Consider the following 144,179-nt stretch of genomic DNA (forward strand, 5'->3'; position numbering starts at 1 on the left):
CTGGCATCCTTCCCTGGACCCCTGCAATCACAGTAGGGAATTTGCTTATTGTTCTCAGATTTAAGTAGAAAACCCACAGAGACTTGCAAACCAGGGGTAGAAAAATGCACTGAGTCACTGAGGGGAGCCTTCCTTCTGCAGATGTATCTGACTCAGGACAGTGGAAGTGATTCAGGCAAACCACACACACTCATTTGGAATGTTCTCTGGATTTCACAGTTTCACCATTTACCATCAGTCCAGAGGGAGTGGCTTAACTTAAACCCTGTCAGATTTAAGAACACAAAGCTTTAACACTTAGGAATCCAAGTAAGAGTCATTAACCTAAAATGGTTTCAAAGAGATTGACAGGTGAAAGTATATAAAAATGGATTTATGGCCTCAAGGTCTCATGGTGGTAGCTCTTCAGGGATTTCTCTTCCATTCAGTCAGTAGCATGAAAGCCCTGCCTTGTGTACAAGCCAGACACCATCATTGTCACTTCCTCACTAGTTGACAAGTTCCCTTTAATCGTAATGCCTATACTTGTGACATTTCCCAATGATTTCCGATTAAAGCTGCCTGACACCTGTGTGTTTGCTTTGAGACTTGATTATTGGGTAGCTTTAGAACTGTGCAGAATTTGCTCTCAGCCTGGTTGGTGGCCCACTTTTAATGCAAACCAGGGTCCCAGGCTGTCTGCAAATCATGAATACAGAGAGGGAGGAGGTGACTTGAGGAAGCTGAAAGGAGAGAGAAGTATCTTTCCAGAAAAGAAAAGCTGCCTCCCAGAAGCCCTGTGGCAGTGAATGCTGGCCCTGAGTTTCTGGAAGCCACTGCACAGCATGTAATCAAATGTGATTTCTCCTGATTACTCAGAAGTAATTAGGAAGCACCTCCCCACCCAAGACCTCTACCTAATTAGAAGTATCTGGTAAGAAGGTATTTGCATATCTTCAAGTCATATTATGTTATGAGGACATTTGAGCTGATGAAAACTGACACTTACCTTAAAATAAAAATGTATCACTTTGAAACCAGGAGTCATGTGAAACTCACAGCTGAGGATTTGGGAACCTGTTTTAATTGATGAGACACAGCAGCTCTGCCTCATGAAGCAAATCAGAGCATGAAGCGGGAGGAATGTAAATATGCAGAGGTCAGAATATCACAGCGAGAAGCAGAGCTGCAGACACTATGAACAGTACAGGTCCCCTGACTGCGGTTTCTAGCTTTGCTCTTCTCTCTTCCCTTGGGATGTATAAATCAGAATTTATAGGGGAAACTTCTCTCTCTCCCTCTCCTCCTCTGTGTTATCTTCGCGTGCCATTTCTAGTGATTAGAGAATTACCACCAAGTAGTATGATCTGGGGACAACAGAAAAGCCTGGAGAAATAAGCAATTTTGCAGTTGATTCTCAGAAGCATGACATCATTTCATGTAACTGCATTTGCTTTTCAATAATTACAAAGAGTCTTTTTAACATTACAGCAATAACTGCTGCTTACTATACACTTGGCATTGTCCTACATCTTTCACATGAATTAATCCATCCAGTCCTTACAAAAATCCTCTGAAGTAGGTGCTCTTGTTATCTCCATATTAATTGTTAAGAATCAGAGCCTAAGTGCTGGAATAATTTGTTCTAGATCACGCAGCTTGTAAATTCAAGATTTAAAAACATGGCCAACCTAGCTTCAGAGCCTGAACTCTAAGCACCTGCATTTTCGTTGCCAGTTCCTCTGGGTAATGTGTCTACATTCTCTCTCTCGCTCTTGCTCTTGCTTTCGCTCTCTCAGTCTCTCTGACACACACACACACACACACACACACACACACACACACACACACAGAGAGAGAGAGAGAGAGAGAGAGAGAGAGAGAGAAAAGAGGATTCTAAATGGGTCACCGAGGGCTTCTAGTGATTCCCAAATACATTTTCCAGTTACTCCCATCATATATTGGAGAGAAGTCCCACTTCCTATCAATGACCTAGATTTCCTGAAATACTTTATTTTTGATAGGAAAAAAAGGTAAATAGGATGGTTACTACATGTGTTTGACATATGTTACTTTTTTCCAGTTTTGTTGGGGTTCAGCTGATACATAACACTGTGTACAATGAAGGCGCACAACGTGATAATTTGATACCTGTATATATTGCGAAATGATTACCAAAATACAATCAGTTAATGCATCTATCACCTCATGTAGTGCTCACTTTTTGCTGTTGTAATGAGAAGAGTTAAGATCTACTCTTTCAGCAACTTTCAAGTATGCAGTTCGGTACTGTCAATGACAGCCACCCTGCTGTACATTACTTTCCCAGACTTTGCTCTTTGTATAACTGGAAGTTTGTACCCATTGACCAACATATTTCCCACACCCCCAGCCACAGTAATTGCCACTCTACTCTTGTTTCTATGAGTTTGGCTTTTTATATATATATATATATTTCACAGATAAGTGAGTCATATAACATTTGTTACTTTCTGATTTATTTCACTTAGAATAATGCCCTCAAGGTCCATCCATGTTGTCACAAATGGCAGGATTTCCTTCTTTTTGCGGTTGAATAATATTCCAGTGTGCGTGTGCATACTACATTTCCTTTATCCATTCATCCTTGGTGGACACTTTGTTTCCATGTCTTTCTTGGCTATTATGAATAATGCAATGAACATGGGAGTGCAGATAGATCTCTGACACAATGATTTAACTTCCTTCGGATATATACTCAGAAGTGGGAGTGCTGTATCATGTGATAGTACTATCTTTAATTTTGGGTGGAAACTCCATACTGTTTTCATTGTGGTTATACCAACTTACATTCCCACCAACAGTGCACAGGGGAACTTTTTTCTCCACATCTCCACTAGTACTTGTTATCTCTTATCTTTTTGGTAATAGTCATTCTAATGACATAATGTATTATCTTATTGGAATTTTGATTTGAATTTATATGATGATTAATGATGTTGAGCAACTTCCCATGAGCCTATTGGCCATTTGGATATCGTCTTGGGGAAAATGTCTAGTTAGCCCCTCTGCCCATATTTTAACCTGTTAATTGGTTTGTTTTTATTGATTTATTGGCTATGGGGTTGTGTGAGTTCTTTAGATATTTTGGGCATCAGCCCATTATTGGATATATGATTCACAAGTATTTTCTCCCATTCCATAGGTTGCCTTTTCATTTTGTTGACTATTCCTTTCTCTCTTTTTTTTTTGTATATTTTTTATTGGAGTTCGATTTGCCAACATATAGCATAATACCTAGTGCTCATCCCATCAAGTGCCCCCCCTCAGTGCCCATCACCCAGTCACCCCATCCCCCCGCCCACCTCCCTTCCACTACCCCTTGTTCGTTTCCCAGAGTTAGGTGTCTCTCATGTTCTGTCACTCTCGCTGATATTTCCCACTCATTTTCTCTCCTTTCCCCTTTATTCCCTTTCACTATTCTTTATATTCCCCCAAATGAATGAGACCGTATAATGTTTGTCCTTCTCCAGTTCACGTACTTCACTTTCGCTGCATCAAGACTTTCCAGTTTGATGTAGTCCCACTTGTTCATTTTTGCTTTTGTTACTTGTGCTTTTTTTTTTTTTGTATTCCAATAAAACTTTATTTACAAAGATATTTGGCCCCTGGGCCATAGTTTGCCAAATGCCTGAGTTAGATGAACAAAGTTCCTAACCTAATGCAGTTTACAACCTCATCCCATCATACTTCTAGTCAACTTGTAGCTGTCTTTCTACCTGTGCTGCAATCTCTTCCACACTCAGGCCCCTGCTGCTTCATCTACTCAGAATGATGTCTCCACTGTCTACTTCTTTTTTTTTTCTTCTTTTTTTTTAAATTAATTTTTATTGGTGTTCAATTTACCAACATACAGAAAAACACCCAGTGCTCATCCCGTCAAGTGTCCACCTCAGTGCCCGTCACCCATTCCCCTCCAACACCTGCCCTCCTCCCCTTCCACCACCCCTAGTTCGTTTCCCCAAGTTAGGAGTCTTTATGTTCTGTCTCCCTTCCTGATATTTCCCAACATTTCTTTTGGATGAGAGATCTAAATGTGAGACAAGAGTCCATCAAAATCATAGAAGAGAACACAGGCAACACCCTCTTTGAACTCGGCCACAGTAACTTCTTGCAAGATACGTCCACGAAGGCAAAAGAAACAAAAGCAAAAATGAACTATTGGGACTTCATCAAGATAAGAAGCTTTTGCACAGCAAAGGATACAGTCAACAAAACTAAAAGACAACCTACAGAATGGGAGAAGATATTTGCAAATGACATATCAGATAAAGGGCTAGTTTCCAAAATCTATAAAGAACTTATTAAACTCAACACCAAAGAAACAAACAATCCAATCATGAAATGGGCAAAAGACATGAAGAGAAATCTCACAGAGGAAGACATGGACATGGCCAACATGCACATGAGAAAATGCTCTGCATCACTTGCCATCAGGGAAATACAAATCAAAACCACAATGAGATACCACCTCACACCAGTGAGAATGGGGAAAATTAACAAGGCAGGAAACAACAAATGTTGGAGAGGATGCGGAGAAAAGGGAACCCTCTTACACTGTTGGTGGGAATGCGAACTGGTGCAGCCACTCTGGAAAACTGTGTGGAGGTTCCTCAAAGAGTTAAAAATAGACCTGCCCTACGACCCAGCAATTGCACTGTTGGGGATTTACCCCAAAGATTCAGATGCAATGAAATGTCGGGACACCTGCACCCCGATGTTTCTATCAGCAATGGCCACAATAGCCAAACTGTGGAAGGAGCCTCGGTGTCCATTGAAAGATCAATGGATAAAGAAGCTGTGGTTCATGTATACAATGGAATATTCCTCAGCCATTAGAAACGACAAATACCCACCATTTGCTTCAACGTGGATGGAACTGGAGGGTATTATGCTGAGTGAAATAAGTCAATCGGAGAAGGACAAACAGTGTATGTTCTCATTCATTTGGGGAATATGAATAATAGTGAAAGGGAATATAAAGGAAGGGAAAAGAAATGTTGGGAAATATCAGGAAGGGAGACAGAACATAAAGACTGTTACTTGTGCTTTTGATGTCAAATCCAAAACATCATTGCCAAGTCCAGTGTGAAAGAGTTTTTTCTTTATGTTTTCCACAAGAAAGTTTATGATTTCATCTCTTCTGTTTAAGTTCTTAATTCATTTCAAGTTCATTTTTGCGAATTCCAAAATTACTGGTTGCCAGAAGGGTGAGGGTCGGGGCAATGGGTGGAATAGATGAAGCAGACTAATAGGTGCAAACTCCCGGTAACAAAATGGAGTCGCAAGGTTGAAAGGTGCAGCATGGGGAATATAGTCAACAATATTATAATGGCATTGTGTGGTGATAGGTAGTGACTGCACTTATTGTGGTGAGCATAACTTAATGTATGGAGTTGATGAATCACTAAGTTGTACCTCTGAAACTAACATAGCATTGTATGTCAACTATACTTCAGTGAAAAAAACCAGGGGTCCAATTTCATTCTTTTGTGTGTAGATATCTAGTTTTAATTAATGGTGTTAATGAACACCATTCATTAACAAGACTATCCTTTCCCCAATGAGTATTCTTGGCTACTTTGTCAAACACGAGTTGATCATATATGTGTCGAATTGTTTCTAGGCTCTTGATTCTGGTCCATGTGTCTATGTGTCTGCTTTTATATCAGTTCCACACTGTTTTGATCATTATTGTTCTGTAATAAAGTTTGAAATCAGGAAGTATGATGCCTCCAGCTTCGTTCTTTCTCAAGAAAGCTTTGGCTATTGGGGGTCTTTTGTGGTTCCATCTTAATTTTAGGATTGATTTTTCTATTTCTGTGAAGAATGCATTGGAATTTTAACATGGACTGAATTGAATTTGTAGATGGCTTAGGATTGTATGGACATTCTTACGATGTAACTATTTCAATCTATGAATGTGTGATACCTTTCCGTTTATTTGTGTCTTCCTCGGTTTCTTTAATCAATATCTTAAAGTTTTCAGTATATAAATGTTTAACCTCCTTGGTTAAATTTATTCCTAAGTATTTTGTTTTTGACTATTATGAATGAGATTTATTTATCTTCAGATATTTTGTTGCTAGTGTATAAGATGCAACTGATTTTTATATCTTGACTTTGTATCCTAAAACGACTAAATTTTTAAAATTCTAACAGTTTTTTGATGGAGTCTTTAAGTTTTTCTATGTATATAATCATGTCAACTACAAAATTTTACTTCTTCCTTTGCAATTTAATTGCCTTTTGTTATTTTTTCTTGCCTAGTTGTTCTGGCTAGGACTTTCCAGTACTATGTTGAATAGGAGTGATGATAGTGAACACCTTGTTTTTCCTCTGGTTTTGGAGGAAAAGCTTTCAATCTTTCACCATTGAGTGTGATGTTAGCTGTGGGTCTGTCACAGATTGAGGACCTTTATTGTGTTGAAGTATGTTTCTTCTGCACCCACTTTGTTGAGGGTTTTTTATCACAAAGGGATGTTGTATTTCTTTTCAAATGCTTTTCCTGCACCTGCTGAGATGATCTTATGACTTTTATCTTTCATTCTATAAATGTGGTGTATTGCATTTACTGATCTGTGTATGTTGAACCATCCTTGCATCAAGTGGGATAACTCCCACTTGATCATGATATATGATCCTTCTAATATTCTCAATTCAGTTTGCTAATATTTTGTTGAGAATTTTTGCACCTATATTTATGAGGGGGTATTTGTCTATAGTTTTCTTTTCTTGTTGTGTCCTTATGTGACTCTGGTATCCGGGTAGAACTGGCCTCATAAAATATGTTTGGGATTGTTCCCCCCCTCTTCCATTTTATTTTTAGAAGAGTTTGAGAAGAATCGGTATTAGTTCTTCTTTAAATGATTTGATAGAATTCATTCATGAAGGCATCTAGTCCTAGTATTTTTTTCTTGGGAAGTTCTTGATTACTGATTCAATCTCTCATTATTGTTCTGTTCAGATTTTCTATTCTTCATGGTTCAGTGTTAATGGGCTGTATTTCTACAAATTTATCCATTTCTCCCAAGGTGTTAAATTTGTTGGTGCATGGTTGTTCACAATAGTCTCGTAATATCCTTTGTGTTTCTGTGATATCAGTTGTAACGTCTCCTCTTTTACTTCTGATTTTATTTATTTGAGTCCTCTTTTTTCTTGGTAAATTTAGCAAAAATGTTGTCAATTTTTGTTTATCTTTTCAAAAAGAACCCAACTCAGTTTTGTTCATCTTTTCTGTTGTTTTCCTATTCCCTATTTCATTTATGTCTGCTCTTATTATTATCACCTTCCTTTTGCTAATTCTAGGCTTCGTTTGTTATTCTTTTTCTAGTTTCTTCAGGTATAAACTTAGGCTGTTTTTTTTTTTTTAAGATTTTATTTACTTATAGAGATGCAGAGAGAGTGAGAGAGTAGCAGAGACACAGGCAGAGGGAGAAGCAGGCTCCGTGGGCCTCGATCCACGGTCTCCAGGATCACGCCCTGGGCTGCAGGCGGCGCTAAACCGCTGCACCACCGGGGCTGCCCTAAACTTAGGCTGTTTATTGCCTATGTTTTTTTCTTAAGGTAGGCATTCGTCATGAAAACTTCCCTATGAGAACTGCTTTTGCTCTATTCCATGTTTAGGTATTTTGTGTTTCCATCTTTATTTATTTGAAGATATTTTTTTATTTCCCTTTTGATTTCTTCTTTGGTCTGTTGGTTGTTCAGGAGCAAAGGAATAAAGGGGTGATAAATAGACTGACTAGAGTTTCTTTTAAAGTGACGAACACATTATAAAATCGACTTTGTTAATGGTTGCACGTATCTAGGAATATACCGAAGACAAATGAATTATACATTTTAAATAAATTAACTCTATAGTATGTGAATTAGATCTCAAGTCTATTTTTTTAAAAAAGAGATGATTAGGATATCTTGTGAATTTAAGAATTGTCTCCAGAAAACAAGGTACTACTTAACATGGAATAAAGAGTTGTCTTGAGCAATAAACACCAAATCTAGGATCAGAAGACCTAGTTTCTTTTTAAATTTTTTTTTATTTTCCTAGTTATTTTTTTATTTTATTTATTTTATTGAAGTTCAATTTGCTAACATATAGTATAACACCCAGTGCTCATCCCATCAAGTGCCCTCCTCAGTGACCTGGTTTCAAATACCAGCCCAGTCCCTAATTATTTTCATAGCCTTGGGCATCCCATGTAACCTTTTGTCCCACTATTCTCTTCTGTACAATGAGAATGATAATACGTGCAACAGAAAGCTCAAAAAGTTGTTTTGACAACAAAAATTATAGAATAAGCCCACTTTATCAACAATAAAGTAATAATGTAAATTCACAGGCTTCTTATAGGTCTGGATTCCTCAGATGTCCTCAAAACAAGGACTGAGCAATAGTATTTTTTAAATGCCTTCTATAAAAAAATGAGAACTTCATGGTTCATGTTTTGAGAGACAGAAGTGGAGTTTTTCACCTTCTGGAGATACTCTGGTTTATCTAATTATCTAATCTCATTCCTTACTCCAAAACACAATGCATATTTTCTATGGGCATACACAGTACTTACTGTCTGTTCATCTTTTCCTACTAACATAGTAGGAAAACCTGCACTATGGGTTTCTCAGAACCCATGGCAGCAAAATATTCTCATACTAGTTAAGGAAAGCATAAATACGGTGCATGGCATGAAAAGAATGATATAAGCTATCTTTAGATATTATTAGATCTGTATCTGATCTAGGAGATTAAATTATTAAGATTCACTCTTCTGTTCTCTATATCTCAACTTTTCTTTATTGGACTTTTCCCTAGATTATTTTTCCCTTGTGGATGCAGAGATGCTTCTCTAAGTGCACACTGTACTTAGAGCTAGAAATTCTGGACACAAAAAAGCCCCTTTTTCCCAACAGGTGCAGCAGTTACTGGAGTAGAATCTGACTGGTCTCCCTGGGTCACTACCTCTCCAACTCTCACCCAATCACTATCTGTACCTGAATGTGTGTGTGTGTGTGTGTGTGTGTGTGTGTATGGGCAGGGGCAAACAGGGTATTCTCATAAGTCAAACTTAATCACATAGCTACTCTTATAATGGCATGGCAACATAAGAACACAGTATTTCTTTAAAAAAGAGACCAAAAATAAAGAAATCACCAATATGGTGGAGTAGTGGATTCCAGCCTCCATCCTGCTATAAAAAACAACAGTAAGACAGCAATCCACAAATTAAAATAGCTTTGGGAGAGCTGAGAAGTCCACTTCAGAAGCTTCAGCAATACAGTGGAGCAAAAAATCCCTGTGAATAAATGCACAAAAAGCATAGGAAGAATAGTTTTATTTTGCCTGCATCATCCTATCCTCCAAGCCAGTACTTTTCAGCACCCATAGGGAATTTCCTGGCCCCAAGAGAGTTCCCCTTGCTGGAGGAAGGAGAATAGAGTGAATGTAGGGCTCTAAGGATTATGAAGAATGATACCACCAAACATGACATCACCAAAGGAACACAGTAAGCTTCCAGTAACTGATCACAAAGAAATGGAGATCTATGAATTGCCCAATATAGAATTAAAAAGAATTGTTCAAAAGATGTTCAAACACCTATGAGAGAAGGGAATTAAAGCATACCACTATAGAAAATCACCAATTCACAAAGGAAGACAGCAAAAGAGGAAAAAAGTAACAAATGATCTATGAAACACACAGAAAATTGACAAGATGACATTAGTAACTCCTTACTTGTCAACGATTATTTTAAATGTAAATGGATGAAATTCTTCAGTCAGAGGAGGAGAGGAGTAAACGTCAAAAAGCTATTTGAAAGTGTAACATGAAAAAGTATGTTTATAGCCTACATTTGAAAAGGGTTGTGGTATTATTCCAGTAAAACATTAATGACCTTTCATTTTGTTGAGGTTTTAACTTTATTTCTCTAATTCATGTCATGGGTTATAATGGAAGCATTGAGTTATTTATTAAGGTCTAACTCCCTACCTGGAATATATACTCCTGAAAAGGATTGTGTCTGTGAATCACCAGTTCTTCCAGCAGTGCCTGGTACATAGTAATGTTGCAATGGCAGTTTTCACTAAGAGGCACTGAGAGGTGGTCGAGGGTGGAGGGCCTGGGTGAGGATGGCCCAAAGTGGGCAGATGAAGGGCCATGCCAGCCTTTGTCTCTGTGGCTATGTTTCTCTGGCCAGAGCCAGAAATTTCTCTGCCTTGCAGTGATATGTCACCAGGGGAAAAGGGTGCCAGTAGAACACTTTTGAAAAAAGTGTCACAATGTCTGTTCAGGACAGCCTTAAGTATCTTTGTTTCCACTGAGACTTGCTTTTTTTACATAGCTCCCGACAGCACAGTCTTTCAGAGAGGGGCTAATTTCTTCAGGGATGCTGGTTAAAAAGCCTGGCTGTCCCAGACAACTGCCATGGTCACCTCTCAGGGATGCTGAGGCTTAGGAATTGAGATAGTGTAATTGTTAAAATTCAGATAGTTCTAGATTCCAAGCCTGGACTAAACTAACCTCGACCAGTTAAGAAAATATTCTATGAGACAGAGATGCAGACACATGGGTGGCTGATGTTGAATTGTGTTCCTGAGCCTTTGATCAAGGATGTCATTAGAATTATCTAACAACAAATATTATAAATATAAAATATAAAATAAATATAAAACAACAGATATATTGGCACAACAAATACTGATCAATCAGTAGAGGTGGAGAAGGCACTTTTGGGCCCCAACTCCATGAGGCACTGATTCTATAGTCACTGGGCCCTGTGGGGAAGGGGTGAAGGTGACTGGCCCAGTGGAAGGTGTCGGAACACTTAGGTAAAGCAGAACAGCCTCAGGGCATTAACCTGCATAGTACGTGACAATGTGAACTGGTTGGTTGTGGTTGTGTGACAATGTGAACTGGTTGTCCTGCATCAGGAAATTTCCCTTTGCACCATAAACTCTGAGTCACCAGCAGTTTATATAGAATCTTTGCATGTATTAGCTGAAAGCATTCCCTGCCATCAGGGAAGGTGAGCAGAGTGCTGGCTTCACTGTGAAGACGGGAAGAGTGTTTAAGAAATGAAAGGTTCCCCTCCAGAATGGTGAATCAGAAAAAGGTAGCTTCTCAGAGTGAAGAGGTACTGTCTCTAGGGGAATGATCTGGAAAAGCTCCTACTTCCCATAAGAAATATCTCCCTCTCATGAGAAGAGGACTCAGAAAGAAGTGCCTCTCTGCCAGATGTAGCAGGTGGTTTGCATGTTGGAGAGGAGACTCCGAGCTGCATATCAGTGTCCCCACCCCAGTGACTGGGCACTCTGTGCAGTGTGCAAACCACACAACTGTGCAAGGTGGCCCCGCCAAACCCTGGTTACACTCCTCGAAGTTATTTTCTCACTTCACCTCCCAAACTTATTTCCTCTCTTTTTGTCCTTGATGAACACACCCCCTATTAAATACGTTAAAAAGTTTAGAGTTTCCATGTGTCACAATGAATTTGGCTTATCTTCTTCAATGTATTTTAACTTTGGCACATAAAATACAGCACAACTATGTGGTGAGAGACATCTGTCTTACTAGATGGCTCCATGGTGAACACAGTGCTGTTTTCAATTGTCAGGTCCACAACCTTGAACCCAAGGTGGCCCCTTCATTCCCAGAACAGAAGGAGAAGCATCCAGGACTGGTGCGTGTTCCTGCAAGTCATTCTGCTAACGTCCTGCAGCCTGGCCTGCAGGGATCACTTCCAGGCGTAAGAGGATAATTCAGCGTTCACAGCCCATTGATTTCCTGGCCATGTCTGCGGAAATGTCAATAAGGCGCCAACTGTGGCAGGGGTTGTCTTGTGATCCATTCTCTTTTCTGCTGCAATTCAGTTTGTCAAGGCTGCCAGATAATCCATGATGACTTTAGTCACTATAACCTGGACTGGTTTTGGGTCATTGACTTGGTTTCCACATTAGTTAGCTAATATTCTAGAGTGTTACCATTGTGCATATTTATATCAGAGTATATACATCTTGGACGATTGCAGTGTTTGAAGATTTAAGACCTCTGCTTTCAGAGTGTCCAGCGAAATATGAGACAAATACACAACAGGCTCTGAGCAGGACAACAGAATTGGTTTTCCACTAACTAGCTCAATAGTGTCTGTCAGGTCACCTCACACCCTGGAAAGCAGACCAGTCTATTGCAGTGAAATGTCTTATGACACTGTCACTATAAATCACGCTAGCATGAAGGCACACTTGTAATTCTCCTGGGGCACTGAAGAGCAGCACTCCAGTTCTTCCTTTTTTTTTTTCTTTTTTACTATTTTTTTATTGGTGTTCAATTTGCCAACATATAGCATAACACCCAGTGCTCATCCCATCAAGTGCCCCCTCGGTGCCCATCACCCAGTCACCCCCACCCCCCGCCCACCTCCCTTTCCACCATCCCTTGTTCGTTTCCCAGAGTTAGGAGTTCTTCCTGACTTGGGAGGGGACTGTATTGCTGGCAGCAGAGCCATCCCTGGCTTCCTCTGAATAGTAGGAATAGTAAGTACAGCAGCAGGAATGCGGAGGCCCTCGGAGCAGCACACAGGTAGGGGTCTTCCCAGCTACTCCCCTGCGCCCATGCTGCGAGCTCTCAGTACCTGCCCTGATCACATCCCCAGCCCAGTCATTCCCCTGCCCTTTCCCTGTCAGCATCCCCAGCCCAGTAACAGTGGTTCCCTGACAGCGCAGAGTTCCTCCTCTTTCTCTTACTCATTTCCTTGGCCAGGTCACAGGGCTGCACCAGGGCCCAGGCTCCTGTATTTGCCCGATTCATGTTCTGTGTCCAGAGGCCTCACTGCACTGATGGCACACTCCTGCCCTTTTGGTCCCTTCTGTCCAGTCACTCCACTGCACAGGCATTAGGGTGTTCCACTTCTTTGTCCTGTTCACATCCCCTGTCCTCTTACCTCTGTACTGATGGGGTACAGCTCATTCAATAATGTGTGATTGCATCTTCTGGCCAGTGACCCCACTGCAGTGGCAGGGCAGGACTCATCCCCTTTCCCCATCCACCTGCCCTATCTGGTTATGCTACTGCCACAGTGGGACACAGCTCTTCTTTCTCATTCTGTTTGTGTCACCTGTCCAGGGACACCACACTGATGAATGCTATTCTTTGTTCCAGTCACATGATTTGTCCCATCACACCACTGCACTGATGGTGCAGGGCTCCTCCATTTCACATCCTTGGAATGGCTTGCGTAGTTGCCCTACTTCTCCCCATCTTTGCCCTGCTGACTATGGGGAGCTGGGGCTGGGGTGGTTGAAGTCTTAAAAACTTAGAACTTTATATTTGTTAAAATTGAAAACTTATGTGATTATAATCTAGGAAAAAAACCCTTCTCTGGTAAAGATCCACATTAGTGATATATTCCACTATTTGTCTATCAGAGTGTCTCCATGCAAGAGCAAAAATATTAAAGAATCTCACGATGGGGGCAGCAGGAGGTTTTTATCCCTCTTAGGAAAGACCATAGGTTTATTTCAATTAAAAATACTTGCCATTTTCACAGTATTTAGTTTTGCTTGTATTATACTATCCTTCCTTTATTTCTGACCAATTTTATTACACATTGTTGTGCTTTTTTTTAAATAAAAATTCTTCCTTCATAGCTCTCTTTGGGCATCTCAGACGTATATCTCAAATTCCTACTCAGGCTCTTCTATCAATTATTTTTCTTGGGAATGGCATCATGTAACTTTGGATTTTGGTCATCAGACTAATTTTTGAATGGGATTCTTTTTGTTAGCTTGCCTTGTTTTCTTACTCTTGCTCTGTGGTAGGCAGAATTTCTATGAAGCCCCATAGAGTGGGCTTTATGGCTACACCAAAAAAAAAATATATTCATATCATAATTCCTGGAACCTGTATATTAATTTATATGGCAAAATATGTGATTAAATTAAGGATATTGACAAGAACAGCTTATCCTGGATTATCTGAGTGAGTCCTAAATACATTCTCATGTATCCTTATAAAAAAAAAAGGCTAACGGATGTTGGACAGATATGCACATTAGAGAAGGCAATGTAAATATGAAGCACAGAGATGTACCCAGAATGCCAAGGAATCCCAATAGCCTCCAGAACCTAGAAGAGGCAAGGAATGGATTTTCTCTTAGAATGTCCAGAGAAAGTGTCCTGCTGACCCCTTGATTTCAGACTTCTGCCTTCCAGAACCATGAGAGAGTAAATTGTTATTGTTTTTAACCACCCAGCCTGTGGTTATTATAGCAGCTATAGGAAACTAATACAGCTCAAGGACTTCAGGCCATATATCCTGAAGCCAGTGAATGTTATGAAATAGTGTTCCTGTGATTGCATTATCTTGTGTGACACAGCCATCATCTAAAAGAGAGATGATCCAGGTGGGTCTAATCTGACCCTATGAACCCCTAAAAGCAGAGACCTGTCTCCAGCTGGTGGCAGAAGAGAAAGGCAAGAGAATTCAGAGTGATTTCAAGCATGGGAAGGATTCGACACACTAGCTTTGAAAATGGAGAGGCCAGAGCCAAATAATGCAGGTGGCTTCTGGAATCAGCTAATGACACCTAGCTGACATCCAGCAAGGACAAGGGGGTCCCAGTGCTACAAAAACACACAGAACATAATTTCCCTGACAACCTAAATGTGCTTTGGAAGCAGACCCTAGACCCTCCAGATAAGATACAAACCCAGCTGAGACCTTAATTTTGGACTTAGAAGACCCTAAACTGAGAACTCAGTTAAGCTTGCTCGGACTTCTGATTTATAGAACCGTGAGCTAAAATATAGTTATTTTTTATTTATTTAATTTAGAGAGGGGGGCAGAGGGAGAAGCAGATTCCCTGCTGAACAGAGCCTGACATGACCCTGAGATGGTGACCCTGAGATGGTGACCCTGAGATCATGACCTGAGCTGAAATCAAGAGTCAGATGCTTAACCGACTGAGCTACCAAAAATACATGTTTTAAGTTGGTAAATGTATGGTAATTTTCTATGCCAGCAATAGAAAATAAATATGTCCTCTGTGTGGTCTTCCTTGCCTATTTAGAGATTGTGCAGTTGTTTCCACCTGGTCGACAGGCCCCCTTTCCACTGCCCCTCCAAACCAGACTGGACATGGTTACCTCTGTTTTTTGGCCTCACTGTGATCTCGTGAGTATTGTGAATCCCATCTCTCAGCCCACTAGAAACTTCATGCTGTGCATCAGCATGAGGTTTTCCTCCACAACAATGTTTTCAGCCTCCTTAAAAAATGGAGGTCTTACCTCTCAGTCCCTGAATTCAAGCATGGAATTTGAAAAATAATCCCATTGTCCAAAATACAAAGAGTGCTTGTATGATTTACCACCTAGAAACTGAATCATTTTGCTCTCCTCTTTATGGTCCTTGATGATTTTCATCTTGATACTTTTGGCCTAACTCTACCATTTTTTCTAGTTTTAAGCATTGCCATTTACTATCTCTTTGGAGCAGAGGCATGTGTCAAAGTGTGAACTCACCACACCATCTTGATAAGAAATCAAGCACTGTTTTATAAAGAATAAGAAACACATATACCCTTGTGGCCAGGGCCAAAGTATATCATCCAGTTATTGAAGAATTAAACACAGAATTTGGGCTTGAAACTGGGTGTCTGGGCAGCCCAGGTGGCTCAGCAGTTTAGCGCCGCCTTCAGCCCAGGGCGTGATCCTGGAGACCCCGGATCGAGTCCCACGTTGGGCTTCCTGCATGAAGCCTGCTTCTCCCTCTGCCTGTGTCTCTGTCTCTGTCTCTCTCTCTCTCTGTCTCTCATGAATAAATAAATAAATAATCTTTAAAAAAAGAAACTGGGTGGCACTATAGTTACATATAATAGCATATAATATATCAAATTTTAGGAATGCACAGACATATATATGTACATATGTGTGTGTATACACGTACATAGACCATTTGAAATTGCTGCAAAAATTGCATGAATTTGAATGGAGTGATCCTGATCATGGCATCCAAGGCAAGTACAATAGTACTATTAAAAGTTCTGGAAAAGGAGTGTCTTGCTATGGGTATTACTAGTTGCTATCCTACACAAATATCTTTAGTATGAAGAGGAACAAAATATTTTCAAAAGAGAGAAGTTCATTTATATTTTAGCTATTATGAATTCATTTTCCAAGACATCTTAATAACAACATTCATCACCATAATAACATCTTCATTAAATATATGCCCTTGAGTTTTCTGTGTTGCAAAATATAATAATGATAACTTAAGGGGCCCTGTTCACCAAGAAAGAATAAAAAACAAGAACATGGCACAAAAATCAAGTAGAACTGATGATAGTTGGTTTCTTCATATAAAGCTAAAAAAAACTTTTTGTATTTGTTTCCTATCATATTTAAAGTATATGTCTATCTATTTATAATTTTCATACATTTATAAAAAAAGAGTAGGTATCAAAGAGATGATAGGGAAGGAAAACAGAAGAAGACTATGCAAAGGCCAGAGACACTGAGGGAACTCTTGACCAGAGGAAATCTGTAGGGAGGCCTTTGGCATCCTATTGACTAAATGCTATGGCTGCTGAGACTCACGGTTAAGCTATTTGAGGTGGACATACGTCCATGATGTAATTTTGATGTTCCTAAAGTATGAATACAAATACTAAGTACGGTAGGCACGAATCTAGACACACAGCCAGAGAATGAGTGCAGGATACTGCCAGTGGATGGACCTTATGGCAGGTCTTCTTTTGTCCTCCATTCACAATTGTTTATTTGGTCACTCAGAGTTACTCTTTATTCCTACAATACATACATGTTTAGAGACTTGAATAAGTTTCCAATCTCAGACTGTATTCCTTAGGGATGTTGAAATTGTACTATATTTTCTTTTTTCTTTTTATGCACATATTTTCAACAGTCTGCAGGGCACATCCACCTACCTATGCCATGAAACCTTTAAATTCCCCTATCCAGAACCAATCCTATGCCTGTTTCAATTTCTTAATCTTGGAGACAAAGGTGAAACCTTCCTTATCTGTCACCTGCCAAATCCACTCAGTAGCCAAAAATGTCCTGCCATTTCTACCAGCCAAGGCCTTTCCATTTTTTTCCCTTAAAATGTTATTTATTTATTCATGAGAGACACAGAGAGAGAGAGAGGCAGAGACACAGGCAGAGGGAGAAGCAGGCCCCATGCAGGAAGCCTGACATGGGACTCAATCCCCCATCTCCAGGATCATGCCCTGGGCTGAAGGCAGCGCTAAACCACTGAGCCACCCGGGCTGCCCAAGCCAAGGCCTTTCTACAGTGTATATCATATTGTTACTACTGGCACTATTCTAGTTTAGCATTATCTGGACTGTCTTTGAAACACCTGTCCTTTACACAGAGCTAGCTCACTCACATTCCATGCCATGGATATATAAAAGTCCAAAGTCCAGGGAGTGCCTTTCTGGAACAACTGAGTCAAGAGCCTCCCAAATCCCCTCTCGAGAAACATAAAATAATTGGACAAATTTCTCAAAAACAGCCATATAAATAAAGGCTGGTAATTGGCAAAGGCATATAACAAATCGAGAAGTATTTATTTTAAAAAAACTGTATCTCTGTAAGAATAGTGATAATCTGTGGCATTTTATCCAGAGTCCATTTCCATCAAATGTCCCCTATCGCCATCAGTGCTAATCTGGTGACGATGGAGGTATCCATCTCTTCTGAAATTAAGGACCTCTGCCTGCTACCTGAATAAATGGGAGTTCCATTTTCTACCTGCTACCTGAATAAACTGATATTCTTTTAATAGGCAATAAGGGGAAGGATAAGCTTAAGCTATACACAATATGTATAATAGGTATGGATTTATATATTTTGTAAATATTTACTATGAGCCAGCTTGACAAATGTATCTCAGTTAAAAGAGTATCAATAAATATTCACTTCTTACTAAAATGCCCATATTTATATGCATTTTATTTTTCTAAATTTGAATTTGATCATTTAGGTGCCTTGATTTCTTAATGAAATTAGAGTTTATTGGAAAACAAATACTGAAAAGCATTATATATGCCTTTGAAATATATGTAAATTGACACTTGATTACCACTGTTTATTTATTTATTTCATTTTTAAACTGCTAATGGACACCTACTTTGTGCCACACAGTATTATAGAAAGTGGGAGATATATCAGTGAAGAAAACAGACAAATATTCCTGCTTTCATTGATCAAGTGGGGAGGGTGGGTAATAAAAAATAAAATCTTCATATATATATATATATATATATATATGAAGATTATATGAGCTACTTAAAAATTAGAATAGATTAAGTATTTTAAAATACTGTGTATTAACAGAAAATTTGAGGTATAGTAAGGCCAAAAGATCAGCAGATGATTGCCACTGAGAAATATTTTATTATCTATGGTTCCCCAGAGGAGTGGGCATGTAATGCCATGGGGAACCACATGGGGAAACAACAAATGTCAGTCATGAGGAAGAGGGGAGAAAGGGGGAACTGTGGCAAAAGTCTTTACTGCATTTTCCATAAAAAGGTTCTGGCAAGGCAGGATAAGCACGCTTAGGATTGGCTAGTTGCTGAGTAATTTCAGCAGGCTCTGGGATATAGGAACTATCCCTAGTTGTCTGGTATTTGGCCGTGGAACAATTAGTGCAGATGGAAAATGGCCCAGAGTGTAGGAGCTACATAAAGGAGGTAGTTGGGGGTATGGGCCTTTGCATTGATTGGCTTGCATATGAAAGACACGTTTATGGGCAAATCCTTTACTCCTAGGAAATGGCTAGCTCTGGGAAGGCCGGTCCCTCCAAAGTCAGCAAAATCCCAGATAGCAAAGCATCAGAATACAGAAAATAAAAAATATGGCTAATACAGTGAGGAAAACCAGGACTTCTGAGGCTGATCAGAATGTATCTTCCAAAGAAGCAAGTTCTATGCTGGCCCACAAGTGTAAAGGCCTACCTGAGGAGCATGGGTTCTGCACGCACTTATCTCTCATCCAGGTGCCTCTCCGTGTTAGAGCACGACCTTCACACTGACAGGCAGCATTCCTGCCAAGAAGAAGGTAGAATGAGTCACAAGGGTACCTGAAGGAAAAGCACTTCAGAATGAAGAAATAGCCAGTGCCAAATCACTAATGCAGGAACTCCCCGGGGGTGTGTGAAGAGGACATTATAGCTTGGCCAAAGTGAGCAGAGGATAGAGTGGTGAGGAAATGGGAAATCAGGTGAGAAAAGGATCAGATCAAATAGGGCCTTCTTAAGCTTTTTAAATGTTTGAGCTTTTCCTCTCAGAGAAATGAGGAACCATGAACAGATTTTAGGCAGAGAAATGGCATGATCCAATGGGCTTCCAAGAGAGTCATTCTAGGTGTTAAGACCAGAATGTAGTGCAACAAGAGTGGAATCAGGGAGAAACCTGAAAGTGGCTACCATAGCAATCTGGAAGAGAAACAATAGTGACTGAGAATACGGTGGTTGTGTTAAAAGCATGTTTGTGGCACAAATTGTGGTGATGGCTTCACAAGTGTCTATTTACCCAAATTCATTAAGTTATTCATTAAATACAGCTCTTTTATGTTAATTAGACCTCAATCAAGGGATTTAAAAAAGAATTCATCAGATTCTGGATATATTTTGAAAGTGGAACTAACAGATTTCCTACTAGATTGGGAATGGGGGTAAGAGAAAGAGGGGAACTCAAAATGACATCAAGGAGTTTGATCCCAGCAAACAGAAGGATGGAGAAAGCATTAATTGTGACTGGAAAAAGCAGGTGTATGAGTAAGATTAGAAGTTCAATTTTGGACATGCTATGTTTTATTAGATATCCAAATGGGAGTTATCAAATAGGGAGTTGAACATTAGGAGTCCGAAGTTCAGGAGAAATACCCATACTAGAGATGTGATTAGGGGCTGTTACCATGCAGACGGTATTCAGAACTCCAGCTTGAAATGATATCAGCAAAGGGAAGGAGGAAGAGATTAGAAGAGGCCTCAGAACTGATCCTTGGGGTGCTCTAGTGTTATTAAAAATAAGAGAGAAGAACAAATGATCAAAGGGGACTGAGAAGTGGTAGCCTTTGAGAATGAGAACCTGAGGCCTCTAATTATCCTGAAAAAAATGAAGGCATTTTTATGGGAAGGAAGAGATCGGCTGTATCAAAATATGCTTACATTTCAAAGAAGACTGACTTATACCTAGCCATTGGATATGGCAATATGGTGAGCAGTAGTGATTGGTGGGGTCGTTTTGATTTGTTATTAGTCCATTTATGCAGACTAGAAAAATCAAGCAGGGACAATACTGAGCCAGATTTACTCAGTGGGTGTTTGGGCTCAGCTGAAACCATTCATTTTTGGAAGCTGGCTGCTTTCAGAAAATCCAGATATTCAATAATACACTCTGAAGGTGACAATATATTCAGTAGTCCATAAGTGGTCTGCATTTTCTATCTCATGTGTTAAGTATAATTCATTAAACTCAGCCACGAGAAGCTCAGCATTATATTACTAGAAGACAAACACCAAGCCACCTACGAGTGTTTTTATCTAAATTCTAATGAAATCTTTCCTACTTTTGCCTTTATCATGTCAAAAGCTGGAAACAACGCAAGTCCATCAACAGATGAGTGGAGAAGCAAAATGTGCCAAAAATGTACGATGAAATATTATTCAGTCACAAAAAGAAATGAAGTTTTGATACATGCCATAGCATGGATGAGCCTCGAAAACCTTAGGCTAAGAGAAATAGTCGAGACACAAAATGACAAATATCGTATAATAACACTTATGTGAAATATCCTGAATAGGCAAATTCCAAGAGACAGAGAGTAAATTAGACATCACGAGGGGCTGAGGAGAGGGGCAGGAGGAAGTTATTGCTTAAGGAGTACAGTTTCTGTTTGGGACGCAGAAACAGTTTTGGAAACAGAGAGGAGTGGTAGTTGCACAGCATAGCGAATGTACTTAATGCCACGGAACTGCACACTTAAAATTATCTAGTAAAGTTCATCAGTGCAGTACTTTTTTCTCAAGTGGCTTAAAACACATTCAAATAGGTGATCAACTTTAACAATCAATCAAGGTGCCTGTGTGAAAAGTTGCCACATAGCAAAACATCCCCGAAAAATCACCTTCTCACAGGGGTGTGAGAACCTCTCAGGCCCTGAACTGGAAATGTAAATTAGCTTCCCAAAGCTTATCCTGGTAGTGCCTCTGACTTTCCAGTGCACCTCCTGTCTCCAAGTGCACAGTTTCATCATAGGAATCACCTTGGCATTTGATGTCCTCACATTCACACTTGTTGCTTCTTATAAAGTAACATAGCAAAGGAAGGTGATAGGTATTCTGGGAACCACCTATCTGGTGGTACTCCTTTCACCAACTCCTCTTTGTCTTCTTTTAAAAATATCCTGGCTTTTGTGGATAAACAGCTAAGGTTTTGGGTTTTGTTTTTGTTTTGCCTAGAGGAAATAACAGTAGAAGTGTCAACCCTTGATAAATTCAATGTTATTAAAAGCCCACCAGGAAAAGTGATTTCCTGGTTGCATGAACGAGCATTCTGTCCTTTAGAATTTATAACTTTTAACATTGAACCTATTTATGTAGAAGCACCACAGACTTAACTGTGCATCACTTCTTATTGCAGATGTCATTAATCATGTAATGAGACAACTTGGAGTTCAACCTGTAGAACGACTCGGCCCCTAAGGCCGAGAACCAAGTCAGTCTTCCATTTGATGGGAGCACAGAGTCTCTAGGGACTACAGAATGAATGCCAGTTTGATTGGTTCCAAAATGTAATACATTGTCCCTTAACAAAAACCTCCCTTCATAGAGAATCAACCTTTTAAACTCAATCATGTTTAGTCTTTTCCCAATTTATTTTTCTTCAAACATATTTAATTTATGGCTTTCAGACCAACAAGTTTCTCCACAATCACTGTGTCAGGAACAAAATAAACACTTGCATAAAAACAAATGCTTCTTGAGTATTTGTTCCATCCCGAATAATATCACTGATAGTAATGGGCATAACAACTTTATGAGCCATTTTGTGGTCTTACAATTGGGAAATGAAATGAAGGCAAATGTGCCTTCCGTGGGATTTAGTTTGTCTAATGTACCTAATTACATTTTCAGGCAGAGTATACTGTTCACTACATGAGAGTTTCATATGGTGTATGTAATTTTCATAACTGGCTCTTGGAAATATTCCACTTGGGATTAATTGCATGGAAAACTAAATGTGTAATTTTTATTTGACGGAATGGAAATATCTAAATATTTTTAAGATATTACAGACCATGACATAAACCATTATATATATTTAATATTATTGTATTAATTATTATATTAATTATATCATTTAATATGTTATATTAAAATGAGCAGTGATCATAATGGATAGCATTTGAATTCTCTATCCTTTTATAGAAAAACCTATCAGAACTAAGGTAGCATTCTCCATAAAGCACCTCCTACTGGTTACTTGTGTATTACGGGTTATGAAGTTTACTGCTCAGTGGGGACAACTTTAACTCCAAGATAGGAAAAAAACAAATTCGGTGGGTAGATGCATGTGAGAGTGGGCAAAATTGAGTCTTTTGTTTTTCCTGGTTCTCATCAGGAAAAAGAAAAAAAAACTCAAATGACATTATGAGATAATTGTTCTGATAAGATCTACCTCCCTCTCAAATGCAAAGCTGGATCAGATAATACTGCCTGCTATTCTGACACATAATCCAGGACCCTAGCTACAATTTCAAACAGATTCACTAAAAGTCTTGCAACATTTGAGTGCCCTGAGTTGTGCTTTAATTTCAGCATCCTGACATCCATGGTTCCATTATGATACCCGATAGCCTTATAGGACCACCCACACTGACCTGGCTTCTGGCAACCACCCAACAGAGATACAAGCTTGCCCCCACCCAAGAGGAGCCTCCAGGTTTGTCTCCATTTGCATGAGAGAATTGGAGAAGTGGAATCACACAGCTCTTCTTTTGTCTTCTCTGAAAAGACTGCATAAACAATCCAATTCAGAATTAGAATGGATGTGAGTGCCATTCCGCGTGTTTAAAATATTACCCTTTATCCTATGAGCCTTCATTTGGGTTTAGAAATAGCTTAACACCTGAAAAAAGACTAACAGAAAGCAGAAACACTTAATTAAGATAGATCGACATAATATTCCTTCTTATTTAGTAAAGAGTTCCTTGTGTATAAAACTCAATGTGTCTAGGTTTTGAGAACCACAAAATATCACAGCAAAGGACTCCTCGATACCATTAAACAATAATATTTCAAGTCTTTGTTATTCATTTGTCTTATTGAGCTTATTCGCTGTTTTAGGTAGAGGACTGAGGTCACTAAGTATATCTGGATTTTCCAGGGGAAATAAATATTTATTTTGAAGTTACAGGGAAACAGATTTCACTTCTTCTATATAGTTATTATGTCCACTGGGGAATTTCCCTGTTGCCATAATAGGAGGCTTTCAGCATGAAGACGTTTGTTTTTGAGGAAAACGTTAGGGTAAATATTATGTATTGCTATCACTACTACATGCAAGATTAAAGATTGATCATAAACACGATCTAAAATGTTCTTCACCTTACTATATGGAGTAGAGTTCTCCTATTTATTATTCTAAGGTATAAATCATTATAATGCCAGATTTTAGTTCTCATTCCAATAATAATAATAGTAATTAATATATGTCGGGTATTTTGCTAACAATTTTATATGCATCCTATGGATTATTACAGGGTACTTCCTATTCTAGCCCCATTTTACATGTCAGTACCGTGAAACTTAGAAAGGCTGCATACTTGCCAAAGTCACCCTGGTAGGAAGTGGCAGAGCAGATCCTTGCTCTTAACTACTGAATTATGTGCTCATCTGTGGGTCATTTAACTTCCGTGGCCTTGGTTTCTTCATCTTTAAAATCGAGTAGCTGGACTGGATTGCCTGTTATTTTAAAATGTCTTAATTCTGCAATTTGTGGAGGCTCTCCAAAATTATGCAGAACCAGCCATAGTTTGATTTACAGATAACTCTGTGAACAGAGTTATAAGTTTGATTTACTGATAATTCTGGATTTTTGTCAGTATTGCTTACAACACCTTTTATTCTAAGCATCTCAAAGCCCTCAATAATTCTGTGTTAAATTCTTTTTTTTTAAAGATTTTATTTATTTATCCATGAGAGACCCAGAGAAAGAAGCAGAGATACAGGCAGATACAGAAGCAGGCTCCATGCAGGGAGCCTGATATGGGACTCGATCCCAGTACCAAACCAAAGGCAGATGCTCAACGGCTGAGCCACCCAGGCATCGCGTTAAATTCCTATTAGAAGGTTATGATAAAGGAATTCTGCTCTCCTGACTTTCTATTTTTTTTATTTTTATTTTTTCTATCTCTAATGAATTGTCAGGGCCCAGTGGGAAAACAGGCTACCTAAGGCAACAGGGATTGATGAATTTATAAAGGAAGCTCAAGGGGAACAAGGGGAATTTCTGTCTGTGTTCAGGCCCGAAGCTTTTCCCTTTTGGCAGGTGATCTGCCTCTCAATTCAGAACTTATATTCCCCATCCTAGCCATAACTCCTACATCTGATCTAAATATGCCTGACTCTGATAGTATGGGGAAATGGCTTCACACCTCACTTGATTAATGACTATACAAAGGATTAATCAGGACCACCAAAGACAAATGTCAAGTCAAGGCAATAATCAGGAATAAATAAGGATCTGTGTTTAGAATTAAGTGGGGTTGGGACAGCTAAGCCTCATTTGTACTCCCTAGTTATAAAACGTATTTAAGATGTCCATTATGTATGAATTGTTCATTTCATACAGCATCTTCTTTTTTAAATATATATTTATTTTAGAGAGAGAAAGGTGGAGAGGAGGGTGGGTAGGGGCAGAGGACAAGGGAGAGAGAGTCTCCAGCAGACTCCACATTGAGCACAGGGCACAATGTGGGGCTCCATCCCAACCGTGAGATCATGACCTGAGCCGAAACCAAGAGTTGGAGGCTCGGCTGACTGTACCAGCCAGGCATCATGCATATAGCATTTTCTAACGTTACATCACTATATGTTTCTTTTTTTTGCACAGATCCTCTCTCATAATTTGTAGTGGAAGCAACTTGAGGCAAAGGGATCAGCCAGTATTTATTGAGCTACCGTGTGTTAACAAATTTTGTCATTTATTCTAATTTAATTCTCCAGACGACATTGTGAGAACAGCAGTAGTGTATCCATTTTCCAGGTGAGAAAACTATGGCTCACAGAAGTCACAGAAGAGCAGAACTTAGATTTGAACATGGTCTTTTTACTACAAAGTCCATTATATTTCTACTTGGTTATGGTGTCTACTCCTACATAAGTCCATTATATTTCTACTTGGTAACGGTGTCTACTCCTACATATAGCACTTTTAGGTATTTAGAAGGATCCTAATCCAACAGCAAAATCATAAATGCAACATTAAAGTTCAAAGTATCTTAAATATTTTCCAGTCCAAAACACCCTTAGACTAGACTAGTGGTGCCTGGGTGGCTCACTTGGTTAAATGTCTGACTCTTGGTTATGGCTCAGGTCGTGTTCTCATGGGTAATGAGATCAAGCCCCAAGTCAGGCTCTATGCTCAGCAGGGAGTCTGTTTGAAGATTCTCTCTCTCTCTCTCTCTCTTTCTCTCTGACCTTTGCCCTATTCTCTCCTCTCTCTCTCTCTCAAATAAATAAATCTGAAAGAAAGAAAAAGAAAGAAGGAAAGAAAGAAAGAGAAAGAAAGAAAGAAAGAAAGAAAGAAAGAAAGAAAGAAAGAAAAAAGAAAGAAATGTGGAATCTGAAGCCTGAAAAAATTACGTGACTTGTTCAAAATGGTTATAAACACTCATCAGAAGACATTGAAACAGAAAGTAAAACTAGAATTTACTTTATCTGCAATGGGACCTGATTCCATGAAACATCACGGGTTAGATATAAGGCTGTTAGGGGCAAAAAAAGTTTAAGGGACATACTTAGATGAAAAAAATCCTTGGAAGTTACTGAATCCAAGGATTATTTTACTTTAAATTGTGAAATAAATGGGTCTTAAAATTTTATTTCCATTCACTTTTAACCACGGGTCAGACAGCCTTCATTAAAGCATAAATGCTACACAATTGAAATCAAACATAAATGAAAATTTCCTGTCAACTGCAGGAGAGCAAGAGCAATATTAAACACAGCAGTTTGAGTTTACAGGGCTTTTTGTGAAATCCCTGAGCTATAAAACAAAATAACAAATAATTTTGAAAAGTAATAGTAAAAATAATAGACTTTTTGTGGGCCTCATTTAATGTTTCTCCCTCATTCTGGAAAAATAGATACATAAAACACTCTCAGTGTTGATATTGCTTCACACACCATAGCAGACATATTTTCCAGAAGACTTGTGTGCTTGTTGTTCTTGTTTGTTTTGAGTTGCAGGCACTGGAAATTTTGCAGCTAACATATCTCAATCCAGCTGTGTCCATGAGTGCACAACACAAGCTATCAGGATAAAGCCAGGCAGTTAAAATGACTGACAGCATCGTGTATGCACGCTTTTCCGAAGAAGCTGTTCCTTACCAAACCTCAGAGTTGGACCAGGAAGGCGTGCAATCTGGACTCTTGAAACTTCATTTCTCCCAGTAACAAAAAAGAAGTCACATGCTAATTTGCCAGAAGGCATTTGAAGCACACTGGAACGAATTTATGTGCGATCTTCTCTCGTGAAAATTCATGAGCAGTACTGCAGCTAGTCTGCATAAAATGTTAGGTGGGGTAGGCAGGTATAGTCAGATACCTAGGCACAGATCTACGGATTCCACAGATCGGAGAACCCTAGGGTCTTTCTCCTGGAAGTACAATGCTTGTCCTAATACTTTGGTGAGAAGAATGCACTAAAGATATCCTTGAGTGAGCAAGAGGGCATGATTGGGGCCCCAGGACTGTAGCGTGACAGACCTGCTTTGTGGTGGGGTTTCAGCCTTAACGTTGGAAATGTACTAGTAAAATAAAAACATCCTGCATGGACTCTAAAATAAATAAAGATGTATGTAGAGTGGAACACTCTTCCTGACTTCCCTTCCAACTTTCCTGCCTGTCTAAAAGAAAAATATTTTCATTTGTTGGGGGCGCACAACCATGATTAATTGCTCCTAACCAAGGAAACAGAACAGCAGTTCTCTGGCTCTCAGACTTTGCAAAGCTCGTCTTGTTCAAAAACCCAGAGGAAGCTCAGAAATGTCTCTGTATAACCCATGGCCCTAGCAGCAAGTTTTCCAACATAAATCTCAGTAGGAAATATGGTTTTCTGTCCTGTTCCTTTCCCTGCTCGTCATGTAGCTTGTTGCTGGGACTAGCAGAAGTCTCCTGGACAGTCAGCCCAGCATGGCCATGAAAATAATGTTTCCGCTTCCCGTTTTGTAGGAGAGTGGAAAACAAGGTAACTGATGTGGAAAACAATGTACTGATTTCCACCTTGACTTGTAGCCCACCTGGTTTTAGTCCCTGTTTTTCTGCCCAGAGCAAGAAGGATGGTGAATGAAAATGGGGAACAGCATGAATGTCAAGCATTTGGAAGTAGATTGCGCAATCAACTTAATTATGGCCTGCTATACAGCACAGGGCAGATTGAGGTCCAGCTTAGATAAATGAGTGAGTCTTTTCCATCTGTAATTGGTCTGTCAAAACAGGTTTTTAGCAATAAAGAACCACAGTCTTGGGACAGATGGAATTCACACATTCTACTCATAATGCAACATACATAATGGGGTTCAGATGCCAAACTCTCCTGTCACATTCTCTCAGCTGCCAAAGCAGGTGGTGTTTACCCCAAATCCATTTCCCCCCAGGATCACCATAATTGGTACTTAAGAAAAAAAGAAAAAACCTACCTACTTGGCTCAGATTAACACTTCCAATGTGAAGGTCTGTTTTGTGCAGGATTTATGTTCCTTCCCAGTATAGTCCTGGCATTTTGGATGAAATAAAGAGCTCCCTAGCGAAGAGCAAGCCTTTCCCTCATGCCAGCCCTGAGCTAGTTGAAACCTCTAATTTGGCCCATAGAGACCCAGGTGTGATTTGAGAATTTGCATGTGTGCTATGCCTCATCTATGAGGCCAACAACCTCTCTTTGTTGCCGGAGGCTCCGCTCATGTCTTTGCCCTCCCTGCCCTTGGTGAATTCATGGAGTTTCTCATCCAGTCATTACATACCCATATTACTGGCAGTGAAATTAAATTTTCTTTTTTAGTGCAAATGACATAATTAGGACTTGTTTAGCACTCTATTTTTATTCAAAGGAGACATACGTACTAAAATAGAATCATTAAAATCTGTCTTTTAAAAGGTAAACCAAAAGCTTTCTTAAAATGCTTAGCTGTACTATCAGAACCTTGATCCTCCCACCACTTATTGAGATTAAGTTAACTCTTATTTATTGAGATTAAGGAGCTCAAGTGGGACTTTCATGTGTTTTCACTGTGCAAACCCTTGTGATGGTATTTCTCAAATAAGCAGTGGGGCCCACTTGAGTTAGGAGTGAAGAAGAGATCAGTACAATATCTTAAGAAAGTTTTGGGGAGTAAGGAATGTTCTGATTTGTCTGGCTGGGGATGCAGGATATATCAATTTGAGGAGCAGCACCCTTTCTCTGTATTTTTATCTTCTGGAGTTTTAAAGCAGGCTGGCCTCCCCAACGAGAATCTTGAGTTTTAATAGACTTTCCAACTTTTTTCTCCCTTTTGGAAGCTGGGGCTGGGTGTGAATCCTGGCTTCAGATGGTCTGTGTGTGAATCCTGCTTTTTGCCTTTTTCTAGCTACAAGCCCATGGTCATGTTAACCTCTTGAAGCAGAATCTCTGTATTTGTGAAATCCAGATGATCATAGTCTCTAACTCACACGGTTGTATCGAGGATTCAATGAGAAATGAGATGAGATCATCTTCATCACAGCACTGGGCACAAACACATTCTCAATAATCGTTTCTTGCTGTTGTGTATATCTGGACATAAAAGGTTGTGGATTTTTCCTAATGGGGGCATGGAATAAGCGTGAGGCACATCATGGAATCATCAATATCTAAAGAGAAACAAGTGGCCTTTGAGGTTTAAGAAATAATCAGATAAAAATAGATCTTAGAGCCACCTAATAATGGAGTATTTTATAATAAGCTTTTCTGTGGCCTCTCCAAGTGAATATAAGTTAAAATTTCCCTTGTCTTTTTAGGCAATGGGCAACAAATTCATAATCTCCATTTTCTTTGGCTTCTCCATTTAAGTGTGACCTGGTAGGTCAACACTGATTATCTTGAGAATAATTAGCTAATCAAATATATTTTTAATTTTTTTTTTCATAATACCTTTATGGGGAACTTAATCAAAGTCTAGCATTCAAATCCACTTCCTAGGATCTGGCTGAGAAGAGGAGATAAAAACCCTAGGCTCACTCTTGACTAGTGGTGGACTTGCTAAGTCCTCTCAATCTATCCGTGTGTGTATATACACACACACACACAAACACACACATGATTTTTAAAATTCACATATATATCCCAAATTTACAATGTGAACATTAATTCCAGAGTCAGTCCTGAGGTATAGATAGTTGGTATTCCAGTAATATGTGAATTAAAACTGTAGTAGTGAAGTTCTATGCAATAAAAAGGGAGAATAATAAAAATTAAAAAGTAAAAAACAACAATAACAATAAACCCCAGCAAGCTGAATCCCACCAGGGCTATATAAAAATACATTTAGTGATTTTTATCTGTTCAATCTTCTTTTCTTGAATGCCAACTATGTGCCAGGCATCTTGCTAGAGCATGGGAATAAAAATGAAACGGATTTACTCACAGACATTTGTGTAAGAGATTATCCAAGTAATCTGCCCAAGGTTATGCCTGATGCATAAGGCCAGAACTTGAACATATGCTTTTCCATCCCTCAAGTTTACTGTTTTTCCTGCCATACCAAGTTGCAGGCATTGCTGGCATCCAGTCATGATCCTTCTCAGATCCCTTCCCCTGACTCTCTGCATTAATCTAGCTTCTTCATGTTATGCTGTGAAATGCTGCACCACTGACCTTGAAAGGATTGCTCTTGGACACTGGAGCCTCATTGCCTGAAGAGGGAGTCAGAAATGTCTTGGAGCCCCCATGCCTCGCTCCCTCACCCCTGCCTCCCACAATCTCAGAGTGAGGCACAGCCAATGACTGTCCAGTGTGGGATTTTAAAAGCCCAGTTCCTTTGCCACAAGGCATAGCAAACTGAAGTTTAACTTCTGCCCTAGAGCTCCCCACAGGATCAGGCTGAGATCTTATTTAAAACTATATCTTTGCTTGGCATCTTTTCCTTTTCTATCATGCTGCCTCTACTTTCTCACTGGTTTTACCCTGGGCACACTACCACACAAATTTTCTTTTCAGGGTCTGCTTCTTGGAGACCCTGACTTGAGACACCTATGTTAGGATATAAATCATATATTTTTTTCTTATTTCACTGTATCTTCATCTAGATTTTGACCACACTAACTACAGGATAATGAAAATATGTTATTAAATGAGATTTTTGGATCACATTATGAATATGGAATTAAAATGAATCATTTGAGAAGATTGTGTAATCACTTAATTGTGTCTGTACTTTATTTAGTGACCTTGGCCAAGCCATTCCATCTGTTTGGATATCAGCTTTTTCCTTGGAAAGATAAGTGTTATTTGTCCAGGAGGCATGTGCATATTGAATATAGTATGTACCAGGCCATTTTAGGACACAAAACAATCACAGACTATTTAAACAATAGGCTCTATAAACAGTATCCACGTTTTGACAGTTTATCAATCTCAGTAACTAAGAGAAAGTAATTTAATACTTTAAGTTACTTCCCTCAATAGAGCAGATTTCCAGTAACAACTGTCAAGTCTTACAGAACACTGAACATATTAGAACAACTGTAATTACAAATCCATTTGTTACATTTAAAGAAAAAAACATTTCTATTTCAGCTCTTTGACTTAATATATAGCATGGCCATTGTCAGTTTTATTTAACAGGCTATTAAAATACATCATATCAAGCAATATAATTCAGAATTCTACCTATTTTATTTTTTTTAAAGATTTATTTATGTACTTGAGAGAGAGAGAGAGCGCGCGCAAGTTGGGGGAGCCAAAGATGGAGGAGAGACTCTCAGGCAGACTCCCCGCTGAGCATGGAGCCTGATGCAAGGCTCAATCTCATGACCCTGAGTTCATGTCCTGAGCCAAACCCAACAGGTGGATGCTTCACCGACTGAGCCACCCAGGCACCACTCTACCCGTTTTAAAGTAGAGCCGCTTTGAAATGAGACACAGCATGAACTCAAATGCTAGAACAAATGAAGAAGGAAGCGTTAAAATTCTAGATGACATTAATTCCACATAGTCCATGAATAATATTTTTCTTCAAACCCCAAACATGTCAGAAACAGAGAAATTAAATCTAACGTAGGCAAATAATATAGTCCATGAGAGCAGATAAAAGGAGTGAAATGAAGGCACAAAAGGTGGATTTCGTCTTACTCTGCTATTTATCTCAGAAAAGAAATGTAAATAAAAAAATTCATAGGGCTTTATAGCCATTCTGTAGCAAAATGGATTAGGTGATAAGATCACTTTACTCAAAGACAACACAGCAATAAAATCTTAAGCTCTCAAAGAGCAAATGGGAAATTCCTCACTGGATCCTGTGTTAGAGCCTTTGGATATCAGTATTAAGTTATCCTGTTCTACATACGTGTTCTAATACACTACTGACTATTTCATCACTGTGATCAATTAAGCTTTTTTATTATTTATTTATTCATGAGAGACACAGAGAGAGAGAGAGGCAGAGACACAGGCAGAGGGAGAAGCAGGCTCCATGCAGGGAGCCTGACGTGGGACTCGATCCCGGGTCTCCAGGATCACGCCCTGAGCTGAAAGCAGAGCTCAACTGCTGAGCCATCCAGGCGTCCCAATCAATTAAGCTTTGTAGAATGACCTTGCAGATCAAAAAATGAAAATGTAGAGGCAAGTCTATAAAAAATCAAAAAGGTACAATACAGCAGTACTCAACCTTTTACTTTGTTTCTCACATTTCTCATGACCCCTGGAAAGAATGGCCTACTAATTTTTATGAGCAATACCTAGCACACTAACTATACATCTCAACATTCTTTTCGTTCACGAAAATATTTGAAGACAAATACACATGAGAGTTTTGATTATAAAGGTAGCCATCTATTTTACTTTTCAAATAAAAAAATGGCAGGTCTATATATATAGACTACTTATAAAATCTAGAAATACAGACAATATATAGAATGCTATCAAGGGCATCTTCAATTTTCAAATAATAATAAAACAATATTATCTAGTTTTCTAAACGTTGGGTCCACTCTGAAGATTGATATGGGACACTCCTCAAGATGAATTATTAATTGAATGAAAAAGCAAATAGCAAAACAATATGAACTTCATTATTACATTTGTATAATTTACATAAGCTGGAGTTATGTAAATCAAATGCACAAAAATTCTTCATAATAAGGTTATTTGGTGGTGCAGGTGACAGGAATGAAAAGGCAAGAGAGGATTCTGTTTTGACTGTATTGTTTGAAATGTTTGCAGTGAGAACAGAGTCATCCAACACACATCAATAACAAATCATTTGCAAAACACTTCAACACCTCCCTAGGCTCCATATGTGTCTATACAAGGCTCTTCCCTGTAGAAGGTAAGGCTTTTAGAACAGAAGGCTCCCAACTGGCTGGAGAAGAGACCTCATGAGAAGGCATGTATTTTTTATATGCTGTGCTGTAGCTTTACCACTCAGTGTCTAACCTGGAACTGGACTCAACCTCTGTGAGAATCACAGTGGGGGAAATGCAGAGATTGGCAAGGAGATGACATTGCTTAGGAAGTAATGTATCAAAAAGACTGGAACCAAAGTATGGACCTTCAGTGAGGACTACAGGAACCACTTGCCACAGAAGAGAAGGACCCCATAAAGGTCTGCCCCACTGTCAACCCTGGGAGACGATCAGCAGAGGTGGCTAGAAGAGGCTTCCCTTGACTTTGGCCTCAGTAGTCTAAAGGCAATGAGGACGTTGAGTTAAAGGGGTGTGGTCTCAGGTTAGCACAGGGAGCAGTCCCAGGTGGAGACTGAGTAACTCTGCGGAATGGAGGGAGCTCTAAGAGTTCTGCCATGACTGTCGGCAATGGGAAACTCCAAAATAACTAGAAGAGGCTCTCTCGCGGGCAGCCCAGGTGGCTCAGCGGCTTAGCGTTGCCTTCAGCCCAGGGTGTGATCCTGGAGACCCAGGATTGAGTCCCACGTCAGGCTCCACGCAGGGAGCCTGTGTCTCTGCCTCTCTCTCTCTCTCTGTCTCTCACGAACAAATAAATAAAATCTTTTTTTTTTTTTTTTTTTTAAAAAGAGGCTCTCTCGGACGCCAGCCTTTTAGGAATCTAACAATGATGAGGATATTGGTGTATGGGGCACAATCTGACTTCAGCAGAGGGAAGACGCCCTGGCCCTCAATGGATTCCAGGTGCAGACACTGAATGAAGTTAATTACCCCAGAATATAAGGAGCCCCACAGAACCTTACTCTTTCTGTCGGCCCAGGAGGACCCGGGCACGGCGGGAGCCGGGGAGGAGCAGACTGGGAGCAGGAACGGAAGGAATATCCCGTAACTTCCGCTTTCAAAGTCTGATAAATGCCGCCATGGAAAGGCGTGGCCTCTCTCAGCAGAAGAAATCCTACGACTGGTCGACTGGCCGAGTGAGTAGACTGAATGAGGAAACCAAAGACGCCGAATAGAGGCCCCATTGAGAAAGCCCTGTCCCTTTTCTTATCCCAGAAAACCCCTGAAATGACTGTCAGACTGAGGCATTTACTGACTGGGGCCTCAGGAATCCGAAGGCCGTGACGGCCATGATTCGAAGGGTGTGGCCAGATGTCAGAGAGGGAGGACCAAGTGAGGACTGAGGGGACCCTTAGAGCTCTTCGGTCAGTCCTGAGTGGATCAGGGTGGGGCTGGGGATGGGGGGACGGCGTGTCTGGAAGTGCTTTCCCCTTACTTTTCCTCAGGAGTCTGAGGGTACTCCAGTCAACAGACGAAGAGTCCCAGCTTCTACCACAGTCAAGGTAAGGTGCTCAGTAAAGATTGAGGGAATATCCACTCCACACTGGAAGGGACTATACAGATCCCAACCTGTGCTGTCACCTCTGGGAAGTATTGGGCAGCAGTGCCTAGAGTTAGTATCCTTTGACTCTGCTTGGAGAATCTGAGGGTAAGTACTTTGTTCTGAGGAAGGTCTTAGCTGAGCAGAGGGAGAAATGGCAGGCCTGCCAACCCTCAGCATAAGACTCTGAATGGGGACTGATGTGACCACCTACCCTACAACAGAGGGAGCCCCTAGATATGAGCCCAGTCCCTGCTATGAGCTCTGGAGGCCCTGAATAGCTGGCACACTGGGTTGCCCCCTGACTTGTACTTTTGGTTTCTAAGGAGGTGAGGCCAGTTCTGAGGAGGGCTGCATCAAGTGAGCAGAGGGAGGAGTCCCAGACCCTGCCAGGAATCAAGGTAAGATGCTGCATGAGGAATGAGGACGTCTCTTCACTAGAATGGAGAAGGCCCCTCAAAACTGGTGTCAGCCCTGGGAGGAGGAGGGGATGGCCAGGAGTGACTTCCCTTGACTTGTGCCTAGAAAGTGTGAGGATCGTGAGGACATTGTTTGAGAGGTCCGGCCTCAAGTAAGCAGAAAAAGGAATCCCAGGCCCTGCCAGGAATCCGAGTAAGATGTGGAGTGGAGACTGGTGGGAATCACACACTCCAGAATAGTGGGAGCATCGTAGAGCCCTGTTCCTGTTCTGAGACTGGGTAGGCCCTGGAATAGTTGTCAGACTTTGGTACTTTCTGATTTTGTCTTGGGAGCCTGTTGTTTCAAATTAGCAAACAGAAGTATCTTAGTCTCTATCAAGGTCAAAGTTATGACCTCAAGTGAAGATTGAGGGGAGCACACCTGCCAGAACAACAGAGCCCCCAACAGACAGCTGCCTTCCTCTGTCACCTCTGAGAGGCCTAGGAAGGTGTGGCCTAATGAGGCACCTTCTTACTTCCTTTCCCTTGGCTATGTCAGCTGGCTGTACTCTGAGGAGCCTTCTCACTTCCTCCTCCAGCTTCTTACAGGTCAGGAAAGGAGACCTGTGAAGCTCTAGAGTTACTGTCCTCAGGAAAAGATGGTGGATACAGTCTTCATCAGAGCTGTCACAGTTGAGTTTATCAGATGAGGCCACTCATGTCTTCCCTTTCTCCCCAGGTTGTGGTCCTCTGTCACCCACCCTCCCGCCCACATTCCTTCCCACTACCACCAAGAGAAGTGAGCATGTCTCAGAGTCAGGAGATTCCATTCTGCACACAGGAACAATACTCTGCCCACAATGAAATCACAGCCATCTCACCAAGCAAACCAGATAAGGGCTCCAGCAGCCAAGAAAAGGAAGATAGTTCAGCTCCTTTATCAAAGTCGGGCACCGAGAACTTGCCCGTAGACCCTCTAGATGAAAAGGTGACTTCGTTGGTGCAGTTCTTGCTGCACAAGTATCAAACGAAAGAGCCCATCACAAAGGCAGAGATGCTTGATGTTGTTATCAAAGAGTGCAAGGATCACTTCCTTGAGATCCTCAGGAGAGCCTCTAAGCACATGGAGGTGGTCTTTGGTGTTGATGTGAAGGAGGTGGACCCCACCAGACACACTTACGCCCTTGTCAACAAACTAGGCCTCACTTATGATGCGAGGCTCAGTGGTGAGGAGGGCATGCCCAAGACCAGCCTCCTGATAATTGTCCTGGGTGTGATCTTCATGAAGGGCAATCGTGCCACTGAGGAAGAGATCTGGAAAGTGCTGAATATGATGGACTTGTATTCTGGGAGGAATCACTTCGTTTTTGGGGAGCCCAGGAAGTTCATCACCAAAGATTTGGTGCAAGAAAGGTACCTGGAGTACCGGCAGGTGGCCAACAGTGATCCTCCATGCTATGAGTTCCTGTGGGGACCCAGAGCCCATGCTGAAGCCAGCAAGATGAAATTGCTGGAGTTTTTTACTGAGATCCATGAGTCTGACCCCCGGTGCTTCCCGTCCCAGTATGAGGAGGCTTTGAGAGATGAAGCAGAGAGAGCCCAAGCTAGACTTGCAGCCAGGGCCAACACTAATGCCATGAGCAGAGCACATCTCAGGGCCAGATCCCTCAGCAGCTCCCACCCCTAGAGAAGTCGGGGGCAGATTCTTCACTTTGTCTTTAAAATTAGCAGTCAACTTTCTAAGTAGTGGAGGGCTGGGGTGTGGCTGTAGGAAGCACGATGTATAACATCCCTGTGTCCCTCTTCTTTATGTTTAACACAGAGGTTTATCTTCTTCATGGGGGGCGGGGGAAGTTTGTTTTCAAATGTTGTTCCCTTTAATATACCATTTTATTAGCTTCAGAATCTAAGTTCATGAATGGCACTGGTTATACATTTATTGCTATTTATGACATTTAAGAATACAAGTTTAGTTTGTTTATAAAACTGACCATCTTCTTTTGTTATCTGGAAAAAGTAAATGATATTCAAATAGGCGTTTCTTTGGAAGTATCAAAGAATTCAGCAGTAAAATAGTTGGGATCAACAACAACAAAAATCCCTTAAAGATGGTCAAAAGGTACCAAAAGATAGTTAATTTTCAGCCTCCCTTAGCCCTTTTAATCTACCATTCTGTAAAATTAAGTAACATACATGTATTTGCTTAGATTAGTTAAAACTATATGAGAAATAAATCTTAATAAATTATACCCTATGTACACTGGCTCATTTATTCCCCAAATATTAATTCGGCAACTGCCTTTTGGAAAGCACTGTTAGTAGTGGGGATGCTAGGATAAACAAGAATCACTACTACCTGCCCATAGAGTATTAGATTCTAGGAGCAAGAATCATGTAAAGACAATGGTGAGTATCCTTTAATATCAAAATAAAAAGTAAAAAGGAATGAAGAGGTTGTGGCGGCCAGGGGCGGGGCGGGGGCGGGGGTTGCTCCATGTGATGGCAGTCAAGTATAAATATCCTGAGAAAAGACAGGCAGTGGCCTTGGAAATTACAAGTCTTCAGTAGGAGGTATAGTACACTAGCTAAGGCTATGGGAGTGGTGAGTGGGGTCAGACCCTCAAATGGTGTGTCTCAGAGTTGAAAATGAAAACTGTTTGTTCTTAGTGGCTACTTTGGAATTATGGCTGTAGGGACAGGAATGGAAGGTATCCTGCGTTCTTGTCAAAGTGCAATTAAACAGAATGCACAAATTAGGTATTTTATGAACATCATCTTCGAGGAGTTTGTGAGAAATAAGGGTGATACTTCCCCGAGGTGAGACACCCAAAAGCCACTGGGCTGGCACTCTGTCTTGGGCTTAGAGATCCAGAGCCTATACCATTCATTAAATAGGTCATGTTTAATATAGTTTGGCAAACTCTAAGCAAGGCCTAGATTTTTGGAGGGAATAAATGAACAAAAATAGGGACAGATTATTGGAAGGGCAACTGAGAGGGAAGGAAAGAGTTGGTCCTTGATACAAATTCTAGGAGTTTGGAGTTGCATTCAGTTGAGAAATACTAATACTCCCCCAAACCCAAATTAAATAATATATCCTCTGGGGAAGACTTGCTAAGGCTTTCTTGTGAAGCAGCCATTTGGGCTGGTTTGGTGTGCCATGTCCTAGAACAGTGCATATTCTCTAACATCTCCTGGGTGAACAAGTCCCAGAGAGGAAGGCACTAATGTCTGGGGTCAAAATAATCATCGTAATAACTGCCAATCATCAAAGATCCAATGCACACCATGCACCATGCCTGGGGCTTTACATACAATACATACATTTTAATGGTCATGCTATAAGACAAGGTTCATCCAGCCCACTTCACCTTCTAAGATGAAGAACATCTTAGAAAGTTGGTGAACGTGCACAAATTCATAGGCCCAGCATGTGACAGAGTTGGAACTAGACCTCCTGTTTCAATTCTTCTAGAGCCCGTGCTATTCTACTCCTCCCAGCCTATGGACAACCTTCTGTTCACTCCTTTTCTTATTACTCCATAATGCTTATCAGGGGGTAAAAAGAAGGGCATTGTAGCCAAAGTACACAAAATGAATAGATATAATGAAGGAACTTGAAAATGAGAATCATATATAATTTAGACATTGTCTGTGGGGTTCATTTACCAAGACTGCGGCTGCCTCACCCCAGGCCTCCTTGGGAGCTGCCTCTGCTCAGTAACTGATATGTGTGTGCAACCCCAACACTTCCCCATATTACGGTGCCCTTCCCCTGAGTCTTCCCCAATTGTCCTCCTGTCCAACTCTAAAAGCTGACCTGCTGACCATCTTTTCAATGTGTCTTCCTCTGGACACTGTACCCTGCTTCCGGTGGAAGAGATTGTCCAGGATCACCTACACTTCTCCTAACTCAGAGTATTCCATTTTCTGCAATCATCTCTTGGCTGACCTTCACTATAGGATCCCTCTGCTACAACCCCTTCTGTTTAAGGATTGATTGATTGATTGATTGATTGATTGATTGATTGATTTGAGAGAGAGAATGTGAGGGGGGGGCAGAGGGGAAAAGAGCTCAAGCAGACTCTGTGCTGAGTGTGGAGTCCCGATGTGGGGACTCGATCTCACAGCCCTGAAATCATGACCTGAGCCAAAACCAAGAGTTGGATGTTTAACTGAATGAGTCACCCCAGCACTGCACCCCCCTTCTCTTTAAACAGTGAAGTTTAGGTAAATGGTCATTCCCTGGAGGGCTTCTTCACCATACTCTCAAAATGCTTTACAATTGGGCTTGTGAGTAGAATCTAAGTAGGCACAGAACATACTGGTTCTTGGGATGTAAACCTGAAATAAGAGAAGTTTTTGAAACAACCTTGATATTTGCAGTAGGCTTTTAATGGAGTGTCCTATTTGAGACTAGCCACTGAAAAGATATACCAATGAGTGAGCATACCTAGGTGATCAAAAACCAAAGCCTCACTCTTAAGAGACAGAGGGAGCAAGATCATAGAAATCACTGTGCAAGCAACCATCTAGAAATACTGAGTCTGACTCCCTATAACCCTGGAAGTCCTAGGAGGCAGGAGGAGTGGCGATGCCAAGGACTAGTTCCTTGGCCTAATATGCTAGACTGATTTAAAAACAAACAAACAAACAAACAAAAAACAAACAAAAAAGAAACAAAAAACCTCACCACCCTTATGTTATCTCTAGCTTGTATACTTTTCCCAGTAGAAAATCTTGGTTTTCACTGTGCCTAACAGCACTGTACAGATGTTCAGGTGCATTCAGTTAGGTGGTATATAGGAGACACTCTAAAGTTAAGATATTGACCAGGCAGCAAAAAGAAGGAGGTAATTCTCACCTACTGAAATTACAGAGGTTTTTGCAAAGGGCAGTGCAGAAATGTGCTATTGAGTGAAGAAGAGTGAGCCTTTCCTGTAAGGATTTATAAGGTTCTTTTAAAGACCAGATGTCATCCTGTACTTAAAAGCATCCTCAAAAATGTGGCTAACTGCAAGGCGAATAACAGGCTTCACAGAAACTACTCCAGGAAACAAAGTGAGTTACTGTCCTAGTAAATTGTAATAGTCGCTCTTTATTGAACACCTACTATGTAATAGTTAAAGGGAGAGACTGCAAGTACTCACCCACATCCTTTCTTGGCTTCTTTCCTGGGTTCACAGGAAAGCTACATTCCTAGCCCACTTGCAGTTAAAAAGGGCCATGTGACTACTCTTGCCAGAAGCAGTAGTTGTCATTCCTGGGCCAATTCATTTGAGATCTAGGATGTTCCCTCCACTTACTTTCTCCCATTCAGTAGAAAGATGCGGAGCTCATGTTGAGACGTGAAAGTACAGGATGGAAGCAGCCTACGTCTCTGAGTCACCGGTTAGCAAAGACGTCCTGCCAAATCACATCAAATTTTATGTGCACAAGAAATAAACCTTTGTTATGTTAAGTCATTCAGATTTTACATTTTATGTTTTGTATCAGCTAGCAGTTACTTTATCTAGCTAATAAACAGGTGCTATTTATGTTAAGCTTATTTAAAAATGTTAATGACGAAGCTAATAATAATACATATATTCTCTCATTGCAAGTATTTCTAACAACATACATAAATCTATCCTTTCCCTTTACTGTGTTGCTCTAAAACTCAGCCTTCTCTTCAGAGGTAACTACAATAAAAAATATGGTATCTATTATTTTAAAGATAATTTTAAGCTTTTTAACACATAGATGTGCTATTAAAATATATGTGATTTTTTAATACACTGGGTAGTGATGTACATATCGTTCTCCCACTTGCCTTTGTCACTTAATAAAGTGAATGCAGCATCATCATTCCATGACAACACATATAAATCCACCTCATTATTTTAACCACTCCCTAGGATTCTAAAGTATGCATGTTCTATAATTAATTTAACTATTTTCTTCCTGATAGACACTTAAGTAGTTCCCAATAGTTTTTATGCTTAATAGAATTGAATCAACATCTTTAGACATTAGTTCTTGGGAAAATGTACATAGAAAAGACATAGCAAACCAAAATTGGGACAAAGTGGAGAGGGCATGAAAGTTGTACCTTTTTATAAATATTGCCAAAATATCATCTCACATATCTACCAATTAATATTTTACAGAGTAATGTATGTAGCTACCCTATACTCTTCTATTTTGTGTTTTAGATCCTTTATCTTTTGGTTGAACTCATGAAAAATAGTCTCACAGTTATATTAATTTTTATTTCCCTATTTTCTAATTTAGTTGAGCAGAAAATGAACTTAATCTCTTGCCCATATAAAACTACATTTCTGCAGCCATGTTCTGAGTCACAGGGTTCCTCTGAACAAGCCTTGAAATTCTGATATCAACAAGATATTTTCCTTTACTTTGAGAAGCAAGGATTTGGTTAGAGTAACTGGGTGTCAGAGATTTTGGCCAGACAGGACATGCTCAGCTAGTGAGGGGCAGGAGGATGGCGAGGAGAGCAATTTCCAGAGTCCATGAGAAAGACCACAAGCAAAACCAAGTCAAAAGAGCATAGGGCAGGCTGGCAGTTGAGAATCTGAAAATTCAACATCATGTGGAGAAGTAACCATAAAGGAAGAAGGTGGTAGATGGTGGGGGAGGGTCATACAAGGGCACTTATATAAATAGGGTTGGGAAATTTCTGACTTACTTCTACCAGCTGGAAATTGTCAAGTGATCTAAGTGGGCACGTCTACAAATGAAAGAACACAAAACTTATCAGACGTCCCACCCTACCTTAGAATCTTCTTTACATATTGTCAGGCAGAGTATAGCTGTGTCTTCTGTATCCATCTAGTTATTTATTGGTGGATTCTAGTAGAGCAACATTTCCTAATGACCCTGATGGTTCCAGTGTATCCTTATTAATGCACTAGGGCTGGGAGTTATTTTTATGTCTCCTAGAGACAGCTATTTCCTACTTTGTATATGGTGGAGCCCTCCATGAAGGTTGTGGCTACGTGAATGGGTGGGGTTAGTGAGTGCTGACACACAGGCCAGGAGTACCATGAGGCATAGAAAGGGATATGTAGTGGCAAGGAAGGAAAATTGGAGGAGAAATGTTTTAGGGGCTAATTAGCTCAGTGACTATAAAGGGCTAGGTGTGAGAAACAGTCCAGATGGTGTCCCTAATTCAGACTGCCTTCCCATACTTCCTGAATTTTTGGCACACCAGAAGTGAGTATCCTGGGTCTGCATTTAGTGGCCTGTGTTGCCACCAGAGATACCTGCCTGGCACAGGGGATTAAGCAGATATTTGCAGTGTGTGTGGTAAGCTGATGGAGATTGCACACTTCCTTGTTACGCTGACGGGATGATGGAGATGTGTGGGGTCCAATGAGGAGCATGATGTACCATCCTGTGGCCAGCGTCCCCACCTCCAAGATGTGGATGTTAAGGCCGATGAAAGAGACATCGAAGATCTCATTCCTAGTGATAGTTTCCCATGGGAATCCTCAAGTTAGGTAAGAGTTGTAATACTTTAGGTTTCTCCCATGGCAGCCAAAGGCCTTACCAGGGATTATTTTGAATCAGTGAATGTTACTGGTACTTTGATTTACTGATTGGTTGACTCATTCATTCACTTATCTAACTAGTACTTATTGAATATATGCTGAGGGCAATCACTAAGTAAACAAAACAAAAAGAAATAGCAGGGCACCTACTCAGGCCATGGATGCAAGGATAATGAGGAGGAATCAGATTTGAGCTTTAGGATGTTAAGGACTATGTGAAAGGGTAGTGGGGAGTCTATGACTCTGAGTTCTAAAGATTGGCTGACTAGATAGAACTTATTCTTAGCTGACATTGAGCTGAACACATAGGACATGGCGTCTTTGTGATTTTGTCCTGCATTCCATTTTAACCTTATCAGGACACCTTATTGAGGATATATTTTTTTAAAAGATTTTATTTGGGATCCCTGGGTGGTGCAGCAGTTTAGCGCCTGCCTTTGGCCCATGGCGCGATCCTGGAGACCCGGGATCGAATCCCACGTCGGGCTCCCGGTGCATGGAGCCTGCTTCTCCCTCTGCCTGTGTCTCTGCCTCTCTCTCTCTCTCTCTCTCTCTCTCTCTGTGACTATCATAAATAAAAAATTTTTAAAAAAGATTTTATTTATTTATTTATTCAAGAGAGACACAGAAGGAGAGAAGCAGAGACACAGGCAGAGGGAGAAGCAGGCTCCATGCAGGGAGCCTGACATGGGACTCGATTCCGGGACTCCAGGATCACACCCTGGGCTGAAGGCAGGCGCTAAACCACTGAGCCACCCAGGCATCCCAATTGAGGATAAATTTTGAGGAGGAAGAGCTAGTGGTGATTTCAGTTAGAGGTAGAGATGGTGAAGGTGCAGTGGATAATCAATGTGTGCCATGTAGATGGTAAGCTTTTGCCAGCTGTCCAGGTGGAGATGTCCAGTGAGTGGAAGAAAAAACATGGCTGTGGCTCTCAGGAGAGGGTCCCCGGCTGCCAGTGTGGTTTGGTTGTATCAGGAGAAGTCATGTGAGGCCATTTAGGTGGAGGAGAAGCAAGTGTTGTGCATACAGTGGCCTATATTCTGTCCCCGCCCCTGCAAACACCAAAATTATATAAAACTTAATAAATCCAGAAAAGAGTTTAAAAGGAGAGAGCCCTCACCCACAAATCTAACTAGAGAAAGCTTTCCTGTGTGTCCTTACATTTCTAAGCATGTGTCTGTGTCTTTGTCTTTGCATTGCCTATGCCTGTGTATTTGTGGCCTATAGTACATGTGAGGTTGTAGATCATGATTTTTCAACCTCAAATCTGCTATCTGAGGTCCCTTTCAGGACTCGATTCTTGACAGCCTTTGTCCAAGGCTGAGCTTACACCCACAATACATAGACACGTATCTGCTCTAACTAATGTGTCTGTTCTGGACAGCTGGCAACTCTGCAGTAACTTGTTTCTCATGACATACAGAGCAAGGAGCTGGAGGCAATCTTGCGTCCAGGTCCCTAGAGGTCCAAACTTCCTGACACACTCTTTCTTTAATTGGGGGACAGTGATTGTCAAAATTGGAGACTTGTAACTGCTTATTCTAGTTGGAGCTTGCCCCAGAAATCTGATCCATGCACATAAGGAAGGCTGAGCAGTTTGGGTAAAATGGGGACCGCAGGTCCAGAGTCCTGTCCACTTAGCTCCTTCTTTCTGAAGGGCACTGAGCCCTGACATCCACAGAACTCTTGGGTGCCCTGTGAGCAGTGCTGGAAAAACTGGGTGCTACATGACCCTGCCTCAGACATGGATTTCATCTTGGACTGATAGCTGTCCTGAACACATAGGACATGTCGTCTTTGTGATTTTGTCCTGCATTCTATCTTGACTTTATCAGGGCACCTTAAACACCCTGTATTCAGCTTTTTTTTCAATAAGCTATAAAAATTTAGGAGTTAGAACTACTTTTCAACCATAGTAATTGGCAATTAAATCAGCTAAGGCAACACTAGCTGAAAATCATACTCCACAAATAAAGATCTGGTCTCTCCAGAGGTTTGGCTGATAGAAGAGCAAAAGGGGGTACTTAGAATTAAAGAAAGAAAATAATTAAAGAAAGAATATTTTGGGCAATAGTCCCAAGTCATGAACGAGTAACCATCATTACGTACTTGTAACTTCTTTTTTTGTTGTTGTTATTTATTTATTATTTATTTATTTATTTTTAAAGCTTTTTTAATTTTTTATAATAAATTTATTTTGTATTGGTGTTCAATTTACCAACACACAGAATAACACCCAGTGCTCATCCCGTCAAGTGCCCCCCTCAGTGCCCGTCACCCATTCACCCCCACCCCCCGCCCTCCTCCCCTTCCATCACCCCTAGTTCGTTTCCTAGTTAGGAGTCTTTATGTTCTGTCTCCCTTTCTGATATTTCCCACACATTTCTTCTCCTTTCCCTGATATTCCCTTTCACTATTATTTATATTCCTCAAATGAATGAGAACATACACTGTTTGTCCTTCTCCGAATGACTTACTTCACTCAGCATAATACCCTCCAGTTCCATCCACGTTGAAGCAAATGGTGGGTATTTGTCATTTCTAATGGCTGAGGAATATTCCATTGTATACAGAACACAGGCAACACCCTTTTTGAACTCAGCCACAGTAACTTCTTGCAAGATACATCCACGAAGGCAAAAGAAACAAAAGCAAAAATGAACTACTGGGACTTCATCAAGATAAGAAGCTTTTGCACAGCAAAGGATACAGTCAACAAAACTAAAAGACAACCTACAGAATGGGAGAAGATATTTGCAAATGACATATCAGTTAAAGGGCTAGTTTCCAAGATCTATAAAGAACTTATTAAACTCAACAGCAAAGAAACAAACAATCCTATCCTGAAATGGGCAAAAGACATGAACAGAAATCTCACAGAGGAAGACATAGACATGCCCAACAAGCACATGAGAACATGCTCTGCATCACTTGCCATCAGGGAAACACAAATCAAAACCACAATGAGATCCCACCTCACACCAGTGAGAATGGGGAAAATTAACAAGGCAGGAAGCCACAAATGTTGGAGAGGATGCGGAGAAAAGGGAACCTTCTTACACTGTTGGTGGGAATGTGAACTGGTGCAGCCACTCTGGAAAACTGTGTGGAGGTTCCTCAAAGAGTTAAAAATAGACCTGCCCTACGACCCAGCAATTGCACTGTTGGGGATTTACCCCAAAGATTCAGATGCAATGAAATGCCGTGACACCTGCACCCCGATGTTTATAGCAGCAATGTCCACAATAGCCAAACTGTGGAAGGAGCCTTGGTGTCCATCAAAAGATGAATGGATAAAGAAGATGTGGTTTGTGTGTACTTGTAACTTCTGACCTGTATAACCAGACTGTCGATGACTGCCTCTCCCTGGTAACTAACCCTTTACAACACAGCATGTCAATGTCAGCTCCTGGCTTCTGAATTCAGCCCATCAGCGAAACTCCCACCCTGAAAGTCAGCCAATCAGCGACAGCCTCACACTTCCAGATGGCATCCAGTCAGGGGCCAGGCTTTTCAACGACAGGGGATTGGTTGCAGCCTTACTCCAGTCACCACAGGAACACCCCTGAATGTCTGTCCCTAAACACTCTGCTCCTGAATGTCAGCCACTCCTTGAATTCCCAACATAGCCAAACCTCATTTAGGGTCACCTGTGGCTTTGTTTAGAAAGACTGCACCTTACAAGCACAGTTCTGCCTTCAGGCAAATGGGGAGTTCATCTTTTTCAGATCAAATAGTGAATTCAAGTCATTTTTAGTTCACAAGTTCACAACACTTTTGACCATTCAAACCCTGTTTAGTGACCTGTTCAGACTTGCTCATGGCAGGCACACTGAGTGTCATGGCCGAGTGATTTGCAAATCAGTCTTTTCAGTTCTTGCAGTGCTTGCTTTCATCTGTCTTTATTTGTGTATATGAGAATTTCAAAATGCCCAACACAAGTCTAAGAGTTGTGACAAATTTTATGAATGGTGGACATTTCTTAAAAGAGGAACAAGTCCTTTCAAAGATTCTTGTGAATATGCAACTGTTCATTCAATATAAAAAATGATGGAAAATCAAATATAAACCAGTATATACTAACAGCTGAGCATGAGAGATGCAGGATTTCCTTCACTGGTACCAAAGACAGTGAAAAAAAATAATGCATTTTTTTCTTTAAGAGACATTCAGATCAAAAAGATAAAATAATTACAGAAGTTGTAATGGCCTTCTGCACTATCATCATCAATCTTTCACCTCAAGTTGGAAACAAATTTCCAGGTGCCAGGACCAAATCTACTACAATAATAAAAAATATAATAGCTTCATTTACTATTACAGAGATTATCAAAGATCTAAATGCTTCACCTTTTTTTTTATAGCATAGCCACAAATGCATGTAATGACAATTACAGAATACATTTCCCTAGGCTTGTGAAAGTTTTCTCATGAAAAAAGGCTTTCTTATAAGGCCATTATTGTGAGTTAATTCATTTGAAAACGTGACTTCAGAAACAACACCAATTTTTTGCAGAAGCTTCCTTTTTTTTTTTTTTTTAACTTAGGAGTTAATTAAAGAGGTTGAAGTAAATGAAAAACGTGTATGATTCTATGGTAGATGTTGGTTGTATTGCCCATATTCAGCATAATGTAACTCAAATAGCATCTGATGTCCTTTTTATTGAAATTGAAGGGGGTGCCTGGGTGGCTCAGTTGGATAAGTGACTGACTCTGGTTTCGACTTAAGTCATGATCTCAGGGTCGAGATTGAGCCCCATGTCTGGCTCTGCACAGAGCTCAGAATCTGCTTGAGATTCTTTCTCCCTCTCTCTGCCCCTCCTCCTGCTTGAGCTCTCTCCTTTTCTGTCTCTAAATAAGTAAAATCTTTTTAAAGAAAAAATTGAAGGAATAGTCATACAATTATTCTTATTTCAACATTTATATTCTTTGCACAGAGTTGTTAAACTTATTAAATTACCAAGAACTTGGGGGATTTTGTTAGCATTCAGAAGTCTTTGATTCTCATTCAAAACTCCATCGGATCTCTAACAAATGCAGTTGAAAGAATCTTCAGTTTATTTGAAGCACTGATATCATATTTTAATTTTGAAGAGAAGCCCCTCCCAAACTCTTGTTGACTTTTTAAATAAGCCCCTGAGCAAAGTCTGCTTATTTCTTGCTCATAGTTTTCAATATTCCTCTAGCAAGAAGATTATGTACACTGAAAGAAGAGCAAACAGTGTTATTAAAGTACGCCATTGATTAAAGGAATTTGTTGAATGCTTTAGAGAAAAAATAGATGAAAAATGTTCCCCTTTATGTGTTAAGGCTGTTCTTAAAATGAACGACATTACTTATGAACAGGAAAATAAACTCTGACTTGAAGTGGTTAATTATTATGGAATTTGTCAAGACTATAATTTGGAATGGATTTCATCACTTGACAAATTTGATTTAGTAACATGAATGTTCCTGAATATTATTCCAGGTAGGGAACAGGAAGAAAATAACAACTGCTGACGATGCTCTTTTTGGTCAGTAGGGGGCCCGATGCAGGGCTCAACAGGATTCTCAATCCCAGGACCCTGTGATCATGACCTGAGCTGGAGGCAGCCGCTTAACCAACCAGGCCACTCAGGCACCCCTGGGGGATGACATTTTTTTTTTTTTAAGTTAAGAGATGTTGGGCAGCCCGGGTGGCTCAGCGGTTTAAAATTCATGACTCATGAATAAATAAATAAAATCTTTTAAAAAAAAAGAGATGCAACAAAATCCTGAAGAATCAAAAAGGGAAAGATGCAATGAAAAATGGTATTACATGATTCTATAAAGCCAATTTGAAGAGCAGTTCTCAGAACTATTAACTATGCCAGTCCATGTTCAGTATACCTACTCATAATGCTAATATTGAACATATGTTCTTATTTTTAAAAAGATTTTATTTATTCATTCATTCATTCATTCATTCATTCATGAGAGACACACAGAGAAAGAGAGAGAGAGGCAGAGATACAGGCAGAGGGAGAAGCAGGCTCTATGCAGGGAACCTGATGCGGGACTCGATCTTGGGACTCCAGGATCACGCCCTGAGCCAATGGCAGGCACTAAACCGCTGAGCCACCCAGGGATCCCCGAGCATATGTTCTTATTAGTTAATTTTGATTCAAAGGACAAAATAATGAAATAAGTAAAAGGTAACCACTGTAAGTTACGCTATAATGTAAATGGAAAACAGACTGAAACTGCCAAGATTTTTTAAGCAAATTCTATAAAATTGGAAACTATTAGAGATAAATCATCAGGGGAATATAGCTAAAGAAAGAGGTATCTATATCATTTAGTTCTGCTCGAATGTGAACTGGTGCAGCCACTCTGGAAAACTGTGTGGAGGTTCCTCAAAGAGTTAAAAATAGACCTGCCCTACGACCCAGCAATTGCACTGTTGGGGATTTACCCCAAAGATTCAGATGCAATGAAACGTCGGGACACCTGCACCCCGATGTTTCTATCAGCAATGGCCACAATAGCCAAACTGTGGAAGGAGCCTCGGTGTCCATCGAAAGATGAATGGATAAAGAAGACGTGGTCTATGTATACAATGGAATATTACTCAGACATTAGAAATGACAAATACCCACCATTTGCTTCAACGTGGATGGAACTGGAGGGTATTATGCTGAGTGAAATAAGTCAATCGGAGGACAAACAGTGTATGTTCTCATTCATTTGGGGAATATAAATAATAGTGAAAGGGAATATAAAGGAAGGGAGAAGAAATGTTGGGAAATATCAGGAAGGGAGACAGAACATAAAGACTCCTAACTCAGGGAAACGAACTAGGGGTGGTGGAAGGGGAGGAGGGCGGGTGTTGGAGGGGAATGGGTGACGGGCACTGAGGTGGACACTTGACGGGATGAGCACTGGGTGTTCTTCTGTATGTTGGTAAATTGAACACCAATAAAAATTAATTAAAAAAAAAAAAGAAAGAGGTATCTAATTTTGGTGTTTCCTCAAAATTTCTATGGTGAAGTCCTAACCCCAGTACCTCAGAATACAACCGTATTTGGAGAAAAGGCCTTTAAAGAAGCAATTAAGTTAAAGTGAAATCACTAGAGTGGACCCTAATTCACAGTAACAGATGTCCTTACAAGAAGAAATTGGGATACCTAAATCCAGAGGGAAGATGATTGGAAGACACAAGGAAAAGAATGCCATCTACAGCCAAAGAGAGAGGCCTAAGAAGAAATCATCCCTTGCTGATATCTTGATCTTGAACTTCCAGCCTCTGGAATTGTAAGAAAATAAATCTCTGTTGTTTAAACTACCCAGTCTGTGGTACTTTTAATGGGAGCCATAGCAGACTAATACAGACAATTAAAATAATTCAAATTTAACTAGGTGCCCTACATTTTTATTGCTAAATCTTGCGGCCCTAGTTAAGGGAAAACCAGAAGTCAACATTCCCATACTGTACCCACCCTCAGGAATTGCAAGGAACCCTGCCTGGGTGATGAACAAGAAAGAGATGGCTTCTAGCACTTGCAAATGTTCAAGAATAAATTATTCTGAAATCACACACAATGATACAGAAACCTGAGGAGAAAGATACAATAGGGCCAGCCTATAGGTCAACCTCACTCATGAACATGGATGCAAAAATCCTAGACATGATAATAGTTTACTTAATCTGCAATAGATAAAAAGAATAATGTACTTGGAGCAAGCTAATTTGTCATTATAAAGTCAGTTAATGTAAATTATTGCTTTCTGTAAGAGAAAATTCATGTAATTGATTTAATGAAAAACAGTGCTTGATAAATTTGAACATACCTTCAGGATTTAAAAAAAAAAAAAAAAGGAAAAAAATCCTCTTGGCAGCCTAGTAACAGAAGGGAGTTTTTAATCTGCTCAAGATGATCAGTCATTGGTGAAATCCTGAAAGATTTTCATTTGAGATGATGATGATGCTCTACATGGCAATTCAACATTGTATTGCAGATCCTCACCTCCACATTAAGGCCGACAGTATAAACAAAATATATTGAAATCATACAGGATGAAGTAAGATTGTCATTATTCATAAGTGACATGATTATGTATGTGAGTAATCCAACATTATCTAAGGAAAATACATGAGAAATAATAGTTTTCTGGTTATTAATTCTTTGTAAAAAATTGATTGTGTTTCTACCTATTAGGAAAAAAAGCTGAAATGTGAAATTCAGACATATGATCTGCAATAGAATTAAACATGCTAAATACCTAGGAATGCATCTAACACAACATGTGTATGAACTTTCCAAAGAAATACTGTAGCCTTAACGAGGGAAACTTTATTTTTATTTATTTATTTATTTTTTTTAACGAGGGAAACTTTAAAAGACTTCAACAAATGGGAAGATATGCTTGTTAGGAATTAAAAAGCATAGTAACAACCTTGTTATATGATCTCGCCTGCACTTATTATATTTTTTAATTTTTACGTCATAGGAGATGGGTTAGGTGTTACTGCCTTAAACTTCATGAAACTGTGGGTCTGTAAATTCAAATCATTTACCCAAGGTCACACAGTGAGTAGCAAGGCCAGAACTTGAATATATATTTCTCTGTCTCTTAAGTCCCTGTTTTTTCCACAGTATCACTGGAATGGACTCTGCTAGTGTGCTGCCCATATATCCTTTAGATATCTCTGACCAACCCTATACATCACTTACCAGGCATGCTCTGCTGCTGAGGTGTCATACGTGTAACCCTCAGAGGATGATCTTTGGGCATTAGAGTCTCCTTGCTCACATGGAAAGTCAGAAATGTCTAGCAATTTTACATTCCTTCCAGCCCCTCTAAATCCCCAGGTAATCCATGGCCTCCTTCCCAGTATGGAGAATTGAAATTGGAATAGGAATTTTACATCCCTGCATCCCATCCCAGAATGGCCCATGGCCAACAACAGGACAGTTTCTCTGCCTCAAAGCCAAAACACTTCTGAGGTCTACTTTATGCTCCAGAGCTTCCTGTAAGATTAAGTTACATCAGAGATCTCACCCAAAATTATGCACTTCCTTGGCTTCTGCCCCTTTTCTGTCCTGCCTCCTTCACTGCCTTAATAGTTTCTCTTGGAAGCAAATCCTTAATAAAACACTTGCATCTGCAGCCTTGGTTTATCTGGGAGATGGTGACCTATGAAACCCACACTGTGAGATATATTTAGTTCAAATTCACAGTCTAGATACTTAGCCCCAAATCAAGTGAATATGCTTATTATATGAGCTTTATAAAATATATTATGAAATTGGAATTGGAAGTAATACTGTTAAATTATTATTCAGTTAGAATATTAATAGAAGAGGATATCCACATAATTCTTTTAGTGTTCTCTGCCAAGTAATTGTATCTACCCGGCTTTCAGGTTTCTCTTGATTAATGAGACTACTGGATCAGGCGGTCTATAAGCTAATGGATCTCAAAAGGAGGCAATCACGTCCCCCAGAAGACATTTGATAAAATCTGGAAATGTATAGGTTGTCAAAACTGAGGAGGAGTGCAGACAGTGATTTTAGTAGGTAGAAGCCAGGAATGCTGCTAGACAACCTACAAGGCCTCAGACCGCACCCCCCCATGACAAAAAATGACCTGGCCCCAAATATCAATGGTGCTGAGATTGAGAAACCCAGATCTAAAGTTCTTATGCATCTCTGAAATTCAATAAGCTATTAATTTTATCTTCCTCTACAGTATGTCAGATCATGTTTTAATGTAATCAATGCATTTTACTTCCATGTGAAATGACTTAGATCGCTTAATGTCCACCAGTTAGGTACTGGTCTGTGAGCAACCAATGGTCATTAGGGTAGACTATTCCTGCATGGACACACAGCCTTTATAACCTGACATTCAGTGACCTGCTTGCTACTCCAGAACATACTCTTTTAAAAATGTGGAACAGAGAATAGAGATTACCTAGTGAAAGCAAATACAATAGCCATTTCTTTTGCGTAGAGTGGCGTGGGCACATTAAAGCCTGTCACGTACCATTTTATGACACGCAATAATTGGAGACAGTTTAATTAAAAAGCTATATGAGCAGTATGCACTTTTGACTTTTTCTCTTAATCTTGGTAACCAAGAGAAACTAATTTAATACTCTTAATTTACTGTTCTTAATAGAGCAGCTTTCCAATCACAGTTGCCATGTTACAGTTTTATAGAACAGTGAACACATTAAAAGTAGCTGTGATTAGAAGTTCATTTGTTATATTTACCAAAAACTTCCTACTTTAAATTTTTACTTAACACATATTGTGGTCACAGTGAATTGCCCATGCTTGGGGTGCCATTAAAACACCTTGAATTAAATGAAGTGATACTCTGCTATCTACTGTATTTTATCCATTTTAAAGTTTAATTGCTTTACAATGAAGCATAACATAGAACCAAATATGGGAGCAAAGAAAGAAGTATTAGAATTCCATGATGGAATTATTTCCACAAAACTATAAAAATAGTTTTTTTCTTTTTTAAAAAAGATTTTATTTATTTATTCATGGGGCAGGGGAGAGGGGTGGTGCAGAGGGAGAAGCAGGCTCTGGGCAGAGCAGGAGCATGATGCGGGACTCGATCCCAGAACGCTGGGATCATGACCTGTGCCCAAGGCAGACGCTTTAGCCGCTTAGCCACCCAGGCACCTCTTTTTTTTTTTTTAATTCATTTATTTGAGAGAGAGAGAGAGAGAGATAGAGAGAGAGAGAGCATGAGCAGGGGGGTAAGAGTAGAAGGAGAAGCAGACTCCCTGCTCAGCAGGAAGCCTGGTGCCAGGCTTAATCCCAGGACCCTAGGATCATGACCAGAACCAAAGGCAGACGCTTAATGCACTCAGCCACCCAGGTGCCCAAGAATTTTTTTCTATGAAACCCTCATCCTGGAAGAAATAGAGAAACATATGGAAGGGCAAATTATTTTGGCCTTAGAACAAATTCTATGAGGGTAGACCAAGAAAAATTAGATAAAGACATAAAGTTGGATTCCAAAGATAGAGACTTGGTTGTGCAGGCTTTTATCTTATTTCTGGGTTGGAAAGAGGAATGTAAATAAAATAAAATAGGCCTAGAAAGCTGTAAAATGATTCCATGGTAGGTTGGATCAGGTTAAGAGACTGCATCACTCAAACATAGCACAACAATGATATAACAAGGTCTCAAGGGACAAATGGAAAATCCCTCACTGGTCCTGTGTTCAATATTGGAACATTTAAGCCTTAGGAAAGACTAGGATATCATGTTTTATGTATCTTTCTCAATCTGCTACTTGATATTTTATCATCATATTTCTTTAGAATCAGCAGGATTTTGTAAACTGTACCTTGAACATCAAGAACTGGAAATGCAGAGGTAAGTTTCTAAGAGGCAGAAAGATATGGTGTAGCAGGGCAGTGGTCTGAATGTTTGTGTTCCCCAAAATTCCTATGTTGAAATCCTAATGTTCCACGTGATAGTATCAGGAGGTGGGCCTTTGAGAGGTAATTAGGCCATGGGGGTGGAGGGGCTTCTGAATGGGATTAATGCTTACCGAAGTGACTCCACCAAGGTCCCAGGCCCATTCCACCATGTGAAGATACAACCAGAAATCTGCTGCCTGGGAGAAGGCTCTCAGACAGACATGCTGGCACCCTGACCTTTAACTTCCCAGCCTTCAGAACTGTGAGAAATAAGTTACTGTTGTTCATAAGCTATCAGGTCTATATTATATTGTAATAGCAGCCCAAACAGACAAAGGCAAGCAGTATTCAAACTACGTGTTTTTTTTTTCTCATATTTCTCATGACCCAGGGGAGAAATAGCCTACAAATTCTCATCAACAATACCTAGTACATTGACTTTGTATCTCAATACCTTCACTACTCAGGATAATTTCTGAATGAAAATACATGAGTTTTAGTTAAATGGCTAGCTACCTAGCTGTTTTTTAGCATGAGGAAAAGGGGTAAATCTATAGAGTGTACATCAAGTCTGGAGATGTAGAAAAGTATGCAGACTACAATGAAGGACATCTTCACTCTGTAGATTGATAAAATAATGCCATCTGTGTATCCAGACTTGATGCATACTGATATAGAACAATCTCTAAGATGTATCATTAATCAGGGGGAAAGAAAATTACAAAATGATTATGTGCCATTATGCTATTACATTTGTAGAAGAGTCAAATACACATGTATACCCATATAGAATGCACTCATAATAGATTTATTTGGTGGTAGAAATGAGAGAGGGGATTGAAGTCAAGAGATCATTTTAACTGTGTGTTTGTAATTTTTTTCAGTGTGAAAATGGGTATGGAGCACCATTTCAGATCAGTAACAAATCATTTGCAAACACTTCACACCTGGTCCTGTTGCTCCAGTCGCTGTGAGTGCAAAGGTGGAATGGTTTCCTGTAAATGGTCCTGGTTTCATGTGAAAGTGTCCTGGGCTAACTTTCAGAGATCTAGGCTCTAATCCTCCCTCTGGCACAAACTACCTTGGTGATCCTGAGCCAATCACCATTTCCCTAATCTCCAGGCTCCCCATTCATAAAATGACAACTTCTAAGGTCTTCTCCTGCTTTACTATTCCAATTATTTGTCATCTGATCAGAAGTCAGATAAATGCGTGCACTAACCCAGGGGCCTATGTTGGCTCTTACAGCTTTTCATGATTGTGTCATAATATATTCTTGAGAAAGTGAAAACCAGTACTACTGGTAAGTAGTTTCCAATGAGACATGGACAAGGTCATATGAACAGTGTTTATCATAAGGCCACATTACAACTAAAAATAAGACTAATGACCTCTTTTTCTGAGTGATATTTGCTTTCTTATCAATGATGTTCCCAGGCTAGCATTATTATCCTACTGGTGAATGAAGATTACTGAGAATCTAATTGCTCAACTGCTCCTTCTTCTTGACAAGATCCAGTCCAGGACAAGATTCTATAATCTCCCTTGGGAATATGAAGCACAAGCTCAGGCCTCTAAACAGCTCCCTTTATGTCTCCTTACTGAGGTTCCATGTGGGTATGTTCTCATTTGCTGCAGTCTACTAAGTAAACCTGACTTTGTTTGACTACAGGTATATTCCTAGCTGTCTTTGACTACTAAAATACAACCACAATTGCAAGAAGTTTAATCCAGATTTTTGAAAATGGTCTTGTCTAGGTGCCTGGGTGGCTCAGTTGGTTAAGCGTCTGCCTTCGGCTCAGGTCAAGCTCTCAGGGTCCTCCATCACTCAATTATCTAGCCCTTTCATTCTTTCACTGATAACTTTAACATATCCACAAATTGTAGTCATTCAGAAATATTATGTATAGCCTTTAAGAGATCTGTGTTAGTTATATAGTGCTGTGTAACAAATTACCCCAAAATCGAGTGACTTAAAGCGACAACCATTTATTATCTCACAGTTTCTGTGGGTTAGAAATTTGAGAGTGGCTTAGCTGGGTACCCCTGGCTGGTTCAGGGTCTTTCATGAGATCCTGAATCTTTCCTGCAACCTTACGGAAATCTACATAAACAGCTTAACATATATTGTGTCTTGGAAATCTATTTTCCTATTGACAGGTGTGCCATTGAATAATTGTAATCCCATCACAGACATTTCAGGATGTATTTTCCCCAAATACAGTGTCAAATGTAGGTCTCATAATAATTCCATGAATCCATTTTTCAGATGAAGAAACTGAGGCTTGTACAAGTATCTCACCATTTATCATTCAGCTATGAAAAAATAGAATCAGGATATGAGAACAAATTGTCTAACATCCAAGATAGTGCTTTCTGTACAAGATCAGAGCTTCTAGAGAAAATAAAATTTTTAATATAAAGAAATATAAATATTTGTTAATTAGGTCCTTGTTGGATGGCATGAATGTTTACATACATCATCACACTTAAGTCCATTCTCTTCTGTCATCAAGTCTGTCTACAATCGCTAGTCCAGAAATCTCTCCCCATTGGTAAAAATGACATGTGAATGATTTTGGAAATAATAGTAAATTCATGTTACCAGGATTGCCAAAATTCCCTCATCCATGAGTGAGCATTGAGGTCCAAGGGGAAGCCATTATATTTAGTCTCAGTACCTCTCGCTTCTCTTTTCTATGCTCTTTTCTTCCTGAATACTTTTCTATCTCATTTCTTGTCTTTCTGTAGAACAGAAAAAGATCAAATATATGTTGTGCCTGTTGACAAAATGACTACAGTGAGAAGTTGCAAATATTTTATTTCCTCTCTGCTTTAGCATTTTGAGGCATTTCTTTCTAACTGTGGGTATTCGGAAGAGAGCAAGAAAAGGACTCAGGGAAAGGTACATCAAGTAGGATCTAAGACTTTAAATATTTATGGGAAAAAGAAGATTAAACTGCACTTAATTTTGCATAGAATTGTTAACACTGAAAGGCACAGATATCATAGAAAGAACAATCACTGGAAATACAATTTAGGTAAAACTATACCAAAGGTGGGTTACTCTCAATGTGTGACCCTCAATGAACTTTTAAATATATGTCAAGTGAAACTAGGCACATTTTCTTTGATCACAACATTAAATATTAAGCGGACAGTGTAGTGGAAATCATTCAAGATTTGGAGTTAGAAATAATTTCAGCTTCTAGTTTTACCATTACTAGTTATATAACTTAGGACAACCTGTCTATGACTCAGTTTCTCTGTAAAATGGGAGTAATACTAATGCCTATTTTTCCTGGTTGTGTTAAAGGTTAGGACTAATGTAGAAAATTTGCCTGACACAGAGTAAAGCTCAGGAAGTGGGCTTTAATCAATCTTGGTTTACATTTATTCATTGGCTTATAGAAAATGTGCTACTTTAGGAGTGCTATAAAGAGAAATGTTTCCTCACTTTTTCCTATTACTTGGTTCCTAGACCTCCAATTCTTGGACTCCCACTTGCTCTTATGTCAATTTACCTACACCTAGTAGGTGCTGAGCCCAAACTGCTTTAAGTGAAGAACATGTCTCCTTTCTTTGTATGTGTGAAGTTTCCAGATGTCAAGTGGGCTTGCTTCTGTGAATTTTAGATTTTTATTTTCTCAAGTGTGATCCAGATTTTCAAAATGAGATCCCATTTAAAAATACTAAGATATTCACTTTAGCTAGCTGGATAAAATGGATAAATGTGTGTTTGTGCTTCCAATCCTCACTGAATATAAAGATGATATACAAGAAAAATCCTTTTAAACTTTCCAGATATAAGCTTTTATTTGCCCAAAGCTAGGAAAATACCCCATAAGAATATGTAACTACTTCTTAATCAGCTTTTGACAGTCTTTTGTATAAACAGCTGCCAAAAATAAATGATATGTTGATAGATCTTTAGAGACTAATATTTATATTACTTGCATGTGCTCAATAGTGAATCATAAGGAAATGGAAAGATAAACATTCCACTGCCCCCAAAACTTATAAAAGACCAATTATTGCAAGCCAATAGAGACTGGTTTATTTTAGCAGTAGGAAACTTTAAAATCTGGCCTGTTTGAAGGTACAAAATTTGAGAAACTTTAAAGGAATGCACTCTACCAGTTGTAAGAATTCATCAATCTATAGGGACTCAGCTTAAGTCCACACAGACTTATATTTTTTTAAACTCTGTTTATTAGGTATAGAAAGACCCTTTTTACAAGAAATACCTCTTGGCTTTTCCCCAAATCCCACTTCTATGGACTTTCCCTGCAGTTTTGAAGCTTGAAAGTTACATTATAGTCAGCCCACCTCTCTTTCTTCCTACAAACCAGTGTCAGGAGTACATTTCACCAGGGAGATAACCCTGAAACATTCACACTTCCTAAATCTTCATTACCCAAGATTCAAACCAGCCTGAACGCTATCACACTCCTGTCGGTTTGGCACAATATTGCTGTGAATTTTCTCCTTATATCCTCCTGCTTTCTCTGTGGTTACAAGGTATCCCTCTGGTTATTTCTGTAATGATAGCACAATTCAGACGAGTCACTATGAATCAGAAATTTAGATCTCAGACTTTAGTCTGAGTCTTGCATCCAAGAGCAGGAGGTAACACTGGAATTATGTATAGTGAATCAATTATAAAGAATAAAATGAAAGCATGGCAATACAAGGGAGGTCCAAATTAAAAAGTCATAAAAATTGATAAGTCTGACTTCCTTAAAATGGAAAAAAAAAAAAAACCTTCTGCTCTGCCAAAGACAATATCAAGAGCATTACAAGCAAAGCCACAGAGTGGGAGAAGATATTTGCAAAAGATACATCTGATTAAAGATTGTTACCCCCAATACAAAGACCTCTTAAAACTCCCTAATAATAAAACAAACAACCCAATTAAACAATGGGCCATAAACTTTAACAGACACCTCACCAAAGAAGATATACTGGCCGCAAATAAGGATATGAAAAGATGCTCCGTACCATATGTCATTAGCGAAATACAAATGATAACAACAGTGAGATCCCACCACACACCTATCAAAATAGCCACAATCCAGAACACTAACAACAGTAAATGCTGCCGAGCATGTTCTGCACAATGTAACATCCTCTCAATTTTGCTATAAACCTAAAACTGCTCTAAAAAATAGTCTTAAAAGAAGTAGTACAAAAGAACTGAAGTTCTTGCTCATCCTTAATATTTGTTATATTTGTTGGAATGGAAATTTCTGAAGATCTTATTCATAAATGTATCATCTACATCCCAACACCATAGCTGACATATAAGGGGGCCTGAAGCAAATTGAAATTCTTCTCAATCCAAACCGAATTCCTTTTCTAGAGAGAAAAAGACTGATCAAAGTTCATGGAAATCTTAGTGCAAATCTAACTTCTATTTTGGTACCAAACCTGGCCAGGTGTTGAGGCTGAGTCTCTTGCCAAACACAACCAAAACTGCCAGATGAAATATAAAAAAGTAACCTTCTTAAAAACATTGCCAAGCTGATAAAATAGGAAAGAATGATCCGGCTGATGTAAAGGGAAGGCTAGAACCAGATAATTAAGCTAAGCATCAAGCCAGTTTTTTTCCTTGAGGGTATCAATTGAATTTGACGTTAAGTTTTCAGAATCTTGGTTTAGGATACAAAGGGCAAAGTGTAGGCCTGCCAGAGGCTATAGACTAATAGGAATCTTCTCCTCACAAATCTGGTAGGACAAGGGCTATGTCGTTGTCAGGCTGAGTGAAAATGGGCTAAAATTGACTGTACTGTACCCACCCTCAGGAACTGCAAGGAAAGCTGCTACCTGGATGATGAGCAGAACATGGCTTCTAATGCTCTCAGATATTCAGGAAGGAAAGATCCTAATTTAACACACACTTTTCCAGAGGACAGAAAAAAGGAACACTTCCAAACTCAGTGTTCAGCTACCAGGCCCCTGATACAGAAACCTGAGGAGAAAAGTACAAGAAGGCCAACTTAAAGATCAAGTTCACTGATGAACATACATGCAAAAACAGACATGATAACAGTTCACTTAATCTGCAATACATAAAAAGAATAGTACACCTGAAGCAAGTGAATTCACCATTAGAAAGTCAGCTAATGTAAATTATTACAGGATTGTAAGACGGAAAGTTCATAGAGTCATTTTAAAAAAGAAAACATTTGATAAAATTTAACATATATACAGGAGTTTTAAAAAAGGGGAAAATACTCTCTACTTAAATTTTTGTTAAAGGGTAGATCTCATGTTAAGTATTTTTTACACAATAAAATTAAAACAAAAGAAAGCCATCCTGCTAGCAAACCTACGAGTAGAAAGGAAACTCTTTAGTCTGCCGAACAGCGATATTTTGAAAGACTTCCATTTGAAATGATGATGCTCTACATAGTGACTCAACATTGCATTGCTAGTCCTCACCTTCACAATAAAGCCTTAAGGTAAGAAATTTTGGGAAACCAATAAATGGACAGATATGCATTCTGGGGAATTAAAAACTTCAACATTGTCTATATAGCAATTCTACCCAAATGATTTTATAGAGTCAATGGAATCCCAGTCAAAATTCCAAAAGCATTTTGGGGAAATATGAGAAGTTGATTCTAAAACTGATATGGAGAGGGAAGGAGCTAAAATGGCAGAGGAGTGGGGGGACCCTATGTTTGTCTCATCCCTAGAACACAGCTAGATAGTTATCGAATCATTCTGAACACCCAAGAAATCAACTGGAAGTCTGAGAGAACAAAAACTGCAAGTCTACAAGTAGAAAAGCAACCACCTCCTGGAAGGTAGGAGATGCAGGGAGTTGACTTGGAAGAAATGGAGCCATGGGTAAGGCGGTGGGGAGGGAACCTGCTTATAGAGGTTACTGCTAAGTATTAGAGGCAGTGGAGTGCAGAATCTGAATTTCTAGAAGTCCACTACCATGTGGGATGCCTGGCTTAAAGGTCCTCAGGTGGCAAAGCACGGCAGAACCCCAGGAATGACAGGTGGTCTGAGGATCCCCTGGGTTGCAAGAAGAACAGATGGCACCAATGTGCTGCGCTGTTCCCAGGCATAAGAGCAGGGAAGCCGCTGAGAGTGGTGGGTCTTGGTATCAACTTGGGAGTACCCAAATATGTGAATAAACGAAAATTCATATGGGGAAAAATAGTAAGGAAAGTCAAAACTTTCCTAGAAAAGAACAAGATACTGAAATTGCCTGATTAGGGCAGCCCAGCCCGGGTGGCTCAGCACTTTAGCTCTGCCTTCAGCTCAGGGCCTGATCCTGGAGACCCAGGATCGAGTCCCATGCCAGACTCCCTGCATGTTGCCTGCTTCTCCCTCTGCCTGTGTATCTGCCTCTCTCTCTCTCTCTCTCTCTCTCTCTTTCTCTCTCTCATAAATAAATAAAACCTCAAAAAAAAGAAATTGCCTGATTAGATATTGAGGCTTATTCTAAAGCTATGATAATTAAGAATATGTGGGATTGGTGCTTGGATAGAAAGTAGACCAATAGAACTGAATAGAGAACATAGAAACAGGGGGGGAGGGGCAAGATGGCGGAGGAGTAGGGTCTCCAGGTCACTTGTCCTCAACAAATTACCTAGAAAACCATCCAATCATCCTGAAAATCTACGAATTCGGCCTGAGATTTAAAGAGAGACCAGCTGGAATGCTACAGTGAGAACAGTTCGCGCTTCTATCAAGGTAGGAAGACGGGGAAAAAGAAATAAAGACACAAAAGGCCTCCAAGGGGGAGGGGCCCCGCGAGGAGCCGGGCTGAGGCCGGGGCGAGTGTCCCCAGGACAGGAGAGCCCCGTCCCGGAGGAGCAGGAGCTGCACCGACCTTCCCCGCGGAAAGGCCTCCCGGGGAATTGGAGCAGGATCCCCAGAAAGGCGGGGATGCCCTCGGGCTCCCGGGGACAGTAACAGAGGAACTGCGCCCCCGAGAGTGCACCGAGCTCCCTAAGGGCTGCAGCGCTCGGCGGGACCCGGAGCAGCTCGGAGGGGCTCGGGCGGCGGCTCCGCGGAGGGGGCTGCGCGGCTCCGGGAACAGCTCGGCGGCGGCGGCTCGGGCGGAGGAAGAAGCTCCGCGGAGGGGGCTGCGCGGCTCCGGGAACAGCTCGGCGGCAGCGGCTCGGGCGGAGGAAGAAGCTCCGCGGAGGGGGCGGCGCAGCTCCGGGAACAGCTCGGAGGGGCTCGGGCGGCGGCTCCGCGGAGGGGGCTACGGGGCGGGAGCGCGAATCCAACAGCGCAGGCCCCGGAGCACAGGGCGCCGGGACACAGCCCAGGATCCGGCCTCCCCCCGGGACAGGCAGAGGCCGGGAGGGCCCAGGACAGCGAGGACGCTCCTGCCTGGAACTGAGCAGATCAGCGGCCCCGCCCGGGAGCCCCCAGGCCCTGCAGAGGGAGAGCCCCGGAGCTACTGCGGGAGCTGACCCCAGGGTCCCAGAGCTGCCCCCGCCACTGTGGCTTCCTCCTGGGGCTTCACGGGGTGAACAACCCCCACTGAGCCCTGCACCAGGCAGGGGCAGAGCAGCTCCCCCAAGTGCTCACACCTGAGAGTCAGCACAGCAGGCCCCTCCCCCAGAAGACCAGCGAGACGGACCAGTTCCAAGGGAAGTCAAGGGACTTAAAGTACACAGAATCGGAAGATACTCCCCGTGGTTTTTGCTTTTGGTTTTTTTTGTTTTTGTTTTTGTTTTTTTTTGTGTTTTTTTTTATTTGTTTGTTTTGTTTTGTGCTTTTTTTTTTCTTTCTTTCTTCTTGATTTCTGATTGCTTACCCCGCCCCACCCCCCCTTTTTTTCTTTTATCTCCTTTCTTTCTTTTTCTTTCTTTTTCTTCTCTTTCCCCCCCTTTTTTTTTCCTCTTTCTCTTTTTTCTTTTTCTCTTTTCTTTCCTTCTCTCTCTTTTTCTCCTTTTCCCAATACAACTTGTTTTTGGCCACTCTGCACTGAGCAAAATGACTAGAAGGAAAACCTCACCTCAAAAAAAAGAATCAGAAACAGCCCACTCTCCCACAGAGTTACAAAATATGGATTACAATTCAATGTCAGAAAGCCAATTCAGAAGCACTATCTTACAGCTACTGGTTGCTCTAGAAAAAACCATAAAGGACTCAAGAGACTTCATGACTGCAGAATTTAGATCCAATCAGACAGAAATTAAAAATCAATTAAATGAGATGCAATCCAAGCTAGAAGTCCTAACGACGAGGGTTAACGAGGTGGAAGAACGAGTGAGTGACATAGAAGACAAGTTGATGGCAAAGAGGGAAACTGAGGAAAAAAGAGACAAGCAATTAAAAGACCATGAGGATAGATTAAGGGAAATAAATGACAGCCTGAGGAAGAAAAACCTACGTTTAATTGGGGTTCCTGAGGGCGCCGAAAGGGACAGAGGGCCAGAATATGTATTTGAACAAATCATAGCTGAAAACTTTCCGAATCTGGGAAGGGAAACAGGCATTCAGATCCAGGAAATAGAGAGATCCCCCCCTAAAATCAACAAAAACCGTTCAACACCTCGACATTTAATAGTGAAGCTTGCAAATTCCAAAGATAAGGAGAAAATCCTTAAAGCAGCAAGAGAAAAAAAGTCCCTGACATTTATGGGGAGGAATATTAGGGTAACAGCAGACCTCTCCACAGAGACCTGGCAGGCCAGAAAGGGCTGGCAGGATATATTCAGGGTCCTAAATGAAAAGAACATGCAACCAAGAATACTTTATCCAGCAAGGCTTTCATTCAAAATGGAAGGAGAGATAAAGAGCTTCCAAGACAGACAGCAACTGAAAGAATATGTAACCTCCAAACCAGCTCTGCAAGAAATTTTAAGGGGGACTCTTAAAATTCCCCTTTAAGAAGAAGTTCAGTGGAACATTCCACAAAAACAAGGACTGAATAGATATGATGACACTAAACTCATATCTATCAGTAGTAACTCTGAACGTGAACGGGCTTAATGACCCCATCAAAAGGCGCAGGGTTTCAGACTGGATAAAAAAGCAGGACCCATCTATTTGCTGTCTACAAGAGACTCATTTTAGACAGAAGGACACCTACAACCTGAAAATAAGAGGTTGGAGAACCATTTACCATTCAAATGGTCCTCAAAAGAAAGCAGGGGTTGCCATCCTTATATCAGATAAATTAAAATTTACCCCAAAGACTATAGTGAGAGATGAAGAGGGACACTATCTCATACTCAAAGGATCTATCCAACAAGAGGACTTAACAATCCTCAATATATATGCCCCGAATGTGGGAGCTGCCAAATATTTAAACCAATTAATAACCAAACTGAAGAAATACCTTGATAATAATACACTTATACTTGGTGACTTCAATCTAGCTCTTTCTACCCTGGATAGGTCTTCTAAGCACAACATCTCCAAAGAAACGAAAGCTTTAAATGATACACTGGACCAGATGGATTTCACAGATATCTACAGAACTTTACATCCAAGCTCAACTGAATACACATTCTTCTCAAGTGCACATGGAACTTTCTCCAGAATAGACCACATACTGGGTCACAAATCGGGTCTGAACCGATACCAAAAGATCGGGATAGTCCCCTGTATATTCTCAGACCATAATGCCTTGAAATTAGAACTTAATCACGACAAGAAGTATGGAAGGACCACAAACACGTGGAGGTTAAGGACCATCCTGCTAAAAGATGAAAAGGTCAACCAGGAAATTAAGGAAGAATTAAAAAGATTCATGGAAACTAATGAGAATGAAGATACAACCGTTCAAAATCTTTGGGATGCAGCAAAAGCAGTCCTGAGGGGGAAATACATCGCAATACAAGCATCCATTCAAAAACTGGAAAGATCTCAAATTCAAAAGCTCACCTTACACATAAAGGAACTAGAGAAAAAGCAACAAATAGACCCCACCCCCAGCAGAAGAAGACAGTTAATTAAAATTCGAGCAGAACTCAATGATATCGAGACCAAAAGAACTGTGGAACAGATCAACAGAACCAGGAGTTGGTTCTTTGAAAGAATTAATAAGATAGATAAACCATTAGCCAACCTTATTAAAAAGAAGAGAGAGAAGACTCAAATTAATAAAATCATGAATGAGAAAGGAGAGATCACTACCAACACCAAGGAAATACAAACGATTTTAAAAACATATTATGAACAGCTGTACGCCAATAAATTAGGAAATCTAGAAGAAATGGACGCATTCCTGGAAAGCCACAAACTACCAAAACTGGAGCAGGAAGAAATAGAAAACCTGAACAGGCCAATAACCAGGGAGGAAATTGAAGCAGTCATCAAAAACCTCCCAAGACACAAGAGTCCAGGGCCAGATGGCTTCCCAGGGGAATTCTATCAAACGTTTAAAGAAGAAATCATACCTATTCTACTAAAGCTGTTTGGAAAGATAGAAAGAGATGGAGTACTTCCAAATTCGTTCTACGAGGCCAGCATCACCTTAATTCCGAAACCAGACAAAGACCCCACCAAAAAGGAGAATTACAGACCAATATCCCTGATGAACATGGATGCAAAAATTCTCAACAAGATACTAGCCAATAGGATCCAACAACACATTAAGAAAATTATTCACCATGACCAAGTAGGATTTATCCCTGGGACACAAGGCTGGTTCAACACTCGTAAAACCATCAATGTGATTCATCATATCAGCAAGAGAAAAACCAAGAACCATATGATCCTCTCATTAGATGCAGAGAAAGCATTTGACAAAATACAGCATCCATTCCTCATCAAAACCCTTCAGAGTGTTGGGATAGAGGAAACTTTCCTCGACATCTTAAAAGCCATCTACGAAAAGCCCACAGCAAATATCATTCTCAATGGGGAAGCACTGGGAGCCTTTCCCCTAAGATCAGGAACAAGACAGGGATGTCCACTCTCACCACTGCTGTTCAACATAGTTCTGGAAGTCCTCGCCTCAGCAATCAGACAACAAAAAGACATTAAAGGCATTCAAATTGGCAAAGAAGAAGTCAAACTCTCCCTCTTCGCCGATGACATGATACTCTACATAGAAAACCCAAAAGCCTCCACCCCAAGATTGCTAGAACTCATACAGCAATTTGGTAGCGTGGCAGGATACAAAATCAATGCCCAGAAATCAATGGCATTTCTATACACTAACAATGAGACTGAAGAAAGAGAAATTAAGGACTCAATCCCATTTACAATTGCACCCAAAAGCATAAGATACCTAGGAATAAACCTAACCAAAGAGGTAAAAGATTTATACCCTAAAAACTATAGAACACTTCTGAAAGAAATTGAGGAAGACACAAAGAGATGGAAAAATATTCCATGCTCATGGATTGGCAGAATTAATATTGTAAAAATGTCAATATTACCCAGGGCAATTTACACGTTTAATGCAATCCCTATCAAAATACCATGGACTTTCTTCAGAGAGTTAGAACAAATTATTTTAAGATTTGTGTGGAATCAGAAAAGACCCCGTATAGCCAGGGGAATTTTAAAAAAGAAAACCATAGCTGGGGGCATCCCAATGCCAGATTTCAGGTTGTACTACAAAGCTGTGGTCATCAAGACAGTGTGGTACTGGCACAAAAACAGACACATAGATCAATGGAACAGAATAGAGAACCCAGAAATGGACCCTGAAATGTATGGTCATCTAATATTCGATAAAGGAGGAAAGACTATCCATTGGAAGAAAGACAGTCTCTTCAATAAATGGTGCTGGGAAAATTGGACATCCACATGCAGAAGAATGAAACTGGACCACTCTCTTTCACCATACACAAAGATAAACTCAAAATGGATGAGAGATCTAAATGTGAGACAAGAGTCCATCAAAATCCTAGAGGAGAACACAGGCAACACCCTTTTTGAACTTGGCCACAGTAATTTCTTGCAAGATACATCCACAAAGGCAAAAGAAACAAAAGCAAAAATGAACTATTGGGACTTCATCAAGATAAGAAGCTTTTGCACAGCAAAGGATACAGTCAACAAAACTAAAAGACAACCTACAGAATGGGAGAAGATATTTGCAAATGACGTATCAGATAAAGGGCTAGTTTCCAAAATCTATAAAGAACTTATTAAACTCAACACCAAAGAAACAAACAATCCAATCATGAAATGGGCAAAAGACATGAAGAGAAATCTCACAGAGGAAGACATGGACATGGCCAACAAGCACATGAGAAAATGCTCTGCATCACTTGCCATCAGGGAAATACAAATCAAAATCACAATGAGATACCACCTCACACCAGTGAGAATGGGGAAAATTAACAAGGCAGGAAACAACAAATGTTGGAGAGGATGCGGAGAAAAGGGAACCCTCTTACACTGTTGGTGGGAATGTGAACTGGTGCAGCCACTCTGGAAAACTGTGTGGAGGTTCCTCAAAGAGTTAAAAATAGACCTGCCCTACAACCCAGCAATTGCACTGTTGGGGATTTACCCCAAAGATTCAGATGCAATGAAACGTCGGGACACCTGCACCCCGATGTTTCTATCAGCAATGGCCACAATAGCCAAACTGTGGAAGGAGCCTCGGTGTCCATCGAAAGATGAATGGATAAAGAAGATGTGGTTTATGTATACAATGGAATATTACTCAGCTATTAGAAACGACAAATACCCACCATTTGCTTCAACGTGGATGGAACTGGAGGGTATTATGCTGAGTGAAATAAGTCAGTCGGAGAAGGACAAACAGTGTATGTTCTCATTCATTTGGGGAATATGAATAATAGTGAAAGGGAATATAAAGGAAGGGAGAAGAAATGTTGGGAAATATCAGGAAGGGAGACAGAACATAAAGACTCCTAACTCGGGGAAACGAACTAGGGGTGGTGGAGGGGGAGGAAGGTGGGTGTTGGAGGGGAATGGGTGACGGGCACTGAGGTGGACACTTGACGGGATGAGCACTGGGTGTTTTTCTGTATGTTGGTAAATTGAACACCAATAAAAATTAATTAAAAAAAAAAAAAAAAGAGAACATAGAAACAGACCAAGTCGTATATGGTCATTCAATATATGAAAAAAAAAAGGGAGATAAGGAATACTTGCTGATGAGCAGGGAGGAATGGACTCCTCAAGAATGTTGCTGGCTTAATTTGGAATCGTGGATTAAAAAATAAAAATTAGAAACAAGACATGGATATCCTTTTTCACTACGCCTATTCAATATTGTTCCATAAACCCTAGCTAGTTCAATAAGGCAAGAAAAAGAAATAAAAGTTTACCGTTTGGAAAGAAAGAAAAATATCTCTATTTGCAAGTGACATGATTGTCTACACATAAAACATGAAAAATGAAATGACACAACTTTGGGAACTATAAGCAAATTTAGCAAGGTCTCCGAAACAAGGTCAATGTACAATAGTCAATTGCTTTCTTACATGCTGGCAATAAAACAATTTGATTTTTAAATTAAGAAATGGGTAACAACACCAAAAAAATGAAGTTCTTGAGTACAAATCTAATGAAACGTGCAGGATTTGTATGTGAAAACTGCGAAACACTGATGAAAGAAACCAAAGGTGATACAAATAATTAGAGAAACAATCTATACCCATGAACGGAAGACTTAATATAGTTAAAATGAACTTATTCTAATGCAATCTAAAGATTTAATGCAGTCCCAATCTCAGTAGGCTTCTCTTATAAAAAGAAGTCCACAAACTGATTCTGAAATTTATAGAAGACAAAAGAACCAGAATAGACAAAAAAAACTCTGAAAGGTAAGAACAAAGCTAGAGGACTCTCAATCTCTGATATAGTGTTAAGCTACAGTAATCAAGGCAAAGTATTATTGGCAAAAGCACAGATCTGTGAATCATTTCCAGGTACCAAAATATATATTAATCTGTGGATCATTTCCAGGTACCAATATATATATATATTAATTTTTAATTTCTGTACAAAAAGTTACTGCAAACTTAACAGTTTAAAACAACATCCATTTGTTAGCTCATATTCTGCTGGTCCTAAGTTCAGGCCCTGTATGGCTGGGTTCTCTGCTCACAATTACATGAGACTAAAATCAAGATGTTGGTCAGGCTGTGTTCTTATCTGGGGGGACAGGATAATCTTCTCAGCTTACCAGGTTGTGGTAGAAGTCAGTTTCTTGCAGTTTAAGACTGAGACTGTATCCTTGCTGGCTGTCAGCTGGTGGCCATCCTCAGCTTCTAGAGACTGCCTACATTCCTTGTGTGTTTCCCCTCCATCTTCAAAGCCAGCAACTGAGAATCTCCCTTACATTAAATCACTCCCACGTTTTGAATCTCGTTTACCAGGAAGAGCCCCATTCCTTTTTAAGGAATGGGTTATCAATTAATTATCAATTAATTATCAGTTATCAATTAATTTGGTCAGACCCAGTTATGAACTGAATTGTGCCCCCCCATTCATATGTTGAAGCTCTAATTCCCAATGTGACTTACTTAGAAATAAAGCCTTTAAGGCAGTGATTAAAGTTAAATGATTCCTAAGAGTGGGGTCTTCATCCAATAGAATTTGTGCCCTTCTAAGAAGAGGAAGAGCTATCAGAAGAGTGTAAGTCAGAGGAAAAAGGACATGAGGCAACCACAGCGAGAAGGTGTGCAAGCAGGAAGAGATGCCCCATTAGAAAGCAACTCTGGTGGCATGCTGATCTTGGATTTCTAGCCTCCAGAATTGTCAATTTCTGTTGTTTCAACTACCCAGTCAGTGGTAATCTGTTACAGAAGCCTGGGCAGACTTATACATCTGCTAAGAATAATCTCCTTTTCGTAGAGTAAGCTGTGCCACATAAGATAACCCGATCACAGAATTGATATCATATTCATAAATCTCTCCCACACTCAAGGCCTGTGGATTATATGAGGGTGCAAATCATTAAGTATCATGGTGTTAGTCTGTCTACTGCAGCAGCTTCATTTATTAAAGCAAAAAAAAAAAAGGAAACAATTCAAATGTCCATCAATGTGAGCCTTAATTTAGTATGGTTATCCATCACACAAGTTACTAACTTAACAGTAATGTGGAAGAACTACTGAAACACACAACTTGGATAAGTGCTGGAAGAAGCCGGTTATTGACTGTATGACTCTCTCTATATATAATGATTACCCATTGTATATTACTATATGCTATATATAATTAGAGGGTTATATATTATATGTACATATAGGCATACAATACACAAATATATAATTATGTAATATATAGCCTTTTAATCAAATGGCATAGTATATATAATGTATAACATTATATATCACATGTGGCCTTCAGAAAAAGGCAAAGCTACAAGGATGGGGAACAGATCAATGGTTGCCAGGGGTTTGGGTAAAGGAGTACATGACTCCAATTGGCTGCATGAAGGAGTTTTCTGTGATGATAGGGTTGTTTTTGATTCTGATTCTGATGGTAGTTATGTGAATTGACACATGAGGTAAGACTCATAGAACTGTATAACAAAGATATGCAATTGTACTGCATAATAATTTAAAAATAAGAAAAAATAATTTACCTCTAAGGTATCTTATAAATTCCATGAAGCTCCAAATTAAGAATTTTGTAACTTTTAAATTTATTGATAATAAAGAGCAGAACTTTATAGCTACAGTCATGGCACTTGGATAATTAAAATTCAGAAAATATTCAGTGATATAAAGCTACTGGATTAATAATTTAAAGGGTTTTTTTTTACAACAAATGCTAAATTTTTAGATGAATTCCTTAGGAGACTGCAGCCATTCCAAGCTAAATTAAAATGTGGCCAAATTTACCACTCAAGAAAAGGAAAGACTTGTAGCAAATTTTAATGAATCACACCTAGAACTCCTTGTTGCAATGTGTTAAGCCACCAAAGCATTCATGCTGTTGCCCATTTCTCTGCTACTTTCATCATCATGTCTATGCTCTACGTAAAGATGCATTTTATTTCAAAGCTAGTATCAGATTGATAACTAGATGTGACATGTTGCTGTAAAATCAAGAAAGTCATCATAAATGATTACTCCAGCTGATGTGTTAATGGGAAAATTAACTCTGCCAGTGACATGAAACAATGCATTTTGAACAACCTGAAAGTCAGCTAGTCTCCATTTCACTTAGATTTACGCTTGTTCTACTGGGACCTCTGGCCGAAGACCAGGAGCCACCACTACTCTAATTGTAAGGCTCCCAGTCTATCTCTATAATAAAGAGCAGAGCACTGGAGGAATCTGCAGAGCCTTCAAGATACATTTTTCTTCTTACATGCAATGTGGAGCAACAACAGGCCTTTTCTGTGATGGGAAAACCTGCTACTTTATATATGAATGAGCTCAGTATTGTCAATACATGTCTTTGAAAAGAAGGAAGCCTAAAAATTATCACCAATTGGTCACTTGGAAAGTTTCCCAAGATATGTAAAGCACCATTCTCAGTTTTAAGGATGTCACCTCCTGCAAATTGCCCTGAACATGTGCTAAGATAAGAAGTGCTTGCACCTGGAGGAGGTGGTCAGAGTAGGAATGTGGGGGAGAGTCAGGAAATGGCAACAGGACTCAAAGATACACTGGATAAGGGGTTTGTCCATGCCTTAGAGTAACAACAGGTCTTTCTAACTTGGTCCTGAGTGACCTATTTTGTCTATTTCCATTAATCAATGGAAAATTCATGCCCCTACTGCTCTGTGATGTTAGTAGGACAGATGTATCACAACCTGGATCTTCATTCATGTCTGAGGCAGAGCACACCAACATTTTCACAGACTAAATGAAAAGAATATATTGAATTCAGAGGAGATTCTCTCACAAATGAGTGCACCATCTTCTGGAGCACTGCCTAAAAGTAGATGGAGTATAAATGGCCTTGGGTGGAGTATGTAAATAATTCATTAGGCAGGAAATGAGAATCGGCCATTTTACTATTAGAAACATAGTGAGATTCTTTTTTTCTCTATAAGAAAGCTTTTCGTGACAGAGGAGAATCAATCATCTGATCAAATGCCTTTTGAAACAGCACAGTGCTAATGCATTTTCCCTTTGTAAATGTGAATTCTTATAACACACATTTTACTGTTGGTAGAGAGAAGCTGTGACTCTGGCTTCAGAGTGAGGACACTCTCCCGAGGTTCATTAAAAGTGTAGCATATCAGTACATATATTATACCTATTAATTAAATACATATAGTATATAGTGTGTGTAGTACCTTCTCTGAATTTATCTGTAACAACTTAACCCCTTATCCCAATTTTTAAAAAGCATTCAATTTATTTTTTAAAGCATTTTAAATTCCAACACTTTGAGGGTAGGATTTTAATTCACCACAATGGAGGATGATTTTTTTTCAAAGTATCTGAACTGAGAAATCTGTACTCAAGCAGCATTAATCTTCTGAACTCTTTCCCCAGTCTTTCCAACCAAAAGCAATAGTTTTCCCCTAAAACTCCCCCAACATAAATTCATTCTCTCTCTCTCACTCTCTCTCTCTCTCTCTCTCTCTCACACACACACACACACACACCTGTATATGCTGTGTTATAAAAACTTCCCAAATTTAAATAATATGCAGAAGGGAAGGTTCAGTTACTTAGTAATTAGTTCTTATTTCTTTAGCCTTGATTGGGAGGAAAAGAAAGAAAGGGGGTAGGGAAAGAGAGGAAAGGAGAGTGGAATTAGGAGAGAGTGATTAGAAGAAAAGTCTGAGAGAGGGGCAGCCTGAAATAATCTCCCTCTTTGGCCTGGAGAGTCTATCACAGTGTTGCTGTAAAGTCTTACATGAGAAATTCCTGGAAGATGGGGCAGGAAAAGTCCTGAGGTGGCAGGACTGCCTCCATGTAGTCACTACCATACTTAACCCAGGTGTGCATGGCCCTCAAGGAGCCTTTTCCAATTATATGACAACAAAGATGTAGTGGTGCCTTTGGATTTTGTGATTTTTGCCATTTTCTTTGTGCTGTTCTACACATCCCACAATGTGGAAATTATTCACATATTAAATACTTTAAAAATGATCATTCAGGATCTTTTAGGTGTTTAGTTGACCCAATTGTCTTTGGATCCAAGGAAGGCTCACCATTTAATGAGTTACTCCTCAGAATTGTTAGTAGCTTAAAAAGATAACACATTGATTTTTCATGATTATATTAACAATATTATTAGGGAACTTCAATAAGGTAGAAGAGTAAAAATAAACTTAAAGGATGAAACTATAACCTCATCACTCCATTATCCATAGCTATCAATGTTAATATTTTTATGCATTTTAATCTTTTAATTATAGAACTAATGATGATGGTAATAATAGTTGGTTAAGAATTTTCTTTGTGCCAGACCAGCTTTAAGTATTATATGTATCAACTAACTTACTCTTCCCCAAATCCCATGTGTATGTATATCATTATCTCCATTTTACAAGTGGGGCAACAGAGGCCCTGAACAATTAGGTATATGGCTAAGGTCACATAGTTAAAGATACAGCCAGGGTTTGTGCCCAGGAGATATGGCTCCAGAGCTAACTGCTTAACCACTCAAAGCTGCCTTAAATGCACATGCATGTGTGTGTGCATTCGTCTGTGTGTGTGTGTGTGTGTGTGTGTGTCTTAGACAAGTGATTCACGGATGTGACCGATACAAAACAAGACTAGCATCCCAAAACTACTTTCAAACCAGTCAGAAGGGTAAGTTGGGTAATTTACCCTTGCCACCATATGGATATTTTGACAGATTCTATGATTTTTCTGCGTCTTCTCACCAATGAAACCTCTCAATAAAAAGCCCTGACATTTACCATGCTTAAAAAAAAAAAGATTTTATTTATTTACTAATGAGAGACATAGAGGGATAGGCAGAGACATAGACAGAAGGGAAAGCAGGCTTTCTGCAAGGAGCCTGATTCAGGACTTGATCCCAGGACCTAGGGATCACAACCTGAGCAAAAGGCAGATGCTCAACCACTGAGCCACCCAGGTGCCCCACTTACCATGCTTGATTCAAAATCTGCTCTTGCTGAGTGAAATAAGTCAATCGGAGAAGGACAAACAGTGTATGTTCTCATTCATTTGGGGAATATGAATAATAGTGAAAGGGAATATAAAGGAAGGGAAAAGAAATGTTGGGAAATATCAGGAAGGGAGACAGAACATAAAGACTCCTAACTCGGGGAAACGAACTAGGGGTGGTGGAAGGGGAGGAGGGCGGGTGTTGGAGGGGAATGGGTGACGGGCACTGAGGTGGACACTTGACGGGATGAGCACTGGGTGTTTTTCTGTATGTTGGTAAATTGAACACCAATAAAAATTAATTAAAAATAAAAAAAAAAAGAAACCTGGGTAACTGGGGCACCTGGGTGGCTCAGTCAGTTAAGTGTCTGTCTTCCGCTCAGGTCATGATCCCAGGGTCCTGGAATCAAGTCCCGAGTCGGGCTCTCTGCTCAGCAGGGAGACTGCTTCTCCCTCTCCCTCTCCTGCCACTTCTCTTGCTTGTGCACACTTTTTCTCTGTCAAATAAATAAAAATCTTTTTTTAAAAAAAAATCTGCTCTTGCCTATACATCTCTAATCAAATCTGGATTTTATCAAACATCATCTATTTTTGTCTATCTTCTGTATTTTAGTTTTGAATTTCTTTCATTGTGTTTAAATATGAGCATCTATAATTGCATTCGTGTGTATCTGTATATAGTGTAACTGAGGAACTTAATTTATTATTCACATTATTTTTATCTCAGCCTTGTTGAGATATAATTGACATATAACTTTGTGTAAGTTTAATGTGGACAATGTGTTGATTTGATACACTTATATATTACAAAGACTACTACTCCAGTGTCAGCTAAAACCTCTATCACGTCACCTAATTATAATTTCTTTTTTTGTGATGAGAACATTTAAGATGTTCCCTCTTAGCAAGTTTCAAGTATATAATACAGTATTGTTAACTATAATCACAAGGCTGCACATTAGATCTCCAGAACTTATTCATTTTTTAACTGGAAATTTGTACTCTTTGATCACCATCTCCTCATTTCTCCCATCCTCCAGCCGCTTGTAACTACCATTCCAGTCTCTGTTTCTAGGAGTTTTGCTCCTTTAAATTCCACAGATGAGTAATATCATACAGTATTTATTTTTCTCTGACTTATCTCACTTAGCATAATGACCTCAAGGTCCATCCGTGTTGCCTTCTTTTTGAATGATATTCCACTATAATATATATGCCACTTAATATTCCACTATCTATATATACCATATCTTCTTTATTCATTCATCATTGATAGAGACCTAGGTTGTTTCCATATTTTGGCTATTGCGAATAACGCTGCAGTGAACATGGAATGCAGATACCTCTCCTCAAGATAGGGATTTCATTTCCTTTGGAAATATCTTCAGAACTGGGATTGCTGGATCATATGGTAGTTGTATTTTTAATTTTTTTTAAAAAACTCCCATTCTGTTTTCCATAGTGGCGTCCAAATACACATCCCCACCAATGTGCACAAAGGCTCCCTTTCCACCACATCCTCACCAATACTTGTTAACTCTTTTTGATGATAACCATTCTAACAAGGGTGAGGTGATATCTCATTGTGGTTTTGATCTGCATTTCCCTGATGATTAATGATGTTAAAGGGTAACATCAAAGGTGAGGTTGAGCACCTCTTCATGCACCTATTGGCCATTTGTAAGTTTTCTATGGAAAAATGTTTTTCGGTTCCTCTGCCCATTTTGATTGGATTATTTTTTGTGCTGCATATATTTTGGATATTAACCTTTTATCAGATATATGACATGCAAACATTTTCTCATTTTGTAAGTCTGTATTTTGATTTTGTTAATGGTTTCCTTTGCTGAGCAGAAGCCTTTTAGTTTGATGTAGTCCCACTTATCTGTTTTTGCCTCTGATGCCTTTGCTTTTGGTGTCAAATCCAAAAAAATCAACAACAAACACAAAAACAAACAAACAAAAAAACATTGCCAAGACCCATGTCATGGCACTTACTCCTATGTTTTTTTCTAGGGATTTTTCAGTTTCAAATCTTAAGTTTTTTACTTCATTTTGAGTTGATTTCTGTGTATTGTGTGAGATGGCATACTGTTTCATTCTTCCACATGCAACTATCAAGTTTTCCCAACATTATTTATTGAAGAGACTTTCATTTCCCCAATGTATATTCTGGGCTTTTTTGTTATGTTAATTGACCATATATGAGGGTTTATTTCTGCACTCTCTATTCAGTTCCATTGATCTATGTGCCTATTTTTATACCAAAACCATACTTCTTTAATTACTGTAGCTTTGTAATATAGTTTGAAATTAGAAGTGTGAGGCATCCAGCTTTGTTCTTCTTTTTCTTTTTTTTTTTTTTTTTTTTTTTTTTTTTTTTAAATTTTTTTTTTTTTTTTTTAATTTATGATAGGCACACAGTGAGAGAGAGAGAGAGGCAGAGACACAGGCAGAGGGAGAAGCAGGCTCCATGCACCGGGAGCCCAACGTGGGATTCGATCCCGGGTCTCCAGGATCGCGCCCTGGGCCAAAGGCAGGCGCCAGACCGCTGCGCCACCCAGGGATCCCCTGTTCTTCTTTTTCAAAATTGCTTTCACTATATTGGCTCTCTTTTGATTCCATAAGAATTTTAGGATTGTTTTTTCCTATTTCTGTGATGAATTCCTTTGGAACTTTGATAGGGATCATATTGAATATGTACATGGCTTTGGGCAGTATAGAAATTTTAACAATATTAATTCTTCCAAACCATCAGCTTGAAATATCTTTCCACTTATTTGTGGCTTCAGTTTTTTCATTAATGTCCTATAGTTTTCAGTGTGCAGATCTTTTAATGATTAAATTTATTCCTAAATATAAATCCTCATCACCTATTTCTTAATCCTCATCACCTATTTAACCCAGTCCCCCATCCACTTCCTCTCTGGTAACCATCAGTTTGTTCTCTGCAGTTAAGATTCTGTTTCTTGGTTTGTTTCTCTTTTTTCTTTTGCTCTTTTGTTTCTTAAATTTCACATGAGTGAAATAATATGGTATTTGTCTTTCCCTGACTGACCTATTTTGCTGAGCACAATACTCTCTAGCTTGATCTATGTCATTACAAATAGCAAGATTTCTTTACTTTTTATGGCTGAATAGTATCCCATTGTATATTTTTACCACACCTTTATCTATTCATCAGTCGATGGACACTTGGGCTGTTTTAATAATTTAGCTATTATTGATAATCCTGCTATAAATATCAGGATACATGTATACCTTTGAGTTAGTATCTTTATACACTTTGGGGTAAATATCTAGTAGTATCGATTGCTAGATTGTAGGGCAGTTCGACTTTTAACTTTTTTGAGGAACTTCCATACACTTTTCCAGAATGGCTACACCAGTTTGCATTGCCATCAACAGTGCAAAAGGGTTCCCTTTTCTCTACATCCTGTGAATATCTGCTGTTTCTTGTGCTGTTGATTTTAGCCATTCTGACACATGTGAGGTGATATCTCATTTGCTCCTGATTTGCATTCCTCTAATGATCAGTGAAGCTGAGTATTTTTTCATGTGTCTGTTGGCCATCTGGATATTATCTATGGAAAAAGGTCTATTCATGTCTTATGCCCATTTTTAATTGGATTATTTGCTTTTTAGGTGTTAATCTTTGTAGTTCTTTATATATTCTGGATACTAACCCTTTATTAGATATGTCATTTGCAAATATCTTCTCCCATTCTGTAGTTTGCCTTTCAGTTTTGTTGATTATTTCCTTTGCTGTGCAGAAGCTTTTCATTTTGATGTAATCTCAATAGTTTATTTTTGTTTTTGTTTCTCTTGCCTCAGGAAACATACCTAGAAAGAAGTTGCTATGGTCAATGTTACCGCCAGTGTTCTTTTCTAAGATTTTTATGGTTTTAGGTCTCATATTTAGGTCTTTCATCCACTTTGAATTTACTTTTGTGATTTGTGTAAGAAAGTGGTCCAGTTTCATTCTTTTGCATGTTGCTGTCCAGTTTTTCCAATACCATTTGTTGAAAAGATAGTCGTTCTCCCATGGATACTCTTTCTTGCTCTGCCAAAGATTAATCAACCATACCGTTGTGGGTTCATTTCTGGGTTCTATTCTGTTCCACTGATCTATGTGTCTATTTTTGTGCCAGTACCATACTGCCTTGATAACTACAGCTCTGTAATATAACTTGAAATCTTGAATTGTGTTGATGGCTTCAGCTTTGCTTTTCTTTCTTCAAGGTTGCTTTAGCTATTCAAGGTCTTTTATGGTTCCATACAAATTTTAGGATTGTTTGTTCCAGTTCTGTGAACAATGTTGTTGGTATTTTGATAGCAGTTGTATTAAATGTGTATATTGCTCTGGATAGTATAGACATTTTAACAATATTTGTTCTTCCAATCTATGAGCACAGAATGTCTTTTCATTTCTTTGTGTCATCTTCATTTCTTTCATCAGTGCTTTATAATATTTTGATTGCAGGTCTTTCACCTCTCTGGTTAGGTTTATTCCTAGGTATCTTATTGTTTCTGGTACAAATGTAAATGGGATTGATTTCTTAATTTCTCTTTCTGCTGCTTCATTATTGGTGTATAGAAATGCAACAGAGTTTTGTATATTGATTTTGTATTCTATGACTTTACTGAATTTATCAGTTCTAGCAGCTTTTGGGTGGAGTTTTTGGGGTTTTCTATGCATAGTATAATGTCATCTATAAATAGTGAATCTTTGGACTTCTTCCTTGCTGATTCAGATGCCTTTTCTTTCTTTTTGTTTTCTGATTGTCACGGCTAGGACTTCTAGTACTATGAATAACAGTAGTGAGAGTGGACGTCCCTGTCTTGTTCCTGACCTTAGAAGAAATGCTCTCAGTTTTTCTTCCATTGAAGATGATATTAGTTGTGGGCTTTTCCTACATGGCCTTTATTACATTGAGATATGTTCCCTCTAAACCTACTTTGTTGGTTTTTATCATGAATGCATGTTGCACTTTGCAAATGCTTTTTCTGCAACTATTGAAATGATAATATAATTTTTACCCTTTTTTTATTAATGTGATGTATCATGTTGTTCTGAAATATTTTTCATGATATTGTAAGTAGGATTGTTTTTCCTCATTTCTCTAGTAGAGAAATTAGTGTATAGAAACACAACTAATTTTTGTATGCAGATTTTGTATCCTACAACAGTACTGAATTCATTTATTAGTTCTAACAGGTTTTTGGTGGAGTCCTTAGAGTTTCTATATATATCATCTGCAAAAAGACACAATTTTACTTCATTTCTGATTTAGATAGGTTTCATTTATTTTTTCTTGTCTAATTGCTCTGCCCAGGACTTCCAGTATAATGTCAAATAAAAGTAATGAGAATAAACTTCCCTGTCTTTTTCCTGATCTTAGAAGAAAAGCTTTCAGGTTTTCACCATTGAGTGTAATATTAGCTGTGGGCTTGTTATATATGATCTTTGCTCTCTGTATCTATGCTAAACACCTGTGATTCTTCATTGTGGCATACTCTATCACCCTGAATCATATACATTATCAAGTTCTTCTGCAGCAGTTGATTTTCAGTGTACTTATTTTTTAAATATGAGGTTGGGCATCTTTAGATCTCTATGCTTTCCCCTTTTCAAGTGGAACAGCCATTTTCATGCACTAATATTCACCCTGAGGATAAGCCTTCCTTAGCACCCAGTACCCTGTGCTGCAGCCATTGATTCACTAAGCTCTAACTCTTGCTGCAGGATAAGCTAGTTGATAGGCAATTTATACACTCAGTACTTAGCAATATCTGACAAATAGTATTGGATGAATCCTTATTGAATGAATGAACAAATGGGTGAATGAATGAGTGAGTGGTTCTAATAGAATATATTTCCCACTGTACCAAGAAGCTTGGAGGAGAAGTGATCCAAATGATTTTACACCACCCAGAAGCCTACCGGATGTTGTTTAAGGGAAATCTCCTTCCTGCAGAAAATATGGCTCCCTCACTAAAGGATTACAATATGCATGGATTAGTTCTATTCAATAAAATATTGTCTCTAGACACACAGTCTCTGGATATAAAACATAGCATACAGTTCATAGGAAGTCTGTATGATTTGGGCCATTAGAGAGTAGGCAATGAGGACACACTCACAGCAAGGGAGGGACATGATTAGAATTGGGCCAGAGGCAGTTAATGAGGTGAATAAGTTAGATGACTGTCCCAATGAAGAAGTAAGAAGAGCCTGAAATAGAGAAATAGCAATGGGAATTGAGAAAGAGAGATGGATTTTAACCAATTAACCAATATTTATTGAAATCTGAAAGTACTAGTGTGAATAGTATGAGGTAAGTCAAGATTAGTTTTTAAAAATGCACGCACCCTAATCCTTCTACCTTTCAGCCCTGTTCTATGCCCTGGGAGGCTGACCTCTATGGACTGTGTCTTGAGAGCGTCATTGTCCTGTATTGATTTGGACCAGTGAGGGGAACCAGCCTGAGACCAAAGGAAGGAAAGATGGAATATTTATTTTCCTTCCCATCCCCAGATTCTTCTTTACTTCATCGGGGTTTGGGCTGCAGCTGCATCCCTCTAAGGCCACAGATCATCTCCAGCCACCTCTAGTCTGCATGGCCAGGTCTTACCAGACTCTCCTAATACCATTTCTTCTGTGTGCTATCTCAGGCCCAAGTGGTAATGTCTCTCAACTGAGATTAGAATTTGGAGACTTTATGATTGTTTGCTGGTTCACTAGACCTCTCCAAGCCTATGAAAATTGTTTCCTTATTAAATTATGTTCATTTTGACCACTTGAGGGAAGCTTTTCTCACCTTTTAGGAGCCTAACATTTTCATTTACCCAAAGGTTCTTGTAAGGAAATAGTTTAAGCTATGTAAAGAGAGCTACCATTAGCAGAATGTAGGCTTTAAAATATTCACTAATAACTGCCACAGAGAGGATACAGTATGTGTATATTTTTTAAGATTTTATTTATTTCAGAAAGAGTGTGTGAGCAGGCAGAGGGAGAAGGAGAGAAAATCCTCAAGTCAACTCCCCACTAAGTACAGAGCCAGACATAGGACTCTATCCCAGGACCCTGAGATCATGACCTAGGCCGAAATCAAGAGTCAGATGCTTAACCGGCTGAGCTACTCGGGTGCCCCAAGAATACAGTTTTGTACTTAGAATTATAGACTCTAGAACACTTTGGGGAAATTAATGGTGGCTTAACCCTTAACTTTTTACAATTTTTTCCATTTAGCTTGCTCCATTCAATGTTAATTTTTCTTCAACCAGTACAATCGTGTCTGTGCCCACAGGTTGCTGACCAGGGATCCTATGAAGGAGGCTACCTTTGAGGAGAAGAATAAGAGGAGGAAGTAAGGCTTGCCAAACAGGAGGTCACTACTAGTTGTTTTAATTCTTGAAGTGCTGTTCCAGAAGAAATGAGCCAAAATTGGAGAATCAGGAGAATAGTGTAGAAGTCTAGGAGTAAAATTCCAGAATGCATCCTTACACAGTTAAGCAGAGGCAGGAAGAAGCAGCAAAAAGGGAAACGCAGCATAGTGTACACAATGAAGAAAATCTTCAATCCTGTATACCACCCTGTGTGCTTTAGAAACAGAGGGTGGGATGATAAAGGCGCTATCCATTCATTTGGCAATCCCGTGAAGAGCTTCTACATCAGTGCTTCTTCAGATTTGCCCACCAGAAGTCTGCTGTTTATAAACTAACACCCATGGGACATTGCAAAAGAACTACAGGAGTCCAGAATGGCCTGAGCATCCCTTCCCTAATGACTGAGGTAAGCAGGGTGGAAAGCGGAGCAGAGAGCTGAACAGCTGTGAAAGGTTAGAGCCAAGGTTCATTAGAGCTTAACTGAAAAAAGGCAAACTAACCTTATTTAAAAACCAAAAACAAAAACAAAAACAAAACTAGCATGCAAAATAGAAAACCAGAAGAGAAGCTACTCTATGCCTGGGAAACTCCAATGTAGGGAGCCTGCGGCTTAGGGCCCACTTGACACATCAGATACAAGGATTAAAGAGGTAATATGTCACCAGCTTTGGTCAAGAGCTAATCAAGATCAGAAGCTAGAAGTGACTGAGCGTAGAGTTTGAGCATCTTCAGTGTGTGCAGCTGAGTGAAGCTGTGGTAAGACAGGAATCGACACTCACTATTAAATTGAGGAGCACATAGTGAATAGAATGAGGATGGGTCAATAGTCACTGATAACCAAAGGCATGCTAGCAGTTAACTCACAATGCAAACTCTCATTAATTTTTGATGACTTAAAAAAAATGCACCCTTACGGGAACTTTTCTTTCTTCCTGTTTTCCATTTGCATTTCACATTTTGTCATTTGGCATATCAAGCTTGGGAATCCCCAAATGTTTCTCTTTGGAAAGAATTTGAGTGGCTCTAGACAGATGGGAAAATGGGCCATCTGGTGTTATTACTGCATGCAATGTAAGTCTAGATAACATAAGGGTGACTGGCCAACTGCCTAGATAACACCACCAATTCTCTGGATTTACTAAATTTTTCCAAGAACTACTCTTCGACATGCTAATTTATTTTTATACACAGTACCATTCTGATTTGCTTGGAGAAGAAAAAAAATAAAAGAATGGAAGAAAGGGCAAGACTGTAAAGTGCAGTATTTGTTTTTTCTTACATGTCTCTGACTAGCCTCCCAACTTCCTAGAATTACTCAAGTCAGCAGCAGTGGGACCTCAAGAGGATCAAACTTTCCAGAAAGATCTGAAAGCTCTAATCTTGAATGTATGTATATTTTCTCTTATTTGGTACAATTTTTTTCCAACTAAGGAGATTCTTTTTGCAAGACTATCTTAGAGCTGTATGAGAATTCCCACTAGTGCTGTACTGTATTGGAGAAAAAAATATTTTCTTCTAATTCCTTACCTGATGAGTCCTCAAGGGGTATAAAAATAAACATTTACAACAAAAGAGAAGACTAATGACTCCAGAAACAATGTCACTAATACAACCACTGCTATCAAGTCACCTTTAAAGAATACTTGGGGGATCCCTGGGTGGCGCAGCCGTTTGGCGCCTGCCTTTGGCCCAGGGCGCGATCCTGGAGACCCAGGATCAAATCCCGCGTCAGGCTCCCGGTGCGTGGAGCCTGCTTCTCCCTCTGCCTGTGCCTCTGCCTCTCTCTCTCTCTCTGTGTGACTATCATAAATTAAAAAAAAAAAAAGAATACTTGGATGGTGACCTATAGGCACTGTGTATCTTGAAAGAAACAGGCCTTGTGACCTTAATACATTGCTGAAGCTGGCATTTAAGAGATGATCTAAGCCAGATCCCAAATAAAAGACTCACCCAAAGATTTGTGGACAGAGACCATAACTTTGAGTCCATTAACTTCACTGAACATCTAATATGGAGCTTGGAGCTTGACACAGGGCTGTAATTCAAGGAAAAAAATGAATAAACTATTTTCTTATCTGATCCCACATCTCTCCCATCTCTCCTTTCTTTCTTTTTTTTTAACCTCTCTTGTTTAACAACCTCATTTTGTTTCATTTTATCATTTTTTTGTCTGTTTCTCTTGAGATATATGCTCCCAGATTTCTTGGGTTTGACAGTGACTTTTCTCTATGCATGCTTCATCTGACCATTTATGTTTGACACATTCATCACACTACTAGCTAACATCACCCTGGGCATGGCAAGTTCCCCAAAATACTCCTTTCTCCATATGTTCCCTGCAGCTCACTCCCCACCAACACCCCAAAATTAGTAAGTCAGGAACCACCTTCTCTAGATTCATGGCTCCTAAAGATTTAATTCTCATGACGTAATTGAGAGGAGAAGATAATTTAAAGACTTGTTTTCTGAAAATTATTTTTTATATAATGTAACTCCTCAACTGAGGCTGAACAAATCGGACTTAAGCCAACTTTGAAATCCAGCACCAATTGTTTATTGGAACTGACTCCTCCAGTAGAACATAAGTTGAGAAACCAGCGATTCTTTTTTTTTTTAATTAATTTTTATTGGTGTTCAATTTACCAACATACAGAGAAACACCCAGTGCTCATCCCGTCAAGTGTCCGCCTCAGTGCCCGTCACCCATTCCCCTCCACCCTCCGCCCTCCTCCCCTTCCACCACCCCTAGTTCGTTTCCCAGAGTTAGGAGTCTTTATGAAACCAGCGATTCTTAATGGTCAATAATCTATGTCAGGGCATCTGCTATAGATTAAATACTTGTGTCCACTCAAAATTCCCATGTTAGATCCTAAAGCTCAATGTGATAGTATTAGGAGGTGGGGCTTTTGGGAGGTGATGAGTTCATAAGGTGGAACCCTCACGAATGGAATTGGTACCCTCATAAAAGAGACTTCAGAGAGCTCCTTTACCCCTTCTGGCATGTAAGGTTACAGTAAGAAGACAGCCATCTACCACCCAGAAGTGGCCCTCACTAGACATGGAATCTGCCAGTGCTTTGACTTTTACTTCCTAGTCTCCAGAACTGTGGAAAATAAGTTTCTGTTGTTTATAAAACAGCATCCTTAATAGTTTTTGCTCATATTTCAGCCTAAATTATCTGTGTGCTGGGGGTGTGATTTATGTTGATATGGTGAGTTGCAGCAATCACAAATCAGATTGATTTCCTTTTGGCAATTTCCTTGATTTCAACAGAGGTAAATTGAAACACTTAAAAAAAAAAGGTTATATCTGGCTATGTGTTGCAAATAACATATAAAGCAGGGGTTGTAGCAGCACATGTTTGTTACAGAACTACCTGTTCCCTGAGTCATTTTGAGAAGGAGTAAGCTCAGTCAAACCTCTTTTCCTTAAGACTGACTTACAAATTGAGGCTTCCTGTTCATATATGGATGGCTTGGTATGTGCTCTACTCTTCTATTTTTTTCATTATCTACTAACCCTAGAAAATCACTAACAGTCTTACATCTATTTCTTTTCCATACAGAAGGCTTTAGTATATACTGTATGTAATATAGCTAAGAAAAATGACAACTGCCTTCTTTTAAGTGAATGGGTTTTCCCCACAATTTTTCTATTTTGAGCAAGATTATTCATGTCTTTCACTCTGAATAGCTTCAATACATGCAGTATTTTCTCCACTTTTCACATTCTATACACATGTGAGATTCCAAGCAATTCATTCTGTGGTTTAATTACATGAAGGTGGGTCATGAATGTCTTCAACTTGTCAATATCCTCAGTATCTGACTCTGTTCATTGGATGTAGTACTTTCAGGACTGAATAAAACTGAAGTCATAATTACTCCAGCAAAATATTCTGATTATCATACATTCAACAAGTATTTCTTGAACGGCAATTCGACAGAAGACCCTATGCTAAGTGATAATCCCTTTACTCTGTCTGTGTGTTGACAGGGTAATTACTGGCTTTTTATTTCCTACAAAAGTGTACCAAGAGAGACTTATCATCATTATTAGCCACAAAAGCATAGGTAGGGAGGTAGTTGTGGAACCAACCAATCTTGTTAAAATTGCAAGTGAATCTTTGGCTTTATGCACTTATATTTACTGGATAGATAATAATTGCTTTGAATAATAGAAAGTTGTACTTTATCATCCTCTTTTTCTGCCTGAACTCTCCACCTTTAAGTAAACATCAGTGCTAAGAAATATTGGCCTATGTTGATAATGTAGTATAGTGGGGTGAACTGAGATTCCTCTGCCTCTTTAGACATGCTGGATTTAGGGACCAGAGTGAAGCAATCTCGGCAGGATTCCCTTTATTAATGTTAATCCAAGGTTTATAACATCACCGGGTCAGGAGAAGGGGAGAAACTCTCTTAATATAAGAAGATACTATTTTGTCAGAAATCAGGTCAAAGTCAAAGTACATAAGGAAGACAAATTTATTTTGTGGCCCAGTTGGGAATATTTGAAAGGAAACTGTCTCCTACAAGTTGAGACATAAATAATTTTAGACACATTTTAAGAATAAGAAACAGAGTGGAAGCCTTTCACTGTTCCAAACCCATTATTGGGATCAAAGCAAAGTCTTGCCACTACACTTTTGGGCAGAACAAGCAGTAACTGGGTAGATCAGATGCTGTCTACATCCATTAAAACCAAACTGCTACATTTCCAAGTCTTAAAGGGCCAAGCTGATTTCCTTAAGCAGAGGGGATAGCCTGGAAAATGGGGCCAAGTAAAAGCAAAGGAGCCAATTTGTAAATGAGAGGAGATGGGAAAGGAGACAGGATGAGTGCATGAGAAGCATCAAGAAGGACCTGATATATGCTCAAGAAGGCCTAAGGAGTGTCCTTGGAGGACCCTAGCCTTCCACTGCCATCCTCCACCCGTGGTTCACAATGGCTCCAGCAGCATGGCGGGTCTGTGCAGTACAAGGAGTGTCCCTAGACTGCTGCATTCTTTCCCCACCCACACCCTACCGCAACCCATTTGGTGTTGGAAGAATCATTTGATTCAGTTGTGACTTTCTTTGGCCCCCATCTAGGTCAGCATATATTTTGATTCTGGAAAAAGCAGGCCAGACAGTACTGGAAATAGGTAGAAAGCATCTTTCTACCCTTCAAGGCCATCTTCGCCCGTGGTCTGCTGAGCACCCACATTGTGAACTGCAGGAAGCAGATCAAACACTTTATGCTCTCCCAAACCATTTATGCTAAATAACGAGTCTACTTATGGGTTCAAGCTGACAATAAATTTTAGGTTTATAGCAATAAAGAGTCCAAGGAGATGACCATCTGTTGCCAACATTATCTGAAAAATGCTATGCTCATTTTATTCTTCTTATGCAGAAGAATAGCAGTGAGTTAAGTATGAACAAAACCAAATACTGTAAGTGACCAGCTCCTTCCCGAATTCTGGTAATGTGCACCGTACTCCTACCCCCAAACACAATCATTACTAGAAGCTGGGAAAGCACATCAGGCACAAGAATGTGAGTGTGAGTGAACCAGGGCAGAAACAAATATAATCCCAATCAGTGACAATTCAGTGGAAGAATGAGTGTGAACTGCAGCACGTATTTACATCAGTAGTATTCAACCCTGACTGCCCATTAGAATCACTCAGAAAGCAGTGAAAAATCTGGATGCTAAAACCACGATCCACACCATTAAATCAGAATCACTGAGGGTTGGGTCCAGTCAGCCATCCCTTTTTATAAATTCCCCAGGTGATTCCAATGTGCAGCCAAGTTTGAGAAACAGGGCTTTACACAATAGTTTGCAACCTGGTGGCGAAGTCTCCCTTCAGGATCTCTTATTGATACAATTTAGGTCTCTATAAGGGACATAGATCTGACATAATGTAGACCTCCAAAGATGCAAACTCACATTGATAAGATATGAATTTGTGGCAGGCTCGATACTTTCCTAAATTAGATGTTTTAATATGAGCTGTGGCTCTAAGAGCAAATGTTCTTTATCCACAAACTGCTCTCATGGGGCTGAGGGTTCTGATATGATGCATTCTTCCCATGGTGCATATTAGCATATACAGTAAAAGCCCACAGCGGCAGGCTTCATTAGCAGGATGCCAGTGGAGTCGGGGGGTAAAAAAAAATCAATGTAGCCCACTTACTGCCAGCATCGCGAAGCATTTGATATTTAATATTCACTAGAGTGCAATGCTGAAATGTCATTTTCTATTGATTTGCATTCCATGGAAAGGTGGCAGGGAGGCACAGCTGTCCTTTAAAAGCTCTCATAAACCTGTCAATGTGGTTTTCATGGCATTGTGGTATTTAGTGTTGTAACTGGTCTTAGTCATTTTATAACCTAGATTCTGATGGGGCAACATATGCCACTTATTACAAGGCTAGAAAATAAGAGTTCAGTTTTGCTCTTCAAGAATCTGGGCATTTCTCCCACAAAATCTTTATTTTTCCAAGTCTATATCCTGCTGAAATCTGCATATTCTGGCTGAGACACTGAATTATCCCAGGTGCTCACTCTGCCAGAGTAATTTCCCACTGTTCTTTACTCTTCCTCTCCCTTTTTTCTTCATCTCTTATTTATTTCCTTAAGTTATGTTAAGAAGTAAAGAAATGAAGAAAGAAGATAAAATGGTATAGTTCTTAAAACTCTCGAACAGTTACCATATAAAACTTGGTTTAGCACAGAGAACACTAATAGATTAGAATTGGAATGGGGCCCCAAGCCTCTGGAATTTATATTAAAACCCCCAAATTCTTACACTAGTTAGTTTTAAGGAGTGCAAGTTTTATTTTAAAAATAAAATAAGCACCAGGGTGACTCAGTCAGTTAAGCATCTAACTCTTAGTTTCGGCTCAGGTCATGATCTCAGGGTCATGGGTTCAAGCCTTCCCCATCAGGCTCCTTGCTCAACAGGAGTCTGCTGGAGATTCTTTCCCTCTCCCTCTGTGCTGCCACTCCCCCTCCTGAATAAATAAATAAATAAATAAATCTTGAATAAATAAATCTTTAAAAAAAACCTACTTTCCATGATATGGTTCAGAATCTTTTTCTTTTGAATAAATAGGTCTTAAAAAAAAACCCTACTTTCCATGATATGGTTCTTGAATAAACAAATCTTAAAAAAAAAAACCTACTTTCCATGATATGGTTGAATAAATAAATCTTAAAAATAAAAAAAACTACTTTCCATGATATGGTTCAGAATCTTTTTTTTTTTTAGATTTTTATTTATTTGTCCATGAGAGACACAGAGACAGAGAGAGAGGCAGAGACATAGGCAGAGGGAGAAGCAGGCTCCATGCAAGGAACCTGACGTGGGACTTGATCCCCAGTCTCCAGGATCATGCCCTGAGCTGACGGTGGCACTAAACTGCTGAACCACCCAGCCTGCCCCTAGGGTTCAGAATCTTAATAGATTACTGCATCAATTCAGTTTGGAAAACCATCTTTTCATAAAAATGTACAAAATTGGGTCCATTCTCAAAATGAAAATGATGACAAAGTTATATTTGTAGAAACCTTTACTCTTTGATTTGTAAAAAGGCTAAAGATGTTACAAGTGAGTTTTAGAACGCCAAAGTATAAATGGTCTTTAATCACTGCAGGAGAGATTTAGGTCAAAACACAGAAAATGTTCCCTCAGTTTATGCTCCTGGGCCCATAGAATAAGCTCTGAGAAGTTATACAAGGTGGATTGACAAAATTTCTTGCACAGAATTTCTCACTGAATATCTAGTATTTTTCAAAAATTGACTTGGCCATGAGGATACAATATGTATCCTAGACATTTTCAATATTGAGAGGAAGACAAACATTTAAACAAATCCACTCAGTTGGGGATGCAATGGCTGTGTGTATGAGGATGCTACAGGACCACAGCAAAGGACATGGCAATGCTTTTCTGAGATTCCAGCAACATCTTCTTTGGGAAAATTATAGTTGAGTTGATTTGAAATGTAAAGGAGTTTGCAGGAAAGAAAGGGATGGGGGAATTACAGGAAGGGGGCAGAGCATATACAACTACAAATAATGAAAGGAGCCCAATGTGGACTTGATGCTCAGAGTCAAATCGGGGAGTTGCAGGTAACCAGGCCCAAGGGGCCTCAGAAATTAGGCTCAGGGGTCTAAACTTCACTCATCTGAGAAATCGCTGTAGTTCTTCCACTTTGAAAGATAAATCTGACATCAGCAGAGAGCTGGAATGGCCCAAGGTGGGCAGAGAGCTCAGGAGGCCAAGGCAACAGCCCAAGTGAGGGCCTAAACAAAGCAATGTGATGGCCTTCAGTGTGGCGAGAATGTGACAGACTGAATATATTTAGTAGACTGAGCTCTGCCTGGGACCCAAGTTGCCGGGTTCTGATTTTTTCTTTTTTTTTTTTTAAGATTGTATTTATTTATTTATTCGAGAGAGAGAGAGAGAGAGAAACAGACAGAGGGGCACAGACACAGGCAGAGGGAGAAGCGCGCTCCATGCAGGAAGCCTGACATGGGACTCGATCCCGGGTCTCCAGGATCACGCCCTGGGCCAAAGTCAGGCACTCAACCACTGAGCCACCCAAATGTCCCCTCTGATTCTGATCCTATTGCTGACTGATCAGTTTTAGGTAACAAACTCTCTCTCTGGGCCTCAGATTTCTCCTTTAGAAAATAAAAAACCTCTATCTGCCCAGGTGATGTCTGTCTAACACTGGGCCAATGCATCTTAGTTCATTCATTCTCCACAAAGCTCTTCTCTGACTATTCCATCTTTATCTGCCCTTGTCCAGTGGACTTCAACAAACTCCAAAGTGTTCATATTGTAGCAAATGTGTCATTTTTTGACTTCCCAGCACCCTAATCTCTTTAATCCTCCCTAATGGGAATCTTTGTGAAGGACAAGTCCCAGACTCCCACTGGAAAGTCCAAAAAAAGGAGATTCTCCCTTTCTCTGCCACTGGCCAACAACCCAACACAAATTAACTTTGTGGTGAGGGAGCCTGAATTTTGAGAGAGTGTCACAAAGGTGAAGAGATGAATAATTAGATGTACAGCTATGGAAGCATCTGGCACAAACAGCTGAGTTCACCAGCAGTGAAGAAAGCTAGTATTTTGTTCTTATACAAGCATTCCTGTGTTTGCGTCTTTGGAGCCTGGTTCTCCAGCCATCCTGTCAGTTCTGTGAGCTTATAGGTAAGCCTTGCCGTACATTTACCTTCCACTTAAGTGAAAGTTTCAATTTGCAACATAAAACCCTGGCCATTATGTATCAGCTTTGAATTATACTCCTCAGATTCTTTGGGTCTTGAATAGATAATGAGCAACAAAAGGGCAGAAACTACATTTTTTTTATACGAAATTTTTTTAAGATTTGAAAAATTTATTTATTCATGAGAGACACAGAGAGAGGCAGAGACACAGGCAGAGGGAGAAGCAGGCTCCCTGCAGGGAGGCCGATGTGGGACTCCATCTGGGACCCAGGATCACACCCTGAGCCAAAGGCAGGCATTTAACTGCTAAGCCATTCAGGTGTCCCAAACTGTTATTTTTAAGGCGAATTTCATCAAAGTGAATGGTACTCAAAGTGGTGTAGAAGATGTAGGAGTTTATCAATTAATATTAGTACATAGGTTTAATTTTGTCAGTTTTTTAAAGATTTTATTTGTTTGACAGAGAGCAAGTGAGAGTAAGAGAGAGAGAGAGAGAGAGAGAGAGCAGGAGCAGGGGGGAGGGGGATGAAGGAAGAGGGGTGCAGAGAGATAAGCAGACTCCCCCGCAGGGAGTCCAATGTGGGACTTGATCCCAGGACCCTGGGATCATGACCTGAGCCGAAGGCAGACACTTAATGGACTGAGCCACCCAGGTGCCCTTCATTTTGTCAATTCTTGATATATGGAGTTGAGAAGTTTTCATTTCTGTAAATCTACAAAAACAACTGCAGATTAGAGTTCATTTCTTTGAAAGATTAGTCTTCTATCATCTTAAGAGTCATGGAAGAAAAAAATGAAGAAAATATCATTTTTATAATTTGACAGACTGAATAATTAATGTAGTTACAGCTTGTCCTCCTCTAAAACCAAAGCCATATTTTAAAACTGGATGTTGACTAGAAAGCCTTGATCTAGACATGGGTATTCTATAAGCTGCAAGCTAAAATGCAACCAGGATGGTTTCCAATTTTCCTATGACCTCAAAATAGCAGAACATTGTCAGGGTGACAATGAGAACTAAAAATAGTTTCAAATATCTAAATGCACTCAGGGTAGCCTTTAAATGCTAGCCTGCGGCTAAGTTTCTCATCTTGAAATAAAATTCCCAGGTAGAAAATCTCCCCTTCTGTAGAAGGTTATTTTCTTATTTGTGCTATCTTTGTGCTCAGAATCATTCAATCCATGTCAGTGAGGTTATATCTGTATGATAACATAATCCATATTCTATCAATCAAATGGAATTTTTGTGGTCGATAAATCTCCTTTGAAATAAATGAAAGAAATTACATACACAAATACCTACCTTGGGGGCAGCTCGGGTGGCTCAGCGGTTTAGCGCCGCCTGCAGCCCAGGGCCTGATCCTGGAGACCCGGGATCAAGTCCCACGTCGGGCTCCCTGCATAGAGCCTGCTTCTCCCTCTGCCTGTGTCTCTGCCTCTGTGTGTGTGTGTGTGTGTGTGTGTGTGTGTGTGTGTGTGTGTCTCATGAATAAATAAATAAAATCTTAAAAAAAATACCTACCTTGGCCTAATCTTGGATATTTCTAAAGGGTTTTCCCCATGCCCAGGCTCCCCGTGGGAATGGCTGGAGTCCCAACTAAAGCTTGACTTGTCCCTCCCTTCCCCAGATATTGATCCCTAGGGTACTCCTTACTAAACATCCTGCCTGCCAAACTCCACATCGGGTTCTGCAACTTGGGGAACCCAGTCCATGATCCTCGTCCAGAATCACTAAGAGCATAAACAGCAGAGCTAGGCTTTAAAATTCCTCTCTGACAGAACATGAAAGACTCCTAACTCTGGGAAACGAACTAGGGGTGGTGGAAGGGGGGTGGGCGGGGGTTGGGGGTGACTGGGTGACGGGCACTGAGGGGGGCACTTGATGGGATGAGCACTGGGTGTTATTCTATATGTTGGCAAAATGAACACCAATAAAAAATGAATTTATATAAAAAAGGAAAAAAATAAAATTCCTCTCTGTTGACTACAAAGTCTGTTTGAAAAATCTTCATACCAAACTATGACCAATTCAAGATAATGCTTCAATCAAATACATCCAAGCTGATTCTATGATCTGAGACCTACCCAAAAGGCTTGTTTCTAAGAAAGAGTCAAATAAATGTCTAGAGTTGATGCTTATCGATCATCTAGGATGATGAAAAGACTGCCATTCAATCAATTATAGGACTGCTAGGCTTTCTCAGATCGCAGAACAAGTGGCTGGAATCATCCATGGAACAGCGTGATTGATAGTTCTGCAATTGGCAGGCTCTTCTCAAACAATGAATTCCCTTTTCAGCCGAGCAGGTTCCCGTATCCACCAATGGCTGCTCCACTGAGTCCCCTTCTTGTCTCCCCTGCTTCACACTGTTTTGCCACTTCCAGATCCTAAATGATGCTTTATTTTTCTTCTTAGCATTTCTCATCATCCATCACAACTCTGTTTATTCATTGTGTTAATTTTCTTCCTTCTCCCACACTGGAATGTAGCTCCATAGGGAATGATGGATTTTTGTCTGTGTTGTCCTCTGCTGTATCCCCAGCACCTTCCATAACACCTGTTACATGTTAGACCCTAACCAGAATTTGTTGAATAAGTGATTGCATGAATGGTTACATTCTCTTTGCAAATTGTTGCACAGGCAGAATTGTTTTCTCCAATAAATTCCAAAGCATTTAGTGTAGAACTGGACTATAAGATCAGACTCATTATGCGATACAATCAAATGTTTACTTAAATATCTTCTCATTAACTCTTCTCCAATCTTTTCAAGAGAATTCTTAACCTCCAATCAAGCCTTCAAACACACCTGGTATTCCAGCAGGTTCGCAATTTTCTTGAATTTGTCTCTCCTTCAACAGTCCATCTTCTGTCTCCAAACTGGACTATTATCCTCTCAGCTTGCTTACAGCTGTGTTTTTGGAACTTTCCTGCAGAATCAGCCTCAGAATTTTACTAACTGGGATGCCTGGGGGTGCTCAGTCAGTTAAGCAACCTTCTCTTGATTTCAGCTCAGGTGATGAGCTCAGGGTCATGCGATCGAGCCCCGCCACTGGCTTCATGCTCAACGTGGAGTCTGCTGGAGATCCTCTCTCTCTGTCTCTCTCTGTCTCTCTCCCTCTACCTCTCCCTCCACTGGCATGTGCATCCTCTCTTTTTAAAATAAATCTTTTTTAAGTGAGATATAAATATGCTGATTGCATATACTTTGTGCATGAATGGGGCTTAAAAAATACTGATCTTTACAAATTGGTAGGTAATGATTCCAGTAAATTCATCAAGGGCTCTGTAAACGGCAGTATTTGTAGGCCTATGCTCCTGGGTCAGTTAGGAACCATTTTATAGGTTTTCAGATGACATATGAAAGGGAGCTGTGGGGGAGGGATGAGTTCTCACCATTCTATTACAGATCTCATTTCATGACCCTGTTTTCACCAGGACATCTCATTCCTGTCCTCAGTTGTGACTGGTGCCTTCAAATCCAAACCATTTCTAGCTCAACTTCTCAAGAGAGAGTAAATCTTAGACACAGAGGGCAGGTGTGGAGCAGTTTGCACACACTGTTGGCTAAGGCAAGGGATTTGACAATGTTGAATTATAGCTGAAAAGTTTGTGCGCTCCTGAAAAACTGCACTCCTGAAAAACTGTGGTGATTAAAGGACTCCTCCCCACCATTTTGTGTCCTGGACAAGGGCTCACTGCAAAAACCACCCTTCTCCACAGGACTTAAGTAAGACTCACAGGCACTTCCCTTGTTGACAGGGGACAAGGCCAGACACACAACCTCCAAATAACCATTACTTGTCTTATAAATGATTAGCAAAACTACTTGTCCACCTCCACTCCCCATCAATCAGAACCAAATGCTTGTTAACCAAAAGTGGGTTAAGATTCTCTCCTTCCCCTAAGTCCCTTCACTTTGCCCCACCCTCCCTCCACCTGAGCCAGCACATAGCCCCTCATTAACAGCCCTCCTGAGAATAGGCTGGACTCCGTGGAAAACATGCCCTGATTTCTATCCGACAGCCACTTTTTCATCCCTCTTTCCCATACCCAATTTGTATACTGCTCTCTATAAAAGAAAAACCCCCTTTGCCTAATTTGTTTTTTTTTAAGATTTTATTTATTTATTCATGAAAGACACAGAGAAAGAGGCAGAGATAAAGGCAGAGGGAGAAGCAGGTTCCCGTGGAGAGCCCAATGCGGGACTCAATCCCAGGACCCCGGGATCACGTCCTGAACCGAAGGCAGCTGCTCAACTACTAAGCCACCAGGTGCCCCCTTTGCCTAATTCTTGAGATTATTATGGATTTTGTAGTCAGAACATTCTCTACTACACCCTTTGCAATAATCCTGTTGAACAAAGCATCTCCTCACTAAGACTGGACTTGTTTTTTATTCAACAGATTTAAGGTCAAGTCATCCATTTCACAAACATACAACCAATTTTATTTTAAATTTACCTGGTGAGCATAACTTTCAAAGTTTTGTCTCCTTCTGTTGAAACTTTCCAGAGTTTTTTCAAACCATTTTGTTTCATGTTAGCTTTCCTCTCGTAGTTTTGGCTTTTAGTTCCCCTTGCATATTTAGTCAGTTTGACCTCCATGGGTGAAAGTATAGGTCAAATTCATGATTGCTCAGTATTTTAAGAATACTCCTACTATATTTGGAGAAATTCCTGCATTGCGAGGTTTACATGTCTCACAAACATAAAAAGCAGAATGTCATATTCCAAATGTCCCTTTTGGCTAGGAACAGGCATCTGACCAGGAACACTATAGGCAAATCTGATTCAAAATGAAGCAGTGTGAGGAAATGGGGCCAGTATGGAGCTTCCATTCTCTCTGGCTTTATTGGCAGAAGAGGCCTCAAGATTTCAGGAAAGGAATGATGTACTGTCACAGAAATGGCATTGGTGCTGGAAAGTGCTTGTCAAGTCAGGTTCCCAATCACTACTGCTGGTGGCTGGCACTCTCATAGCTACAGCAACACTTTTTCAACTAAGACAGGTTTCTAGGTTTGGAACACTAGCCTCTAGACTTTCTCTAGGCCTTGCATGATTCTATAAGCTACCCAATATTCTTTAATAAATCACTTTCCCTTAAGTTAGCCGGAGTGAATTCATTGTGCCCAAGTAGTTATTTCTGTTACACCTTCATTAGCATGCCCAGTTTTGACTAAGCCTAAGATAAACATTTTTGTAAAGAATGATGAATTCCAGTGAAGTCTAATTACTATGAAAGAGATGGTTTCTTTGCCTAAGCAAGTCAACAGAGGCTTGGTGTGCAGTTTATAATCTAGTAACCATTTTTTCCTCTTTGTTAAAAGGGAAAGGACAGAAGAATATCATGCTTGCACTTGGCACGGACAGTGGTACTCCATCAATTCACTTCAGATCCACATCAACTCTCTCTTCCACTCAATCCACAAGGGCCTTAACTGCCTTAAAACTTTTATGGGACATTCAATTAACACTATATCAGTAAGTCATGCTGACAATTCCTAATGAGAAGAATGTAGTAGGAATCATAGATGCTTTGTAAAGACTCATAACTTTGGTTTCCAAGGTAGGTGACTAAGAGAATATGGTATATTGCATTAGAGTTAAGTATATCCATCCTGTTTCTCTGCACCTTATCTTTCACCCAGTAGAAAAATGCACCTCCCAATACCATGGATTTAAGCTTGGCCATACAATGTTTTAAGTAGAAATCAACTGGGTCACTCTTAAGGAGAAGAATTCATGGTCAGAATGTACCTGGCTCTTCATTTCTTTTTATCTGCCTAGAGACTAGGAATATCTTATGCAAGGCTATAGACAGCCAAAATCTCGGAATAAAGTCACAACTGGACCATAATAGATGTGTAAACTGAATGAAAAATAAATCATTACTGTGGTATGCCACTGATACATTTTTGCTGAAAGCTACCATAGCAAAATTTAGCTCAAGCTGACTTATAAAAAAAGAAAACACTATTTTATAACTTTGCTTCTATTTTTTAAAAGATTTTTAAAATTTCTTTGAGAGAGAGAGAGAGAGAGCAAGAGAGAATGAGCAGGGGGAGAGACAGAGGCAGAGGGAGAAGCAGGCTCCCCACTGAACAGGGAGCCCGACATGGGACTTGATCCCAGGACCCCAGGATCATGACCCGAGCCAAAGGCAGATGTTCAACTGACTGAGCCACCAGGTGCCCCTATAACTTAGCTTTTATAATCAATCAATTAGTTTTAATCTGTTAGCAGTATGTGGGCTTTTAAAATGACAGATCTACAAGATAGATAAGAGAAACTTTTGCGAAATATTTGTGTCAAGTTTTCTAGACAACCTTACCTAGCTATGCTATGGGAAAATCCTAACAAGATTCTTTTGGTCTTGATGGCTTTCTCCAGCCTGGTTTAATGAACATATTTGTGATTCTCATCTTTTTTTATTAGTAAATTTCTGAATCTTCTCGAGTACACAAGGACTCCTATAACCAGTCCAATGCGGGCAGTATCCAAAGCAAATATGGAATTAGCTTACCCCAATAACTTTAAAATATGGAAAAGAAGATAATTTTCTGAGAACTTAAGCATAAAACCAGTGAATAAAAGATTATTTGAAGATGCAGAAAGCAAATTTAAGGAAAGAGGAATGTCTGCATTTCAGTAAGACGTTAATCTACCCAAGCAAATGTGCATCTGAAAAATGCTATTGATGAGAATGGAGTCTACTCAACTCATAAAGTATAGGAAAAGGAGGATGACTGTTTTAAAAAGCCACTGACCAGTACCCATCCAAGTATTTAACAGGAAGAAGATGGCTCTCATGCCAGGCATATTCGAACTTTAGGCATGAAAGTTGTAGGCAAACTAAACCTGACATTATTATTTACTTGTATTTTCTGATTTCATGCCAAGCAAGCAGGCTGCTGATTATAATTTTGCTTTCTGGATACAGAGAGAGGATGCTCTAGTCATTTCAATTTCATGTGTTCCAGTGCATGTGAAAATTATGTCTCATTGCCAAGTGAGAAATTGTACTCAGGTTTCACATTAGTTTCTACAAAAATGGTGTAGTGGACATTCTCTAATTGTTCCTCCAGACAGACTCCATTCATTTCTCCACTTTCCACTTTGTTTCAGAAGACTGAAATTGTAGCCTGCATTACCTGGAACTTGCTACTTGTCTTCTGCTTGCACATTCACCAAAGTGTGGCACCACTAGGAGATAAAAAAGCAAAAGGAGGGGTGGGAATTCTGGAATGGTAGAGCAAGGATGACTAAAAAGCCACCGAATAAAAGGCCACCGGCCAAAATTGTCCAAACCAACCTTCTCAGAGCTTTGAGAATGAAACACAGTCCTACAGTAACCAGAGGAGCATTTCTTCAAGAGATAATGTTGAATTTGGGAAAGGACGATGAGCTTTATGGAGACAGAACTTTCCCTATTCTCATCCTTCTCTCCACCCCTCCATAGTAACAGACAACCAGCAACTTCCAACAACCTTGATCGCTATGAAAACCAGCAGCCGGCACTTAAAGAAGTAGAGATGGTTTGCAGTTCTGCCTAAAGGCTCCTCTCCAGAGAACTGCCACTGTCTTATCTCTCTGGCAGCATCCTTGGAAAGGCCCACGCACAAGGCTTCTTTCTGCCAGTCTGATCTATCTCAGAACACACTCAATGGAAAAAGCCGTATCTAAAGCATGTGCATAAAAAAAAGTCAATGGCAACTGGTTAATACCACTGCTGCCAAAAGGAGCAATATCAGTTAGAGCCAAAGAGACACTGGCCAAAAACTTAAAAGGAAGATCTGGGGAATGAGATGTTCATCAGGGCCTTTGAAAAGCATTGCCGTAATTGTGGGGATTTAGAGAACCACATGCATATGCAGAGCTGCGCAGCTGTTCAGGAAAGATCTGAGAAGGCCCTCTCACCTCAACTGTGTTGAGCCTGATCCAATGAATGTATTTATGGTTTTCATCTTTTTAACAGCAAGTCTTTGGATCACCTTGAGCAGTCACGGTCAACGTCCAAGCATGCATTAAAGGATATTCTCTAACCACTATACATTGTTTATGGCAAAACAACCTTTATTTTTCTCACTGCCTTTCTTTGTGAGAACCATTCTCATCAGCACAAGGTATGGCAAGAACAGTTGGTAGCTTGTGGAAAAAGGTAATCTGGGCTGAGTTGGCTTTACAGGAGCAGGAGAAGCAAAGTGGCAGAAGAGAAAGGAGCCTGACACCTAGAGAACAGTACAAGTTCAAGAGGGAGCTAAGATTGCCAGGAACACTCCTAAAAGCCTATTGGATTTCCAACAACATCTAGCTTGGGATTCCTAGCAGTAAAAGCTTTGAAGAAAAAAAAAATGACCCACAAAGAGAAAATGAAGGGTTTTTTTTACTCTTAAGAATGATGAGGAAAACCGTTTCTTCTGACAGGATAGAGCCCAGCTATGGGTAGCTTTATTTTCTCTTGAGGATGGTATTTTTGGGGAGCAGGGGGGAGGGAACAGTCTTTTTAACAGATTTTTTTTTCCATCTTCATGTCATAGAAGAGAGAAAACTAGAATTTTTGAGATAGAAAAACGAAAGATAGTAGCAGCAAATCCTAGCAAAGCTGGGATGGCAGAAAGTGAACTGTGCCAGTTGATTTCATTCGGTGTTTATCAGTATGGCTTGTGCCTTTCAGGTTGAGAAACACTGTTTGAGTGAGGCCCTGTAACTTGTCCATATCACTACTGGGTGCTGAGGGCAAAGGAAACAGTTGAGAATCCTTATCCCTATCACCTCTAATGGAATAAAAGAGATAAACAGCCTGACCATGGAAGAATTAGAGGTACTGACAGCCGCTCAGAGAAACATTTCAGAGATATTTGAACACAAAATAAATTTGAAAACTGGGAGCAATAATAGTAACAGCAAACACTGAGCTGTTATTTATTATTACCAGGAACTGTTCTAAGTAAATGTTGTATATGCATTAGCTCAGTGAATTCCTACAATAATCCTACAGGACAGATACAGTTTTATTTTATAAATAAGTTATCTGAGGCAATGAGAATTTAATTGTCTTTTCTAATTACTTAGCGTGGAAATCTGTCCCCAGAACCCGTACTCCCAACCTTAGATCATAATTACATAGAAGACCTTGCACTTAATAGAATTCAGTTTTGAATCCTCAGTTTCATCAATATCTGAGCATAAGCTCTAGGTTAGATTAAGTGGTAGTTAATACTAATTAAAATATTTTAAAAACTTATATAACTGAATATAAAAATACTCCCCATAAGACATATCTCTATTACTAAGAAGTATTATGTAATTACATTCACATAATAAGGTTTGGAAAAGTCATTGATAAATATGTGCCATGATAACCTGGGTATAGTAGTCTATCTATTTATCTTTATTTATTAGAGTGAGAGAGAGTATGAGCAGGGGAAAGGACAGAGGGAAAAGGAAAGTAGGCTCCCTGCTCAGGGACATGGTGCTCAATCCCAGGACCCTGGGATCATGACCTGAGCCGAGGGCAGATGCTTAACTGGCTGTGCCACACAGGCACCTCTAGTATATTCTCTATTTAAATAAAGATATCGGAGAGAGGGGCCCCTGGGTGGTTCAGTAGTTGAGTGTCTGCCTTTGCCTCAGGCCATGATCCCGGGTCCTGGGATCGAGTCCCGCATCAGGCTCCCCTCAGGGAGCCTGCTTCTCCCTCTGCCTGAGTCTCTGCCTCTCTCTCTCTGTGGCTCTCATGAATAAATAAATAAAATCTTTAAAAAATAAAATATCAGGGAGAGCAATAGTACCCCTAAAGTCCTCTAAGTGTTGAAAGTTCAATCATAAGCAAATGACTAATAACCCAGATATAGCAGTACTAGACATACTGGTATACACATCTGTTGAACAGACAAGGATTAATCAAAAGAATTTTCTTGAAGCAGAAATGTATAAAGAAAGAAATTCAAAACACGCAACTCGAGTGTACCACCAAAATACAGCTACCCTACGATCCAGCAATTGCACTACTAGGTATTTATGGATCACAAACATTGTGATCCGAAGGGGCACTGCACCCCAATGTTTTTAGCAGCAATATCCACAATAGCCAAACTATGGAAAGAGACCAGATGTCCGTTGACAGATCAATGGATAAAGAAGATGTGGGGTGTGTGTGTGTGTGTGTATGTGTGTCTGTGTGTGTAAAAAGGACTATTACTCAGCCATCAAAAAAGTTGAAATCTTACCATTTACATGGACTTGGATAGAACTGGAGGGAATTACGCAGAGTGAAATAAGTCAATCAGAAAAAGAAATTATCATATGGTTTCACTCATGTGTAATTTAAGAAACACACCAGAGGATCATAGGGAAAGGGAAAGAAAAATAAAATAAGATGAAATCAGAGAGAGAAAAACAAAACATAACAGACTGTTAACAATAGGAAACAAACTGAGGGTCACTGGAGGGGAGGTGGGTGGAGGGATGGGGTGACTGGGTGATGGGCATTAAGGAGGGCACATGATGTAATAAGCACTGGGTGTTATATGCAACTGAAGAATTACTGAACTCTATCTCTGAAACTAATGATACACTATATGTTAACTAATTGAATTTAAATAAATTAAGAAAAAAACAGAAAAATAAAGCTATTAACATTGAATATATTTGTTTTCTGTCTGTAGAATTTTTTGTTTTACAAAAATCTGACTGTACAACATATGCACAGTTTTGTATCCTGATTTTATTTTTTGCTTAGCTTTTTATCAGAAGTCTTTTCCATATTTTAAACACTCCTTAGAAATATCATTTAAGGGATGCCTGGATGGCTCAGTCAGTTAAGTGTCTGCCTTTGGCTCAGGTCATGATCCCGGGGTCCTGGGATTGAGCCCTGCATGGAGCTCCCTGCTTGATGGACTGTCTGCTCCCTCTCCATCCACCTCTCCTCCCACTCATGCTTTCTATTGCATGCTTTCTCTGTCAAATAAATAAAACCTTTAAAAAAATAAATATCATTTAAATGACTTAATAATGTTTAAACAATCAAGCTGTGCCATTTTTTATTCACCAATACTCTGCATTTTTAATTTTTTAGATTTTTGTATTTGTTATAACAAATAAAATTTCAACTAATGCGCATGTACATTTTGTAATATTTAAATTATATTTTATACAGAAACATAGAAATATAGTTATTAAATGAAGTATAATAATCTTAAGATACTTAGCATATGTTGTCAAATGCTTTCTGAATGGATTATACTACATTGCTTTATCATTTTAATTCTATCAAAACTACTAGGGATGTCTGGGTGGCTCAGTGGTTGAGTGTCTGACTTTGGCTCGAGGCATGATCCCGGAGTTCAGGGATGGAGTCCCACATCAGGCTCCCTGTGGGGAGCCTGCTTCTCCTTCTGCCTTTATCCCTGCCTCTTTGTCTCTCATGAATAAATAAATAAAGTCTTTAAAAAAAAACCCTAGGAGATCCCTTATTTATGCTATCTCTTATTTGTGGAAGTGCCATTTACATTACATTCACATACAGGATTTTGTCCTACATTGTTAATTGGACATATGAAAGCTGTTGCATTTCTGTCTCAGTCTTTGTCTCTCTCTTTTTCTCACCCACGTACTGGAAAAGCTGGACAGTTCAGTTAAATTAACACATATTTGGGGATCAAATAAACTTGAATTGGTGTCTTTACTTTGCTGCTAAGAAGTCATGTGACCTTAGGCAAATTATTTATCCCCTCTGAACCTCATATTCCTCATATACAAAGCAAGCATAAAAATATATATATTCATTAGCTTATGGTAAGAAAAATACTAAAGTTTCAACAAATTTGGGTAATCGTTACAGTAATAATAGTAGTAGAAACACTATTTAGGAAAAAAATCAAATAAAATTCAATCATTTGGATACTTTTTGTTTTGTTTTGTTTTCATTTGGATACTTTTGGATAGTCAGATCCATACAACAGCGATATTCAAAATATTTAACAAGGGCAGCCCCAGTGGCTCAGCAGTTTAGCGCCGCCTTCAGCCCAGGGCCTGATCCTGGAGACCCGGGATCGAGTCCCATGTCCGGCTCCCTGCAGAGCCTGCTTGTGTCTCTGCTTCTCTCTCTGTGTGTCTCTCATAAATAAATAAATAGCAATCTTTATAAAAAAAATTAACAATTGGCATGTCCTCAACTCTGGCCAATCTGAATGAATGCCCTATTCACTAAAAGCAGTTAAAAAAAAGTATAATGGACATGCTTAAAATTAAATCATATAAAATGCTCAATCAAAAAAGGCAGAAAAAGAGTAGAAGACAAAAATAGGAACAAAGAATAAGGGCAACATATAGAAAACATTGACAAATAAGGTAGCTACTAATCTAACTATATCAACAATCACTTTGAACGTCAATGGTCTAAATGCACCAATTAAAAGACAGAGATGTCAGAATGGAACTAAGAAATAAGACTCAACTACAGGTTGTTTACAAGAAACTTACTTGAAACATAAAGTCACATGTAAATTAAAAGTAGATGGATGGAGAAAAACGTATACCATACTAACACTAATCAAAAGTAAGCAGGAGTAGCTATATTTACTTCAGGCAGAGTAGACTTCAAAGCAAGTAAACTTGTAAGGAATAAAGAAGAGTGTTACATAATGTTAAAGGAGTAAATTCTCCAAGACAGAGACTTAAATGTGCATGCACCTAACAACAGAGCATCCAACAACAAATATAATTGCAAAGAGAAATAAATGGATCCATGATCACAGTTGGAGACTTCAATACCTTTCTCACAAATGGACAGATGCAGTAGGCAGAAAATCAGTAAGGACACGGCTGAACTCAAAAATACCATCAATCAACTGGATATAATAGACATCTATAGACTACTTTATCCAACATCAGCAGAATCCACATTCTTCTCAGGCTCACAAGGATTGGTCACAAAGAAAGACTACATTCGGGGATCCCTGGGTGGCGCAGCGGTTTGGTGCCTGCCTTTGGCCCAGGGCGTGATCCTGGAGACCCGGGATCGAATCCCACGTCGGGCTCCTGGTGCATGGAGCCTGCTTCTCCCTCTGCCTATGTCTCTGCCTCTCTCTCTCTCTGTGTGTGTGTGACTATCATAAATAAATTTAAAAATTAAACAAAAAAATATTAAAAAAAAAAAGAAAGACTACATTCTGGGCCATAAAACACACCTGAAAATAAAAAAAAATAGCTTACACTGTCTACTCTACTCTCAGACCACAATGAAATTAAGCTGGAAATTAATAACAGAGAGATAATTAGAAAATCCCCAAGTATGTGAAGATTAAACAACACACTTCTAAAGTAATACACAGGTCAAATGAAGAAATCTCAAGAGAAATTTCAAAATATTTCAAACTAGGGATGCCTGGGTGGCTCAGTGGTTGGGCATCTGCCTTAGATTCAGGTTGTGATCCGGGAATCCAGGATTGAGTCCTGCATCCGGCTCCTTGTGGGGAGCCTGCTTCTCCCTCTGCCTATGTCTCTGCCTCTCTCTCTGTGTGTCTCTCATGAATAAATAAAATCTTAAAAAAAATATTTCAAACTAAATGTAAATGAAAACAACTTGTCAAAATTTGTAGGAGGAGGTGAAAACAGTGCTTGGGGGAAAGTGATAGCATTGAATGAGTATATTAGAAAAGAAGAAAAATCTAAAATCACTAATTTAAGTCTCTATCTTGGGAAACTAGAAAAAGAAGAGCAAATTAAGTCCAAACTAAGCAGGAGAAAAAAAATAAGAATTACAGAAGAAATCAATGAAATTGAAAATAGGAAATCAATAGCACAAATCAACTAAACTTTGCTGTGAATCTAAAACTGCTCTAAAAAATTAAAGCCTCAAAAAAAAATGAATAAATACCTGACTAATCCAAAAGAAAGGTGACAGGTATAACATGCTAGGACATTTCAGGTGGCCATCATCACTGGAATCATATTAACCATTCAAAGGAATATGTTCTGAATATTTTTATAATATCCTATTTTGCTCAATTCAAAATAGAAGATTTCCTCAAAATACCAGTGTAATTAGCCCAGGGATGTTCCACTATTCCTTGGTGTATCTTCTAACCTAGCTCACACTTTTGTAAACTGTCCCTTATAAAATTATTTTAAATTACCTCACTTGAATGTAGTATCTTTCTCCTGCCTAGTTCTAGACTGATGCACATAGCTAACAGGAGTCAACCCCTGACTGGTATAAATATACTCAATTTGCTGATATAATCATGTGTTTGAACATACAGGCCAATGACTGGTTCTGGATAATAGTAAATCTATCAATATTCTAAGTGGCCTTACAGCTTTCCCAAGTCTGCTGTGTGACATTCAATATATTCTATGGTTCATGCCACTACACTTGCCCATTTTCCATCAGAATTGAGCTGCGAAATACGAAGAAGCCCCTAGAAGAAAATATACAAGATAAGCTCCCTGACATAGGTCATGGCAATGATTCTTTTAATCGGACACCAAAAGCAAAAGCACCACAAGTGGAAATAAGTGGGACTACATCAAGCTATAAAGCCTCTTCCCAGAAAAGGAAACCATCAACAAAATGGAAAGGCAACCTACAAAATAAGAGAAAGTATTTGCAAATCATTTATGTGATAAGAAGCTAATATCTAAAATACACAAAGAACTCATACAACTGAACAGCAAAACACCTCCCAAATGATCTGAATTAAAAATGAGCAGAAAATTTGAACAGACATTTTTCCAAAAAAGACCTATAGATGGCCAACAGTTACGCTAAAAGATGCTCTACATCATTAATCATCAGGGAAATGCAAATCAAAACCATAATAAGATATCACCTTACACCTGATAGGATACCTATCATCAAAATGTCTACGAATAACAAGTACTGACAAGGATGCAGAGAAAAGGGAATCCTCATACTCTGTTAGTGGAAATGTAAATTGGTGCAGCCACTACAGAAAACAGTGTGGAATTTCCTCAAAAAAATTAAAAATAAAACTACCATATGATTCAGCAATTCGACTTTTGGATCTTTCTTTGGAGAAACTGAAAACTACCTCCTCCCCACCGCGTTCATTGCAGCATTGTTTACAATATCCAAGATATGGAAACAACTAAGTGTTCATTCATGGATGAATGGATCAAGAAATTGTGGTGTGTGTCTATATATGGAGAGAAACAGTGCACGAGTGCACATTGTGATAAGCGAAGTAAGTCAGACAAAGACAAATACAAGATGATCTCTCTTATATGTGGAATCTAAGAAAACCAAGTTTATAGCTCAAAAGCAGATTTGTGGTTGCCAGGGACAGGTGAGTGGGAGGTGAGAGAAATGGGCAAACTGTTTTTGTTTAAATAGATAAAAAATCAAATCAAATCAGACAGCCTAGGAGATTTTGAAATGTTAAAGCAATTATTTTCTTGACCTCAGCTACATTTTTCAATCCTGACTAATTTTGACTAACTATACAGGGTGAAAGTACATACAGTGAATGTCGCCCAAGAGAAATGGACAAACTTGTCACCACATTGGGAGATGTTAATATCCTTCTCTCAGTAATTCACAAATGAGACACAGAAAAGCAACCAGCAAGTATATGGGAGATTTGGAGAGGACAATGATACAAAGCACTGCAACACCACCAACAAAATTGCTTATGGAATTTGAAAAACAGAAAATAAATCATTAAGGGGGAAAAAAAAGAATGGAGGACAGATCACCATTTTTGGGCAGTTTATCTGTGCGTTCATGTGCTGCTCATGCCTATTCTGACCATACCACTTACATTTTACAGTAGAATGCTGCTAGGCTTGGTTAGCTTTAGGACTTGATGTTCCTGACAAAATCAGCACATGTTAACCAGTTATGGATGCATGGTCACGTGATATCCCATTACACCAGCATGTCTCATCACGTCAGTAAATAGAGTATCGTCTGGCTTTTCTCACGGAATATACCCTGCTGGTGGGTCTCCCAGCCTTGTGTAGTATATCTACTCTATACCCACAGGTACTCCCTCAGTTCCTTCTGGAAAATGTTCTCTAGGTCCCACATCTTCTTTTGGGATACAGATGTCTTTCCTTCCTTAGCATGTCCAGCACCCTCCTTGCTGGGTTATGGAGTGAATGGAACCTAGTTATTTGTCTGAAGTCCAGGAGGGAGGATGGGTTAGGTCCTGAAAGGGAATCACAATGGAAGCAAGGCAGAGATCCTTGCATTATTTTCAAGAAAACAAGAGGCAAATTACTTTGGGGGGGAAGGAAACACTTTTGCAGGCTCGAAAAATTCAGGAGAATCCGAGGACTCAATTTGTGAATACATCGACCTAAATCATCCACTCAGAGTCCCACTCCTTCCCAATCTGTGTCCTGGTTAGCAGATTTACTGTGGTTGAGAATTCAACCTTCTTGAGCTTTTCTGCTTTTAACTAAGTCCTGTTCTGATTCTCAGTTTTTTACCCTGTCTTCCAGCTATAGGAATAAAACTGTGTTTATGTATTTCTAAGGAGGCCCTTTGGCTCTCAGATTGATGAATAATTGCTCTCAGTTTTTCAGTGAGTTTCACCAATGCATTGGTCAGCAACCATTCAATTCCATAACTGCATCATCATGATTTCTGCAGAACCTCTCAAAATCTAAGATATTGTATCTGCCAATGAAACTCCTTCCATTATTACCTCATCCCATTTTACAAGCAGTGAAAGGTTGACAATCATACTACTACTACACATCTGAGGAATTATCAATATTCCACTTATCAGGAGTGCAGTGGTCCTTACTGTCAGCTGGCCACCTGGTGATTCAGCACCAAATGCTGGTTTTGAATTGTTTTCCTCCGACCACTAATGGTACCAACTATCTGGGTTGGATTTCCTGAGAGACAGATTCTGAGGTGGATATTTGCATGCAAAAAATTGAAGAATAACATCTGTAAAGGAGTGAGAAAAGCATAATTGAAAGCAGAGAAAAGAAAACCTGAATTCTGATGCCCCTGCAACAAAGGCCTTCCTTGGCTGATGTTGAGCCCTGTTCTTGAGCTGGCATGGCCATTCTGGATATCTCAAATTGAGGGAAGGGGCCTTATCGTTTTATCCCTATACTGACCAGCCATTGGGTGTGAGGTATCCCTGAGAAGGGGGCATAACCTTGGGTGAGAGGCTTCCCTTTGGCTGGAGGAAATTTCTGGGCAGGAATTCAGCTACATGTTTTCAGCTACCAGCACTCCTGGTAGTCATAGGAATGAGAACCTCATCTCTGAAGGAAGGCAGAGAAGATGTGTACCACAGCATACACTGCACATTATGTGAAGAACTAGCAACTGTGATCCTCCTTAAGAATGTTCAGGAAAGTTGTTCTCTCTGAAATCAATCTCTGCCTTCTTAGTCTATCCATAAAGCCGCCATGACAGTCACGAACACAAAACAATCAGTTCCATTATGTAACTCTCCGCAGTAACTATTCCCCTCATTGCCTAGAGAATGGTCTAACCTCCTGAGTTTGACTCACAATTTTGCTTCTACCTCTCTCTTTGGTGTTCATTCCAACTATCATACACAGAAATTCTCCCAATTTTCCATACATACTTTTACTTTTAAAATATCAACATGTCATTCTCTCTGACTAAAATTTCATGACTTTTCTGCCTGAAAATCTCCTGTTCATATTTAAAAATCAAATTCAGAGGTCACCTCCCATATGAAGCTGCAGCACTGAAGATTCTTTTGTCTGAAATAACAGAAAATGCAACATTGGCTGAAACGAATTGGGGTTCTTTTTTTCCAATAGATAGCAAAGTGTATGGAAGTAGGTGCTTGATCCGGCTGCTAAACCATGTCAGCTTCTCGTCTTCCATTCTTCTGCTCTGGCATTTTCTTGAAGTGCTTCTCTGATGGTTTCCTATCTCATGGCTGCCAATTCACTGCCAAAACCTACAGTATCATGATCTTATTCAAAGTCAAGAAGCAGGGATAAAGCTACAGCAGAAAGAAACAGAAGTAGAGGTGGAAGAGTGTGGGGGGGAGGAGGAAAGAGATGGGAAGAGGAAGAAAGGGAGAGAAGGGAGAAAGATCTCACATTAAGGAATATCCCCCTGAAGTAGCTCTCAGTAGATTTTCTCAATTTATTATTGGACATAACTGGGTCACATGCCATTCCTAGAGCACAGATTTGGTCCTTACCCAATATTAAGGTATCTCTATGCAGTAACTCATTAGAATCAGAGTTTATTGACAGATAGGAAGACAGAAAGAACTGTTGGCCGGGTAACCATAATGTTGCCACAGAAGCCTTTCCATAGCATTCACCATGTTGTACTGTAATTTGTCTGTTCACATAGTTGCCTTTTTCCCTTAGACTATGAACTCCTCATAGATGTGGATCAGGGCATTCATTTTTATATTTATATTATCTCTCATGAAGCTAACCTATTATACATATATAAAATTTTTAATTGATACTATAATAAATGCATAATTAAAGAAGGACACCACTTTGAAAGACACTGGGCTGGAAGAATAGGAAGAACAGTCTGGGCTATAGTAAAAAAATAAGTTATTTGTTATAAATTTTTCACAACAATATGGATGCTAGGGTGCTTTCTAGGGGTCTATCACTCCCAGGCCCAATACTCTGGATAGCCAGTCATATTTTGCTTTATAATTTTTAAAAAGTGAACTTCTGTAATGACATTTCATTTTAGAAAATTTAGCTATCTTTGAAAGGAAACCAAGATTCACTTTTAGAGAATAAAAGTACCATTCTTCATGATGCCATCATAGTTTCATGAATATTTTACAAAACTGAGCCAGGAACACCACAGTTTTCTCCTGGGAGACTGAGATACTGGAGGTTATGATTTTAGCTTCACATTTGAAGGTGATCTAAAAGTTTAAACCTCATTAAAAAAATGCAAGAAATCAAATATTCATCAAAATCAATTATGATTGATACATGTGCAGTGTATGCCTGGGTGGCTCAGTGGTTGAGCGTTTGCCTTTAGCTCAGGGCATGATCCTAGGGTCCTGGAATCGAGTCCTGCATCGGGCTCACCGCAGGGACCCCGCTTCTCCCTCTGCCTATGTCTCTGCCTCTCTGTGTCTCTCATGAATAAATAAATACAATCTTTTAAAAATTCGTTAGGGTTGTGAATATAAAGTTCTCAAATACTATTGTCTTTTGTCATCGTTGAAGAAACTAAATGTAAAAAAAAAATAATTCTTGGCTCTGTTTCATTTTGTAATCACTTCAATTATATCATGTATGTGTTATTCTCTAAACACAGTGCTGTTATTTATACTTAGACAATCCAGTTGTCAGAAGAAACTGCTAAGATGCTTTGTGTGCCAGCCATTTCCTTTTTACATTAAGGTGATTGTTCAGATAAAGTTTTGAATAATAAAAGTGACTATTTTAGTTCTGTTCCATTTGAAGCAGTGTATTTCATCCTGAAAATGCAAATATGCATCTCTATTTGCTCTGTACAGCTAGTGAATGTGTGGTCTCAAAACGCTTTGAATAATACCTGATTATAAGCCCAGGAACCAATTATTTCAATTAAACATAATAATTGAGCAATTTTGTCAAGAACCTGATAACTAGAAATGTAGCTCAACTATGGGAGCTTGCTCTTTTCCAATTAGAGAGAGAACAGTGAGACCAAATTTTGAAGTGAAAAATTATATCATCAGCGTAGTTTACAGAGTTTTGTTTGTTAGTGCTGAGGGATCTTAATAAAAGAGAGTTTCTTAATCTTTTCACAGAATTTTGTCACCCAAGAGAAGTAAAAGACAGTAAGGACCAATATCAAGGGCAAAATGTGCTAGTATCAAAATCAAAAGCCATATTTTTAAAAAATCTGTTAGAACTAGAGACAGAACACCATCCAGGAGTTTTACTAGAATTCCATAGCCAGTGGGCTTAGGAAAATTCTTAGATGATCATCATTAGGAAGGATCAAAGCATTCAGATACCAGATACTAAAAAGACTAGATCTGGATATAAAAGAAACAGAAACAGGTTTGATTGTTACCATCAATCTAGGCATATATATATGTGTGTGTGTGTGTGTGTGTGTATGGAATATATAGGAATACATATATATAGGATATACACATATGGAAATATGTATACGGTATATATATAGGAATAGGATATAGGAATATATATAGGAGAAATACATATATATGGAATATATAAGATATATGTAGAGAGAATATATCGAACATGTGGAATATATATAGGATATATGTGGAATATATAGGATAATATTGGATATATATATATATAAGAACAAGATATAGGAATATATATATAGAAGAAATATATAAATATATATGTGAATATATATGGAATATATAGGAATATAGATAGATATATTGGGAAGCCATGCACAATGGGTTTGCCTGGGCAGCCCCAGTTTTTAGCCCTCTAGTTTTGTGTCCCTCAATATGGGACATGATTTTGTTAATGCAGATGCCTGAGGTCTAAATTCACACAGATCTATGTTTTTTCAGCAGTAAGATGCTTACATCCTAAAGTGGACCAACATTGGTGTTAAGAGAGCAGGGGGGGAACCCCAAAAACAAAAACATGTCACCAAAGAAATTACATTGTTTCTTTCAAATGACCTTTTCTCTTGTCTAGGAAGGTAACATCGAGGAAAGAAGTGAGGTATTTTTCTTAATACTCTGGTGCCCTCAGCAAAAGTAGTCCTTTAAAATAATATCTCTGTTAAGTAGAATTACTCAAAATTGATCGAGGACCAAAAAGAGAAAGTAAGAATACTAGAGTGAGCACTGAGACATGATAGTAAGAGGGAAGCTTTCCCTCAGTGGTAGAATTGTCAGCCACGAGGAAACTACCTTAGAATTGGTTCTCTACCCATAGTTTTTATGAGCAACTAAGAGTCATAAATAAAAAAGATCAAATCTGGAAATTCTTGAGGCCTTCACCAATGCCTTTAATATCTTTGGGTCTCAATTTCCCCTGATGTAAAAACAAAGGGTTGGAGCACAAGGATCTCAAAATCAAGTATTGGCATCCTGAGTCTTTTTTTCTTTACTACTCTTCATCTTTTCCTGTTTTGTGCTCCAACTTGCCTTTCGTATTCCCTCCACTGGATCCTGAGTAAGTCTCCCTGATGCCTCTTGTCATCTCTACTGAGGAGACATCCCTAGAGACTGTCAGAGGTGCTACATGATACCATCAATCAATACCAGACAACTACCTGGTCCACATCAGGGTGAGGAGGGCTTGAGCAAGCATAGAGGCAGTGGCCATTGGGCTGAAATGAATGAACATGAAATATCACCAAGACAAAAATATGTATCACACTGGACTACCTACTTTTCTTTACCTCAGGATTCCAGTAACCTCCAAACTCCATGCTGCCAGTAGTGCTTTCTGCTTGTGGTGCTTAAATACATTGTAACATGGGACGCCTGGGTGGCCCAGTGGTTGAGCGTCTGTCTTTGGCTCAGGGCATGATCCTGGGTCCCGGGATTGAGTCCTGCATCGAGCTCCCTGTGGGGAGCCTGCTTCTCCCTCTGCCTGTCTCTGCCTTTCTCTGTGTGTCTCTCATGAATAAATATTTTTTAAAAGAAAAAAATGTTATAATGTGTGCATGACTTGATGGGATGAGCACTAGGTGTTATCCTATATGTTGGCAAATTGAACACCAATAAAAAATAAATTTATATAAAAAATAAAAAAATAAAGTGTGCATGAGCATGTATACAAACATATACTCTTATTTTTTGTCTGTTTCAGTTTTAAGGAAAAGTCAAACCTTTCCTGCTAATGCTAAAAAATGAAGTAACTGATGATTTTGACATTTGATGGTATTTAAAGATAGAAATTAATTATAATGCAGAGAACCAAATACAGATGACTGTAAATTTAGGGTGGCTATTGTTGCTCTTTTTCCATAAAGGAAAAAGGAAAAAAGGCTTCAGGGAGCTCTGTTGTCTTTGAAATGAGTCTTAAACACCAACTGCAGGCATTTTTTAGGAGTATCCAAGCAGTCATTGCATTTAACACCAGATACTCATGGGGCCTCTGGGTGGCTCAGTGGTTGAGCGTCTGCCTTTGGCTCGGGTCATGACCCCGGAGTCCTGGGATCGAGTCCTGCATTGGGATCCCGGCAGGAAGCCTGCCTCTGCCTATGTCTCTGCCTGTTGTCTCTCATGAATAAATAAACTCTTAAACACACACACACACACACACACACACACACACACACACACACCAGATACTCAGAGCAGATCATAGGAGGATGAAGACAGAGAAACAACATATCCTGTTGTTGAGTGAAGAAGGATTTAAATTTGTGAAGGGCAGCAAATGTCACACATCAGAAAAGGGAAGAAATGAAAAAACGTGAATTTATAGACCAGAAGATTGCCACTATACCCTACTATTAGGCACAAAAATAGAAGATGATGCTATGAATTGTTAATTCCATGTCCCCAAAGCCTGGCAGTACATGAGAATATGGGTTGGCTACACTGAGATTTAGAAAGTGACAGTTTCTGGGATGCCTGTGTGGCTCAGTGGTTGAGCATCTGCCTTCAGTTCAGGTCATGATCCGAGTCCTGGGATCGAGTCCTGCATCACACTCCCCACAAGGAGCCTGCTTCTCCCTCTGCCTATGTCTCTGTCTCTCTCTGTGTGTCTCTCATGAATCAATAAATAAAACTTAAAAAAGAAAATGATAGTTTATGAAAGAGGCAAGAGTAACACACAGGCATTTATTAGGACAAGTTAATTTACTGGACAACTGAAAAGAACATATACTCAGGATCTCAGTTATGCTAGATCCACAGTACCCTAACTATGTGTATCCTATTGAGTGAATACTCTGTTGGACATAAAGCGTCATTTGTCTTGCTAAAGGACTTCCAATGAGAGGGAATTTTAACATGAAATAAGGGAAAAGTAAGGAAAGTATCACAGAACCCCATGATCTTGTCTGCTCCTTGTATTGATATAGAATGACTCATATTTTCAAATCACTGCTTTCTGATGTCTTGCAGTGCTTTACAATTTTTAAGTTACTTGTGACAAAAACTAGAGCTAACTTCACCTAACTCTGCTACTACCAATGTAAGTGTTATTTTTAGGGAGAGAAGTAAAAGGAAAATTAAAGTACTAGCCAAAAATTCTAGTAGCAACACTGTTCCCAGTTTGCTCATTCACTGAGCCAACATCTATTTCCATGTTCTATGAAATTTCCTAGGAATCGGAGAGAAAAGATGGTACACTGTGTCCCTCTTCTGAAGGAACTTAGAGTATCTAAGAGGAGACAGAGCTGTCAACAAAGAATTCAAATGAAATGCACTAAGTGTAAGTAGCATCCATAAAATGCTGTAAGAGCATGACAAGGGGATGAGGGAAAGCCTGGTTGCCTGTCATCAGCATGCTTCCACCACCATACTTGATTTCTGAAATGTCACTAGTAATTTGCAAAGAAAAAGGAAAACAAGAACTCTCCCCCCAAAAAACCCACTTATATTTGTGAATGATTCCCTCTTGTTATATTTTCGAATGTTTTCAGGTTTATTTTTATGACCTTGCTTAGACTCATTTACTTTCTTATGTTTTCTCAGATGGAGCAAATGAAGAGGTAATAGAGTTAGCATGAAGAAATTGCATAGGACCTTTCTCATCCTTCTTTATCTGGGTCATTGCCAGAATGAAGTACTTTAATAGATGATAGGAAGAATAACCATAGTATTCCAAAGTTAGGATTTAACTTATATTTTTTAACTTTGTCTAGGATCATTTGTATAAGGAGAAAAGCAAGTATTACTCAGAAGACATACATTGTGCTTATATTTTCTTTAATCCTCTGCAAAAATTTTGTTGTTATTGGGAGAGGTTATTAAATTCTGACAATGGACAAGGGGCCATGTCACTCATGAAAATGCTTCATGGGAAAAATCTGAGACCCAGTTATCTATAAGAATCAGGAATGCTGTAGAAAGACGGGGTATCTGGCACAATGGAGAGTTTCAGTTTAACAAAACAGGAAGAAAACATTTTAAATAAGTTACTTATATGATTAAATCTGCATGTGAGATCAGTCTCTCTCTTGAGTGTGTAGAATCTGATTTTGTGTTGGCTGAAAATGGCAAAACGAATATACAGATATTTTCTGCAATACTTTTAGCCATAAATCAAAGTACATGATGTTGGTGTTAAGTAGGGTGAGGGAATGAATCCAGAGAGAAGAGGATAGATGGGGGATATGTTATGATGGTAAAATGAATATATTAGTAGCCAAATGGTCCTGGTTCAGGTTGCTGCCTTTCCAATTGTAAAGATCAGGACAGACTGGATAGATAGGACAAAAGGGCAAATTTGCTCTCTACTTGAACTGAGACATCCACCTTCTGTGCATAGACATTCTTGCTCTCAGTTCTCGGGCTTTCAGTTTCAGATTGGTACTTATACCATCAGCCTCTTTCAGATTCTTAGGTCTTTGAATTCACACTGAATTATAGCACTGGCTTTCCTGGTTCTCCAACTTCTCATGAAACTTCTGAGAAGATCATGAAACTTATCATCCTCCCTAATCACGTAAGCTAATTTTTATAATAAAAAAGTTCCCAAATGTACTGTCTTATACAATAAGTATCTAACATGTGTTTTCGATATGAGAGCAGAAAATAACTGAAATTGTGTCTTTTAACTGAGAAAATAGTAAAACATGTTTAAAAACGGTGTATCCTCTCTTCTTGACCTAACGTGACTTTCCCACAGTTTGGTACATAATAAATGGTAAAGCAATATTTGTTGAATAAATGAATAAATACATGAATGAATGGAGAGAAGGATGTATGGGATAGATGTTATTGGCAAATACCTGCCCATCAGCAAATGTTAACTTTTCTTTCTGTTGGAGAGTAGAAGTATACTTTTTATGAGCTAGAATTAGTAAAAACAAAAAACACAGCATTTGGCATCAAAATGGCCTGAGTTCATGACACGGCTTCTAAACTACTTCCTTGTCCGATGTTGAACAAGCTAGTCAATCAATGTGTACCTTGTTTTCCTCAAAATACAAGATTCAAACTGGGGTATTATGGGAATTAAATAACAAAGTAATGTCTGGAATATACTACATGATCATAGGGATCAGTTTCTTTATAATACAGTCTTGTTTTCTACCATATTTTAAAATTGGACTGTTTTCTACTTTGCTATTGAGTTATAGGAGTTCTTTATATATTTTGAATATTAACTCCTTATCAGATATATGACTTGCAAATGTTTTCTCCTATTCCATAGGCTGCCTTTTCATTTTGTTGACTGTTTTCTCTGCTGTGCAGAAGCTCTTTAGTTTAGTGATGTAGTCTCAGTCATTTTTGCTTTTGTTGCTTATGTTTTTGGTGTCATATCCAAAGAATTTTTTCCAAGACCAATGTCGAGGAACTTTTTCCTATGTTTTCTCCTAGGAGTTTTATGGCTTCGGGTCTTATTTTTAAATCTTTAATTCATTTTTAGTTAATTTTTGTGAATAATATAAGATGGAATCAAGTTTCATTCCTCTACATGTGCTTATCCAATTTTCTCAACAATATTTATTAAAGAGACTATCCTCTCCTTGAGCATTCTTGACTTGTCAAATATTAGTTCTCCATACATGTGAGGGTTTCTTTCTGGGCCCTTGATTTTGTTCCACCTGTCTTTGTGTATATTTTTATGGTGGTACTATATTGTTTTGGTATTATTTGTGGGTTTTTTTTTGTTTTTTAAGATTTTATTTGTTCATGAGAGACACAGAAAAGAGAGGCAGAGACATAGGCAGAGGGAGAGGCAGGCTCCCTGCAGGGAGCCCAATGCAGGACTCTATCCAAGGACCCCAGGATCATGACCTGAGCTAAAGGCAGACACTCAATCCCTGAGCCACCCAGGCATCCCTGCTTTGGTATTATTATTTGAAATCAGGAAGTATAATGCCTCCATCTTTGTTCTTTCTCAGAATTGCTTTGGCTATTCAGGGTCTTTTGTGGCTCCATACAAATTTTGAGATTTTTTTTTCTATTTCTGTGAATAATACCATAGGAATTTTGATGAGGATTGCACTGAATCTGTAGATAACTTTGGGTAGTATGGACATTTTAACAACATTAATTTTTCCAGTCCATGAACATTAGAGGTCTTTCCATTTATTTGTGTCTTCTTCAATTTCTTTCGTCAATGTCTTCTAGTTTTCTGTGTACAGATCTTTCACTTACTTATTTCTAAGTATTTTACTTAATGCTGTTGGGAATGGCATTGTTTTCATTATTTCTGAATACACATTTTTCCAAAGAAAACATAAACGGCCAATGGGCACATGAAAAGTTGTTCTATGTCATTAATCATTAGGGAGATGCACATTGAAACCACAATGAGATCATTTTATACCTGTTAAAGTGGCTATCACCAAAACATAGGAGATAACAAATGGTGGCAAGGATCCAAAGAAAAGGGAACCCTTCTGCACTGCTGATAGCAATGCAAATTGGTATAGTCACTATGGAAAACATTATGGTGGTTCTTCAAAAAAATAAAAATCTACATGATCCAAGAATCCCACTTCTTGACATATATCCATAGGAAATGAAATCACTACCTCAAAGAGATATCTACACTTCCATGCTCATTGCAGCATTATTCATAATAGCCAAGGTATGGAAACAACCTAGGTGTCTGTCAGTTGGATAAGTGGATAAGAAAATGTGGCATACATATACAATGGAATATTATTCAGCCATGAGGAAGAAGGAAGAAGGAAGATTGCCATTTGCAACATCATGAATGGACCTGGAGTTCATTTTGCAAAGTAAAATAAGCCAGGCAGAGAAAGATAAGTATTGTATGATACAACTTATATGTGGAATCTAAAAAAGCTGCACTCATTGAAACAAAATAGAACAATAGTTACCAGGGTCTTGGGGTGGAGAAAATGAAGAGATGTTAAACAAAGCATACAAACTTCCAGTTATAAGATGGATAAGTTCTAGGGATCTAATGTACAGCATGGTGATTACAGTTAGGAATATTATATACTTGTTACAAATACACAGGTACACATACACACACAAAGGAAACTACCACACACACTAAATAAAAGACCTGAAATACAAATGACCACCCCGTGTGTCCTTGAAACTAACAAAAAAATAATAAATTATTCCAATGTGTATATTAAATTATTTATAGGAAATTTCTTCACCATCTTAATTTGTTCAAATCACTTTCTGTAATTTGTTGAGAAAAACGAATCTTCTCTCTGCTGTGCATCATAAATTCTCACTTCTCTTCCAGACACTTTATATCTCTTCAGGAGACAGTTACTTTGTGATTCTTTTACTTTTCTCTTCTGATGAGTTCCTTCCTAATTTACAAACACCTCCTCAAACCAGTATTTCTTTCCTCTATCTTAAAACAGGACTCTTTGCTTCAGTACTCAAGAGTTGTGGGTCGTATGCAAATTTCCAGTTGAGAAAAATGGAACACTTCATTGTTTTGCTACCGAAAGCCTTCATAATTGAGTTAATTATTAATTCTAGTTTTATGCATTTCTACTTAAATCTTTTCCAAAGGCTTCAAAAGTTGGCAAAACTAGAGAACGCTTTAACAGCAGCAGAGATAAAATGTGCATGAAATATGCAAAGATCAGAGAAAAGTAACAGACAATGTAATACTACAAATCAGAATAGGAGTATGTTTAGGCAAAAAGGAATCATCCTGTTGGTTTTTTTTTCCAGTTATTCTAATTTCAGTAAAAAGGAAAAAGAAGAAAAGAATTTCTTTGGATTCTGCATCAGGGAAACAATGCATTTCGGAATTGAAATGGGTCAAGACTTTGTACATAAATGAGGGAAGATCAGAAGGCCCTAGATCTCTCTGATGAAGGCTATTTTTCTATCATTACTTGGCCTACTCTATTTTGTTATTTATCTATGATATATTCTTGATGTAGAACCGAGTTTTAGCACCTGTATTTCTAACAGGTATAGAAAGGTAAATTCTCAGTTAAAGTTTCATATGATATTTTCTATAACAAACTGCAATTTAAATACACGTAAGGTCAACTGTGTGAGGAATTGATGTGGCAATTTTATTGCCAAGGAATGCTCCCAAGTGAAAAGGGAGACAAATACCTCTTTTGTCCCTAATCCCATATTCATTGTTTTTTTTCTCAATCTCTTCTTTGCTATGATTAATGGATTACTCCCAAACTTTTCATTTTGAAAAAAAAATCAACTGTCATTTTGCCCTTTTGCCCTTTATGGCTCCTCCCCTTTCCTGTATTAGCCTTCTTCTCATTACCTTTCTTTTTCTCAATACTGATCTTATATTCAAGCTAGAAATATCCCTATCACTTCCCAACTTCTCCAAAGAGAATCTAGATTTTGTGGAACATAATCTAGAATGAGAGGACCCTTTAAGAAAAGTTATAGAAACTTGTTACAACCAGACAGAGCTTTGGAAGGGACCTGCACGTGTGAAAGGCCCTGAAGTTTGAGGTCATGGTAAATCTCCCCGTTATTATTAATCCATCTCAAACCTATTATTCCTTTCCATTGATTTCTCATTATATAGTTACCGGAGGACAAAATATAACAGGGCTTTGGCTACTGTTCTTCAGTGCCCCATTTTCATCAACCATGAGGCAGCCAGTTGTGTGAAGAAGCAGCCGTGAACTTGGGAGAAACTCCCAGAGATAAAATTCTTATCAATGTACACCTGTCTCTGAACAAAATTGGAACTAGATGAGATTCTGTGCTGGGAAGGCAATTGTTTAGCAATACAATTTTCACTTTGAAAGAGAAGGGGCTGAGGCTGGCAAGGCTTGGATAAACAGAGTTGACATGCAGGCAAGCAGTTTTGCATTTCTTATGGTGAAAAGTACTATTAAATACAAAAGGACTTTTGGAAGCAGTTGTCAATAGTGAGCTAAGAGATATACCAACTTATTTCTTTATAATTAGTTAATCTTTAACACTCCTATTCATACTGCTAGAGAAGCAGTATGAAGTGATAGAACAGTGGCAGTCTTTGAAATTAAATCGACCTCAGTGAAAACCTTGGAGTCTGACACTTGCTAGCTGTGAGATTCTAACAACTCTGAGGCTCTGTTGCATCAAATATGGAGAGGAAAATGTCCAGGTTGTTGTAGAGATTCATTATTGTATTTGTGGGTGTACATAAATAATACTAAAGAAATCATTCATCATTTTCATTATTAAATATATATAATAGGTATATAATATACACGTAGAATAAACACAACTGGCATCGAAATAGGAAGTAGAGATTAAATGCATACAAAGCTCTACATTTATTTTTTAAAATTTTTATTTTTTCAAAGCTCCACATTTAAAGCAGAACAATAAGCATACTATTTATATGCTTTTCACCATAATCTTCTTTGTACAAAGTATTTTTGGGAAAAGCTTTTGCATTTATTGTAATTCTAGTAACAATTTTAAGTAGCTATGGATTAACAGATATATCTTTCACTTCTTGCATTCCACACCTTGAATCGGAGAACTACACTCCATCACTTTTCTTCCAAAAGTTGTATATTAACAACTGCAAGTTAAGCTGATATCCCTATGAACATTTAGATTTATAAAAAGCATCCTCAAAGGGACAATTTATTCCAACCCCATTAGCATTTTCCTGTTGAAAGTCATGAGCTACCTTGAGCAGTAACTTAGTTGGGCTAGATGAGGTCAAAAGGGAATTTATTAGAAGTCTTATTGAAAAGATAGTCTAGGATACAGGACAGTAAAGTACGTCAGTCATAAACATGCATCAATGAGAGAGATCTGTGGAGAACTGTTTCTCAGCACAGGCCCAAATCATGACCTTGCTCCATGATAGTTTTCAGAATTTACCTTATTTTACTACAAATACACAATTTTATATGTGTAATACTAATTTTTAGAATGTGATCTAATGTGCATGCAAAACATTCACCCTTTAAAGTTCTGCAGTTCAATGAGCTTTGACAAATATATAAAACCCATTAAAACCACCATCACAATTAAGATAATGAATATTTCTATCATTCCAGAAATTTCCCTCCTTTGTCATTCTAAGAAATCTCCCAAATCTAGATGGAGCTAAATTCTGTTCTTATTGTCATTATCACTTATTTTTTTCTCACCTAGAAATTCATGTGATAGAAAGCATATAGTATGTACTCTTTTATATCTGATTTTTAAAACCAACATTGTGGGGCAGCCCGGGTGGCTCAGCGGTTTAGCGCCGCCTTCAGCCCAGGGCCTGATCCTGAGGACCTGGATCGAGTCCCATGTTGGGCTCCCTGCATGGAGCCTGCTTCTCCCTCTGCCTGTGTCTCTGCCTCTCTCTGTGTGTGCGTGTGTCTTTCATGAATAAATAAAACATTTAAGAAAAATAAAAATAAAATCAACATTGTGTTTTTTAAACTATTCTATATTGTTTTGAATATCATAAGTTCAACTCTTTTTAGACCTTCTTAGTAGTGCATTGAATAAATATAGAACAATATTTATAAACATTTGGCTTTTTCCCAGGTTCTGCTAAAATGATTAAAGTAGTTATGAACATTTTGTCACATGTATTCTTATTGCTGTATGTTTTTATTTCTCTTGGTTCTCTAAGAATATAATTGCCTAGTTATTATACTTCCAAACCAATATTGCAATTTTTGTGGGTTTTTTTTTTTTTGTCTTATTCTGTGACTAAGAAATTCTCAGTTGTTTTCAAAGGAAAGGCAAACCAGGAGGTCAACAGTCTTTCTCATACATTGCTGCTAAGACTTTAAAATGGGACAAGTGATATGGAGGTAAACTGAATAACATCTAACAAAATTACATGTTTTTTGCATATTACTTTATTCTTGTGAACACGTAATCTTCGATTCCTAAAAATATGATTGGACTGAAGGGGAAAATGTTTATGAAGAAGTTGGAATATTTATCCTACCTGTAAATGTTTATTAATTAACAATATGTAATGTTGGTACAGATATATAAAGAATAGATCACGAAACTGACCTGTATGGATCAATGGATTTATGACCAAGACTGTACTATAATCATGGAGTTGTAAGTGTCTATTCAAGAAATAGTATTGAGATAATAGGAAATTCAAATGAGATAATAGCAAGTTTAATTCCTTCCTCATACAATATACACAACAGGTCAATTCCAGGTGTACTGAAAACTGAAATGTGAAAAGCAAAGTTTAAAATATTTAAAATATACATTTGAAAATGTTATTTAGGACATCATGATATGTAAAATATGAAAAAGCATAAAAAATAATAGAGAATATTTTTTTAAAAAGTTTTTATTTAAATTCCACTTAATATACAGCGTAACATCAGTTTCAAGTGTACAATATAGTGATTCAACACCTCCATACATCACCCGGTGCTCATCATACCAACTGGATACTCCTTAATCCCCATCACCTATTACACCCATCCCGCATCCACCTCCCCTCTGGTAAGCATTAGTTTATTCTCTGTAGTGAAGAGTTTGTTTCTTGGTTTGCCTCTCTCTTTTTCTTCCCTCTTTATTTATTTTGTTTCTTAAATTCCAAATATGAGTGCAATCATATGGTATTTGTCTTTCTCTCACTGACTTATTTCACTTAGCATAATACTCTCTAGCTCCATCGATGTCATTGTATATGGCATGATTTCATTACTTTTATGACTAATATTCCATTTGTGTGTGTGTGTGTGTGTGTGTGTATACACAGACACACCATCTCCTTTCTTTATCCATTCATCAACCAATGGACACTTGGGGCTAGATCCACAATTTGGCTCTTGCAGATAATGCTGCTAAAATATCAAGGAGCATGTATCCCCTTCAATCAGTATTTTTGTATTTTGGGGGTAAATATGTAGTAGTGCAATTGCTGGATTAGAGGGTAGTTCTATTTTTAACTTTTTGAGGAGACTCTGTACTGTTTTCCAGAGCGGCTGCACCAGTTTGCATTCCTACCAACAATGCACGGTTTACTCCACATCCTTGCCAACACCTGTTGTTTCTTGTGTTGTTGATTTTAGTAATTCTGACAGGTATGAGGTAATACCTTATTGTTATTTTGATTTGCATTTCCCTGATGGTCAGTGATGTTGAGCATCTTTTCATGTGTCTGATGGCCATCTGGATGTCTTCTTTGGAAAAATGTCTATTCATGTCTTCTGCCCATTTTTAATTGGATTATTTGGGGGGTTTTTTAGGGGGTTTTGAGATTTATAAGTTCTTTATATATTTTGGATACTAACCCTTTATAGGATAGGTCCTTTGCAAATATCATCTCCCATTCTGTAGGTAGTCTTTCAGTTTTGTTGACTGTTTCCTTCACTACACAGAAGCTTTCTATTTTAATGAAGTCCCAAAAGCCTATTTTTGCTTTTGTTTCCCTTGCCTCAAGAGATCTATCTAGGAAGAAGTTGCTACTGCCAGTGTCAAAGAAGTTATTGCCTCTGTTCTCCTATAGGATTTTAATGGTTTCATGTCTCATATTTAGGTCTTTAATCCATTTTGAATGTATTTTCATGTACAGTGTAAGAAAAGGATCCAGTCTCATTCTTTTGCATGTTCCTGTCCAATTTTCCCAACACCATTTGTTGAAGACACAATCTTTTTCCCATTGGATATTCTTTCCTGCTTTGTTGAAGGTTAACTGGCCATATAGTTGTGGGTCCATTTCTGGGTTTTGTATTCTGTTCCACTGATCTATGCGTCTGTTTTTGTGCCAGTATCATACTGTTTTGATCACTAAAGCTTTTTAATATAACTTAAGTCTGGAATTGTGATGTCTTCAGCTTTTCTTTTCTTTTTCAGGGTTGCTTTGATGTCTTCTATTCTTTTTTTCTTTTAAGATTTATATTTATTTACTTGAGGGAAAGAGAGAGCACCGGCGAGGGGAGAGGCAGAGGGACAAGAAGACTCCTTGCTGAGCACGGGGCCTCAGGCAGGACTTGATGTGGGGCTTGATCCTAGGACCCTGAGATCATGACCTGAGTTGAAGTCAGACACTTAACCAACTGAGCCACCTGGGTGCCCTGATGTCTTCTATTCTTTTCTCAAGCCCAGTGAGTATCCTTATGATTGTTGCTTTAAATTGTCTTTCAGGCATGTTACTTATCTTTATTTCACTCACATCTCTGGCCATGGCCTTATCTTGTTCTTTCATTTGGGATAAATTCCTCCACTTTTACATTTTATGGAAGTCTCTGCCCTCTTCTCTTTGTTAGGAAAGGCAGTTAGGTCTCCTTCTCCTGAAAGTAATTGCCTTATGAAGAAGGGGTCATGTAGCGCCCAGGGCATGGTGCTTCAGGGAGTGTGTCTGGTGTGTGTGCTGTGTTTGCTCTGCTGTTGTGTTCTGGCTGCTCTGTCCCTCAGGTCAGTCATCAGCAGAGGTTCTCTTTAGCTGCCGTGGGCAGTGTTTGGTCTCTGGTTTGAATGTGGTGAGTTTTAAATGGCTGTGCTCTGGACTACTTGTGAAAGGAGACCTGTCACCACCTCCACCAGAACTGAGGCCCTGCAGAACTCTGGTGGGAGATGTGGTGTGGGCAGGGGTTTGTGCTGGTGTTCTAGGGGAGTGGCCCCCCACACTGGGACTGAAACAAGATTGACTGAGAAGGGTAGTCCTACCAGAGTGCAAAGGCTTGGTGTAAACAGGTTAGGCAGCCAGTGTTTGCACTACACTGCTTCATGCAGGTGGCTGTGTGTTTATGCTGAGGGCAGGGGTTGGAAATGGAGCTGGCTAGATCCTTTGTTCCCAGAGAGGTGTCTCCATGAACACCTCTGCCTGTCATGGATGAGCTCTGAGAAGAGTGAATAATCTCCCCACTGTGTGTCCCAGGCATTTGTCAAATTGCTGTTTCCACACTATCTGCCCCTAGGTTGTTTGCTTGCCTTCTCTCCAGAAGAAGCACCATGCTTGCCAGGCTCTGTCCCAGACAAGCCCACTGACCTTTAAAACTCCAGGCTTTAAGCCGCCACTGGTTGCAAGAATTCATGAAATTCAGTCTCTCATTTTTCAAGCCAGTGGCTTTGGGGAAACATTCTCTTTCTGTGATCCCCTGTTTACTCCTTTCTCTCTTGCCCTTTGTCACCATGGCTCCACCCCTCCACAGCACCTGCAATCCATTTCTACCCTAAACCATGTTTCCACACTTCCTACCTTCTTTGATGTGGCTTATTCTCTCTCTTTAGTTGTGGAGTTTGCTGTGTCAGCCTTCAGGTCAATTTCTGGAGTATTTAGGATGATCTGATAGTTATCTAATTGTGTTTGTGGGATGAGGTGAGCCTAGGGTCCTCCTACTCTGCTGCCATCTTCCTCTCCCTCCACAAAAAAATATATAGCTACTTTATCTTAATAAGTACTATTCATTATCACCAAGAAATGAAAATACAATTCACAAGCTGGGCTTAGATAGTTGCAAAGTATATAACCAACAAAAATTAATACCTAGGCTATATACTTTTAGAATCTTAAGAATGAATGAAAACAAATGATTCATTAGTCAAAAATCAAGAACAGTTATTTCATAGACGGAAATCTGTAATTTACATATGAAGAAATATTTAATTTCATTAATAACAAATCAAAATTAAAGCCAGAATTCAGGACCATTTTAGACTCATGAAATCCTCAAAATAATGGAGAAAATATGATAATAGCAAGTGTTGACAACAATGAATAAGAATAGTTATAAGTATTATGAGAATAAATAGGGATCTTTATAAGCTGCTGCTGGGGATTCATGTTAGTTCATGAGGTTCTGCTAAGTGTCAGAAAACCCAAACTGCCAGTGACCTAACCTAAATAGTGGCTTATTTCTCTCTCATATTGACATTAGAAGTCTCACTAGTATGGAGTTTTATTATCATCTAGGACCCAAGCTCCTTCTGTTTTTTAAAAAGATTTTATTTATTTATTCATGAGAGACACAGAGAGAGGCAGAGACACAGGCAGAGGGAGAAGCAGGCTCCTCTCAGGGAGCCGAATGCAGGACTCGATCCCTGGACTCCAGGATCATGCCCTGGGCCTAAGGCAGACGCTCAACCGCTGAGCTACCCAGCTGTCCCAATGCCTTCTATTTTTTAAAAATGTTGTTGCCACCATCCTCAAGGTATGCTTTATTCCTTTATGATCTAATATTCCTTCCCCAACCAGCCATCTTATCTCCATTCAAGCCAGAAGAAAACAAGAATGAGAAGGGTACATTTCTCTTTCCATATTGTATACCATCTCTGCTTACTTTCTATTGATCAAAACTCGCCTACTAGACAAAAGAAAAACTGGGAAATGGGCATTGGATATCCTTAATGACTCGTCTCCTACAGACAGGAACATTTCACACCCTTTTAGAAAGCAATTTTATATTACCTGATAAATGGAAGAAGTACAAACCTTACAAACCAAAAGCTAAACTTCTAAGTATATACTGGAAAAACACATATATTTATAAAGAGAGATGGACAAAGATGTTTCAAGTAGCATTTATAAGAAAATAAAAAGTAAAAATAGCCAAAATATCCATAAATGTCCATTACTTGAAGGACAAATAGTTGCATGTTTAGTGAAATACTATAAAAGGCACAGGAAAGTCAGAAACATAATATTGAGCAAAGTTGTATGTTAGAGCAAAATATAATCTTCCAGCAGTCATTTCACAATTGTTATACTATACACAATATATCTGTTTCTAAGATGACATTTTTCAGTTGGATTCACACAGACTCCAGGATGTAGCTAAAAACTGCTATTTTGTTTCACTTTTGGTCTCAGAATTTGGAAAGCTGAAGTGCTAAATATCTACTTCATTGTTGCCTTTGGCATTCTTGAATTATATTTGATCATGTGACTGCCTACTTCATTCTTATCAGTGTAATAATCAATAACAAACACAGACATATCATCCAGATTGAATTTTAAGATTTAAATAACTGCTTTCAAACACAGGTTCCCATAATAAGCTAACTTGAAGCAAAAACCTTATGTGGTTTAGGTATTTAAATCCTGTCATTCAGTTGATGTGTAAGTTTATATATATATTTCTGCAAAAGTAAATTTAATGATGATGATGAATGATACACAAAAATAATTGTTAAGAATTTTTAAATAGCTAAAAAGGAAATAGATTGCCAATATGAATATCAAGGGAACATTAGCTAGAAAACTTTATGGAGGATACTATATATGGTTTGACCAACAAATGTGCATTTAAATTTAAATATCAATTCCAGGCAGAACAATAAAGACTATGTCATGATGTTTGCCAGACTTCCTCCATAAAGAAAAAAACTCTACAGAAACCTTATTTTCTTTTAAATTCTAATTAAGCTATGAGTCTTTCATGTAAAATTTCATTTCAAAAACTTCATATCTGATTAAGAAGAAGTAAAAGCAGAATGGTAAACTTGCCACCCTAATTTTTTCTAAGAAAAACTCTAGAATTATGTACTACACATAATAAAGAATAGAAAGAGCATGAAAAAAAAAAAAAAGAAAACGTGAGATTTTCCTCCAGAAAGGCCCATTGAAAGGCAGTGTGTAGCATCATAAATGAGCAGTAGTGATTGCTGGGGCAATTCTGAAATTCACCATGCTTAAGAATGACTACTAAATTTTAATGATAATTTTATAGTATGATTAATTTTAAAACATTTCAGATTTATTCTTATATCCCAGAGGTTCATTTTATAGCATTTTCTAATTCTTGTTTTTAACATTTGCTCACTTGGCATTTAGCAGCACTGTGTACTCAGTGCCTTCTATTTTATCATTAAGGCCCACTGCTTGGGCTTCCTCTTTCAAGGCCAATTAGAAACAAAAGCATTTTTTTTCATCTTTTATATCTGCTTCACCTGGTTCTAAGCTCATAAAGTAAATCTTTACCAGCTTAATTAGACCATGGTCCTTTATTTTCCTACTATTCCTATACAGATAGTAAGTCTGAAGTATAGATGCCAAATTATTCTAGATCCTCCTTGATGTTTTTTTAAGTTTATTTATTTATTAAGAGAGAGAGAGAGAGCATAGGCATGCAAGTTGGGAAGGGGGGGCAGAGGAAGAGAGAGAATCTCAAGCAGAGTCCATGCTAAGCATGGTACTAGACACAGGGCTCAATCTCAAGACATTATGATCATGACCTCAGCCAAAATCAAGAGTTGCACACTTACCCAACTGAGCCACTCAGGCATCCCCCCTCCTTGACTTCTTGAATAAACATGATTCTCTGAGACAAAGTACTTCAAGAACAGGTATGTATGTCCTCTAAACTTTTGGTATTTCAATTTCATTCAGATGTTTCTCTAACAGAAAAAGATAGCACATCATCCTTATTTTAAATAACTCTTTCCAACTGTTCGTTGACAAAATCTACCTCCCCCTTTCAGGTATAAACACAGTCTGGGTCTATGAGCCCTAAAACCTTGGCCCAAACTTATGTAATTAATCAATCCAGATTCCAGTTGTGATGATATGGTGAGGTCTTAGACTTGAGCATATTTAATTCCTAAAGACTGGACTCTCCATTTTTTTCCTCTTAGCTCTCAATATAATTCAAACCAATATTAAGAGAAACTAAACTTGGGGCTTCTCAACCTGACATGAAACACACACTGTTGACCTCCATCCCCCATAATTCTTTCTGCTATTTTAAGTATAAAAATGCAGCATTTCCTTCTTTCTGATGGCTGAATAATATCCTATATATAGATCTCACATCTCCTTTACCCATTCATCAGTTGACACTTAGGTTGTTTCCCTCTCCTGACTCCTGTGAATAATGCTGCAATACACATGAAGGCACAGATGTCTCTTCGATATCCTGTTTTCATCTCTTTTGGATATATATACCCAGAAGTGAACTTATGATACTACTTATCTATGCAATCTTAAAAAGCTAAATTCATAAAACAGAAAGTAGAATCATGGTTACCAGGGACTAGGGGGTGGGGGAAATTGGGAGGTGTTGGTCAAAGGGTATAAACTAGCATTTAGAAGATGAGTAAATTCTGGGGACCCAGTGCACAGGATTATGATTCTATTTAACAATACTATATTACATACTTGAAAGTCACTATGAGACTACATCGATTTTGAATGTTCTCACGACAAACAAGAAAGGATAATCATGTGACATGATGCAGGTGTTAGGAACAGTACAGTGTGAATCATATTACAACATGAGTGTATCTAACTAACATTGCATGCCTTAAATTTACACAATGGTATATGTCAATCATATCTCAAATTTTTAAAAAAATTCCGCACATACACTTGCCTGGGAAAACAGCAAAAGTTTTCTTTTTTCCCCCTTTTCCCCAAAGCACAAATGCTTGGAAAGCTCAAACACTTGGAAGGCTCAGCTTGTTTTGATATAGGCCTTAACTAGGATTAAATAGCTTTTCCCTTTGATCATTTAATCCTTGTGTCAGCAGACCCTGCGTGGTTAAAAGCTAAGCCAGTGTGGGTCAGGATAAGGGCAGCCAGAGTACCCCATTTTTTATGCTTACTGAGGCCTGTCCTGCCTGATCCAGTTAAAAACCTACTAAAATATATACTGCTGCAACCGACTAAGGTCAAAACTCCACATGACATGTAAAAGCATTGAAAGCTGATGCCTTCTGCTCAGGCTGTGCCAGAAATGTGATTTTTTTTTCCTCCCCAAATATCAGGTCAAGATTTCTAACCAAAGATCCAAGATGTTGGGATATTAGGTGTCCAGTGAGTAGCATTCCTATTCACTGTACCCAAGTTAGAAACTAGTTAATAGGCCAAAAAAAATTGAAAGGAAATTAATCACATTACAGTTTTGTTACTGATAAGGCTCAATTGGTGGCAGCTATAGAGGGATTCCTAAAATCCTTTGTGAATTAGATGAACTTAATCTTAAAGGGTCATAAAGAAGCTCAGATATGGCCAAGCCAAGCATACATACAATCCTGAATGACCTGAAACTATAAAACTCCTTTAAAAAAAAGTGTAGGGGGAAAAATCCTTGACAGCAGTCTTGGAATGGTTTTTGGGATCTGACACCAAAAGCATAGGCAACAAAAACAAAAACAAACAAGAAAGACTCTATCACAACCAAAAATTTTCTGCACAGCAAAAGAATCAATACAATGAAAAACAACTTACAGGATGGGAAAAAATATTTGCAAATAATGTATCTAACCAAGAGTTAATATCCAAAATATAGAAGGAACTCTTACAATGCAATGGCAAAAATGAAACAAAACAAAACACCACCAACAAAAAATCCTTAATAACCTGATTATATTTTCCCAAATAGCCAACAAGTATACAAAAAAGTGCCTCGACTGGGGCACCTAGGTGGCTCAGTGTGTTATGCATCTGCCTTCGGCTCGGGTCATGATCTCAGGGTCCTGGGATCGAGCCCCACATCAGGCTTCCTGCTCAAGTGGGGAGCCTGCTTCTCCCTCTACCTCTGCCTGCTACTCCCCCTGCCCTCTGGTTCTCTCTGTCAAATAAATTTAAAAATTTAATTTAATTTTTAAAAAGTGCTCGACTTCATTATCCATCAGGGAAATGAAAATCAAAACCACAATAAGGTATCACCTTACACCTGTCAGAATAGCTATCACCAATAATACAAGAGATAACAAGTGTTTGTGAGGATGTGGAGAAAAGAGACCCCTTGTGCACTCTTGGTGAGAATGTAAATTGATACACTCACTATATAAAAGAAGATGGAGGTTCCTCAAAAAATTAAATAGAGGGCAGCCTGGGTGGCTTAGCAGTTTAGCGCTGCCTTCAGCCCAGTGCAGGATCCTGGAGTCCCGGGATCGAGTCCAACGTCGGGCTCCCTTGCATGCTTCTCCCTCTGCCTGTGTCTCTGCCTCTCTCTCTCTCTGTCTCTCATGAATAAATGAATAAAATCTTAAAAAAAATTAAAAAGAGAACTACCATATAACCCAGGAATCCCACTTCTGGATATATATCCAAAGGAAATAAAATCATTATGTCGAAGGGATATCTGTACTCCCATATGCATGGCACCATTATTCACAATAGCCAATATAAGAAAACAACTTAAATGTCCATCAGTGGAGAGAGAGAGAGAGAGAAAGAAAATGTGTTTTTTATACCAAAGGAATATTCTTTAGCCATGAAAAAGAAGGAAATCCTGCCATTTGTGATAATATGGATAAACCTGGGGACACTATGCTAGTGAAATAAGCCAGACAGTGAAAGATAATAAATATTTATGATATCACTTATATGTGGAACCTAAAAAAATAACAAATGCTACTCATAGTAACAGAGAATAGTGGCTACCAGAAGCTGAGGCTAGGGCATGGGAGGAAAGGGGAAATAAAAACCAGTAAAAGAAAGTAAAATAGTGATTGTCAGGGCCTGGGGGCAACAGTTATGCGAAGTTACTATTTAACAGGTACAGAGTTTCAGTTTTACAAGATAAAAGATTTTGGAGATGGATGGTGATGATAGTGTCACAATAGTATGCGCATACCTAACACCACCGAACTGTACACTTACAAATGGTTAAGACAGTTAATATTATATTATGTGCAATTTTACCACAGTAAAAAAAAATGGGGAAAATGAGAAAATATTGAAACCTGAAAAGTTGCCAGATGAAATTCTCATTTTATATTTATGAAACATAGTCTTCTATTAATGACATTAGTAAGTGCACTAACTACAAACCTTAGTTTTTGACAGCATGAACACTGCTAAGAATGCTTTGATGAGAAAAATTTTTGAACTCAAAACCTTCAGAAATTGTAAAAAGAGAATAAAAGTATACCATTTGGGGAGGGAGGCATGAAATTTTAGTAAAGAAAAGCCATTCTTAGAATAGTGAATTTGGGAAACTGAACTTTTGGTTAAACATCTTCCAGAAAATTGATATTTGGCCATTTGGACCTCATCCTCACCCTGTGTTGTTTCAGCAACACATACCTCTATCACTTCCTCAAGGAGGTTCAGCTCCTCTTGCTTTTCCCTCCATCCAAAATTGTCTTTCTCCTTTTACACCTAAAAAGTTTCTATGCATCCTTCAAGTCACAGTGAGTAACTCAGAGCCTGTATTATTAATTTTCTTTTTTTAAAAGATTTTACTTATTTATTCATTAGAGACAGAAAGAGAGACAGAGCCATAAGCAGATGGAGAAGCAGGCTCCCTGCGGGGAGCCTGATGCAGGACTTGATCCCGGGACCCTGGGATCACAACCTGAGCCAAAGGCAGATGCTCATCTCTGAGCCACCCAGGCGCCCTGTATTATTAATTTTCAATACAAGAAAATGACATAGTAAATGTTAAAACATCATAAAGCAGGGATCCCTGGGTGGCGCAGCGGTTTGGCGCCTGCCTTTGGCCCAGGGCGTGATCCTGGAGACCCGGGATCGAATCCCACGTCGGGCACCCGGTGCGTGGAGCCTGCTTCTCCCTCTGCCTGTGTCTCTGCCTCTCTCTCTCTCTCTCTCTCTCTCTGTGACTATCATAAATAAATAAAAATTTAAAAAAAAACATCATAAAGTATACTAAAATGTAATGAACCAATAAGGATGCATTTTCAGAAAGTATGGCAAACTTTTATTTTTTTAATTTTTTATGGCAAACTTTTAATACCTTTATTATATAAAAATATGTAAACATACATAGTATATATATACATATAAAACTGTAAGAAACACAATGTGCCGAATTTAAACATCATTTAAAAACAGGAGAGTAACCTAAAAGAATATGCGGGTGACTAATAACTTTTAAAAACCATTCAATTGGGGCACCTGGGTGGCTCAGTTGGTTAAGTGTCCGCCTTCAGCTCAGGTCATGATCCCAGGGTCCTCTGATCAAGCCTCAGGCTCCCTGCTCAATGGGGAGCCTGATTCTCCCTCTCCACCACTTGTACCCTCTCTCTCTCTCTCTCTCGCTCGCTCTCGCTCTCATTCTCACTCTCTCTCAAATAAATAAAATCTTTTAAAAAAACCTATTCAATCTTGCTATTTGATCAAAGATATATGTTGGCAAACCGAACTTCAATTAAAAAAATAGAATAAAATCCAACCCTTCAAAAAAAAAAAAAAGATCAATGAGACTCTAGTTTCTTCTATTAACAAATAATTTGTAAAATGTTCACATTAATGCAGGTGACAGTACAGTGAGAAAGACATTTTGATACACTGTAGTAGGAATGTAAGAGACTGGTAAAAGCAATTTGCTAATATATATCAAGTGTCTGAAAAAAAAAAATCCTAACCAGTGATTGAGTTATTTGACTTGCAAGAATCTGTTCAAAAAGAAAAATATATAAATGAACCGGGCACTATTGGTAATAGTGAAAAACTGAAAATGGTCCAAATGAATACTCTTCAGAGTCACAAAGCAAAATCTGTACAGAAATTCAGCTTTCTGTAAATCTTACATTGTAGAAAAAATTAAACAAAGGGACACTGGGGCGACATTCACCCAGATTTCATTTTTAGTATATGGATTACCAATTATTTAAAATACTGTAATCACAATTTAGACATTTCTGACTGGTGGGCCTTGAAGTATTTTTAAAGGCAGGGAGTGGGGGAGCTTAACTATTCTAATAGGCTTTATGAGTGATTTCAGGTTTAATTTAAGGAAGTATTGGTTTAGAAAGTATTGGTTAGTTATCCAACAGCTGGACAGCTTCTCTAGAAATCAATATCGAAATATAGGAAGGGGGTAGAGAATTTTATATTCAATCTCTTAATATTAGTCTAAATGGTTAGACTGAGAAATACTTCATGAGCAGTAGGAAAGCAATATAAATTCCAATTAATTTATAGATTATTACATCAATGCATTGATACTTTATATGAATATGCCAATGCAATTTACTCCAAATAGTTCTTTTTTCTGCAGAAATAAAATATCTTCCATTTGGAAAAAAAGCTTAAAATAATTACACAAAAAGAAGAACAAAGTTGGAAATATCACAATCCCAGATTTCAAGATATACTACAAAGCTGTAGCAATCAAAATAGTATAGTACTGGCACAAAAAAAAGACACATAGATAAATGGAACAGAATAGAGAACCCAGAATAAACCCATGGTCAATTAATCTATGACGAAAGAGGCAAGGATATGCAATGGGAAAAGACAGCCTCTTCAGCAGATGGTGTTGGGAAAACTGGACAGCTATGTGCAAAAGGATAAAACTGGACCACTTTCTTATACCATACACAAAAATAAACTCAAAATGAAGTAAAGACTTAAATATGAAACGTGAAACCATAAAACTCCTATAAGAAAACATAGGCAGTAATTTCTTTGACATTATCTGTAGAAAAATTTTTCTAGATATGTCTCCTAAGGCAAGGGAGATAAAAGCAAAATTAAACTATTGGGACTACACCAAAATAAAAAGCTTTGCACAGAGAAGGAAACCATCAACAAAATGAAAAAGCAGTGTACTGAATGGGAAAAGATATTTGCAAATGATATATCTGATAAGGGCTTAATATCCAAAATATATCAAGAACTTACACAACTCAACACCACAAAAACAATCCCAATTGAAAATGGGCATAGGACCTGAATAGACATTTTTCCAAGACATATAGGGAGCCAACAGATACATGAAAAGATCCTCAACATCGCTCATCATCAGAGAACTGCAAATCAAAACCACAAGGAAATCACTCTATACCTGTCAGAACAGCTACAATCAAAAATCTAAGAAATAACAAGAGTCGGTGAGGATGTGGAGAAAAAGGAACTCTTTTGTGCACTGTTGGTGGGAATGCAAACGAGCGTAGCCACTGTAGAAAACAGTATGGAGGTGCCTCAAAAAAATTGAAAACAGAATTACCATATGACCCAGTAATTCTACTACTGAATGTTTATCCCAAGAGAACAGAAATATCCATTTGAAAAGATAAATGCACTCCTATGTTTACTGCAGCATTATTTACAATAGTCAAGATATGAAAGCAACCCAAGTATCCATAGTCAGGTGAATGGATAAAGAAACCGTGCTGTTTGTGAATATATATGTGTGTAAGTGTGTATACATATTATAAAATATACAATGAAATATTACTTTGCCACTTAAAAGAATGAGATCTTGCCGTTTTCAACAACATGGATGGACCTAGAGATTATAGCTCTAGCGAAGTAAGTCAGGAAAAGATGAATACCATATGATTTCACTCATTTGTGGAATTTAAGAAACAAAACAAAGAAAGAAAATGATAGAGAAACAAATATCCTGATTCTTAAATACAGACACAAACTTTTGGTAGCCAGAGGGGAAGTTGGTGAGTGGAGAGGAGAAATAAAGAAGATCAAGAGTACATTGATCTTGATGAGCAATGAATAATGTATAGAATTTTTTATTCATTATATTGTACACCTGAAACTAACATAATACTGTATGTTAATTATACTTCAGTTTTAAAAAGATAAACAAATAGTTAAGGGTATATATATACTCTAACCACAGAAAGACTAAGGGAAACCTACACATCACACATTCCATAACCTTGGTAGACAATGTCTTTATTTCTTTAGAACTCATCTTAAATCTAACGTCCACTGCACATCCTACAGTGTTGCCTGTAAATTCAGTCTTGGTTAGTATTGGGAATCCCTGAAACCTTCCCCCTTCCATGGCTGCTTCCAACACAGCATTGTATCAAGTTTCCAGAATGACGATTAGGAAAGTCTCTGTTTATTGGTCCACATGCTGAGATACCAACAGTCCAAGTCAGCATGGCCTCTTGGTGTTGCACAGCTTCACCATGTCTAGCACTTAGGATGCATGAAACTTGATAGAAGCTGTAGCCAGGGCACAGGGATCAGCTTCCCTATTTGTACCACGTAGTCATTTTCCTTCAAGAGTACCAAAACTGCTGTTAATAAGTCCCACCACTCAGATAGATTCCATCCTCAATTTCCTTCCTGCATCTCCTTCTGCTGCTTCCAAAATCTGTCTTCCCTCTTCCCTCTTTTCAAGAAGCTTAGTCTTCAGAAAAACAAAAGCCAAGAAGTTTGCTGTGTTTCCGTGTTTCCTATTTATAGAAACCTTCCATGAGTTAAGGAACCAAATACTGACTTATCCTAGAACAGAGGAGTAAAACATGAAGAGAAGAAAGCATAAGCTAGTAACTCAATAGCTTTAACAGCATTATTTCTAGGGCTGTTTCTGTTTGAATGCTATATACATATTTTGTATAATACCAGCTTTAATAAAAAGAATTCTTATATAATTGAAGGATAATGGGTATTTTCCTCCAAAAAGTTTAGATTATACACTAAAGAAATAGTAATAGCTCTGAAAGTCTTAATACGATATCCGATATGTTTTGTAGAAGATGAAATGATGTCACATGATCTCTCTACCTGAAAGTAAAACAAGTATAGCTAATTCCTTATTTCTGGGATGATCTCCAACCTCCCTCACCCTTTATTTGATTATTTGATTGGCTTCCATGTTTGGACATTAATAAAGCAGACTTTACACATTCATTTCTGTGGAGCTGTGTCTGGCTCACTTCACCCACAAGTAAAATGCCACCAATTCTATCCCCAGAGGGACCAGTTAATTTGTTCTGTCTCCATTGCCACAGACTGTACCATTCACCCCAATCAGCCATTCTATAGTCAGCATCATTGGCCACAGGAAGTAATGAACCAGAGAAGAAGATAGAACAGGAGAGGGGAAAAAAAATCCCTCAAAGCATGATGCATTTCCCAGTAGAGTAGTGTTGGTATCAATCCAATGACAGAGCTCCCTTTTGTTAACTCCCAGCACAGATCACATCAGTCAATCCAAACTAAGTATCTCAACAATATTCCAGAAAAAAATACTTCTATAAGTAAAAATTTGCAATTCTATTTTGAAGTCTCTTTTGAATTTATAGAAAACTCAGACATTACATTGACAGAAACAATTCAGACCCTGGAAGTTGAGGTTAACGTTATTTACACAGCAGGAAAACCAAATGTCATTCTGTGAAGTGCTTGGTTCCACAGCAGCAATGTTGGAATTCCTTTCCCATCTCCCCACAGAGAGGAGATAGGATTCCAGGTTCTCTCCAGTCCCACAGATTGAGTCAAAACATCATTAGAAGTGCCCAAGAATGTTTGATTGAAATATTTCAAGAAGTTTTGCCTTTCCAATATTTTATTTCACATTTAGATAGAAAATGTATCTTATGAATAGAGATCGGTTAAAATGATGTATGTCTTCTATAAAAACAGAAATAGTGCTAGTAATTTTGCTTATACTTGCAACATAAAGATTTAGAAATACATTTTCATTGTTCAAATTCTGCTTTCGCACATGATTTCTGGAAACAATCTGTTTTATCTTTAGATAATTAGAATTACAGGTTAACTATTTTCTGACTAACCGTTTTTCACTAGATAACTTTCATCATCAGTGGTGGTTAACTAAAAGTAATTTGCTAATTTAAAAATTACTCATTCCTTAAATTGTTGTTGTTTTTTTTTAAGATTTACTTCTTCGAGAAGCAAGTATGTGAGTGGGGGAAGGGGTAGAGGAGAGGGAGAGAATCTTCAAGCAGACTCCCTACTGAGTGTGGAACTTGACTGGGGGCTTGATCTCAGGGCCTGGAGATCATGACCTGAGCTGAAACCAAGAGTCAGACACTTAACTGACTGAGCCACCCAGGTGCCCCAAGAATTACTCATTTTTTTAAAAAAGTCCTTTATTTTAATGCATCTGCCTGAGGATTGGTATCATTTAATAAAATGCCTTCTTTTTTAGTGTCCCAAAGACAAAATGTCTTAAACTATGTTGAACTTCAAATTTCAGATGAGGCAGCATTTTCTTGAGCTAATTATCCAAGTTCCTTCTTTGTTGAATGGTACAAAGTGTCTCTAAAACTACCAGGAAGGTATTTTTACATAACTGGGATAACTTGTTGCTTTCATTAAATGTTCCCTCACCTCACTTTATTTTAACTGCAAGTTTAACAGTTACTGTAATATTAAAAAGTTCTTGGATCTTGTTACTTTATCACCTAAGACTCATTATTTTAATACAGAGGAAAAAAGATTTAGCAGGTTCTTTTTCTCTTACTAACATGTAAAGTTTGCTATCTAGTCATTTAAGAGTGGATCCTCAGCTTGTCGGTGATATGCATTTGAATTCATATTATTTCTGTTCTACAGCAGTTTTGGAAAACATGTAATATGCCACTGACTGTTATATTTTTAGATGACATAACATAGCCATCAAAATTAATATTAAGTAATGACTAAATACTATGCTATGTAAACTTCATGAGATCATTTTCACATTAAATGTGAAAAAAAATTAAAGTGCCCAGGAAAATTATACTCTGGATGACTTTCCCCACTCTGAACCACACACAGATTTTGTTCATTAATCCAAGAGACTAAATCCACCTGGTTGCCATTTTTAGGGAGATGCTAAAGGTGGGCAAGAGCTTCCATATGAATCCACAGAGCATCTTGACTGAGATATATACCCTAAGTCGTCATGGAATAATATTTTCCAAAACACTTCCTTCTCAGTCTTCCAGTTACATTTGGAAGATCCCCCAAATATCTCCTGGGAAATATTTACACAGTTTAGGCTGTTTCTTATCACTAATAACCACTGTATGTTCATAAGAGTCATTCTTTCTCAATTGTATGACCCCAGTATTAATGCTGTTAAATGTGGGCATTAGTTTCCTTAGAATTAATCTTCGTTAAATTACATACTTAAATGCAGTGGAATGGGAGGACTGCAAACAAATGAAGAAAAAAAATCAAAAGAAAAAATAAAAAGCAACAATAACAAAAAAACAAGCTCTCTAATGCTGGTAGCAGCTTTTGTGTCTTTTCCTCTCAGACAAGATAGCTCCTGTGTTAACCATTTCCAAGATGCTTCCCTTCTTGGCTGTATGCCTGTTCAGCTCCCCTACAAGTGCAAGATTCATTAGTGTCACCTAACATTTCCCCTATGGTAGCCAGTGACAGATTGGGCAGCTAGCAAATGTTGCTCTCATCACTGAGAGAAAAACATGAAATCAATCCTGTGCTAAAATGGATCTTTCAATAAATATTTTGGAGACTAGACAACTCTTTTGTTATAAAACCTGTGGCTAATTTTAATAGGATTAAAAAGAGCACCCTACACAAATAGACATTACAATATAATAAATCATTTATGTTACTTCATCTAGGATGGAGAGTGGTAGGAAATTACAGTCTGAAGCAGTTTTATTTTACCATTGATGGTCAGATATTTAAGGCAAACTATCTTGCAATTCTCTAAAACCAAATATTAACAAACAGGTTATATACCTGCTGTGACAATACTAAGGTGTGATGCTTTTCGATGGAATGAGGTATATGCTCAAGCAAACGATGAGATTCTCCATCACATACACATTCATACTTACATTTAGAAGCCTCTGGATGCTATCTGCAGTTCTAATAATTAAAGGAATCATGAAGCTTCAAGTCCAAGGTGTAGGAATAGCACCCACATGGGTTAAGCAAGGCAAGAGACAGTCCTGAGGCAGTGTGTTATTCAATGTCTGGCTCTGTGTGATTACAGGAGATACATGCAGTCACATTACCTGTTATCATTATCAAATGACAGCAGAGATTAGGGATTTGGGTTTACGGTAAAGGAAAATTCACCTCTACAAACTGCAAGTCTATTATGATTTCCTTGGGAATTTCTTAACTTTTATATAGCACAGAAAGTGAAATCATCTACTTTGCCCCTTTAAAAATCTTCAGAGGCTCCTCATATCTCCATGAGCACCACACTTAAGAAGCCATCCTGAAAAAAATTCTCAAGTTCCTTCCATGTTATAGCAGCTGACAAAAAGCAGAAAGATTCATTTACAATGAAGCAATGGTTCATGCCACTTCTTATTCACAATGAAATTCAGGCACTTGGAAGGAACAGCATATAGAAGAGTTATGTGTTGAACTTTGTCTCTTTCAATTAGCCTTTGAGATATGAGGGTTTAAAATCAAATAAATACATTCTTCAATGTATTTCTCTCCTCAAAGAAAACATATAAAAAGAAATCAAACTTAATCTTCCCTTTCAAACAAGCTTCTCCATCTCGACTTCTATAAAGCAGAGAGCTACGATTCTCTCAATTATACAAGCTCAAAGGCTCAAAGTCATCTTTCATTTTTCAGATTGGTCATGCACTGGGCTAGGATCTGGGGATATAAAGTAGAGGTTTCCTTCCATCAAAGAAAACCACACTTTGGTAGCCAGGCACCAAGATGTTCCCCCAACAATTCTCTCCTCCTGGTATCCACACCCTTGTAAACTCCTCTTCCACTTTGAATTAAGGTTGACCTATGTGGCCAGTAGGATATTGTAAAAGTAACAGTGTGAGGCTACTGAAGCTGGGTTATAAAAGACATTATAGCTTCTGCCTTATACTCTTCAGTTACTCACTCCAGGGGAAGCCAGCCACCAAGATGTGAAGGGACACTAGTAGGCTTAGGGAGAAACTGATATGGAGAGCAACTGTAGCCTCCTGCCAGCAGCCGGCACTGCCTTGACAGCCCTGTGAATGCATCACTTTGGCGGTGAATGATCCGATCCCACTCAAGCCTTCAGATAGCTGTAGCCTTGGCTGACATCTGCCCATAACCTCATGAGACACCCCAAGCCAGACCTCCCCTCCAGTCCACCCAGCCTAATCACTCCCAAATTCCTGATCCCTGAGAATTGTGAGAGATAATAAATATTATTGCTTTATGGCAGTAAGTTTGAGGAGTAATTTGTTACACACCTCCCTTATCACCATTTGATCAGCTGCCAAATATTAAAAACAGTACCTCCATATATCACATGATTCCTTCTTTTTCATTCCCTTCCATTAAAGCCCTGGTTCAGAACTTTGTCATCTCTCACTTATACTACCACACTTGCTTCCTAAATGGCAACGATGAGCCTAGCCTTGAATTTCTTCATGAAACCGCTGAATGAATGTGCTAAAATCATAGTTTTGTTTCACTCCTCTGATCAAAAGTTCTGAATAGTTGTCCATTTCCAAAGTTGATTCCCAGTTCTTTATCCTTAAAATTTAAAGGGATTATAGTGTATATAATCTTCTATTGCTGCTTACCTTCCATATTATTATATATTTGCCCAATGCCAGAGCCAAACTGACTGTAAGTCCTATCTCTGTGCCTCTTCATAGGTTCTTCCCTCCACAAGCAGGCCTTCCTTTTCCATTGCTAATTACCAAAGCATGAATCAAATGGTTCTTTCATGGAGTCATCCATGAAAGTGTCCCTAATATCTCCCAGGGTCGCCTTTATTGAGATAGGGTGGGGGGAGCTACAATTTCCTTCACATCTTCTGTACTTCTTTCTTGTTTCTGTGCATTTTCAATGCTTTTTCTGACTGCTATTCTCCATTCGTCCTATCATAGACCATGCTGGACCTCACCTGTTTCCCTTCATTCTGCCCAGAATATGTAACAAACAAACAGCTCCCCGCAGCATATGCTTTAAAAAAAAAAGATTTTATTTATTTATTCATAAGAGACACACAGAGAGAGAGGCTGAGACACAGGCAGAGGGAGAAGCAGGCTCCCTGCAGGGAGCCTGATGCGGGACTTGATCCCAGGACCCTGGGATTGCTACCTGAGCCAAAGGCAGATGTGCAACCGCTGAACCACCCAGGCATCCCCCTGGAGCAGACTCTCAATGAAAGTTTGAGGTAATTAAGGAGGATGACTGAATAGTAGGAAACACTATTGGATAATGTTTATCACACCCTAAGACATATTTCTGTTTTCCTTTCCATCAACAAAAGTCCATGTTTTCTTACCAAGACTTGGTTTAACACCTTCTTTTACTCTCTCAGACCCCTTTACATTCCCATCACATCCCACACTTCCTCTCCTCTCATAATTAAGAGTAATAACAATTCAAACGTCTCTTGGCTTACCTTAGATTCCACCTATTTCCTGAGAAATTTTATATTTCACAACTAACAGATCAAATCTGTGCAATCAGAATGATTGGAGAATAAAAGGGTAATTTGAGAAACACGTTGCCACTCTTTGAAAATAATTAAGCATAATAGCTTATTATTCCCAGGGAAAGACATTTTGCTTTATACTACATGAGCTTTCATTACTTTTTAAAAATCTCTCATCTCATCCTGAACTTGGGCACCCTTGAATCAAAAATAGCATTTTTCCAAGTCCCTTTAGTCTTTCTTATGACAAACATTTATTGGTTGCCATCTGTATATGAGGTGTTATCCTGAGTCACAGTATCCAATGAGGTCAGACTTTGAACATGGATACCTGACTAGATCTAAGTTAACTCAGCCATTTCTCTTTACTCCAAAGCTTCAGGGACTCCACTGTCCCTGACACTCTAGTTCTTGAATATCTTCCACTGATCACCTGCCTAATGAAGCTCCCTCCCATAGGGCTAAGCTGAGACCCACGGCAATCACTTCCCACTCCATCTTGGACAAATTCTCTGGATCTTGACCACATATGAGTGCCTGGATCATGATAGGAAATCTTTCATTAACTCTGGTGCCAACTTCCAACTTTTTCTCCTTGCTTCTTGTGAATCCGCCATCAAACAGGACTTTAACAATCACTTTACCAGTATTTAACCCAAATCAAGAAGATTCTAGTTGTTCCACCAACAAATCCAAATTCATTCAGGAGGTCACTTAAGGTCTTCTGGTGGATTTTCAGTTTTGTTTCTAGGATTCTCTTTTCAGGCCTCTGTACTTTAGCCTTCTTTCTTCCCCAGCATAGCTTTCTGCTGGAATATCGTTAACATTCTGCTGAGCCTCTGACAAACTTTTCCATCCTTGTATTTCTGGAATCCCACCACTGCCTTATTTGTGTAGGAGAGAGGTCATATCTTTTGAGGATAGAATCAGCATTCTATTTGAAATCACTACTCCCATAAAATAGTATTTCTCCAAAACTAGACAGATGTGCACAAGATGTGTATGTTATATTAGCCACTTAAATATGGATACAGATGGGTGTTTAATAAAATGCATGTGAAAGTTGCTAATTATGATAAAATGGAGAGCTGAATAACAAATTAGAAAAGTCAATATCAAGACCTATACTCATCAATAAATAAATTTCACCAATGTGGTTTAACATTCATTATAACTATTTTTCCAAGGTATGAACCACTATAGAGATATGATTACTTCACTTCTGTGGGATCAGTGAAATGGGAAAGAACCTTCATGTCTATGCTCCCTGGAAATATCCAGGAGGCCTTTGAGTCAAGGAAAAAGGACGAGGTAAAGTTTTTGGGGAAAGGTATTTCAGTTTTACAAAGCATAATATGTTAGAAGACAGATTTTAACCCACACCTACCCTATCTCAGCACTGTCCCAATACAAAGACCATTCTGAAAGGGTGCAATCCCCCCCAAATGGGGCTTCTTTGCCTTAGCATACTAATTTCATAACTTATAGCTGCCTAGTATCTGAAATTGGAAAATTAATATGTACTATAATTTTGGTTAGATATACCTTGTCTTTGTCCGTAAAAAAAAAAAAAAAAACAAGAATGTAATTTATTAGTATTTTATAAAGACAACAAAGAGGAATGTAGAAACACAATTCAAAACTGAGCCAAGTACACTGAAAACTATAAAACACTGCTGGAAGAAATTAGATGGACATTAGGCCTGAGAGAAGGGGATAATGTGGAGTGATTGCTTAATGGATGCAATATTAGCTTTTGGAGTGATAAATATTTTCTGGAACAAGATAGTGGTGATGGTTGCACACATCGTGAAGGTACCAAATGTTACTGGATTTTACTCTTTCAAATGGTTAAAATGGTAAATGCATAAATTTTACTACATTAACAAAAGAGACAGATCCTTATGTAACTATATAGAAAGTAGCTTATGTTATATTGTCTTTAAAAAGCAAGTTACAGAAATGTATATGTAGCATGATGGGGCACAGATGCATTCATTTGTGTAAATTTAGAATACTTCTCAAGTTTTAGTTAAGATAATGCTAGCTGTTTTAACAGATAAGTCCCCATAGCTCATTGGCTTAAGGCAATTGAAGTAAATGCATTGCTCATGCAAAATTCAAACTGTGTTGTTCTATTGTAAGCAAAAGAAGGTTGGCACCTTCTAAACAGTGATTCAGGGTTCTTCAAGATGTGACTCTTCCATCTTCAATATGGTGGTTTCTATCAAACTGCTAAGGGAAGAACACGAAAGCATACACATGGGAGTTTTTGTGGATCTGGCCAAAAAGTGTAGCAGCATACCACTTAGGATCACAGTTCATTGGTCAAAATGCAGTGGCATGGCAACATCTGACTATAAAGGAGACTGCTAAATAGAGTCTAGCTTGTTGCCTAGGAAGAAGAAAGAACAGGTTTAGTGAACAGTGAGTTAACCACTTACACAAATATTCAAGAATATATTAACTGACTTTACCTTTGGGAATTGAGTCAGAGAAGAGTGGAGGAGATTCTTACTCTCCACTCAATCACATTCTACCTATTTTGAATTATCTCTTTTTTTTTAATTTTTTTATTTATTTATTTATGATAGCCACAGAGAGAGAGAGAGAGAGAGGCAGAGACACAGGCAGAGGGAGAAGCAGACTCCATGCACCGGGAGCCTGATGTGGGATTCGATCCCGGGTCTCCAGGATCGCGCCCTGGGCCAAAGGCAGGCGCCAAACCGCTGTGCCACCCAGGGATCCCTATTTTGAATTATCTTTAAGGAGCATGACTGTTAAGGGCTGAATTATGGCCCTCTCCCTCAAAATTCATATGTAAATGCCTTAACCCCCAGTACCTCAGAATGTGACTATATTTGAAGGTAGGCCCTTTTAAAAAGTGATTAAGGTGATGGGAGAGGGGAACACTTGGTGCCTCAGTTGGTTTAGTGTCCAACTCTTGATTTTG

General features: G+C 38.9%; 1 protein-coding gene across 1 annotated transcript; it reads left to right on the plus strand.

The window, feature by feature from the left end:
- Positions 1-33,725: 33,725 nt before the first annotated feature.
- LOC112919007 (melanoma-associated antigen B16-like) lies at positions 33,726-36,923 on the plus strand. Its single transcript, XM_072744646.1, has 4 exons — positions 33,726-33,876; positions 34,186-34,242; positions 34,607-34,681; positions 35,418-36,923. The coding sequence occupies exons 1-4, from the start codon at positions 33,820-33,822 to the stop codon at positions 36,363-36,365; spliced, it is 1,137 nt and encodes a 378-aa protein (XP_072600747.1). The 5' UTR covers positions 33,726-33,819; the 3' UTR covers positions 36,366-36,923.
- Positions 36,924-144,179: the final 107,256 nt, after the last annotated feature.

Source organism: Vulpes vulpes, chromosome X (assembly GCF_048418805.1).
Source record: "Vulpes vulpes isolate BD-2025 chromosome X, VulVul3, whole genome shotgun sequence".
In the NCBI taxonomy this organism is placed as follows: Eukaryota; Metazoa; Chordata; class Mammalia; order Carnivora; family Canidae; genus Vulpes; species Vulpes vulpes.

Coding starts and splice junctions, on each gene's coding strand:
- LOC112919007 (XM_072744646.1), top strand. CDS start 33,820: ATGGAAAGGCGTGGCCTCTCTCAGCAGAAGAAATCCTACGACTGGTCG. Junction 34,243..34,606: donor CAGCTTCTACCACAGTCAAG/GTAAGGTGCTCA, acceptor TTGGTTTCTAAG/GAGGTGAGGCCAGTTCTGAG. Junction 34,682..35,417: donor AGACCCTGCCAGGAATCAAG/GTAAGATGCTGC, acceptor CTTTCTCCCCAG/GTTGTGGTCCTCTGTCACCC.